We start from the raw sequence: 144179 nt of genomic DNA on the forward strand, positions 1-144179 counted from the left end.
GTCCATGCTTCATATAAAGGAACATCTTTGTACAGATCAATGATTGATTCAGGAGGCAGAATTGTCTTCTGTGCTGTACTACCTGAACACACCTGTATATTTGCATATGAACAAGCCTGTTTAGCAGCTACATCAGCAAGAGCATTTCCTTTAGCTTCCGTAGTATTAGCTGTGAGATGTGCTTTCACTTTGATCACAGCTAATTTCTTTGGAAGTTTCATGGCAAACATTAGATCTTTCACTAATCCAGCATGCTTAATGGGGGATCCAGCAGATGTTAAAAACTGTCTACTTTGCCAAATTATACCAAAATCATGAATTACCCCAAAAGCATACCTGGAATCAGTGTAGATATTTGCAATTGATCCTGACGCTAGCGTGCATGCTCTAGTTAAGGCTACTAGTACAGCAGCTTGAGCTGAAAAAATGATCTGGAAGACGACCTGAAGCTACGACTTCAGTGGGAGAAGTTACTGCATAACCTGCTCGTCTGTTACCTTCAATAACTTGAGCTGAACCATCAACAAACAACTCCAATTCTGCATTATCTATGGGAGTTTCTTTTATTTCACTTGTAGGTGTGTATGTAAGCGTAACACAATCATGAGTGATTTCCCCTTCATCCTCTAAAACAACTTCAGTCATTGCAGACATCATACATGAGGATGGGTTCGTGATTGGTGCCCGCTGTAAAACAATGTTCGGGGCTGTGAGGGATGTCAGCCAATTTCCCCAACGAGAGGATGTGACAGAAGTGACTTTTGCTTGATTCATTAGTGCGGACACTGCATGAGGGCATCTTACATTTACAGTCTGTCCTAACACCATTCCTGAAGAAGCCTGAAGAGCTAGATGAACTGCCTGCACTGCTCTGAGACATGGGCCCATACCTTGAGCGACTATGTCAAGTTTACCAGAATAGTAATGAATTGGGCGTAAATTGCCCCCATGATCTTGCATTAGACATGCAGTCATAAAGCCTAAGTGTTCATGAACATAAAGCACAAAGGGCCTATCAGATTGTGCAATTCCTAATGCTGGCGCTTGACATAGTGCTCTCTTCAAATCATTGAAAGCTTTGAGATGAATTTCTTCCATACAAACTGTATCGGAATCTCTAACCTGACCTTTCAACAAGTCATAGAGTGGCTGAGCAATCGAGGCATAGTCCTCAATCCAAGGTCTACAGTAACCTGCTGTTCCTAAAAATGATCTTAGTGCTTTAATGGTAGTAGGTGGAGGTATTGCTTTGACTGAAGTGGCTCGATCCTGTGTAATAGATCTATTTCCTGTACCAATTGTTTGACCCAGAAATGTGACTTGATTTTTAGCAATTTGAGCTTTGTGAAAGCTACATTTGTGTCCTTTTTTCTGCAAATAGTCTAACAATTCTGCCAATTCAGTTTTGTGCACCTCATGATCTGTTGAGGCAAACAAAATATCATCAACATAGTGAATCATAGTGGACTGTTTGACTGGGCATTCTGGGTCACACAAATCACGTCTGAGCAGTGGTGGACGAAGTACACAAATCAAGTACTTGAGTAAAAGTACAGATACGTATAATAGAATATTACTCCAGTAAAAGTAAAAGTACTCCTTTTTCCATTTTACTTGAGTGAAAATACAAAAGTACTACATTTTTTGTGTACTTAAGTAAAAAAGTACTGACATATTTTGCAATTTTATAAAGGCTATAAATTTATATTAGCATATATATTTTTTATAATCCTACTATAAGCCTTGGTTTTTCCCAAAATAACCACTAGCCTATATGGAGTCATGATAGATTTTTGTTGTTGATATGGTCTACGTTGACAATGTTCACTGTGAAGCTTACATTGCATTGTAACGTTACCTGAGAGAAAACTGATTTAACCATCTCATTTTCACCAGTAAGAAAAGTGTTTTAAAGCTTGTTATTTTGCGGAACGGCACAGTTATAAATGATATGAGAATAAGGCCTGAAGTTTGGAAGAAAAATGTAATTATATTTTCATAATATTTTTCTTTTTTCTCAAACATTGTCTGTGGTGTAAAAACACCCCTGGCCAAATGTCCCCAGAGGGCATCACTTCCCACTTTGATAATTACTGTAGTTACCATCTGAACATCACATCTTTTCTTTTCCCTCAGATGTAATCTGTCTAGGTGGTTGATTATAAATATTTGGACTTCATATCTGAAAATTACCTCAACTTAGCACCAGCAAGCTTGTTAGCTAGACAGTTAGCATCAGCTAACAATATTTACTTATTTTCAGTATGGTTATGAATAAACATTTATTTCTGTATACTAGGCTAGTTGATTCAAACAATATAAAAAAGTATACCGTTAATAAACAATATAAAAACAGACGTCACATAGGGTTAAATGCGTAGCATTTTAATAAAACTGTTGAGGTTACAGCAGCGAGGAATAGTTGGTTAAAGCGCCTGTCTAGTAAACAGGAGATCCTGGGTTCGAATCCCAGCGGTGCCTTGCAAATGGCAGCTTGGACCTTTTTGCCCTCCCTTGGACCTGAGGCCCTTACAGTGCCTCTGCCTTTCAAACGACACTGGACACTGCAATTGTGCAGAGACCCGAGGGCCTGTCCTTCCTGCAGAGAGAGAACGCGCTCTCTTACCGTTGGACGGCCACAGACCCGGAAGGTCAGCCTGGGTTTGAATCCGAGCAATGCCTCTGGTTGCGCGCCACAATACAGCCAACGTCGTGCTTTACGGCGAATGGACGGCGAATGGAGACACATAGAAGCTCGAGGACAGCGGGCGGTTTCCCTTGCAAAACTACCCTCTCACCTGCTTTTGAAGGATAGGATCCTAGGCTAACTGGTCCCACCAAGGAGGCGCCGTGGCTTAGCTGGTCAAAGCGCATCCCAGCGGTTTCCTTTCCATCAGTGGCTCTCTCTGGCCTCGTTGTTGGATGGGAGATCCCGACGAGACTCTGTTTTTGAGCCATGCCTAAATTGTGCAAAGACCTGAGGACCTGTCTTTCTGCCCACACAGCGTGCCATTCAGCCGAGCTGGACGGGCACAAATCTGTAAGAAAAGGGCTCAGTGGCCCAGCCTGGCATACCTACAGGGCTCTGTGGCGCAATGGATAGCGCATTGGACTTCTAGACTGCCAGATGAGGCCATTCAAAGGTTGTGGGTTCGAGTCCCACCAGAGTCGCGGCTTTTAGCTTTCTTGTAACTCTCATACTGTGCAGAGTTGCCCTCAGGGAGTAGAAATTTGTAGACATTCTCTTTTATGCGTACCAGCACCTGGCCAGCCTCTGGATGTTTTGACCCTTGGAGTAACCCTTCCGACAGCCTTGCATGCGGTTTGGCGCCGTGGCTTAGTTGGTTAAAGTGCCTGTCTCGTAAACAGGAGATTCTGGGTTCAAATCCCAGCGGTGCCTTGGACACTGCCGAGCTTGTGTTTACCAAAAAACGGACGGCAAATGGGGACACAGAGGAGCTCGAGTTGTGATTTTTGCCATTTTGTTAAGCCCATCATGCGCAATGTTGCAATCGGACAGCAGAAACCATTTGGAGGCCTCCTGTTCTCAGCGTAAATTGATTTAAAGAAAATGTCAATCATATTTAAAAGCTAGCAAAACATGCCCAAGAACCAATTCAGTTGAGGTATGGCAATCACTGTCTTGCATCAAGTGGAGGCAGCAGGACGTACGAAGTGTTTATTCATGCATCGTCTAAGACGCCATCCCCACAATTAGCATGCGGGTTGGCGCCGTGGCTTAGTTGGTTAAAGTGCCTGTCTCGTAAACAGGAGATCCTGGGTTCGAATCCCAGCAGTGCCTTGGACAATTTTCCAGTAAAGCAAGCGCAAGCTTTTCCGATAGCGAGTTGTTAATTTTGCAAACCGCCCCGACTCAGTTGTCGGCAAACGCCTTAAAGCTGTCCAGCGCCTGGTCAGCCAACCCCTGGCCTCTTCTCTGGAAGCCTGGATTGTCTGAGTCGCCCTCCCGTAGGGCGAACGTGCTGCCCGGCTAGTCTAGTAAACAGGAGATCCTGCGTTCGAATCCCAGCGATGCCTTTGGTTGCACGCCACAATACAGCCGAGCTCGTGTTTACCAAAAAACGGACGGCAAAAGGGGACACAGAGGAGCTCGAGGACAGCGGGCAGTTTCTCTTGCAACACTACCCTCTCACCTGCTTTTGAAGGATAGCATTTCAGGCTAACGGGTCTCACTGAGGAGGCACCGTGGCTTAGCAGGTCAAAGTGCCTGTCTTGTAAACAGGCGATCCTGGGTTCCATCCCAGCGGCGCCTTTCCCCCATTGGCTTTCTCTGGCCTCGCTGTTGGATGGGAGACCCCGACGACACGGTATGTTTTTGAACCGTGCCTCAATTGTGCAAAGGCCTGAGGACCTGTCTTTCTGCCCACACAGCGTGCCACTCGGCCGAGTCAAAGCAATGTAGTCAAATCTACTCAGAACCATCACTCTAACTGTTTAGAAGCAGATCTCTTATTCTGGGACTTTGTGGGACTTTCCAAACTCCCTTAAAACTGCAGCTGTTAAAACTGTTACGGATTGGTCAGGTTCTGCACCCACAATCACGCCCCGATCACAGTCACCTGAATTCTGATCATCATGCACCTGCACTCAATCATCATCTCACTACAAGAGCACCTCACACACAGCCATCATTGTCCGGGCTCGTTTGCACGAAGCGGACTCATTGAGCTTCACTCTAAGTGGTCTCAAATCCCTACTAAACTTACCATGATCCTTACCTTCTGATTACTTACCTGTCTTCTCGTCTGTTCTAGTCCAAGTCCAGTCTTTGTTAGGGCTGTCGCGATAACCGCAATATCGCAATACCGCGCTATTGACCTGCATAACCGCAGAGGAATGCAACATCCGCAGCAACCGCGATATTTGCCTGTTTTCTTTTTTCCTAAGGATTTGCCCTTCTCACTTAATGCCTGTGTGCTGAATATTAAATTAATAATAAGTTAGTAATGATAACATAATGTGTCTATTATGAGGCTCAGTAGATATGCACTTAACAAGCCTAAACAGACAGCGAATGAGAGAGAGATCGACTGAGCTTGTGCGATTACCTGCGTCTGTCTTTCAGACCGAGTCAGGTATATATATGAAACTAGCTTGTCATGTCCAAGGAAAGTGAAATCTCTGTCTTAACATCGATGCTCTGCTGGTCAGCAGAGCCTTTAAAAGTGGCGATTAAAGTTAAAATGATTTCAACTTCGTGTTTCATTACGTCTCTCTTTGAATAAATAAGCGTTTTTGAACGTGTAGTTGAATGAACGGTTTAAAGACTTACTCAAAGATAATAGTCTCTTGCCCCCATCTTGTGGCGTAAAAATGAAACTGCACTGACTGACAGCTCGCCTAGAACACGCAGGTGAAATACTGACAGAAAGTCTCTTGTCCAGTCAGACTCGAGGGCGCGCGCTAACTGATGTATGTACGAAGATTTCAGATGCAAAGCCTCTAAATATGTCTGACATTTTTCTTCAAAAATTTGCATTTCTTTCTGGCTAGGTTTCTATGTAAGTACTGTTTACTTCACTTCATGTATCAACGCGATTTGGTTTCGGTTTATTGATTTCTGAATATGACCTTACATTGTAACAGCCTACACACAATTATATATATATGGCGGTAATACCGCATACCGCGCTACTGAGCCACTCAAAATTACCGCAAGAGAAATTCCTTAACCGCGACAGCCCTAGTCTTTGTCTCCAGTTAGCGGTGTGCCAACCGTAAGTCCGTCGACGGAACTCCAACGCTGTGTGTGTGAGTGTGGTCATCTTCACCGGTCCTCCTCCCATCGTCCCTGGAAAGGAAAAGCAGCTAATCATCCACGATCCAGCTACATTTCAAGAATCACACCCTGAGCTGTTATACTCACCCGGTTCTGCACGCTATTACCTTCAACTTGCTCTGCTGAAAATAAACCTGTTAATACTCACTCTCATCTCTCTCGTTTGGTCTGCTTACGTAACAGAAGCCCGGACCAATACAGCAACAGCATGAGCACGTTGGATCCGTTTCAAGAGCTGGTGGACTCACTCCGGAAAGTTTTGTTGGCCAGTCATGCCACCATGCCCACTCCAGTTCGTCCTACAGCACCACCGGCACCCAGCACTTCTTCGGACCCCGTTCCTTCCAGTCCCATGGCCCGACCAGCGCCCTACTCTGGCGGGGCGGAGGAGTGCAGCGGATTTCTGTTACAATGTTCACTTGTATTCACAATGCAACCTGCTCTCTATCCCACAGATGCTTCAAGGATTGCTTTCATCACATCTCTGCTTACTGGTCCAGCTCTCAAATGGGCGGATACCTTATTTCAGCAGGCCGGGCCGGCAACGCAATCGCTACAAACCTTCATCGCTCATTTTAAGGAAGTTTTCGGACGCTCAGATACAGAAGTTTCCGCAGGAGAGCAACTATATCATCTGAAACAGGGAAGTATGACGACTCAAGATTACTCTCTACGTTTTCGCACTCTAGCCGCTGCCAGCGGATGGAATGAGCAGTCTCTCCTAACCACCTACCGGCTCAGCCTAGAACCCAATCTCCGAAAGCAGTTAGCCGCATTAGATGATTCGATGGGATTGGAGAAATTCATTCAGCAGTCACTTCGTTGTTCTGACCGGTTGAAATCATATAATGAGCAGTCTGACACTTCTGCACTCCTCCGACCCATGTCACCCGCCAGCCCTCCGGGGTCTTTGCATGTACTGTGGGGCTGCGGGACACATTCGTATCCATTGTCCTACACGTCCAGCGTCATCCTTGGTGAGTGTTATCCATTCAGATCTGGATAATATGCGTCCACTGACTACCAATGTTCAGTTAACCACCCACGTCTCTTGTGTTACAGTCGCAGCCCTCATCGACTCCGGGTCAGCGGGAAACTTCATCTCGGACACCCTCTGTCGCCAGCTCCAGCTTCAAATACCATCTACCAGATCCAACCCATAACCAACAGGATTAATTCACGGCCACGTATCCATCGCAAGTGTGAGCCTATAATCCTTCAAGTCGGAGTTCTACATCGGGAGGAAATTCAGTTTCTGGTTCTGGAGGGAGCTACTATGGACATCATTCTGGGGCGCCTGTGGCTGGTAGCTCATGATCCCATCCTCTCTTGGGGCACCGGAGAGATTACCAGGTGGGGAAAAGGATGTACGGACCGCTGCTTCCCAGATCTTCCATGTCCCAACCCAAAAAAGATATCTGTCAACGTCACCTCAATCGAAAGTCCTGTTGAGAAAAGGTCAGTCAAGATTCCCTCAGTCTACTCGGAATTCCAGGACGTCTTTTGCCCCAAGAGAGCTTCCCAGCTACCGCCACATCGGCCATGGGACTGCGCCATTGACCTTGTTCCGGATGCTCCATGGCCCAAAGGTAAGATCTACCCGTTGTCGCTTCCGGAGACCAAAGCAATGGAGGAGTACATAAAGGAGGCTCTCGCTCAGGGATACATACGACCATCAACTTCACCAGCAGCATCCAGTTTCTTCTTCGTCTCAAAGAAGGATGGAGGGCTGCGGCCATGCATTGATTACCGAATGCTCAACCAAGGTACAGTCAAGTTTCGCTACCCCCTTCCTCTCGTCCCTGCGGCCCTCGAACAACTACGCACAGCCAAAGTGTTCACGAAGTTGGACCTCCGCAGCGCATACAACCTCGTGAGAATACTTGAGGGGGACGAATGGAAGACGGCCTTCATGACTCCTACTGGCCACTACGAGTACTTGGTCATGCCCTATGGATTGGTCAACGCCCCCTCCATATTCCAAAATTTCATCCACGAGTTACTCCGGGAGTTCCTGCACCACTTCGTCGTCGTCTATATTGATGATATCCTGATTTACTCCCGGAGTGAGGCCGAACATCGCCTCCACGTTGCGGAGGTCCTCCAACGTCTACGAGAGCACAACCTATACCTCAAGGCGGAGAAATGTTCATTCCATTTGTCTTCAGTGCACTTCCTCGGGTATATCATAGATCAGGAGGGGGTTCGCATGGATGAGGGGAAGGTGGCTGCAGTAGTGTCCTGGCCAAAACCCACTACCATAAAAGAACTCCAAAGATTCCTAGGTTTTGCCAATTTTTACCGTCGATTCATCAAGAACTACAGCATAATCACTTCTCCACTTACCAGCCTGCTCAAGGGAAAACCACGTACCCTACATTGGACTCCAGACTCGGCCGCAGCCTTCCAAAACCTCAAGGACGCCTTCACTCAAGCTCCACTCTTGATTCATCCGGACCCTGATCTCCCTTTTGTGGTGGAGGTGGATGCCTCTACTACAGGCGTGGGAGGTATCCTGTCACAGCGCCATGGTACTCCTCCATTGCTTCATCCCTGTGCCTACTATTCCCGGAAGCTCAGCCCAGCGGAGAGGAATTATGACATAGGCAACCGCGAGCTCCTCGCTATCAAACTCGCTCTGGAGGAGTGGCGACATTGGTACCAGTTCCAAGTCATAACAGATCACAAAAACCTGCAGTACCTGCGAGAGGCCAAGAGGCTCTGTCCCCGTCAGGCAAGATGGTCCCTGTTCTTTTCTCGTTTTGATTTCACGATAACCTACCGGCCAGGATCCAAGAATGTCCGAGCAGATGCCCTGTCACGTATCCATGATTCCCACGATTCACCTGAAGCACCCTCCACCATACTCCCAAAGGACATCATCGTCCAGCCCATAGAATGGACCAACCCTCCGGCTGTCGCCACTCCAGAACCCAGATCTCCGCCGGGCTGTCCACCAGGTCGTCAGTACATCCCTAGGACCCAACGGGTAGATCTAATCCATTCTACGCATACCTCCCTGGGCACTGGACATCCAGGGGCCAACAACACTCTCTCGCTGCTGACGGAACGCTTCTGGTGGCCGCACATGGCAAGGGATGTACGGAGGTATGTTCAAGGTTGTAAGGAGTGTGCGATGTCCAAAAGCCCACGTCATCTGCCTGCCGGGAAACTCCATCCCTTGCCTGTGCCGAACCGCCCCTGGTCACACCTGAGAGTGGACTTCATGACCGATCTTCCTCCCTCGGACGGTAACACCTGCATCTTTGTCATTGTCGATAGATTCTCAAAGTTCTGCCGTCTAATACCCTTGAAAGGTCTTCCCACAGCTCTGGAATCTGCAGAACTTCTCTTCAACAACGTCTTCCGATATTATGGCATTCCAGAGGACATTGTCTCAGATCGCGGACCGCAGTTTATCTCCAGGGTATGGAAGTCATTTCTGAAACTCCTAGGTGTGACCGTCAGCCTCTCCTCTGGATACCACCCTGAGACCAACGGGCAGACGGAGAGGAAGATCCAGGAGGTGGGGCGGTTCCTCAGGACTTTCTGTCATGGTCACCAGGACTCCTGGAACCAGTTCCTGGGATGGGCTGAATACGCCCAAAATTCACTGCGGCAACCCACCACAGGACTCACGCCATTCCAGTGTGTGCTAGGCTTCCAACCACCTCTCTTCCCCTGGAATGGCGAACCATCACAGGTGCCTGCAGTGGATTACTGGTTCCGGGAGAGCGAGAGAGTCTGGGACGAGGCTCACCACCACCTGCAAAGGGCAGTGCGCAGAACAAAGATCTCCGCTGACAAGAAGAGGATTCCAGGTCCCACTTATACTCCTGGGCAAAAGGTCTGGCTCTCCACAAGAGATATCCGTCTGCGCCTGCCCTCGAAGAAACTGAGTCCCAGGTTTGTTGGTCCCTTCACCATCGTGGCACAGGTCAACCCCGTCACCTACAGGCTCCAACTACCGCCACAGTACCGTATCCACCCCACATTTCACATATCCTTGCTGAAACCTTTTCACCCACCTGTCATTCCCTCCACAGAACCTGACCAAGAAGAACCCCCTCCTCCCTTGGTTCTGGAAGAGGGATCCATTTACTCGGTCCGTGAGATTCTTCTGTCCCGACGTCGTGGTGGCAACTTGGAGTATCTTGTCGACTGGGAAGGCTACGGAACAGAAGAGAGGTCGTGGGTACCCAGAGTCGACATCCTTGATCCGGCCCTCATGGAGGAATTCCACCGTAACCATCCTGAGTGTCCAGCCCCTCGAGAACGAGGCAGACCACCATGACGTCGGAGGCCTCGGCCCTCAGGAGCGGGCCCTGGGGAGGGGGGTAATGTTACGGATTGGTCAGGTTCTGCACCCACAATCACGCCCCGATCACAGTCACCTGAATACTGATCATCATGCACCTGCACTCAATCATCATCTCATTACAAGAGCACCTCACACACAGCCATCATTGTCTGGGCTCGTTTGCACGAAGCGGACTCATTGAGCTTCACTCTAAGTGGTCTCAAATCCCTACTAAACTTACCGTGATCCTTACCTTCTGATTACTTACCTGTCTTCTCGTCTGTTCTAGTCCAAGTCCAGTCTTTGTCTCCAGTTAGCGGTGTGCCAGCCGTAAGTCCGTCGACAGAACTCCAACGCTGTGTGTGTGAGTGTGGTCATCTTCACCGGTCCTCCTCCCGTCGTCCCTGGAAAGGAAAAGCAGCTAATCATCCACGATCCAGCTACATTTCAAGAATCACACCCTGAGCTGTTATACTCACCCGGTTCTGCACGCTATTACCTTCAACTTGCTCTGCTGAAAATAAACCTGTTAATACTCACTCTCATCTCTCTCGTTTGGTCTGCTTACGTAACAAAAACCCTTCGGAAAAATGTTGATGTTGATAACACTATATTGAGTAACTATAGACCAATATCTAATCTTCCTTTTTCAGGCAAGGTTATCGAAAAGGATGTTTTTAATCAGCTTAACCACTGCATAAACTCAAATAGATACCTGGATAATTTCCAATCTGGTTTCAGACCACATCATAGCACAGAGACAGTGCTCATAAAGTTAATAAATGATATCTGCCTAAATTCTGATTCTGGCAAACTATCAGTGCTGATATTGCTAGATCTCAGTGCTCCGTTCGACACTGTTGATCATAACATTCTTCTAGATAGACTGGAAAACTGGGTCGGGCTTTCTGAGATGGTCCTCAAATAGTTCAGGTCATACTTAGAAGGGAGAGGCTATTATGAGAGTAAAGGAGAACATAAGTCTAAGTGGACATCCATGACATTCAGAGTCCCACAAGGCTCAATTCTTGTGCAGCTGTTGTTCAGCCTGTATATGCTCCCACTAAGGCAAGGCAAGGCAAGTTTATTTATATAGCACATTTCATACACAATGGTAATTCAAAGTGCTGTACATAAAAATGAATTAAAATCACAATAGAACATCACATCACATCACATAAAAAGCATAAAAATCATCTTATGTCAGTACAGATAATCAGACTATAATTAGCACAGTAAAATGATTATACATAAAATAATGCAGTCTGTTCGGACGTAGCACAGACATAAAAAGGAATTAAAATCACAGATAATATATACAGATATTCACCTCACCACGGGACAGACCGAAACTTGTGACCCACACTTTCACTTTTGATTTATTTCAGCGCGCTCTCTCAGTTTTGCTGAGAATATTGCGGCGGCCGTCAGATAGGCAAACTATACTTCACCTTACCTGGTCTGCGCAATATCTAGATAGACAAACTACTTCATCGTATCTACTTAGACAGACAAACTACTTCATCGTGTCTATTCATTCGTGCGCAATATCTAGATAGACAAACTACTTCATCGTATCTACTTAGACAGACAAACTACTTCATCGTGTCTATTCATTCGTGCGCAATATCTAGATAGACAAACTACTTCATCGTATCTACTTAGACAGACAAACTACTTCATCGTGTCTATTCATTCTTGCGCAATATCTAGATAGACAAACTACTTCATCGTATCTACTTAGACAGACAAACTACTTCATCGTGTCTATTCATTCATGCGCAATATCTAGATAGACAAACTACTTCATCGTATCTACTTAGACAGACAAACTACTTCATCGTGTCTATTCATTCGTGCGCAATATCTAGATAGACAAACTACTTCATCGTATCTACTTAGACAGACAAACTACTTCATCGTGTCTATTCATTCTTGCGCAATATCTAGATAGACAAACTACTTCATCGTATCTACTTAGACAGACAAACTACTTCATCGTGTCTATTCATAACGAACAATAATGTCACTAATCAGATAGACAAACTATACTTCATCTTACCTGATCAGAGACATCACGTCGCGGTCACCAAATTGTTAGAAAGGATAAGGCGGCGGCGCGCATGGCGAGAATGTGGAAACAGACGATAGATTTTGTTTGTAATTTAAAATAAAAAATTTAATAATAATAAGATGATTTTAAAAAATGATTTTGAAATTAATTAGCACAGTAAAATGATTATACATAAAATAATGCAGTCTGTTCGGATGTAACACAGTGCTCATTCAATAAATGCACAATTAAACAGGTGAGTTTTGAGTCTGCATTTAAATGTGGCTAATGTATTAGCACATCTGATCTCTTCTGGAAGCTGATTCCAACTGCGGGCGGCATAATAGCTAAAAGCGGATTCCCCTTGTTTTGTGTGAACCCTTGATATTACTAACTGACTCGATCCTAGTGATCTGAGTTGTCTGTTAGGTTTGTATACAGTGAGCATATTTGCAATGTATGTAGGTCCCAGGCCATTGAGTGCTTTATAAACAAGTAAAAGTACTTTAAAATCTATCCTAAACATAACTGGAAGTCAGTGTAAGGACCTGAGGACTGGTGTAATATGCTCTGATTTTTTGGTTCTAGTCAGAATCCTGGCAGCAGCGTTCTGTATGAGCTGCAGCTGTCTAATGATCTTCTTGGGAAGGCCAGTGAGGAGACCATTACAATAGTCCACCCTGCTGGTGATAAAGGCATGAACAAGTTTCCCCAAATCTTGACGGGAAACAAAACATTTAATTCTTGCAATGTTTTTGAGATGGTAGTATGCTGATTTAGTTACTGCTTTGACATGGCTACTGAAACTGAGGTCTGACTCCAGAATCACACCCAGATTCTTGACTTGATTTTTTGTTTTTTGACCCCTAGTGTCAAGGTACGCATTTACCTTCATCTTTAACTTCATCTTTGTTTCCAAATGCAATGACTTCCGTTTTCTCCTTGTTTAACTGTAAAAAGTTTTGGCACATCCAACTGTTAATTTCATCAATGCATTGGCAGAGAGAGTCAATGGGGCTGTAGTCATTTGGCGATAAGGTTAGGTAAATCTGGGTATCATCTGCATAGCTGTGATATGATATTTGGTTCTTTCTCATTATTTGACTTAGTGGGAGCATATACAGGCTGAACAACAGCGGCGCTAGAATTGAGCCTTGTGGGACTCCGCATGTCATGGACGTCCACTTAGACTTATGTTCTCCTATACTCACATAATAGCCTCTCCCTTCTAAGTATGACCTGAACCAATTTAGAACCATCCCAGAAAGCCCGACCCAGTTTTCCAATCTATCTAAAAGAATGTTATGATCGACAGTGTCGAACGCAGCACTGAGATCTAGTAGTACCAGCACTGATATTTTGCCAGAATCTGAATTTAGGCGAATATCATTTATTATCTTTATGAGCGCTGTCTCTGTGCTATGATGTTGTCTGAAGCCAGATTGGAAATGGTCCAGGTATCCATTTGAGTTTATGTAGTGATTCAGCTGATTGAAAACAACCTTTTCAATAATCTTGCTTATAAAAGGAAGATTTGAAATTGGTCTATAGTTGCTCAATATGGTGTTATCAAGATTTTTCTTTTTCAGAAGGGGCTTAACAGCTGCAATTTTCAGGGAGTTTGGAAAAGTCCCAGAAAGAAGTGAGGTGTTCACCACTTTTAAAAGATCTGCTTCTAAACAGTTAAGCACACTTTTGAAAAAAGATGTGGGAAGTGTGTCAAGGTGGCAGGTTGACGATTTGAGGTGCTTTACTGTTTCTTCCAAAATGTTGCTATCGATTTCTTCAAAATTCGACATAATGACTTCTTTTTGAAATTGTGGTCGAATCTGTCTGACCTCTGCATAACTTGAGGGTGTGCTAATTGTCTTTCTGATATTATTGATCTTCTCAGAAAAGAAGGAAGCAAACTCATCGCACTTGCTGTCAGAGAGCAGTTCACTAGGGATCTGACTAGGGGGGTTTGTTAGTCTCTCAACGGTAGCAAAAAGAGTGCGAGTGTTGTTTTGGTTGCTGTTTATAAGGTTCGAGAAGAATGTTTGTCTAGCTTTACCTAGTTCAACATTGAAAGCATGAAGGCTGTCTTTATAGATGCTATAGTGAATTTCAAGTTTTGTCTTCCGCCACATCCGCTCAGCTTTCCTGCATTGTCTTTTCATACTCTGTACTGCTGTTGATTTTCTCCACGGTGATTTCTGTCCAATTATCTTTCTGTTTTTTATAGGTGCAATGTCATCAATGACATTCTTAACTTTTGAGTTAAAGGACTCCAGGAGAGAATCAACAGAGTCTGCAGAAATGCTTGGCATTGAAGATATAGCCTTCATAAATAGCACACTCGTGTTATCGTTAATGCATCTCTTTCTGACAGAGACTGATCTAGATTCAGTGGTAGCAGAGATCAATATATCAAAGAAAATACAGAAGTGATCAGATAGTGCTACATCCTTGATAACAGTGGATGAAATGTTTAGACCCTTACTGATGAGTAAATCAAGAGTGTGTCCACGATTGTGTGTGGGCCCATGCACATGCTGAATCAGGTCAAACGTGTTCAAAACCGTTATAAAGGAAACATGAGGAGATCATTACACTTCTGTCTTTTACTTTAATTATTTTTTTATTTCTTTCCGTTGAGAGTTTCGTTTCTAGTTAAGTTTGTGCAAGCCGCGACTGACCCAAACGTCTTCGCGGACCTGAACTTTAACAGCGCTCCGCTCTCATATCCAGCCAACGCCCAAAGTCTTCACAAAGGACCACAGAACCAACCAATCAGCAACCTCGGGAAAGCCCCTTTCTGAAGCGACGCAACCAAAGGAATTCCCAAAGGCAACGCGCAAGTAACCTCCAGAATCTTACTGAACTGGTGCATTTTGATATAAAGTTTAATAACCTCTTTGAGAGACTCAATACGAGGGTTAATTAAGTGATTGATGGTTGTTCAGGTCTAAGCAATTGCACATATTGCTAACTTGGGACTTCATATGTTCATTCCTTTAAACTCATTCTTTCCTCACTTTCTCTTTCTGCAACCTGTGTGAATGCGTGTGTTTATGTTAGATTAGTTTGTATGTGTTAGGTTTATCCAATAAAATCATATTTTTATTAGAAAAGATAAGTATCTTGTGTTTTGTGCTTACAAATTAATGTCTTAAACTGCTGATTTTGCTACTGTGCTAATATATAGTGTTTTCACTATATTCTGGATAGTAATATCCATTGCAGATTGTTTCTGTTACACGGCTTGTGAATGAATCGCGGGTCGACTCTGGAACAGCCGTAAAACAGCGATTCTGTTCAAATTCCCTACTGAATCATATTCGATTCCCTTTGAGCTAAATTATAAATTATATGTAGTTATCCCTGCTACAATATATAGAACAGTAAAACTGCATGGACATTTGATTTCATGTTTTTATTTATATTTCATATTTGATTATATATTTGTATTATTTTAATAAACATGTCTAGAGAAATATTCAATAATATTTCACCTTATTTAGGTATGCAATTATTAAAAAATGATACAGTACAACAACTTGAAAATCAGCACAGTGGTACTTGTGGACATGCATACCAATAATCTGTTGGAGTTTTCAAAAAACTATTTTAATTTCATATTTTTATGATTTTTTTTTTCCATACAGCAATGTAAATAGCTTTTGTCTTGATTGTGGTATGAAATTATTAAAACATGTTACAGTTAAACAACATGAAAATTATGTCCGTGGTACTTTGGGACATGCATAACAATAATCTGTTGGAGTTTTCAAAAAACAATTTGATTTCATATTTTTATGATTTTTTATGTACAGCAATGTAATAACCATTTGTCTTTACTTTGGCATGCAATTATTAAAAGATTATACAGTAAAACAATTTAAATCACCACAGTGGTACTTGGGGACATGCAAAACAATAATCTGGAGTTGGAGTTTTCAGAAAACAATTTTATTTAATTTTATGAAATTTAAAAATGGCTATACAAGAATATAAATAGCAATTGTCTTCACTTTAAAAAAAAAATATTAAAAAATGAAACCGTGAAACCATTTGAAAATCACCACAGAGGTGCTTGGGGAGATGAAGAACAAGATTATGGAGGAATTTGCAGAAAACCTTTTTTGTTTTTATATTTTTATGAAAATCTAAAATGTCCATACAGCAATGTAGTACAGTAAGGTAATAAATAGCATTTGTCTTGATTTTGGTATGCAATTATTAAAAATGATACAATAAAACAACTTGAAAATCATCTCTGTGGCACTTGCATGAACATGCAGAACAATAATCTGTTGGCGTATTCAATTTGATTATTCAGTTATAAAATAATGAAACTGATGTAAATCAGCACCGTGGTAGGATGCAGAACAATAATCTGTTGGAGTTTGCAGAAAATATTTTGAGTTCATAATTTTATATTCTTTTGCGCATGTCAGATTAATATAGTATTTTTATTTGGGAGATGGAGATAAAGAGATTGTTAATAGCATTGGTCCTGACTTTGATATGCAGTTCTTCAAAGTAGTTAAATAGCATGAAATGCGCCGTATTAGGTCAGAATTATTTGTTACCGTAAATATCTATATAGGTGTGCAATAGAAATTTAAGTGGAGATGGCTTGACCGCACTTTTACGAAGCGCAGATGGTGTGACCATAGTAGAGACAGATGGGTGCCTTTGCCGGAGTACTATTCCATCATCGAGCAGATCGCGGACTTGGAGGTAACAGAGGGACCAATACATGCATAGAGAAGACGAGTTTAGTGTATGTATGTAACGATAACTTTTACATACAATAGCATTATTTAGTTTTTAAATATAATCTGTTAAATGTAATATATTCGTTAAATACCTAATATTAACCCTTGTGCGCTCCTCATTTGGGAGTCACACTCATGCTCCTCACGGTCAAAAGTGACCGGACACCTGAAATGTAACTTTTTTTTTTCTTCAGTAAAACCAATCTAATATATTTTTGTTCCATAATATTTTTTCTTTTTTCCTTTGTAATTTTAGAGAATTTTATGGTACTAATGATTATTTATGCAATAATTATGATCTATTTTTTCCACTGAAAATAGAAAAAAAATTAAAAATCCTAATTTTTAAAAATTATTTTTCAATGAATGCAGTATTTCAGATTAAAATAGAGTATAGGCCTTCCAAATCAATTTTTTGAAGACAGATTAGCACCACCTGATGGGAGCACAGGAAGAAAAATAAGCAATTTCACAGTGTAACCACTAGAGGCCTGTATAGACATCAATAGAGATGCTAGTGAATTCCCAATTTGTTTTAGACATAATTGCTTACTTATATAATAAGTAATGGACTTTAAAATATATTCAGACATTCTCAAAGAGTACTTTTTGTGAAGTTTTAGATATTTTCTTCTTATAAATAATGATTTCAAATTAATTTTTGCATTATGATTATAGTCAATCCTAAACGGCACTGCACTGACAAACCCAAGAGGCAGTGCTTGCTTCTCATCACTGTTTACTGCAGATTTCAAATTAATTTCCAGTGTGTGTCAGTTTTGCCCACTGCTCTGAGCTTTTTTCTGCATTGTTACTGAATTATTGAATTAATTTGACATACTGTACTCCTAAAACTTTGCTTTGTTACAGACAGCAGTTTATAGATGTGTGTTTGTATGTGTGTGTGTGCGTGTGTGTGTGTGTGTTTATTTTTCAGTCTTGATGTTTTAGAGTGTCACCACTTCACTGCTGTGAGCTTTTTCTGCATTATGACTGAATTATTGAATGGATTTCACATATTCTCAAACGTTTGCTCTATTACAGACACAGTAGTTTTATTGATGTGTGTGTGTATAAGTGTGTGTGTGTGCGCGTCTGTGTGTGACTGGATGTGTCTAAATCACACTCCTGATGTTTTATAGTATCATCCCTTCACTGCTGTGTACTTTTTTTTAGTTTTGTGTCTGATTTGTCGATTGTGCACACAGTTAATCTCTGAATTGCTGTGTTTTTGTCTTTTTCCCATTCATTTCCTATGGTCGGTCATTTCTGACCGAAGAGCATGAGTGTGACTATTTTTTTTATGCCCACTTAGCCTTTTCGAATGATGTCGTAATTTTTTTTCTGTGTTCACATTCCCAGTGCCATAAAAGTCACCAAGTTTCATATCATTCCGATGAAGCTGTGATTTTTAAAAAATCTAAATGTAAAATGTTCCGGTCAGAAATGACCGAGGAGCGCACAATTAATCAAAATAAATTGTGTTATTAGTGCATCTTGTTCTTTTATTTATTTGTTTCTTGTTATTATTCCGATTATTATTAATTATGTTTGAAGTTTTGATTGTGGTTAGATAATCAGGTGATTTAAGGCCATTCACTATCACTTTAACTGACTCCCTTACTAGTGCACTAAATTGCCTCCAGAGATTTAGTTAAGGTTTTATTTTTCTTTCTGTTAATTATTCTCATCTTAAACAGGACAGAGTGCAAACACACAGAAAAACTCCCAGTGAGGCAACTGAGATCCACGTGACACATAATTACAATGATGCCGTGTATTAAAGAGGAGAGTGAAGACATGAAGATTGATGAAACATTCAGAATCAAACATGAAGATACTGAGGAACAAACAGGTTGGTTTTCATTCTCAAAGCTAAATTATTTTGGCTTAATAATTAATTATTATTAATTTATTTTCACAATGTTTTTTTCTTGAAGTGTTTATAAAAGTCAGTTTTCTACTCTCATTTTGGTGCTGATTTAACTCTACATTTAAAGAGTCCCGTTTAATTATTCAATGTAATTGCCACTGCTAGGACTGAGTAATATCTTTGTATATGAAATAAATAAAGCGGAAGTTATTTGAAAATGGTTTAATGCTGATATATACAAAATAAACTCTGGCGATAACAGTCACTTTCGGCCGACTAGGTCTGCCCCACTAACAGTCAACCGAATGTTGGTCACAAAGTTTTATTAGTCGGTTAATTGCAGAAAAAAATTGTCTATGTTTATGATAGACAGATCGGTCTTTGAGGCAATTACAGTTTGTCAGGTAGGTAATCCAATTGTTTACAACTTCAAATCTGGTTTATCTGTATTAAAGGTGCATTTCACTAGCCTAGAATCTAGACGCGCCCCTAGCGGCAGCAAATTACATTTGCTTCCAAGGGCAGTCTAGTAACTCTCCGTTCACTTGAGATTTCCAAAAATCCAAAATCGACCGGGCCAATCACGAGTCGGTGGGCGGGTTTAACATGATGACGGCTGACCTGCGACTATAAGTTCCGTCAGATGTTCTCTGGTTGCGTGAAATATGCGTGAGAGAGAGAGAGCGATGGCTGCTGCTAGCAAACAACTTTCTTTCGAATCTGCTTTGGCCGCCACTCTGAAAAACTTGAAGTTAAGCTTTTCTCTGAGAAAATAACAAGAAACTGCACTGAGGTCGTTCTTACAAAAGAAGGATGTATTTGGAGTTGACTACGTCACTTTCTTCGTTGCTCTGATTGGTTGTAGCGCTACCCTATTGTGTGGAGAGGGAGTTTGAAAGACAACCGTTCATCCCACCCCTCCGCTTTAGCGCTGTCTATGGAGAGTGCCCAGACCCTACATTTATGTGGGTCTGGCTTGTCAGGCTAGCATTTCACTGTACTGTGGTCAGCACTGTCTGACACTGACTTAGAAAACAGGAATTTAATAATAAAAATGAAAATGTCTCCTTTTTTATTTTGCTGACACATTCAAAATCCCCCTCATGATTAAATAATTGACAAAGTTTTCTTAAATAAAATTGCTAGTACTCTACTCCTTGAAGTAAAGAATGAGAAAAAAAAAAACTTGACTCGAATGTTCCTGATAATTAAAATTGGTCTATTTTCCTTTTTTAAATAAGCCTTGTACGCCTCTTAATTGGTGTACACCTTAATTTCCACTGTATTACAATTTCTTTTACGACAAATGGAAATGTCAAAAGAGCTAATCATTCAGAACGCTAAGAGGCAATGCAGCCATTAATACTTGTAAAACTTGAACATAAGCTGTCAACATGCCTCAACGTCATATTAAAAATGGTCAGTTTGTATAGTACTCATGACTTGATATCCTATGATGTAGAATAAGCAATCAATCATCAATGATCATCGGCAGGCGTCACATCTATTGAGTTCAGAAACAGCAGCCCAGTCCTAAAACATCTTTACTGAGCTGCAGAAATTGACATTGAGAAGGGTAGGGTAGATTTGCCCATATTTCAGCTTTAGTAGACTTCAGATGCTTAGTATGTATAGGATCTAGTGGTATGTTGCATTTAACACAGAATGTTTGAATGTTTTGACATCTGTTGCTTTGTGCTGTATTTTTTCTCCTTAGATCTGGTGGTGCTAAAAGAGGAGAGTCAAGAACTGAATGCAAAGGAAGAGAAAAATCAACATAAGAATCAACACGATTTTATAACTGGAGAAAAATCTTTTAATTGCTCACAGACCAAAATAACTTCCTCAAGAAAAACGGGTCAAAAGACAGGAAAGAGTAAGTACTGTACCTGCCAACAGTGTGGAAAGCGTTTCAGAAAAACATGTATTAAAATGCACATGAGAGTTCACACAGGAGAGAAGCCTTATGCCTGCCAACAGTGCGGAAAGAGTTTCAGTCAGAAAATAACTCTTGAACGCCACATTAGAATTCACACTGGAGAGAGGTCTTATGTATGTCCTCAGTGTGGAAAGAGTTTCACTCGTCCTGCAAACCTTGGAGGCCACATGAGTGTTCACACTGGAGAGAAGCCTTACAAATGCAAACAGTGTGGAATAAGTTTCAACCAGAAAGGAAACCTTAATTCCCACATGACAGTTCACACTGGAAAGAGCCTTTTCACCTGCCAACGGTGTGGAGTAGGTTTCACTCAAAAGGGAAGCTTGAATAGACACATGAGAATTCACAATGGAGAGCAACCTTACACGTGTGATCAGTGTGGAAAGAGTTTCCATCAAAAACAACAATTTAAAGTCCATATGAGAATTCACTCTGGAGAGCAACCCTACACATGCCCTCAGTGCGGAAAGGGGTTTAATTATAAACAACGTTTTGAAGAGCACATAAGAATTCACACAGGAGAGAAGCCTTTCACCTGCCAGCAATGTGGAAGAAGTTTCAACCAAAAAGGATCCCTTAACCGGCACATGAGAGTTCACACTAGAAAGTAGCCGTTTATATGTGGTCACTGCGGAAAGAGTTTCAGATATAAAGCGGCCATTAAATACCACATGAGTTTTCACTTGTAAATGAACTGTTTTTATGCCATCAGTATGAAACTGTGGAAAGTTTCACAGAGAGGAAACATCTTAGGAATTGCATGATAACACCAGAGAGAAAGTCTTGAGGTTCCTAGAAGCAGTTAAAAATACCCCAGTTTAAAATGTATTTTGGTTGAACAGATCACAAATAGACTTTCTCCGTATCACAGTCTCTTTTGTCCACTTTTGATCACTTGTTTTTCCCCTAGATATTTTAATATTTTCTTAAAATAAATTCAACTTAATCTGTTTTTCAAATAGAGGAAATGAATGAATTAGAAGTAGATACTATTTTTGATGTGTTAAAATAACTTTAAAGCAAAGGATGCCTATGGGCTTGACACCAATGTTTTAAAATCTAATAAAGATGCTTGAGCTTGCTCAATTACATATGTGGTAAATTAGTCATTTAGACAATCAGTTGTTCTATCAGCTTGGAAGTTGGCTACAGTTATCCCTGTTTATAAAGTAATTATAAGCCAATTAGCATCCTTTCGATTGAATCTAATGTTGCAGAAAAATGGGTAACTAAGTTACTTCTTTACATCCTATGCAGTTTGATTTTTTAGAAATTATTGCTCAGAATCAGCTAATTGTTTGTTGAGAAAAACAAATCCTTAAGAGTGCTAGATAAACTAGATAAGAGTGAATATGTTGGTGCTGTCTTCTTAGATCTAAAGAATGCATTTGACACAGTTGATCACCAGGTTATTTTAGCCAAATGAACAAATGTAACTTTTTTGGAAGACTCACATAATTTAGATAAAATCATATATTTTTAAATAGTAAACATTGTATGTGTATTGATGGTACAAAGTCATCTTACATTGATTGTCCCACTGGGGATTCACAAGGCTCTATCCTGGGATTTATTTTATTAAAATTAATGATTTTACCTGGAGTATGTGAACATGTATGCAGATTTGATGTAGTCATTTTTACCTTTGTAAATAATTGGGAGATTTTAATTACCATACCAACATAATTAAATTAGGTTTACCACAGATTTTTTTTTTTAAATATATAATATACCCTTTCATGTAACTATTGTAACCTTCTTAAAATAAAACACACGATATATTTAGAAAATGTACCAAAAAAAATCCTTAAATATTTTCAATGTATGTTGTGGTCTTGCCACACCTAATGGTCAACTTTTAGATTTGAAAAGATTTTAACTTATATTGTGGATATTTCTATGCGTTTATTAACCAAGACTTTACATCTTGACACATGAATAAAGGAACTGTTGATAGAAAATAAGAAGTATATTAATTAATGAGTGAGTGATCAAGAAGACTGCATGTTAGATGGATCTGATAAGGCTAGTTAAAAAAGTGGTCTAGGACTGATCAAACTGATACTTAGAATTATAAGAGTGCTTTTACAACTACAAAAACAACCAAAAAACAACTTGGAGAGAAAAAAAACACTCGAGATATCAGCATTCATTATAAATGCCAGTGTAAAGCAATCTACTAATAATTCAGAAATTAGCAACTAATAATAAATGGAAACGGTAGAAAACGACTGAGATTTCTTTGTTACCTCCTTACCTCTAACAAATCCAACACTTTCAAATCCAATCAATGAATTTTGACAAAAACATATTTCACATATTATCTTAAATAGTATATACACTCAAAAAAGTGCTGGGTTATTTCTGTAAACACATTGCTGGGTTAATTGTGGTGGGTCTAAATTCTGGGTTGTTTGAGGTACTGTAAACACACAGTTGGGTTGTTCATGCTGGGTCAAATGGACGGTTCACCACTGAACACCTGGGTTGGGTTATTTTGACCCAAAAATTTTGGCAGGGTTAGCGTTTATTTTCTGTGAAGGATTAACGATAACGTTAAGCAGCCTATAAGGTACTCTTTTGACAAAAAAGGCCTAAACAATAGCTTTATTCTTAAATAAAAGATGTGTGTGTGCGCACACAAGCAAAGTTTAATTTCTATATAACATTAACGTTACATATATCCCTTATTTTAACGCCTCATGGAAAAGTTATGAATTAACGTTAGGTCAGAAATACGGGTGTAAGTTCAGTTACTGTCTGCATACCATGTCTTTGTAATATTTTGTCAGAATTCGATCATTTCGTATTAAAATTGATATTTTAAGGGCATATTGTTTTCAAGTAAATGTCCGGGACATGCCGAATCTGACCACAGATACATTATTTTCATGTTGAGCATTTTCACGCTCTTTTTTTTCCTCAGGTAAGTTAGCTGCATTAGCTGAAATGCTATGCCACCTTAATAACTACGCCACGATATTACTGGTATGTATTTGTTACTTAAAGTTGTTTTGTTTTCTAATGACGTTCCGTTTACATCCACATTCATAAAAAGTATATCTGTATAAGGCGGTCTCAAACCAGGGGAGTTGCTAGACCTAATACTGTGTTCCAGGCAGGTTTTTAAGCTCGTAAATCACAACTTCAAATCACAACTCATGACTTTGTAGCGTTCCAGGCAAGTCACCCCAAACTGCCTGAGCACATTTATTATTATTACATTAGTATTCATTTGTTTGCAACGTTATATTGTCCTAAAGTCTATTTTTTCACTGTGCACCACTTGCATAAACACCGCACCCGTAGGTGCTGACATAGTGGTTTTGCGGGCTATGTCACGTCAGAACTCAGAACTGGGAGTACATCGATCTAGTACGAGTTCACGAGTGGGAAGTCACGGGTTTGACTGCCGTTCCGGTGCACTTTCACGGCTAGAAGGTAGGAAAAAACACGAGTAACGGGTTGCCTGGAACGCGGCATAAAGCTCTACTGGGGCACAGGCCCCCCTTTACTCATATTAATTTTATTTATTTATAGTTTTTTATTTTTATTTTGTATTATTATTTGTTATGGGGTATTTTATTTTTTCTATCTATATGAATCTATATTCATTGCAGACGGCTGTTTGCAATGTCTGCAAAGGAAATGTTGGGTTGGTGGGATGGTGGTTAAACTGCAACATTCAATACAAACAATTTGATCAAGCACCTCCAAAAGCATTCAACAATGGTATCGGATCGGTATCGGCAGATATACAAAGCCCAGGCATCGTATCGGTATCGGTATAGGGACTGAAAAAGTTGGATCGGTGCATCCCTAGTATCGATGGACATGAGTCTTCATGTGTAAAGTTTTTGAAGGCATCAGTTTTTTGTGACCACTTGTAAAGTAGTCACATGACTTGTCTGTTGTTTTCCAGTCTGTAGCGGTTTAAATATATTTACAGTTTTATGTAAAGTATGTTGCATTGTTTTCCAGTCTGTAGCGGTTTAAATGTGTTTACGGTTTTATGTAAAGTATGTTGCATTGATCTACAGAAACTGTTTTACAGTTTTATGTAAAGTATGTTGCATTGATCTACAGAAACTCTTGTTTTACAGTCTGAACAGTCTGAATTTTTTTTGTGTTGTATAATTGTATTACAGGAAAATTATTTTACATTCCTTTGTGATTTATTCTTATTGGTAAAAATAAAGGTAGCAAGGCAATGAGACACCAAATAACCCAACGTTTGGGTCGAGTTAAAATTCAAGTGAAAGCACAACCTTGGTCTGATGATGGATGCACTTAAATGATGTTTCTTAAAGCAAAGTTCGGGAGGAGCACGTCAGATACTTAGCCTAATTAACACAGCTGGAACTCACTCAAGCCAATCTACATCATGCATAAATACAGCCGACTCACCTCTACCCATTTGACGGATTATCAGCATCCCTCCACCACCCCATCTCCTCACTCCGAGTTCCTTCTACACATATACATAGGGGGGGGGGGTACTCTAGGTTCGGGCCATTCCCGAGCTCGGAGCCCTTCCCCGGACAGCACGCCAAACATGCTTACATACTCCAGCTAATTATATGTAAGTGGGAACTCGTGAAAGAGCTTAAAGACCTCTTTGAGGTTCTGCAGGCCAGAGACATTACACTGTATCAATCAGTTAATATATTTAACCTCTTAACTGTCGCCCCCTATTTTGGGTTCAGATTTGAAAAGGTGAAGTACAACTTTAAATGGTTGTAACTATGGAATGCTTTTACATATAAGATTAATTCCGGTCTTGTTTTTAAGAAAACACTTGCATGTTTATGGTACAAGTGTCTGCAGTTAAAAATAATATATGAAAAAGTTATAGCAATTTAAGTTCATTATAATACAAAGATACTAAAATATTTTTTTTCTTTTATGGAAAAATATATATTCCAAAGGAGGTTTTACCCTAACTATGACAGGAAATCATAGCATGAATTCTAAAATAATGTTATAAATTTGGAATTAATATCAGAAACCTTGTAGATTTTTAGCTGCTGTACCAACAAAGGAGTCACTAGGTGTCATTTTTTCTTAATTGGGGATTCTTATGCTCTGTTAATGACATTTGTTTACAACTTGATCTTTTTTTCTCAAAACATTGTACTCCAGATATAATTAACAAAAAACATAAACAGGGTGTAAATTGTTTTAGAAATAGGAATAAAACAACAAAAAAGTGTACAGTATGGTTATAGAAATCCAAATGACTAACTATTTACAACTATTCAGTGCTAAGAACTACAAATTATCATCATGTCAGCGATTGAAGCAGTCTGCCTTTGGGAGGAAGCAAAGAGGCATGTCACACATACAGCAGATCACAGGGGTTTTCAGGTGGCACACCCTACATCTTCTTCTGAATTTACTGGGAGGTTTAAGGTGTTTTGGTGTGTGTCCTGCTGAATGCTAAGCAGTAGGAGCAGCAGGAGGAGCAGGAACATCCGGAGGGGGCAACCAATCAGCAAGCTCCTGTATTAGAGCTTCCTGGAATTCCCTCAGATTTTTTGGCTTCTTACTTTGCATTGCAGCCAGGTGCTGGTGGATAATGAAAGCATTGACCACTGCAATGTCCACAAAGTGGAAGAAAAGGGTGAGGTACAACTTTCTTGTTTTTCTCAGCACATATTAACTCCCCCCATGTCCCTGTGAAAAGAGCAAAAAAGTCAATACATAAAATACAAACACATCTGCAAAATTTCTGCATGACCCACTGGAAAAAAAATGTACTCACTTGTTGTAGTCTGAAACTACAGAAGGAATTGGTATGGTCATCATTGTCCATTGTCCATCTCCCATCTTCACCATCCTCTGGACAGTCTGATTTTCATTCGCTGAATGGAATGACGAGCACATCAATACCTCTCTTGTGTCCTTCCACTCAATGAAGAGCAGCAGGTCATCCCTGTTCTACCTCATGCTTCCCCAAGGAGCATTTTTGGGCAACCTGTTAATGGTGGTTTTTGGGAAGCCCACCCGGTTGCTTCTGATTAGAGCCAGACCGATAAAGGATTTTGAAGGCAGATACGATACAAATATTTGTTGGTTTTAAAATCCGATATTCCGGACGATATTTTTTTTTGTGTTTTATGTTTTCTTTTATTTCAGAAACGCACAACAAAACATTAACAGATTTCCCTAACATTAGTTATTTGTAGTTATTTATGAGTTTTAACTAACATAATATGATAATGCATTTTAAAAAGAAACTGTTATTTTATTGTCCCAACAGAACAGAGGAACATCAAAATATATTAAATTTCTGATAAATAAAATGTATAAAAATACAAACTTAAGATATGAAACGTAAAGTCCTTTGAACAAAAAAAACACAAAATCAACAACCAAATCAAAGTTACCAGTTTTAAAAGACTTGGTAAGCTTCATAAATATAACTTTGAATAGGACTGGAGACAAATTCTGTTAAGTTCTGATTAATAACAACAACAGCAAAATATAAATAGCTAACAGTATATGAGGTAGTGTACTGAATCAATGTCAATGTCAATGTCACATTTATTTATATAGCACATTTTCAAGGCCAGGGCCTACCAAAGTACTTCGCAGTAAAATACACAAAATATTAGTCACACACTGATACAATAAGAATAATAAAATAACAAAATGCTAAGAATAAAGGTATATATAGAATACAACACATTCATCAAGGCGGCTCCTCTGTGATTTAAACTGGACAGGCTATTAGCAGTTCGCACAGCTACGGGCAATGAGTTCCAGAGAGCAGGAGCTGCCACTGAGAAAGCTCAGTCACCTCTGGATCTCAGTTTCAATCTAGGAACCTCCAGGACCATCAGATTGGCTGAGCGGAGGTCTCTGGAGGGCCTATGCAACCTGACAAGGTCTGTAAGGTACTCTGGGGCTAGCCCATTCAGACATTTAAAAACAAATAAAATAACCTTAAAATCAATCCGATACTTTACTGGAAGTCAGTGAAGCAATGAGAGCACTGGAGTAATGTGCTCCCGCTTCTTCCTGCCGCTTAAAAGACGAGCTACTGCATTCTGTACAAGCTACAGACGATGGAGCTCGGACTGCCCAATGTCTATGTACAAGGAGTTACAGTAGTCCAGGCGAGAGGTAATAAAACATGAATAACTTTTTCTAGGTCAGCCTGTCTCAGATACGGTTTGACTTTAGCTATCAGTCTAAGCTGAAAAAAGCTAGACTTAACTACAGCACTGACCTGCTTATCCAGTTTAAAAGCACTGTCAACAATCACTCCAAGATTACTGCCATGGGATCTTAAATGAAGTGCTAGCTGGCCAAGGGAGCTGGTAAGAACCTGAACCAACTCTTGGCGACCAAACAGGACAACCTCCGTTTTATTCTCATTAAGTTTTAAAAAGTTTAGGTCCATCCATGTCTTAATTTCGCTCATGCAGTTTATCACGGCGTGCAAAGATTCTTTGGCTGGAATCTTTAGCGGTAGATACACCTGCACATCATCAGCGAAGCAGTGGAAGGAGATGCCATGCTTCATGAATATGGATCCCAATGGGAGCATATACAGGGTGAATAGGAGTGGACCAAGAACTGACCCCTGAGGGACCCCGCAGGTCAGAGGGGCCACTGAGGAGGAAAACTTCCCTATTTGTACAGAAATTGATCTGTCTGTTAAATACGACTTGTACCACCTTAGGACAGTGCCTTTTAAGCCAACACAAGCGCCACAGAAGAATTTTATGATCAACTGTGTCGAAGGCTGCAGTCAAATCAAGCAGAATTAGAATGGCACAGTTGCCAGTATCAAGGTGTAAGAACAGATCATTAAAAACTTTTAAAAGAGCAGTCTCTGTGCTGTGACAAGGCCTAAAACCAGACTGAAACTGTTCACAAACATCAGCTGTTTTTAATTAAAACAGCTCTTTCTAAAACCTTGGAAATAAAAGAGAGATTGGAAATGGGTCTAAAATTAGACAAAACCAGTGGATCTAAGTTCTTCTTCTTTAAAAGAGGCTGTACTATGCCATGTTTGAAGGAGGATGGGACGTAGCCAGAACTAAGACACAAATTAATAAACTTCAAAATAAAACACTCCACTGAACAGAAGACCTTCTTAGGCCGCGATCACACCGAACACGTTTTTGCAGTTGGAGGCGCCTCTTTTGAATGGTTTTCTGTTGGCAGTGAGCGTTCTGCACGCTGTTTATGCGCCCCCGGCGCCTCGCGTTTTCGCCGCCTGCTGCGTCTCGCGTTTTTGCAGGAGCGCTCTGAGCGCCTGAAGTTGAAAAAAAATCAACTCTGAGCGGAAAAACGCCCGACGTCATTCGCGTTCTTTTCCATTGTCCAATCGAATGAATGGAGAGGCGGGCCTTCTGTTGTGGTGACGAAAGTTTACCGTTGCTTAAAAAGTCCGGAGACTGCAAGAATTAGAGGAGAAACCTTTGGTGTCTATCGTGGGTAACCCGGAGCTGTATTATTTAGGGTTTCTGCTAATATGACAGTTTACTTAACAGCAAAAAACTAAGATTTTAGAGCGCTCGCGCTATAATCCTTTGATTTGACTGACAGGACAGTTGTTTTGGTCGTTGCTTAGCAACATAAAAAAACCGCAGCACACTGCTCTTTTATTAAAAGTCACCAAAAAAGGCAGTGCTGTGCGCTTCGCGTTTTTAGAACTAAAAGACGCGTTCGGTGTGATCGCGGCCTTAAACAGACACGATGGAATGCGTGTGGCAGTTAGTAGGGCGTAAATGTGCAACTATCTCATTCAGTTCAGAGAGACAGACAGGTTCAAAGCTGTCTAAGACAGCTGTGCTTGCTAGAGGAGCTGAGGGGTCCTGAACAGACAGAGAGAGTGGGATTCTAATAGCAGAAATCTTGTCTGTAAAAAACTGCAGAAAAGCCTCACACAAGATAGAAGAAGGCTCCATACAGACAGCATCACCAGGGTTCACCAGTTAATCTGTTAAAAAGAACCTGAGGCTTATGAGCGTTTTTTGACACAAGTGAGGATAAATATTCAGTTTTTGCCGTTTTTACAGCCTGCTGATAATTAATAAGACTGTCCTAAAGGAGTTCCCTAGAAATGTGATGATTGTCCTTTTCCATTTTCTCTCCGCCTGTCTGCATGTGCGCCTGAGCGCACGAGTGGACTCATTCAGCCAGGGCTCCTTCTGTGGCTTTATGCGCTTTAAAGTCATGGGCGCTATCGAATCTAAAATCTTAGTACAGAGAGAATCAAACATTGCTATGCATTCATCCACACTGCGGTCACTAAGATCATTCAGAGAGTATAAAAAAGAGTCTTTAAAAGTAGCACAAAACAACTGTGGAGTTACAGAATTTTAAAAAAAGGAGACGGCACACAGGAGCTGCGCTTAGAGAGGGAGCAGGCACAGAGAGGGAGAATAGAACAGGTAGATGGTCGGATAAAAGTGTGTGGCTGATCTCAGTTATCTGTATGCCCAGCCCATATGACAGCACAAGATCCAAAATATGACCCTTTTCATGCGTGGGCTCCCGAACAGACTGCATAAGGTTCAAAGAGTCAATTACATTCAGGAAGTCTTTGACCAGAGGTCTGTTCTCACAACACACATGTATATTAAAATCGCCAACAATCAAAAAGTGGTCATATTTAAGAGTGACCCCGACACAAAGTCTGCAAAGTCCAAACAAATTATTCAACAAAGTCTTTGTTGAATTTTGGTGGCCGATAGACCACCGCACAGAGAAAAGTCTCAGAAATCTTTACCTCAAAGAGTTGCAGCTCAAAGCTGGAGTAGCCTGCTGCTGAAGATTGTTGACAGCAAAAAGTGGATTTAAAAATGGATGTCAGTCCTCCACCTTTACAGGTAATACGAGGGGAGTTGAAGTAATTGCATCCAGGGGGAAGAAGCTCCGATAAAGGAGCAAGATCACCTTCACGGAGCCAGGTTTCCGTCAGGAACATAAAATCCAAATTGCGAGCGATAAAGAGATCGTTCAGTAAAAACGTTTTGTTTGTGACAGATCTCACATTCAGCAGAGTCAGGTTTAAAGTAAGAGTGTCAGATGCGGACAGGACACACTTCAGGGAGCGGAGGTTCCGACGATCCACACCACTTCTAGTCTGTACACCCAGCCGATCTGGGTCCAGCGAGCAGCCGACCCAGCCTAAGCCGCCAGCGTCACCTGAACACCCTCGAACGCAAAACAGCATCATCCAACAGATACAGATCGGTCCAGTGACCAAGCACACGAACAGTCCTCAAAAAAGCCTCGAACCTTACCCGGACACCTCCGCGTTTACCACGTCTTCTTCGCCGTCTCTTGCAGGCATGATAGAGAGGAGGGTGCCTCAGGAAGGCTGGAATTTCTTCGAGGCATGGAGGTGGAAGTGAGCTTTTCATCAGGTCAGGTTTAATCTGATTGCAGAAGGCTCCAATCTCAAGCAGAGTTTGGTGATCATAGGTGAAAAGAGATAGTACGCCTTGGCAACACAGGCAAAATAATAATAAATATAAAACAAAGACAGAGAGGAGTGACAGAGTGACAGACGACCACCCAAACATCTCAGAGCCATCTTTCATCTTTTGACAATGTTGTCAATGATAAAAAGTTATGGAATGATCTCCTCAGTATCTGGTGTCCACTGGTTGTCTTGTTCTGTGAGTAAAACAACATGCTAAAGTTATGTAAATGAGTATTAAATCATTTGCAATTTTTTTTTCAGTACAAAGACATAAATGAGTACACTTTAAGCAAAAATAAAACTTAGTTGAATTCGAACAAGCATTAATGGATATCTTACCACCAAACCAGAAAGCAGAAGCTCACACAAAGGCAGGGTTAAGAAGGCACGATTGTTGAAGTTGTGAAATCCAGAAGAATATTCTTGGAATCTTACAATGTTTGCAGACATTGGGCACTCTTTTAAAGCAACAGAAACACCTGTAATTTGAAAGTAAACATAAAAAGCTGATATAAATAGTATATTTTCTCGGTACTCACTCAGGTATCTGTTAACATTGACTGTTAATTCATTTTGAGGTTTTTTGCGCTATTTTCATCATCCGGGTTTAAAATCTACATTGTGCTGACGTCACCGTTTGTGACGCAGGGATGGACTTTAGTACATCGATGACGCGTTGGTGTCTCATAAATATTCATGATGCTGCGTGTTCCTATCCTATGAGAAGTCGATTCGCTTAATTATTCACAACAGCGTGTGCTGATTTGCTGTGGCAGGCGTTTCAGACTATGAGATCGCGTACATTAACTGAGAGCAACGTTCATGGATGAAAGAGAGTATAAGAGTTTGGTTTTTCCTTGACACAACCCATCAAAAGGCTTATGTAATTGTGGTAAAATAAGCTTTAACAGTTATTACCCAGACAGCATGATGTTGGTCTGTGAGCAGAACGTCAGCCTCATAAACTTTAGATCTAAAAAGGATCGGCCAGGCGTAGGCAGGTGTAATTCGGTCAGTGCTCTATTTTGCCAGCTCATCAAATGTCGGCTCTGAGTCGGCTCACGACAGATGGCCGATGCTGCGCTTTTCTATTTGAATTTGTCTATTTGAATTTGTTCGTCTCTTAGCAACCCACCAGAGAGATGGCGACTCCTCCGGCGATATCCGTGGCTTTCAGGTAAGTTTTCGCTTGAGTTAAATTGGAAAAAATATATTATTTTGTTATAACTTAAATGTGACACTCATATGTGACACTCATTCAGGGTTCGTACGGGTGCTTGAATTCCTTGAAAATGCTTGAATTTTAATGTAGTGTTTTCAAGGTTTGAAAAATGCTTGGATTTTGGATGAAGTGCTTGAAAGTGCTTGAATATGCAGTTGCATCGGTTTCATATTAATTAGCTTCCATACTAAATAGTTATTTTTTGTTATGCTTATAATATGTAAAAGAAAGAAAAGAAAAAAACAGCTCCGCTGGAGTGTGCAAATGAGGCTGTAGTGTGATCCGCCGGTCTTTCTTGATGCGCACCCTCTGATGGAACAGAGCGGTAGATAAAACATGCCAGTTATCAGGAGGTTGTTGCATGATCAGTCCTCGATGGCTTGAAAACGACAAATAAGAATTATGTTTAAAACGAGAATTTGGGGATCGCAAAATTGCCAGCCTGATGTCCCGGGGCTATTGTGTTTTCCAGTCGGGCTACAAAAATGTTTCACCGGACTATCGTAAAGTAGAGGGCTCGTGCGGGTCATTACAAACTCATCAATTTAGCTGTATCAAATTTAAGGCCATAAAAAGTTTTAAATGTATTAAATAGTATAAGAAAAGGCTTAATTATAAGTTTAAGAGTTAGGGACGGAAATACAAGAATCGCGATAGGGCTGGATAAAACTTCAAAAGGCAATGATGTCATTGAATAAACATACACACTGCATGTTTCAAAGTCAAAACGCCTCACGGATGTCTTTATATGAATGTATCTGAAGCATAGACTGTAAAAAATATGGACGTAGTGTCCGTGACGTCACCCGTAGGATTCTGAAGCGCTATTTTGAAGCCTAAAGTGGGCGGGAGTCGGCCGTCGCCATCTTGGAATCGCGTCACCGCGCGTCACTCCCGGATAATCAAAAATGGGCAAAAAGGCGGGACGTGGGTGGAGCTTGTTGCTGAAACCACGCCCGCCTAGCGCGACAGTGGTGACAGCAGCGGCAACCCCCTGTCACTCAAGTGACCTCGCCCTTAATTATGCAGAACTTTAAGGCTTAATATAACTTAAACGGATGAGTTATAAAAAAATTCACCCCCCTCACAGTTGACATGAAGGGCAAAACTAGCTATATAGACCAAAACCATTTTTTGAACCAGGCTGTAAACATACTTTTTTCTGCTGTAAATTTGGGCATTTTAACATGGGGAGTCAATGGGACTGACTCCCTTCTGCAGCCAGCCTCAAGCGGCCAGTCGATGAATTGCAGTTTAAGTCACTTCCGTGTTGGTTTCAACAGAGAGAGCGGGAGGTTGCCCCTTGATCTGAAGGGAACCGACTGTCCTCAGAAACGTGTCGCTGGCATTTTCATTTCATGCCTGATAAAACTGCGTTAATGCTTGCTGATTTGTGTACAGCTGTTACTAGGAAACCGTAGAATTTCAGCGCTCCTAAAGCGCCCCCTCCTGACAGGGAATGAATTTATTAGCTGTTTAATAAGATTATTACAAATATTGGGCCTTGTTTTTATGCAGCAAACACATAAGAGTTGTAAATGTAAAAATTATGTGCTTTCTAAAAATCTAAACAATTAAGACTTAAAAATTATACTTGATTTATCCATTTTACAGGTATAAAGGCTGAAATGCCATTGTATAAGATGTTTTGTTTTTGTGAAAATCTGAATTATAAATCATGTAATTTTATGGCTTAATGTTACTGTACATTGTTCAACCCCACTACGGTCTTCATTTTACTTGTGCAGCTCTTAAAAAGGGTTATAAATTGCTTTAAATTGATATTTAAAAATTCTGCAGATACACTGTAAATAGTGAAAAAAATACCTTGATATTTGTGAATAGAAAATCAGATAGGAGTCTAAATGTCAATCAAAAATATTTTCAATGTTTAAAAAATTGTCTTTTTTCATTTTGGGCCAGTTAAATTTTATTATTAATTTTAGTGTCTTTTTGGCTACCTTTTAGTACTTTTAGGCTGAAATGTGAAATGTATTTGTGAAAGTTTTCAAGTTTTAGAATTTTAGTTTAGTATCATATTTTTTACAGTCATTTTATACCAGTCATTAATGTGTTACCATATAAATTGCCCTATTCCACTCATACAGTATTACTTTTATTTGTGCAGGTCTTAAAAAGCCTTTAAATTTTATTTTTTAAAATACTACAGATACTCAGTAAATTATATTAATTATATTTTTTAAATTATATAATTTGTATACTGAATGTTGACTATTTATATGGGGCAATGTTATATGCAATGTAGACAGTTGTTTTTTAATAGCACAATAACATCTGATTTAAAATTAAGAACTCATGTATGTGAATATGTAATTTACCACAGTGCTGGAAAATCTTGAAAATGCACCTTGAAAGTGCTTGAAAAGTGCTTGAATTTTACTTTGGAAAAGGTGTAAGAACCCTGCTCATTCCTTCACACTTTCCTTCAAACTGTAAGTTAACACAAACATATTTTAATAAACTTTTCTTCTACTGCGAAACCATGTATATGCCTGTGTTTATTTATTGATAATTTCTTCAAAGCAGCCATTTTACAAAGCACATGTGATAAATGCACAATGCACGATGTGTTCCGCCTGGTTAATTTGCAAGCAGCTCAATGGAAGAGAAGCTGATTGTCGTTGTATCTTCTTTCACGGTAATGTAAGATACATCTCTGTATTCATATAGAGACACAACAATGAAAAAACGAAGCATGGCGCAAAGTGGCAGAGGCTGTCGGTGTTCCTGGTAGGTTTAAAAGTAGTAAAAGTGACATTGTTTTTATCATAATTCGCAAAAAAAAAAAAAAATAGCGATAATTAAAGCCAGCTTCTCATATTTACAATAGGCTATTGATTAAAAAAAATAAATAAAAAAAAAAAAAAATAAATAAATAAATATATATATATATATATATATATATAATACTGCACTGAAATCTAAACAAAGTTGTATGAAAACAACAGGCAAAAGTTAAATTTTTTCAGTAAGAAAAATGGCTTTCAACAGTACCAGATAATACTTTTTAATTCAATTCAATTCAAGTTTATTTGTATAGCGCTTTTTACAATACAAATTGTTGCAGAGCAGCTGTACAAAAGTTTTAGGCTACTACAATATATTTAGTAGCTTATTAGTGGTGAATACTGTATGTTGAGTCGATGTACATATGATATAAATATTAAAATCAGTAACTGTGTAATCAAACAGATGATGAACACTAATTGCAATGGTTATGTGCTGTAATCAACTTGTAGGAAAATTATGTAGTGCTGTATGTTGTTTCAAGGCTGGCATCATCTGCGGTCCTCTGAGGGGTTGGCATCATCTCTTCTTCTGAATCTTGTGTAAATCCTAGTTACCACGGGATGGAAATCCCGTGGCAGAGACAGAGAAACAAAGAAATAATTAGCGTAGCTGCTGTTCCAACTTCCGACCAAACAAAAATGATGGTTTAGCCCAAGCTAAAGAATATTAATGTGCATTTGATCAGATGTAACTGAAATTACAACGTTATGAGATACATTATGTGAATGCTTGGCTAAAGAGATGAGTCTTTAATCTAGATTTAAACATAGAAAGTGTGTCTGAACCCCGAACGTTATCAGGAAGGCTATTCCAGAGTTTGGGAGCCAAATGAGAAAAGGCTCTCCCTCCTTTAGTGGACTTTGCTATCCTAGGTACTACCAAAAGTCCAGAGTTTTGCGACCTTAGGGAGCGTGAGGGATTGTAGCGTAGTAGGAGACTAGCTAGGTATGCAAGAGCTAAACAATTAAGGGCCTTATAGGTAAGAAGTAATATTTTGTAAGTGATACGGAACCTAATAGGTAGCCAGTGTAGAGACTGTACAATTGGGGTAATATGATCATATTTTCTTGATCTGGTAAGGACTCTAGCAGCTGCATTTTGGACTACCTGTAGCTTATTTATTGAAGAAGCAGGACAACCACCTAGTAGTGCATTACAATAGTCCAGTCTAGACGTCATGAATGCATGAACTAACTTTTCTGCATCAGAAACAGGTAACATGTTCCGTAGCTTAGCAATGTTTCTAAGATGAAAGAATGCTGTTTTTGTAACATAGGAAATATGATTTTCAAAAGACAGGTTGCTGTCTAATATAACACCCAGATTTTTGACTGTAGAGGAAATAAAAGTACATCCATCTAGTTGCAAGTTGCAGTTTAAGAGATTCTGTGTACTGTTTTTTGGTCCAATAAGTAATATCTCAGTCTTATCTGAATTTAACAGTAGAAAATTATTGGTCATCCAGTCTTTCACATTTTTTAACACACTCTGTTAACTTTGCTAAGTTAGAAGTTTCATCTGGTCTTGTTGAAATATATAGTTGAGTGTCATCAGCATAACAATGGAAACTAATCCCATATTTCCTAATAATATTACCGAGGGGTAACATGTAAATTGAAAATAGTACATTTACATTTACATTTATTTACATTTATTCATTTAGCCGACGCTTTTATCCAAAGCGACTTACAATTGGGAATACAACAAGTGATTCATCCTAAGGAGGCAGATCAACATAGGAAGTGTTCAAAAATACCATATATCAGGCGTTGTTAGAAGAGTGCAGGCTAGAAGGAGAAGATCAAGAAAGAGAGGAAAAACAGGCTAGAAGGGAGGATATTTTTTTTTTTTTTTTTTTTTTATTGAGTCAGATAGTGTCGAAAAAGATGGGTTTTCAGCAGTCGTTTGAAAGCTGTTAAGGAGTCTGCATTCCGGATAGGGGTGGGAAGATCATTCCACCAGGCAGGAACGTTGAACGAGAATGTTCTGGACAGTGATTTCATGCCTCTCTGTGGTGGTACAATGAGGCGTCTTTCACTAGAGGATCTCAGTCTTCTGGAAGGAGTGTAGATGTGTAGTAGTGAATGGAGGTAGGCAGGTGATGATCCGGTGGCTGTCCTATAGGCCAGCATCAGTGTCTTGAATTTGATGCGTGCTGTAACCGGTAGCCAGTGCAGGGATATGAAGAGAGGTGTAACATGGGCCTTTTTGGGCTCGTTGAAGACCAGTCGTGCTGCTGCATTCTGAATCATTTGTAGAGGCTTGATTGTACATGCTGGAAGACCAGCTAAAAGAGCATTGCAGTAGTCCAGCCTGGAAATGACCAGGGCCTGGACGAGGAGTTGTGTAGCATGCTCTGTTAGGAAGGGCCTGATCTTTCTGATGTTGTACAATGCAAACCTGCAAGATCGAGCGGTCTTAGCTATGTGGTCTTTAAAAGTCAGTTGGTTGTCAAAGATAACACCCAGATTTCTGGCTGAAGTTGATGGGGTAATTGTTGATGAACCTAACTGGATGGAGAAGTCATGCTGTAGAGATGGAGTGGCAGGAAAGATAAGGAGTTCCGTCTTTGCTAGATTGAGCTGTAGATGGTGTTCCTTCATCCATGCAGAGATATCCGCTAGGCAACCTGAGATCCGTGCAGCTACCGATGGATCGTCTGGTTTGAAAGAAAGATAGAGCTGTGTGTCATCAGCATAGCAATGGTAGGAGAAGCCATGTGCCTGTATGATGGGGCCCAGAGATGTAGTGTATATGGAGAAGAGGAGAGGTCCAAGAACTGAACCCTGAGGAACCCCAGTGACCAGTTGATGAGTTTTGGATACCTCGCCTCCCCAGGCCACTCTGAAAGACCTACCAGAGAGGTAGGATTTGAACCAGCGAAGTGAAGTCCCTGTAATACCCAGCATTGAGAGGGTGGACAGGAGGATCTGGTGATTCACAGTGTCAAAAGCTGCAGATAGGTCCAGCAAGATGAGTACCGATGATTTGGACTCAGCTTTTGCCGTCCGCAAGGCTTCAGTGACAGACAGTAGCGCAGTCTCAGTTGAATGGCTGCTTCTGAACCCTGATTGGTTAGAGTCCAGTAGATTGTTCTGTGAGAGGAATAAGGATAGCTGGTTGAAAACAGCCCGTTCCAGTGTTTTTGCTATGAATGGAAGGAGGGAGACAGGTCTGTAGTTGTCTATGAGTGAGGAGTTAAGTGTAGGTTTTTTGAGCAGTGGGGTTACCCGGGCCTGCTTAAATGTAGTGGGAAAAGTGCCTGTGAGAAGAGATGTGTTGATGATGTGTGTGAGCGCCGGTAGGATTGTAGGGGAGATTGCTTGGAGAAGGTGTGAGGGGATAGGATCTAGAGGACATGTCGTCGGATGGCTGGAGAGGAAAAGTTTGGTTACTTCTGCCTCCGAGCAAGGACAGAAGGAGAAGTGGGGGGTTCCAGCCGTGATTGTGGTCAATTTTAGTTCCTGTATGTGTGGAGCTGAGAACTTATTATTGATCGATGTAGTTTTGTCTGTAAAAAATGTGGCGAAATCATCAGCTGTTATAGAAGTTGTGGGAGGTGGTGGAGGGGGACAAAGCAGTGTATTAAATGTTTTGAAAAGGTTGCGTGCGTCCGGGGAATTGTTGATCCTGTTGTGGAAGTATGAAGATTTGGCTGTATGTACTTGGGTAGAGAAAGATGAGAGCATAGACCGATACATACTGAGGTCGGATGGATCCTTAGATTTGTGCCATTTTCTCTCAGCTGCCCTAAGTTTGGAACGATGCTCACGAAGAACATCGGATAACCAAGGGGTTGTCGGAGCAGATCGTGCTGGCCTGGAGGAGAGAGGGCATATAGCATCTAGACAGGAGGTAATAGTGGAGCATAAGGTGTCAGTTGCTGCATTAGTGTCCAGGGATGAGAAGTGAGTAGGAGAGGGAAGGGAGGAGGATACTAAAGAAGAAAGATGGGAGTGTGAGAGAGAGCGTAGGTTTCTTCTAAAAGTAACAGGTAGAGGGGTTGGGAGTGCACAAGTAGCAAGATGTAGGTCAAATGTAATGAAGAAGTGGTCAGAGATGTGTAGGGGTTTGACCACAATATTGTCTGAAATACAATTTCGCATGTAAATGAGATCAAGTTGGTTGCCAGATTTATGAGTGCATGTAGTGATAACACGTTGTAGATCAAATGAAGCTAGAAGTGAATTGAAGTCAGCAGCATAGGGTTTGTCAAGGTGAATGTTGAGGTCCCCAAAGACTAGAAGTGGGCTGCCATCCTCTGGAAACGAGGACAGCAGCCCATCCAGCTCTTCTAAGAAGATGCCAAGTTGAGTAGGAGGGCGGTAGATTACCACAATGTGGAGTTCGATAGGAGATGTTACAGTGATTGTATGAGATTCAAATGAACTATAATTGCATAGAGGAGAATGGGTTGAGTATTTCCAGTTGTTAGAAATAAGAAGTCCCGTCCCCCCACCCCTTCCAGTCTGACGAGGGGTGTGAGAGAAGGAAAAGTTATTAGAAAGAGCAGCTGGGGTTGCAGAGTCTTCTGGACGAATCCAGGTCTCAGTCAAGCCTAGAATGTTCAAACCAGATTGCACAGAAAATGCTGAAATGAAGTCAGATTTGTTGACAGCTGATTGACAGTTCCAGAGTCCAACCGTGAAAGAGAAAGGTTCAGTGGAAGAAGTGTCGATAGGACGCAGGTTAGAAATATTGCGTCGACGTGTGCGTGTGATATTAGTGCGGTGTGAAGAGACCACCGGAATGAGTTGGAAACACATGATAGAGGAGGACAGAAAGAAGAGTGAAATAAAGGAGAGGAGTACTTAAGTGCGTTGTCGGTGTCGTTGCTCGGAGAAGTCGCGCAGGAAAAGTCGCAGTCTTTACTCTCGTCGGTCTTCACGCGAGGAGGCTGAACGCTTCCGCTGACGCTTCAGCGTCAGCTGTTCTGACGCAGTTAAATAGACAACCAAACAGTGCTTCAATGATAAAAGCTAGGGACGCCTCCTAGGCTCAGTGAGCCGCGAATGTCTCGCCCGCACGCAAAATGGCTCAATCGAAACTCAAAAAGCAACAGCTTCGCACTTGTAATAGCTCCAGAAGGGAACGATATGACAAAAACAAAAGCTTCCCTTGGCCGTACGCTCAGTTATCAATTTTAATGATTGCAATAAAAACTAGAATTTAAAGCAAAAACAATCGCAGGACAAATAACAGAAGAACACTCCTTTTCTAACAGTGAATAGATGTAAATAAAACAAACGAATAATTAAATAGAACAACAGAGTACTTTAAGAAGCAGCTCAAAATTAATATTAACGAATAAGTGAATAGAAACTACAGAGTGCGTTTTAGAAGCAGCTCAAATTTAATATTAACCAATAAGTAAATAGAAACTACAGAGTGCGTTTTAGAAGCAGCTCAAATTTAATATTAACCAATAAGTAAATAGAAACTACAGAGTGCGTTTTAGAAGCAGCTCAAATTTAATATTAACCAATAAGTAAATAGAAACTACAGAGTGCGTTTTAGAAGCAGCTCAAATTTAATATTAACCAATAAGTAAATAGAAACTACAGAGTGCGTTTTAGAAGCAGCTCAAATTTAATATTAACCAATAAGTAAATAGAAACTACAGAGTGCGTTTTAGAAGCAGCTCAAATTTAATATTAACCAATAAGTAAATAGAAACTACAGAGTGCGTTTTAGAAGCAGCTCAAATTTAATATTAACGAATAAGTGAATAGAAACTACAGAGTGCTTAAGAGAACAGCGGCTTAAAATTAATACTTAGGAATAAGTAATTAAACAGAAACGACAAAGTGCTTTTAGCAGCAACTCTAAGTAACGACCGCCTAGTGAAATAGTATTAAAGTAGACACTTACGCGCCGTCGTTCTTTCTCGTCCGTCGTTCTTTCTCGTCTGAGGACTGAACTCACTTTTCTATAGTAGGGGACCTAGGACAGATCCTTGTGGCACTCCATACTTTACTGGTGTTAGCTGCGATGACTCCCCGTTTAAATAAACAAAGTGGTAGCGATCGGACAGGTATGATCTGAACCATCCTAAAGCCTGCCCTTGAATACCTGTATAGTTTTGTAATCGATCTATGAGTATTTCATGATCTATAGTGTCGAACGCAGCACTAAGATCAAGTAAAACTAGCAATGAGACGCAGCCTTGATCTGACGCAAGTAGCAAGTCGTTTGTGATTTTTACAAGTGCAGTTTCTGTGCTATGATGGGGCCTGAAACCTGACTGAAATTCTTCAAAGATATTATTATTTTGCAAGAAGGAGCACAATTGAGCAGACACAACATTTTCTAGGATTTTAGACATAAATGGAAGATTAGAAATGGGTCTGTAATTTGCCAGTTCACTAGGGTCTAGCTGTGGTTTCTTAATAAGAGGTTTAATAACCGCTAGTTTGAATGGTTTTGGGACATGACCTAAAGATAACGATGAGTTAACAATATTAAGAAGCGGTACTTCTGCTACAGGTAACAACTCTTTTAGTAATTTAGTGGGTACAGGATCTAATAGGCATGTTGTTGGTTTAGATGTGGTGATAAGTTTATTTAATTCTTTCTGTTCTATAGTTGTAAAGCACTGGAGTTTTTCTTTGGGTGTAATGACTAATGTTGAAGTATCAGTTGCTGTAGTATCTATATTAGTTATTGTATTTCTAATATTGTCTATTTTATCAGTAAAGAAATTCATAAAGACGTTACTATTAAACTGTGCAGGAATATTCAGGTCAGGAGGTGTTCGGTTATTTGTTAATCTAGCCACTGTGCTAAATAAAAACCTTGGATTGTTTTGGTTTTTTTCTATGAGTTGGTGGATATACTCGGCTTTAGCAGCTTTTAAAGCCCGTCTATAGCTGGACATACTGTTTTTCCATGCAATTTTAAAAACTTCTAAGTTAGTTTTTCTCCATTTACGCTCAAGATTACGAGTTTCTTTTTTGAGAGAATGGGTATTACTGTTGTACCATGGCACAGTACGTTTTTCTCTAACCTTTTTTAGCTTGATTGGGGCAACAGCTTCTAATGTATTAGAGAAGATAGTGCCCATGTTACTAGTCATTTTGTCTAGTTCATGTTTATTTATGGGTGCACAGAGCAGTTGAGATAAATCAGGCAGGTTATTTTTGAATCTATCTTTGGTAGCAGGAACAATAGTTCTGCCCAGACGATAGCGCGGAGCTATATAGTTAACATCAGTGATACGCAGCATGCACGATACGAGGAAATGATCGGTAACATCATCGCTTTGAGGTACGATATCTATATCAGTAAGATCAAGTCCATGCGATATAATTAGATCTAGTGTATGATTAAAACGATGAGTGGGCCCAGTGACGTTTTGTTTGACTCCAAAAGAGTTTAACAGGTCATTGAACGCAAGTCCTAACGCATCATTTGTATTATCAACATGAATGTTAAAATCTCCAACAATTAATGCTTTATCAAAATTAACCAATAGGTCAGAAAGGAAATCTGCAAATTCTTTTAGGAAATCTGTATACGGCCCTGGAGGTCTATACACAGTAGCCAGAGCAAGAGATAGGAGAGGTTTATTTTGCATATCTGACAGAGTAACATTGAGTAGGAGTACTTCAAATGAATTAAACCTGTACCCTGTTTTCTGGGTAACATTGAAAATATCACTATAAATTGTTGCTACACCACCGCCACGGCCAATCTGACGGGGTTCATGCTTATAACAGTAGTTTGGTGGAGTAGACTCATTAAGACCAATATAATCGTTTGGTTTTAGCCAAGTTTCAGTCAAGCAGAGTACATCAAAACTGTTATCTGTGATTATTTCATTTACAGTAAGTGCTTTGGGTGCGAGTGATCTAATGTTTAGGAGCCCAAGCTTTAAAAATTGATTTTGTTCATTTATTGTGCATTTTTTTGGTCTAATCACGATTAGATTTGTTCTAGATCCTGCATTAAATTTTAGTTTTGACCTCACTATTCGAGGAACAGACACAGTCTTTATAGGTTGGACAGCACCAATACTATCGTTTAAATGTGCATGACAAAAGCCATCATCACAACTATTTGAAGAATTGCTTACTAGTCAAATGGAGCGTAGCGTCCTGGAGATGTTGTCCGACAGCAGTTCTGCTCCGACTCTGCTGGGGTGCAGGCCATCAGCGCGGTAAAGCCTAGGACGCTCCCAGAAAAGATTCCAATTATTAACAAAGAGCAGTTTTTGTTCTTTACACCATGACAACAACCATTCATTTAGAGCAAAAAGTCTACTGAACCTTTCGTGTCCACGTCGATACGTGGGAAGCGGTCCTGACACGATGATTCTCGTCGCGGGCGCTGTGCTGCGTACCGTCTCGATCAGGCTCCTGAAATCCCTCTTCAGGACCTCCGTCTGCCGCAGCCTGACGTCGTTCACCCCTGCGTGCAGGACGATCGCGCCGACGCTCACATCGTCCTTCAGGATGGCAGGTATCTGTGAAGAGACATCAAGAACGCGAGCACCTGGTAGACAACGAGTGTGCACTTTACCGTTAGCTAAGTTAGCACGAACGTACCGGACGATGGAGTCTCCGACGATCACAGCGTCGCGTTCCGTCTCGCGGAGGGGAGCGAAGCGGTTCCGGGTGGAGATCTCGAAGACCGGGGGCGGCGGAGGGGGAGAGGTCCTGGCTCGGGGTCTGGCTCGCGCTTTCCTCTGCTGCTGCACCCAGGGTCTGTGGTGTCCCGGCGCCGGAGTGAACGACATCTGGGAGGATCGCGTCCTGGGTGCGGCGGATCTGTGCAGAGAATCACACGGAGTAGAGGTTATGGGAGTGTTAGGATCGAGCTGTACACTTACCCGGACAGATTCGAGTGAATCCTTTCGGATTCGCAGCTCAATCTGTTTCGCCTGGAGCTCCTGGATCTGCTTCTCCACTGCCTCCAGCTCCATCAGAACCGAGTGCAGCTCGAACGTGTCTTCACCTGCACTCAAAGGTAGACACAAATTCGCCATTAAAGCAAGTAACAGTGAGTAAGCAGTTTAAGTGTTTGTGAATAGAGAATAAACGATGCATGCAAGATTAGCCGCGGCCACGCTGGCAAAGCTAAACGGGTTATAAGCTAGCTTAGTAGCAGACTCGGGAAAGCAAAAATAAAAACTAATGATAACAAGGCGTTCCGATTGTTTTTGTTGTACAACACGACGGGTATATTCACATGTTATGAAAAACAAAAAAATGATGGTGTATAGAATTGTTTTTAGGTTTAAAAATAGAAAATAGTAATTTGACTCGACGGAGCTTCAACTCAAGGTGCGCGCTAGGACAAACAGGAAGTGACGTAAACCAGATAGCCTCCCTCGATATATGCAAATGCTGGAAGGGAAAATCAGTGAGATGTCAAGTAAACGTAATATTTTAGCTTTAAATCGGTTTGAATAGTAAACAATGAGTGTCACGCGACAGATCGCTTCCGGTGTTTGCGTATACTACGCCAGAGCAGGTACACATGTAACATGCCTGATGCTGAGCACGCGCTTGGGACAGTTGTGTGGACATGGCTGTATATTAAAGGTAAAAAATTATATAAAAACTGTCCAGTTTCTCACAAAAACAGATTTTGTGTCTTAGGACATCAATATATTTTCACAAGCCGCAGGGTGTAAATTGGATTTGTCTATGTATGTTTTTTTTTTTTTTTTACTTTCAAAGGTTTGGTGCCCATCTACTGCCTATATCAAATCACTAACAGACCGCAGCGGTTTGAGTTAAAAATCCTTGTATGTGTTTTACTGAGGAAACAAAGTCACCTACATCTTGGATGCCCTGGGGCTAAGCAGATCAACATCATATTTAAATTTTTAGGTGAACCATCCCTTTAAAGTTTGTGGTCAGTTTTTAAGTTTTTGAAATAAGTCTTTTATGTTCACCAAGAAAACTGCACTTTGATAAAAAAAAGTAATGTTTCTGATTACAATTTATATATATATATATATATATATATATATATAAAAATATATATATATATATATTGTAAAAATGTCATTTTTTCCGGTTTTGGCAAAGCTGAATTGTCAGCATCATTTCTGAAGGATCGTGTGACACTGAAGATTTGCATAATGGTGCTGAAAAATCACTTTTTAAAACATACTAAATTAGAACACAGTTTTTTAAAAATTTTATTTTACAATATTACTGTTTAACTGTATTTTAATAAACAAAAAAATGCAGCAGTGGTGAGGATAAAAGACTTCTTTCAAATACATGATATATCTGACCCTTAAACTTTTAAATGGCTGTTTTATGTGTGAGGTATTACTTACTAGTCATATGGCTCATCATTTCTAGAGATGTTCTTTGACTGGAGATACACTCCAACTCTGGTGCACTGCCATTAGCATGCGAGAATCTAAGAAGGAACATAAACAATGTCACAGGGCCAACAATGCAATGCTAAGTTTATTAGAAATAAGCTATAGCAGAGGTGAAATGCAGAAAATAAAAACAATAATATATAGAATATACAAAAAAAAAAAAAAAAAAGGATTTAATAACAGAATTTACAATTTTAGGTTTACTTATTTAGTAATGCTCATACAGTGCTACGTGTGGATGTTAAATCCCTTTTAAAATAACTATATACATAAAAGTATGTGTGTGTTTGTATGTATGTGTGTATATATATATATATAAATTTGCAAAATAAATTAGATGTATGGTGATATAGGCAAAATATTATTAAAGATGCATGAAAGGTTATTTAATAAGCTTTCTTACAACAACTGTGTTTTCTGCATTCCCTTCCAAAAAATTTTAAATCAGCAACTTCTCGTGTCATAGAGGGTTTTCAGAAATCACAAAACAATGGTATCATCAATAAATGTTTACCATGAAACATCAAAACGTGTTTGAACTACTTTCAGCCCATTTTCACGCCCCATGTAAGCGATGTATCCGATTAACAGTAACGTTACAGTGAATACTTTTATGTTAAATAAATTAGCTTACTTCCTTTTATACATTGATAAATTGCCAGCAATTACCTTTATTTAAAAAAAAATCAAAACCCAAACCGCTCATATACATTTAAGATTAAAAGCCCAAACTTTCATAAACAAGAGTTCAAGTCTAAAGTTAGCATTACGGTTGAGATGCTAACGGACTTTTTCAATCGACACTAAACCATTTCTTTAAAGTAAATATTCAACGGAAGCGTGTCATTTACATCAAATAAAGTGTCAGGAACACTTTAATGTACTATTTGTGTAATTTTAGAGACCAAACTTACCTGAAATTAGTGAAAACAACGGAGAGAGACGGTTTCTCCCATAGATATATATACGTAGATGCCTCATTAGCGACTGTTTCTATGGGCCGTCATACGTGAGCCGTCCTCCATTTCACTGCGGTCTACTTGACGTCATTCACCCATAGGTCTATGTAACTGACCATAGTAATCAGTGAATATTCGAAATGCCACAGTCCTGCACAGCCGTTGGTCTGCGAACCTACAGTATGGTGAATGACGTCAAGTGGACCGTTCCAAAATGGCGGACGCATCTACGTGCTTGGAGCGGTCCAATGGGGTATCTACGTATATATATCTATGGTTTCTCCTGCTTGACTGTTGAGTTTCCTCTCCGTTTCCATGGTAACTCCCTCCGTTCCGGTTCAAATGTTACGTGATTATTCAGAGCGCGCGCTCATTACAGCACGTAAAATCACCCAGAATTCACGTTAATATAATATAATATAATATAATATAATATAATATAGCTTTAGAAATGGTAAACGTGCTTTAGCTTTAGAATGGTAACATTGAAAATAACGTGGATTAAATGAATATGTTTTTTCGTACACATATGTACACATGTATGATGAACAATTTTTAAGTTTATGTTTTTGTATTTTTTTAAATATGTTTTCAAAATATATTTCAATTTATTTAACACTGCTTTAAATATATGTGGAGATATTACATGTATGGGTGTAATTAATGCGAATTTATTAGGCTATATGAGGGCTGTGGCTTACCTAATGATGTTTTAACTACTGTGATGTGTAATGTTTTTATTTATGCACATAGTCATTTTAATGTAGTGATTTTTAAAAAATAATCAGAAATAGCTGTACTAATGCACAAGCATTTTCAACGAGATATAACCCACTAGAGGGCACTTATTGCTCGATTTCTGCCATAAATCCAAATATACAGTATGTTATCTTGTTTGCGAATGTAGATGCTTAATAACAAATAATTTAAGTGCAGGTTTTGCAGTGACACAGAACTTAAAATGATTTCTACAATAGGCTATTTCTATACTTGCTTCATTTATGTGGCTATAACAGAGGTATGATGTCCGAAATAAACGTGCTCATGCTAAATTTGGCGTGAATTAGACGGAACAAACAAAGCCCAGTTTTCAATGTCAATTTTTGGACTAAATTTGGATCAAATCAGATGGCCCAAACAAATCCCAATTTTAAACGTCCGTTTTTGGGCCAAATTTGGACCAAATTTAGACGGACCAAACAACGACCAATCTTCAACGTCGATTTTTGGGCTAAATTTAGACTTAATTCGACGGACCAAACAAGGACCAATTTTCAACGTCGATTTTTGGGCTAAAAGAAGTCCATGACGGGCCGACTTGATTTAGCCCAAAAAATGACGTCTAAATGACGTCTGGTGCTGGGTGGGTATTGTGTCCCTGGCCTTCACTGAGCTCAAGTAATAGTTTTATGTACAAAAATTGTGAATGAACTTGACTGTTGATGTGTAAAATAATAATGTCAAACTAGATAAAAAGTTTGTTAGCAAACTTTAAGTTGGCTTGAGAAAGCCTAGCCAGTAAGTTTTAAGTAGTTTTAAAAGCTTTTAGTTTAAAGCAAGTTTAAAGGTTTTCAGTTTGAAATAGTTTTAGTTTGATTAATAAAGTTTGAAGATAGATAGGCTAGATAGATATAAATAGTTTGAAAATAGATTGATTTATAGATATAAATAGTTAGAATATATAAATAGTTTGAATGTGAATAGATGCTAAGGTGTTGCTATGCGGTTGCTAAGGTATCCACGGTGGTTGCTAAGGTGTTGCTATGCGGTTGCTAGCATTATTTAAGCAAGACTAGCAAGTCGTTAACATGATTTTTAGCATGACTAGCAAGTCGCTAGCATGATTCTAGCATGACTAGCAAGTCGCTAGCATGATTTTAGCAAGACTAGCAAGTCACTAGCATTATTTAAGCATGTCCAACGTTCCCTGTAGGCTATTTTTATATATTTTTTTTTTTACCAACAGAGAACGTTCCCAGAACGTTCCCTGCAGGTTATTTTTTGTTTTAATTTTATAACCTAAAAAGAACCTTCCCAGAACGTTCCCTGCAGGTTATTTTTTGTAGTCATTACCATGTAAACGAATTAAAACTTTGCAGATGACTCTGATTTTTCTAATGCTGAAATGTATTTTTTTTTCATCATAAACAAACTAGAATCTCATGTCCGAAATAAGATTTTAATAAATGACATCAAAGTGGTCAAACCGCATTATAATGATAATATAATTTTAATTTTATAGCTAAAATAAGCCAAGGTTAAGTGTCTGAAAATCATATAATAAACACTGTTTATTTCTTTACTCCGGCACGCGCTTTCTCCATCACGCGCTTTCTCCTGTCCTCAACATAAAGCGGCGCGCTTGCGTAATTTTAAAAATAAAGGTCATTTCGTTTTACTGACTGACTAAAGTTCGTTGATTGATCTCTTTAATGGATAATTACTTATAATTAATATATATATACGAGAGTAAATATTGTTATTTTAGGGAGATTTGACACGTCTTATTGAAGAAAACATAATGTTAACCAAGACATTTTCGTTTAGTGACCAGAAGAGGGAAGCACTTCATCGTTAATTCAGCGGTAAGAAACGAATGTAATGTTATCCTAGTTAACCTCAAATAAATGTTATTCGTTTTTAATGTCTGTAAAAAAATAAATACACATTTTTAAAATCGAATATTTTGTTGATGTCATGTTATTTGGTGCTTTAATAAACATAAAATCTGGGTTGTTTTATGGTATGGTACTTCTACATCTTACATTAACGAAATCTAAGACAGTATAGCATAATTTAGTCTCATTTAATGCTCCTTATGATGGTTAAATGTGCCCTGATTATCTGTAATGATTAAACAATTGTTTAAAACAAGACATAGTGTGTAGCAGTGATTATTGAGATCCACATCCGTCCGCCTTCCATGCCGCTTACTCCGGGACACGGGAGTGCTGACGTGCAGAAGCGGTACTGGAGTGAAGAGGTTAGGAGAACGTTCTGGGAACCATCAGAGAACTTTCAGGGAACCTTCTAGGAACATAAATAGAACGTTCCCTATTGGTTAGCCAGGAAAGTTTTCTTTACGTAACTAGAACGTTCCCCTAACCTTAAGGGAACGTTCTAGTTACGTAAAGAAAACTTTCCGGGCTAACCAATAGGGAACGTTCTGGGAACCAAAAACTAACGTTCCCAGAACGTTCTGGGAACCAAAAATTGTTAGCTGGGCTCTTCATATATATATATATATATATATATTTGTCCTCATTTGCCTCAATATCAAAAGAAAAATAAAATCCCTGACAGTGTTTCAGTAACTTTCCAAAGAGGAATAAATAAATAAATACAAAACTAGAGATTGATTACAACAGTCAAAAGAGTGATAGATCAAATTTGTCATCAGACCTTCTTTGTAACAGTTACACAGCAGCATGAACTAGTTTAATGTGAATTTAATGGCAAGGTATATCAACATAAAACTGTTATAAATGTACATAAAAATTGAGAAAAATATTAATAGATTTACGAAGTAAGTAACTTTAGAAATGCATCATAATATGGGTACGAAATTCTATTCTATAGTCAACATTTCTATGATATATTTGTGATTCTAGAGAGCAGTGCACCAATGGGACTTTTATTTTGCTCTGGTGATGTGACGTCATAAATCTGCGCCTCGCTCCTAATCTGTTGTGATTCACGTGAAGAAAGGTTTGTGGTTTTAAAGTTTTTAAATCAATAGACAGTGTTGCATCAATAAAGCGTTTTTACAATCTATATAAAATAAATATAATGCTTTATTTAGTGTTACTGAAAACGTTAGCCTTCAGTAACAGAGAAAGTTCGTTCCGTTTTGCTCTCTATATCATGAATCAATCGTGTGATGATAAGAAGTGATGAGAAAAACTGAGAATCCGAATCATTTGAATCAAATCATTTGTGAAATGATTCAGTGATTCGATTCAGCGGCACGCGGACTACAAACGACAACAACAAACACAAACGAGTGAATCACAACCAAGAATGATTTCATTAAAGTGTAGTATATTAGATATGATGTGCAGATAATTGAATACCATATCTAAATCAAAAATAGTCTACCTGGCTAAATATGAACCTTCTGGGTAATTCGAATACTTTTTTACATATTAGTCTATAGGCCTTTATCACAGTCCGCGTGTCGTCACTTCCGCTGCTGAATAGTAGCGTAAACTGATTTCCGCTCTGCAGTAGCAATGGATGCGCGAAGGTTTACCACATCTCTTCGAGATCTTCCTCACATTGTCGACGTGTGTAAGATTGTTGAAAATCTTTCTCAAACGAAGACATCCAGACTTGAGAAGGGATATAAATTCTTCTACGAGAACTTTATATTTAACTATGAAGGTAAGTTTACATTTAACGTTATTTTAATCGCTAACGTTAGCTGATTGGCTAAAGTTAAACCATGAGGTGAAATTGTTGAAAAATGTATAAAACGTGCAAAAAAAATAAATAAATTACAGGTATACAGGATATATTTCTTTTTTGCTGTAATACTGTGTTGTTTTGCAATGCTGTTATTGTTACTTATAATAGTTTCTGAGGTGGTAGATAGCGAGGTGATTGTCAGGGCACGGTGTTACCGGTCCATGAAGAAAAACGATGAGCCACACTCTCTGCAGGTTTACCCATTCAGGAAAAATTATAGCCAGCTCCAGTTCGAGGAGACTAATCTGTGTTCATTGTTGCTACGATTGTAGCTTGTTAGACTGCGGTTGCAGTTTTTAAAGTTTATAATTTAAAAAAATCTTGTTAGACTGCCGTTTCAGTCAGTTATGTTTTTGTAAACGTAAATTGTAGATAGTAACGTACAGACTGGTTTTATTTATTTAGATTTCATTTAAAGCTGAAGAGAATCCTCCTGTGATCACCAGTTTCTACTGTTCCTGTGTGGCTGGGAAAGACCTATGCAACCATATGGTTGGCCTGTTGTTTCAGAGTGCACATTACAGCATGATGAAACTTAAAGCGGTGCCACCTTCCATATCCAGCACAAGCTCTCTGCAGACTTGGCACAGGCCCCGGACTCAAGTATAGTAAATGGTTATTATTTTTTGTCTTTTATATTGCATTTTATAAACATGATATAATTGGAATTAACTTTTTTATTTTGAAGGGAATCCATCCTGAACCAGTTGGCAGTTTACGTGTGAGGAAGCCGAAAACTTCTGGCAGAAGTGGTGTAAAGTCCACTCTTTATAGGGCCTACACAGGTGATTACGTTTATATTATTTCATATGTACTCAAAAGATATACCTAATACACACACATATACATTTGCTTCCTCTCTCTCTCTCTCTCTCTCTCTCTCTCTCTCTCTCTCTCACACACACTCTCTCTCTCTCTCTCACTCTCACTCTCTCACACTCTCTCTGTCTCTCTCTCTCTCTCTCTCTCTCTTACACACACACTCACTCACTCACCCTCTCTCTCACACACACACACACACACACACACACACACACACACACACACACACACACACACACACACACACACACACACACACACTAACTCACCCTCTCTCACACACACACACACACACACACACACACACACACACTCTCTCTCTCACTCACACACACACACTAACTCACACTCTCTCACACACACACACACACACACACACACACACACACACACACACACACACACACACACACACACACACACACACACACTCACTCACCCTCTCTCACTCACACACACACTAACTCTTTGTCTCTCTCTCACTCACTCACACACACACACACACACACACACACACACACACACACACACACACACACTCTCACTCACACACACTAACTCTTACACACACACACACACACTCTCACTCACACACACTAACTCTTACACACACACACACACACACACACACACACACACACACACACACACACACACACACACACACACACACACACACACTCACTCACCCTCTCTCACTCACACACACACTAACTCTTTGTCTCTCTCTCACTCACTCACACACACACACACACACACACACACACACACATACACTCTCACACACACACACACACACACACACACACACACACACACACACACACACACACACACACACACACACACACACACACACACACTCACTCACTCACTCACCCTCTCTCTCACACACACACACACACACACACACAAATACCACTCTCACTCACTTGTGGTATTTGTGCCTTTAATACTTGTTTTTTTTTTTTAGGTCCTATTCCAAACAATTTGGTTCTCTCTTCTGTGGAATCTTTAATGAGTGTCAGACCCCAGCCACTGATCTGCAAGGTTCTGCATGGCTTGTCAGAAATTAATCTGGTGGAGTCAATGTTCGGGCTAGTGCCCACAGGTTCTTTGTTGTCTTATCAGTGCCCTTCCGTGTCATCGAGGGATATTGTCAAGCATGCTGAAGCCCCGACCTTTCCTACACTTCCTTTGGATGGGTACAAATTAGAAGGGAGATTTAAATTTGTCCCTAATTACCACGAGATGTGGTTTCTAGAAAGCTTGGCAGTAACACAAGAGCTCAGCACAATAATTGAGGCAGACACGCGGGATCAGTCACAGTCTCCTCTATGGAATCAAATGCGTCTACCTCGAATTACATCAAGTAGATTCCGTGAGGTGTGTCATGTGAGGGGAGAAACATCCAGCCAGGCGCTAGCTTTCCGAATAATTATAGGGGTTCGGCAGACTTCTGCAATGAAGCGGGGATTGGAACTGGAGCCTGAAGTCCTACTTCAGTACTCTGACATGATGAATGTCAATGTTTCACAGTGTGGGTTTGTTGTGCATCCTGATGCTCCACACCTTGGCACAAGCCCTGATGGCAGAGTTTATGACCCATCTGAAAACCCTCCCTTTGGACTTGCGGAGGTGAAATGCCCTGATGTTGGTGATATTTCTCAGGCAACACACATCAGATTTCTTAATGGTCAAGCAAAGCTTAAGGAAAGCCACAAATACTACTGGCAGGTACAGGGACAGCTGGCAGTAACGGGTCTGAGCTGGTGTGATTTTATAACAAACACCAAAACTGATGTCACCATTGAGCGCATCTGGAGGGATGATAGATTTATTGATTTGATGAAGGACAAACTTGATTTGTTCTTCTTCAATACCTACATGGATGTGTATCTTGCCTCAAAGAGCTGTTAAGCTAGTTGTGATGGTGATTTGTAAATAATTATGTAATTGTTTTCTTAATTTCTTTAAAATATTATCTGTATATAAAGAAAAGTTGACAGCATTTATTCTTTTGTAACTAAAAATTTTGTAATTTTGTATAGTTTAAAAAGATATAGTAACATTGTAAATATTGTACAAATGAAGGAGACAGGTTAACAATTAACTTTTTATTAGTATCGGAAAAATGCAATTAATATCATCTGTACATGTGTCAAATCTGGTTTTAAACAATGCAACAGTTTTTTTTTTGTTTTTTTTTCATGTATTCTGTTTGGTTAGCCTGTTTTAAACACACAACACAAATAAATTTTGCAACATCAAATACAAGTTTTTACAAGTTTGTGTATTATTTTTGTACAGTTTAAGCTATAAACTGGAAACAACTTCATAAACTATATACAAATGTGTCTTTAATAAACTATAAACAAAAGTTCATTCTTGGAAGAAAATATTACATCATGAAAATGTTTAATTGTGGGTGAGTTATGTGTTTTGTGTACAAAACGGTTACAAAACAACATCATCTTTGGTATCAAGGGGGCCTTGATAATTAGCCATTAGACAACAGTTTGCCCAGATCTGGTTCACTGTGCCTGTGAGGGTGAGAGGAACGGTTGAGTCCCAGATGTGATTTTCTTTAATTCGTCGAATGACTCTCTCTACCACAATCCGAAGACGGGCTATTGCTTGTGTGCGTTTTGTATCCTCTTTTGAGAATTGGGCTGCTCGTTTGAAAGGAGGAATGACAAGTCTGGCTCCCACACTCTCAAGCAGTCTCTCTATGGTAAAGCCTTTATCTGCCATGCAAACGTCTCCAGGCTCCAGCAGGTCCAAAAGTCCTGACTGCTTTGTTATCTCTCTGTCAGAGATGGATCCGGTGAAAAGCTGAGAAACAAAGGTAATGACCCCACATGGAGCAACTCCAATCAAGCCTTTGAAGGTGGGGTAGTTTTTGTAATGGGAAAACATCTCTGACTGCAGTGTCAGTGCTGTGGGGTTTTCACACCTGATCTCAGTACAGTCTAAAATTACACGGACATCTGAGCAGTACTTCAGAAATTTTGCTGGCATGGTTGCCCTGACTTGTTCTTTTGTCATCCATATAGGCAACGATCCCAAAATCAGGTACAGAAAATTTGCCCATGTTATGATGACTCTGCTGACAGTTGTTGTACTCACATTAAAGATATCTGCCAAGACCTTCTCTCGTAGACCTGCAGACACGCGACAGCAATAAAGAAAAAACTCATCAATGAGCTGGAGTTTCCTGTTGGGGCTTGATCCAGGTACAGACTCAAGTCCCTGTCTCTGCGCCTTTGACCAGTAAACAAGGTTTGATGCCGATGGTTCAATAGATTCCCAGAAGATCCTGAAAACTCTCTCTGAAGCAAAGCGTGTATAAAATCGGAAATCGTCATCTGAGAGACAAAATCGATCTATGTGTATGTGAGTGACAGAAAGAGCTTGGACCTTAGCCTCCAAGTCTCTTATTCTCTCAGCTGCAGCATCCAAAACACCAGCAGAAGGGGCCGTTGAGTAGTTGTGTTCCACCAGTGAAGCGGGTCCCTGACAGACTGCAGACTGTTCATCGCCGATATCAGACGATCGACTGTCATTTTCTCGCGTTATCCTATCCAATACATTTGGACGTTTTTGGTGAACACTACCCCAGTTGTTCCATTCGAATTTCGATGGTATAACTCCTCGCTTCAGGCGTTTACGACCGGTTGCAGATGTGTAGTCAGACTCCGTGAAATGCTGGCTGCACACGTATGTACTCCCTCTCGAAACTGCAAAGCTTTTGCCTTCATCCCGCCGAATTGCGTGAATCCACCGTTTCTTAGATTCTTCCTCAGTTGGAAAAGAATGAAAATTAAGATATGGCTGTTTTGTTGAACTATTAGAACACTTAGGGACGCAACAACAATTTCTCCCTGTGCTCGCCGCCATTGACACGGACTTGAGCGGAAGTTATTTTACGCTACTATTTGAAACTTCCGCTTTTCGAATGCGGAAGTGTGATAAAGGCCTATTAACTCTCTGATTGTCTTTCTAGTGCATTGACTACTGAACTAGCAGCTGATTGAGACGCACCCAGAGATCTAGTTTGCTTTGATTGTTCTTTCTGTTAATTATTCTCATTAAACAGGACAAAGTGTACAAACACACAGAAAAACTCCTGGAGAATCAACAGAGATCCATGTGACACACTTTGAAAAAATGGTGTTTATTAAAGAGGAGAGTGAAGACATGAAGATTGAAGAAACATTCGGAGTCAAACATGAAGATACTGAGGAACAAAGAAAGATGGAGTTTATTAAAGAGGAGAGTGAAGACAAATTTAGAGTCAAGCATGAAGATACTGATGAACAAACAGGTTGGTTGGTTTTTTACATTTTTTCTGTAACATTAAATCCAATATTTGCTTCTAATTTTAAAATGGTTGATTTCTAGCACTTTGGTAAATATGCAAAAGTCTCTAAGAAAATAATACATTTTGCACAAAGCAAACCTTGAAATGTGAGTAATTGTATTTGGCCACTACATGCTGTAAACAGTGCTGTAAATATAAAGCAGGTCTGACAATAAAAAAAAAAAAAAGCACAAACAAGTTACATTTAGTTGTAATTGTGTGAGGTGTAAGATTGTAATGTATTAGTTGTACACTTCTATATATAAAAATATAAAAAAGGAAGGAATAAGGAGGGAAAACAGGAAAAAGGGAAAGAAGATGGAACAAAATATATAAAATAAATAAATAAAGAGAATAATTTAAGAAAATAATTCAAATAATATCAATATTATTAAGTAAATAAATAAATAGATGACGGCTGTTAGGGAGCATCAGAGTGGAGCAGTAGGTCACAGTTATAAAGAAGGTACTGTATTGTACCATGAGAACGATATAAACCAGTAGTTCTCAAACTGATGGAGGGGTACGTGAACAAAATGCTGAGCTTTGGCATTTGTTTATTTCTACCCCAACTTAAAGTAACATTAAAGCAAGTATTTCTGACAAGCAAAATGATACTTTTATTATAAAAACAGTTAAATGGGAGTAAATGGTCAAATGACATTAACTTACATAAATTTAGTGGTGAGACCTGACTGGATCCACACCAGCAGCGTACGTATGATTGAATGCCCACAGAGTGCTGCTTTAGCAAATCATGCTGCTGTTCGTTGTGTCTTTAAAGTAGATTTGTAGCACTTAATAGCATGAAGAACAAATGCTGACAGACTGTACAGAGCGACTGATTTAAGAAACTCTCTTCGATAAAAAAGAGATTGAATATTCAATTTTCTCTGAATATTCAAATTATTTCAAATGTTGATTTTATAAGTTACACAAAAAGGTAATATTAAGTGAACATTTTACATTTTAAACACTACACTGTCAATATTGTCCGATTTTACAACAAAGCAATAATAGATCCAACGAAATTCACAACAGAACTGGTGTGAGTCTCCAAGAAACAGCAGCATTTCATTAGTAAACAAATCTGTAGCTTTCAAATTTTAATTGTCATTTTCATTTTGTCTGCATGTAATGCCTGACAAAGCTACAAGTCTCTGATGTAGCATGTGAGTTCTCTCAATCTGAGAGCTAAGGACTTTTCTCCATGTGCTCTGTGTGCAGTCATATCAGGTTCTTTGGCCTTTTCCCCCTTCCTTGTTAGTCTGCTCCTGTCTTTGAACTTGGCAGTGCTCCCTTCACTCTAGAGCGAGGACTGGAGTTGGGAAACGAAATCCGGCCCTAGAGAGCCACCATCTTACAGAATTCAGCTCCAACCCTAATTAAAACTCACCTGCCTGTAGCTTTCTAGTAACCCTTAAGACCTTGATTATGTTGTTCAGTTGTGTTTGATTAAGGGTTGAAGCAAAACTCTGTGAGGCTGTGGCTCTCCAGGGCAGATGTTTCACCCCCCTGCTCTTGAGGTTCTATGATTAGCACACCGCTCCCAAAGAAAACATCTGGGCTCACCTCTTACAGGGTTTCCGCGGAGTCATAAATTTCATAATAAGAATTTTAGGCCATAAAAGGTCATAAAAACGTTCGGATTTTCCATACAAGGTCATAAATTACATTTAGCCACGTCTTAAATGTATATGTTCGTTCATTCATGGTGCTACCAAGAAAATACGCTGGGAGCGGGATTCATTCGTTTCGCCTGTAGTTCTATCTGAGGAAATCTGTGTGGTAACATCGTGTTCCAGAACTACAAGGTCCATAATGCGGCAGTGCAGGAAATAGACTTATCGGCGGATATTTCACAGAAACTCGCGCGAAGAGCTTCACTCACTGACGGTATTCACTGGTGTATTCTCGGTTTGTCGGAAGGTATTGTCTCATTTATGTAGCGTATGGTTCTTATTAATTGATTTAACTTTACACGATGGGAAAGTGTACGTTTAACGTGGTATGGCTTGATGATGATGCGTTTAAGAGCTGGCTTAAGCCCGTCGCAAACAACAAATATCAAGCATATTGCACCCTGTGTAAGAAGACTCTGGAGCTCTCCAGTTTAGGCATAAAAGCCTTACATTCACATGGAAAATCAGAGAGGCATCAGGGATCGTTAAAAGGTCTGCAGCGGGCGCAGGCAATCACTCAGTTTTGGTCTCCATCACTACCTGGTCCAAGCTCTTCGCGGGATTCCGGTTGTCCCGCTGCTGTCACATTCAGTCGGCCTGCCACATCCAGTGCCAACAGTGCTTTCAGATCAACCTCCACATTGAAAGCGGAGGTCCTGTGGGTGTTGAACACAGTTACAAAACACCAGTCGTACAGAGGGAACGAAGACATTTCCGAACTTTTCCAAACGATGTTCCCAGACTCAGACATAGCCAAGACCTTTACGTGTGGGAAAGATAAAACCTCATACATTGCACGGTTTGGCTTGGCAGAATTCATTAAAAAAGACCTCGTCTCCAAAGTCACGGGGCCTTACGTTCTCATGTTTGATGAAAGTTTAAATCATACAAGCAAGAAGAAACAGCTGGACATACACGTTCGGTTTTGGGACGACGATAAGGTGCATTCTCGCTACCTGGGATCACACTTCATTGGCCATGCCACAGCCCAGGATTTGCTAAAGCACTTCAAAGTAAGTAGCCAAATTAGAGTTTAATCTTCATACAAATGATTTCTAATGTTGCATGTAATATTTGAATTAATTTACCCTAATCTGCAGACCAACCATGAGTAACTTAAAACGTGTTTTTGATCCATTTGAAATAGCCTACCAATGTGGAGAAGGACATCGTGTCTTGTAGCCACTCGAAAAAAATATATTTAGACCATCTTAAATCCTCAAATTATGGCCGGGTCTTTTAGGCTATTTTTACTTTATTTTGGGGCAGAAGACCTTTCTTGTCTGCGTCTTATTGTGAGACAAAAGCAGATTTTCATTTTGGTTTGGAATTAAATTTTAAAGTGTTTGGTCACGTTAAATGTTTGGACTGATGGGCACTAAAATATGTGGGGTATTTGATGATTCGTTATTAAGTTGAAACCTCAATAGGCTAGTTGAAAGACGGTCGGGACTTCCACCTACTGTTTGTGAGAGGAGGGCAAGGCAGCACGCTTTCACGCATTCATATAGCCTAACGTGCGCTGTGCTGCAGGCACCTTAGGCTACTGCATATGCAAGTAGTCTAATGTAGTTGATTATTTTTAACTATGGACAATTTAGGCTACTTTTTATTAAATTTGTAGGCTGGAACAATTATGTTTAAATGTATCCAGCCTATTCCTGACTTAAGGGGGTGTTAGAGACCCATGCTGTAGGACACAAACACAACAGCCCATTTTTAAACCAGCCAACAATATAAAATATTAAGAAGATCTCTTAAATTTCATTGGGTTAAATTGAAACAATATAGTTTTAATGGAATGATACTTATACTGGTAGGCAATTATTACCCTGATTTGTATTTGGGGGCTGGCCTTTATTTGTCCAATCGACCACCACACAGCTATGATTTGAGGCCCAGCTGTAAATAGAACCGAATAGAATTCCGGCCTTAATTTGAGGATTTAGGGGGTTTTGGATTTGAGGATGGAGGTTTTTGAGTATTTCAGGACCTAGCCCTATGTAATTTAACTCGTTTACATTGTGCGGTGTGTGTGTGTGTGTGTGCGCATGTGTGTATGCTATCAATTAAATAGAATATTTATTTATCATCTTTTTATTGTCATCCCTCAAGGAGTGTGTGGAGCAGCTGAATCTCAGCAGGCTGGTCTCAGTATCGATGGATGGACCCAATGTAAATTTTAAGTTCTTGGAGCTTCTCCAATCAGACTTAAAGGAAATGTATGGGGGTGCTCAGCTGGTGGTCGTTGGGAGCTGTGGGCTTCATACTCTGCACAATGCATTCAAGACAGGTTTCTCCATGTGGCAGATGGAAAAGCTGTTAAGATCAATGCACACACTCTTCAACAATGTTCCTGCGAGGAGGGAAGACTATGTAACAGTCACAAAGTCATCAGTTTTCCCACTGGCATTCTGTGGCCATCGATGGTTGGAGAACCTACCTGTGGTACAGAGAGCTCTGGAGGTCTGGCCTTCTCTTCAGCTGTATGTGGATGCAGTGAAAAAAAAGGAGCTGCCAAACCCTGGTACAGGATCGTTTGAAACAATAGAGGCCACTCAAAAGGATCCGGTGATCTTGGCAAAGTTGCATTTTTTCGCTACCATCGCCCGCACCTTTGAGCCTTTCCTGAAGAGGTACCAGACCGACGAGCCAGTCATGTCATTCCTTGCCAGCGACTTGGCTGAGTTGATGAAGGTAATTTAAAAATAACTAGGGTGCTTGTCTGGCTCCTTAGCTACTATAATGTATTAGATATATGTATGATGTATTATGTACACTGTGTTTAATAGATGAAATTGTTCAACCTTTGTTTATTTTTTCTGTTAAAGCTGTGACATTACTGCATGAAAAATATGGTAGTAAGCAACTTACATTTTTCATTTTCATCTGGAATTTCCTTCTGACAGAGTCTACTGAGGCGGTTTGTGAAGCGTGAAGTCCTGCAGGATATTACAAAACTACAGCTCACCAAGCTGGACTTGAGCGAGAAGAAGAACTTGCTCCTCCCACAGCAAATTGACATTGGTCTAGGTGCAGAGAAGGCCCTGAAGGTATTGTGGTCAATTTTGAAAATGGAATTGAAGTACTTCTAGAAATTGTCAGGATACAAGAAGCAGGGTCATTGTGTTGTACATTCTACTTACTTGTCTTTTTATTGTACATCCCTCTTCAGGACTCAGCAGTATCAGATCTCAGGGTCCTAGAATTTAGGAGAGACTGCATGCAGGGGCTGACTAATATAGTCAGAAAGCTACAGGAGAAGAGTCCACTTAAAGATCCCACTGTTAGGCAGATGGCCTGTCTGGACCCCTCTAACATGTTCAGAGACCCAGACAGGTGCAAGGAACAAATGAAAGGTCTGGTGCAGACCTTCCTACAGACCAAGCAGCTTTCAGGAGGTGTATCCGCTGGTAGGAGTAGTTCTGAAAGATAAGTGTAGCACATTTAAGAAAATATAAAAAACAGAAAGAAGCTCAGTCTCAAATGGAAAGGTATCCTGACAACAGTAATCAACAAAAGAAATTGGATGAGCGATCATATAGGTGTTGCAGATGAACTACATTGTAGTCTTCGTGTCCTGAGTTCAAAATTGTAGTATCTCAGTTTGGTGGAGTTTCTATGCTCACTGACACCTAAGGGAAAAGCCCTGAATTTAAACCAGTGTCACCAAATGTTATTGTCTTTATAGAGGTTGAAGAGCATCAATATATCAGTATATTACGTTATTCCCTTCGTAACATGTTTTGTTTTTTTAGGGGATGTCATTCTACAACAGTTCGATGCTCTTCTGACCCTTGAGTGCCGGAACGAAGAGTTTCTCTCCTTTCAGCCACTGGTGAAACGGCTGGACACCTTCTTGTGCAGGTTCTTAATCCGTACATATCCAGAGGTTTGGGCATTTTGTCAGAAGCTGCTCCTGCTTTCTCATGGGCAAGCTTCAGTGGAGAGGGGGTTCTCTGTGAACAAAGAGGTTGAGGCGGACAATATGCATGAAGAAACCATGGTTGCACACAGACTTGTGTGCGATTATGTGGATTTGCATGGTGGGGTGACCAAAGTTCCCCTCACAAAGGAACTGCTGGTCTCGGTAGGGGCAGCCAGGTCAAGATACCGTGTCTTTCTTGATCAGCAGCGTGCAAGGAAGGAGGGTGAGGCACGAACACAGAAAAGGAAGCTGGCAGAGGACTATTTGACTGACCTCAAGAAAAAGAAAACCACTGTCCAAGAGGTTTACACCTGCCTCACCACAGAGGCCGACAAGCTGGCCGAGGAAGCAGAGGGCACATCGGGGTCAAAGATGGCCCAGCTTCTTTCGAAATCAAACGCCCTCAGACGGGCAAGCAAGGGAAAAAAAAGGAGTTGAAAAAGGTTGAGGAGGAGATCACCGTTAAGGCGGACGAACTCAGATACATGTAGACTGACTGACTGACTGACTGACGAACTGACGGACTTGTCAATACAATTTACAGTTGTTAAGTGATGTTCCTGTGTTGATACTTCATGAAAGAGCCTTCAGTTTGTCACCCTTAAGAAAAATGTATACAATTTGTTGCTGTCAAGTAAATAAAAAAACTTGAAAGGAATTCTAATGACTTTAAAAGTTACCCAGATAGCAAGGTGACATTGATTCAATGTTGAAATTCCATCAGAATCATCATTTTGGTTGAGGTTGAAAAATCAGTGCTAAATAATATTGGATCAATGTTGATAATTCAATTGTTTTCTGTGTTGAAATAAAAAATATTGAATCAATGTTGATTTTTGGTCAGCATTTCACTAGTGGAACTTAGACTGTCAATCCCTCATTCAATACTTAAATATGGCACATTTTCCTGAAATGTATTGAGCACATCAAACAATAAATTCTGTTAATTTTGTGAACTCATCACCACTAGCAGCACCAATAAATAAACAAATAAAACTGTTTGCAGAGTGTGTAGATTAACATAGAACTGTTACCATTAGATAGAAGTCAGATAAACCAGCAGGATATTATTAGCAGCAGTAACAGTAGTAGTCATTGCATTTAATCATTAAAAACATACTACTACTATTACTGCTGCTAATAATGTGTGATTAGCTAGCTGTTTTTGGCTATAGCTAGAGGAGCACATTCAGCCAGAGACTGATAATGAATAAATGCTCCAATGAATGTCTTTATAATTATTGTGGTCATCCAGATATATATTTGATATTAAATTATTTTTTATTTTTTTACAGTTTTTCTCAATTGCATAAACACATTTCTTGAAATTATGCCTCTTATTTGCGAAACTCTAAACACAAATCCACAACTCCTAACTCATTTCCCCAAACTTCCTATATTGAGGTCAAAATGAAGCTCTCCACTCAAAACAATTCAATCTTGCTGAAAAACCAAACTTTGCTTTCAGACATGACACACAAATCCTCAAAAACAAACACACTACAAAACAGTTTTACACACTGATGAGATAAATTCAAAACAATACTACAAAAACAATACAAATAAAAAACTTTTCACATGATGAACACAACAAATCTATTCCTTTGCAAGTGTTTTATTCCTTAATTTAATGTACTGTAGAGTACAGTACAAAACAGCAAAAAACAACAAAATAATTATTCTGCCCAGCATCCTGTCTTTGGTCTGGGACAGGCCAAAGAACCTCTTCAGCATCACCTTTTAGGTGTAGGTAATTACTCACTGTGCTGCTAATTTCTTATTTGGGAGTAATTTGTTTGAACGAATATTCGGTGTTGCGCTGATGCTCTAATCTGTTGACATTTCCGAACGCCTTCCTGCAGTTGCTTCATAAAAGCGGGCTTTCTTCACAAAAAAGTGCATGTGTCATTAGTATGAGAAAAAAATTGTCGGGCTGGGATCAGGCTCGGACATAAATATCTTAATGCCTGTTGGGTTCGGTTACTGCTCTGTTGGACGCGGGCCGGGTTCAGACAGAAAAATGCGGCCGATCCGCACTCTAGAAAGCACGTTCAGCACCGCCGAGAGTTTCGTGCGGTCGTTAAAACGAAACCAAAAAGGCAAACGCGCACACACATTCAAAAGCAACTTTGATACCCTGCGTTTGCAGAGCGACTCCCCAAGCGCTCAAGTTAGGTTATATAAAATATCTAAGCTGTTATTAGTATATTTAGTATATCCCTCTATTTGCACTTTGAATATTGAAAGAGTAGCCTACTTTGATGATGGCTGAGTAATATTCTCACACGATTAAGTAAGAGATGTGTTGTTTGTTTTTTGTTATTTATAGGCTACTGTAATTGTTTAAAAATGCAGTGGTTGCCTCTAATTTAAATGGCTGTACCTATAATAGGGAAAATAAACATCTTGTTCATGTACTCATTTTCCTTCATTCTTGTCCCTTGCTTTAGGCATGAAATAAATATATAAAAAAGGTTTTCAGAATCAGCCCATTTGCTTGTAAAACAATCAGAATCGGGCATGAAGAATCTAGATCGGCAGATAGCTAAAAAGAAATAGGGTGCTCGTAATTTTTTTTTTTTTTTTTTAGGTGCTCCTAACTTTTTGAAACAACAAAACTTCATAACGTTTGTAAAACTAGGTCTGTGGTGGTTTCCTTTTGTCAGATGTCAGGCAGGCCTTGCGTGGTCAAAGGTGATAGTGCTATCGAACTTGAAAGGGGCAGTTAACAAAACTATTTTCTATGCTTTCACACAGTAGTTTCATCAATCATTTATTCCAGTGTTTACCCTACATAGACCTAGCCGTGTCACCGCGGCAACAAAATGCTAAAAGTCTAAATATTTCACGGGGACAACATGATTTTGTCTTCATTGAACCTGTGCTGCAGCCTTCTGTAGAAGCAGCGATTGTCTGCTGTAAGATCTGCATGTGATCAGAGCGTGCAGAAAGCCGAATTTTTGAATTCCTGTGCTTTGAGGGAGTAAGCATGCAAAGAACACTTTAAAAATTCGTAACATGTTTGTGAAATCTGTCTTAAAAAATCGCAACTTTTCCCGCAACTTTTTGAAAAAGCTGCCGAAAAATCTGGCATTTTAGGCCGCAACAATCACAAAAAAATCCCGCGAAATCCTGGAGGGACTGATTTTTTCAAAGTGTGTCACGTGGATCTCTGTTGATTCTCCAGGAGTTTTTCCTGTGGGTTTGAACACTTTTTCCTGTTTAAGATGACAATAAATAATAGAAAGAAATATCAATGCAAACTAAATCTCTGGGCGAGTCTAAATCAGCTCCTAGTTCACTAGTCAGTGCACTAGTAAGACAATCAGAGAGTTAATAGACTTAAAAAAAACTCTGTATTATAAATAAATTAATAGACTTATACTGAAGGTATAAAATATGTAGGTATTTAATTATTTATGGTATCTAATATGATACACTTTCATTTAATCATTGTCGGTTGTGATTCACTCGTTTGTGTTTGTTGTTGTCGTTTGTAGACCGCGTGCAGCTGAATCGAATCACTGAATCATTTCACAAATGATTTGATTCAAATGATTCGGATTCTCAGTTTCTCTCATCACTTCTTATAATCACACGATTGATTCATGATATAGAGAGCGAAACAAGACGCATCTTTTGTGTTATTAAAGGCTAACGTTTTCAGTAACACTAAATAAAGCATTACATTTATTTTCTATAGCTTGTAAAAAACGCTTTATTGATGCAACAATGTCCATTGGTTTAAAAACTTTAAAAGCACAAACCTTTCTTCAGGTGACTCACAACAGATGAGGAGCGCGGCGAAGCTTTATGACGTCACATCATCGGAGCAAAATAAAAGTCCCATTGGTGCACTGCTCTCTAGAATCACAAATATATCATAGAAATGTTGATTATAGAATAGAATTTTGTACTCATGATGATGTTTTTCTAAAGTTACTAACATCGTGAATATATTAATATTATTCTCTTTTTTTATGTACATTTATAAAACTTTGTTTTATATTGATAAACCTTGCCACTAAATTCACATTAAACTAGTTTATGCTGCTGTGTAACTGTTACAAGGAGGGTGTGATGACAAATTGATTGATCACTCTTTTGACTATTGTAATCAATCTCTGGCTATTTTGTTTGTTTGTTTATTTATTTATTCTTTTGGAAAGTTACTGAAACACTGTCTGGGTTTTTAGTTTTATTTTGCTATTAGGGCAAATTAGGACACAGAAATATATTTGTGTCAGTTTCTATTTACCACTACATAAGTAATTGAGTGATTAGTCAGTCTGGATGACTGCAGCGCCACACAGTAACATCTCAATCAAGATCTGATGAAGATTCCTGATCTTCTCTTCTGAGTTTACTACAGGTCTAACTGGATATTGCTGGTATTTTGTTTTCAAAATTGTAATTTCACTAAAATTATAACACTAATTATACTTTTTAATGAATGCACTTCTAGAGATTGAGTTTCTAGTAATGCAGGCACTGTAAATTTTATTTTTTGCATTTTAAAATAGCGCTCGGTCACAGTCATTTCCCCGCATTATTTTTCCTCCTTTCGGCGCTTCACACTCCAGTCCAGCGGGTGACACTAACACACAAACCTCTGTTTGCCAAACACCATTAAACCTAAGAAGAAGAAGAATTAGTTTCACTGCTCTCTGTTGTTTTGTTGTGATTCTGTTTTAATTCAGCCTGTGAGAAATGTAGTTTCTGTAAACAGAAAAATACAGTTTTTGAATCCAGTCAGTAAATACCTGTAATATCCTCATCCTCACAGCTGGGACTAGGTTTGGAAGCAATCAGGAATATCTGGAGAAGTATCAGCTGAACTGAGATCTGGGGCCCGTTTCAGAAAGGAGGTTAAGTGAAAACTCTGAGTATGTCAACCCTGAAATAAGGGAAACTCTGGGTTTTCTGTTTCAGAATGGGAGGTTTATCAAACCTGAGAAAGCAGGGTAAGTCAAGCCTGTTTCTGAAAGAGAGGTAACTTATACTCAGAGTCAGTTACCTTGGTAACTTACTCTGTGAACCAAACCTGGTCAGGAGCAAGTTTTCTTCTGTAAACCCAGAGTTTCTTTCGGTCTCCTCCCCCTTTTTAAAGTGTAAGTGATGTTTAAATACATCATTCATTCATTTATGCTCCAAAAATGCTTTTCTTAGTGAGTGTTTTGGAATGTAAATTTAGTGCATTTTATTTAAAATAAGAAAAATAATCTTAATGCAAATGGAAACAAGATTATTTTTCTTACCCAATTGGCAGATAATATGCAAAATAAGAAATTTTTTTAAAAGATTAAATAAACACCTTATGTACACTGTAAAATAAATAAAAAAAATTGAAATAAAGTGCAAAAACAGTAATTTTACAGAGATTTTCATTAAAGGTTTTACAGAAAAAAAAAAACGTTATTTTACAGATTTTTCCTTGTTTCAATTAGGATATACTGTATTACTTTAATTCTATGGTTTTTGTTTGGCAGCCATAGCTGCCAGTCGTTTGACCATTTTTTTTACAGTGTAAAACCCTTATTTGACAGATTTTACCTAGATTATTACAGTGAAAGCACTAAATGTTCTACAGAGAAACACTGTTATTTTACAAATCATTACAATCAAAAAAACCTTCAATAAAGTGTCAAAGCATGCTCAAGGTGAAAAATGAAGAGTTTTATTTAAAAGACAAAATACAAAGTCTGCACAAATGCCATATAAAATTTACATTTTACATTTTTAGCTACATTTTTTTTTTTGTTGTTGTTAAGAATATAATATATATTATATATAGCACAATTACATTTAAAATACTTTGATGATGAAGAACATGGAACAGTCAGAATGTTTAATTAAATATATATTCCACTTAAGACAACTTCACTTCCAGAGAAAATATTTCCAGATAATTCACTCACCCCCATGTAATCCAAGATGTGCATGTCTTTCTTTCTGCAAGTCAAAAAGAAATTAAAGTTTTTGAGGAAAACATTCTATTTTTTCTCCATATAGTGGACTTCAATGAGAGCTAATGGGTAGAAGGTTCAAATTTCAGTTTCAATACAGCTTTCATACAGCTTTTCAAGGGCTTTACAAGTTTCCAGTGACCCTTATTCCTTGGCTGGGATCATGTAGAGTCCTTTGAAGCTGCATTGAAACTGAAATTTGGCCTGTTGGCTCCCATCGAAATATGGAGAAAAATCTTGGAATTCCTCAAAAACCTTTTTGACAGAAAAAAGAAAGACATTTTTCTTAGAAATGCATCTTGATTTAAGAATCTTTACATTTTTTTAAAATTGGAAACAACAAGACAATAACACTTAGTAAGAAAAGCATTTTTTAGGTGCATTGATTTATTGCACATATTTTCATAATGCAGACACTGTCAAAGTGACAAAAACGGCATGTCCTTTCATACATAAGATTATTATTTTTTATATAGTATATATATAACCACCACCACAGCCATCTTTTTTTCCTAAATGCACAAATGCAACTTTTATTCTTTTTCATGTTGGATTTTAATATTCTTCCAGTACTTCCATCTCCTCTTCATCTGAGCCTTCTTGCTGTTGGCTGAGTAGGCATCAAATGTTCATTTCATTACTCTAATTAAGAAATGCATCTGTTTGGATTAGAGAACATTTAATTATGTGAAAAGAGCATTAGACTATGTGGAAAAAGCTGCTGCAAATTGAAATAGACCCAGAATTATATTTTAATGTCAAATATTAGTAAAATCATGTAGCCTACACTCATGAACCCTTTATGCTTAAAGCTTTACCTGGTTGAATTATGTTTTTATACTTCATGTTTAGCTGTTTCATTCTTCTTATTATTTTTTATTTTATTTTATTTATTTATTTTTTGCCTGTGGGATACCATGAAAATTAATAGTTCAGTAACTTACCATTCTGCCAGTTTTTACCTTTGATATTCTAATTATTAATAATTCAATTATTATATTCTTAATAATTATTAAGAATTAAAGTTAAGCATTGGCTCGAAGTATGCAGAGGTCTTTTTGGCGGGAGCTGTTGCCATGGTGAATCATAATTTCGGAGCTCCATTGATCAGGGCTTTTCATAGTCATGGTGCAAGCATTAAACTCAGAGTAAACCAACTCAGAGTGGATTGAACTAACTTAGTTCAGCTTTTCTGAAACCAAAAACTCAGAGTTTCCCATCTCAGGGTAAGTCAATTCAGAGTTCAAGTTTAAACTCAGAGTTGGTTGAACCTCCTTATTGAAACAGGCCCCTGCTGCTGTGAAGATGGAGTTTGTTAAAGTGGAGAGTGAGGAGAACACGAGTGAACTAGAAACCTGGAGAATGAAACAGGAACCAGAACCTTTGGGAATAAAACAAGAGGATCCAGAACCTTTGAGAATAAAACAAGAAGAACCAGAACCTTTGAGAATAAAACAAGAGGAACCAGAACCTTTGGGAATAAAACAAGAGGAACCAGAACCTTTGAGAATAAAACATGAGGAACCAGAACCTTTGAGAATAAAACAAGAGGAACCAGAACCTTTGAGAATAAAACATGAGGAACCAGAACCTTTGGGAATAAAACAAGAGGATCCAGAACCTTTGAGAATAAAACATGAGGAACAAGAACCTTTGAGAATAAAACAAGAGGAACCAGAACCTTTGGGAATAAAACAAGAGGAACCAGAACCTTTGAGAATAAAACATGAGGAACCAGAACCTTTGAGAATAAAACAAGAGGAACCAGAACCTTTGAGAATAAAACATGAGGAACCAGAACCTTTGGGAATAAAACAAGAGGATCCAGAACCTTTGAGAATAAAACAAGAGGAACCAGAACCTTTGAGAATAAAACATGAGGAACAAGGAGGTTGGTGTTTAATCTTCATTCATCTTTAATGACTGTTTGTGGTACATTATTTCAAAGTTTTATTAATACTGAGTTTCAAGCTGCTTTAGATTTAGTTAATTGTAATAGAAACAATCTTTAAAGCAGAACAGTCTGATGAAAGTATAGATGGGGCACCAAAAACACTTCCAGATCTAGTAAGAACCATTTAAATTCTGCACAGAAGTCTTGGTGACATTTTCTATGAAGCCCCTATTTATTATACATTATAATGGTATTTTTAAGGCATTGTAATGAATGCATTATTTAAAAAAAGAATGTAAATGTTGTATAATCACATGAATAATCATAACAATTACAATATACTATAGTACTTGAGTATTTGAGGTTCTAACTTTTAAAATTATGATTATACATAAGGCATAATGAGCAGCATATTAAATCTATGCAATTTATAATAGGCTATATCATATTACATTTATTTTTAACATTATATTACTTTTTATTTTGATGGTCCCACTAGTCTATTGACTAGAAGCAACTTTGCAACTACATGTCAATTAACAGTCCTTTATTAGTAGTATTATTAGTCTAGTATTAGTACATTTAGGTTAAGTTTGGCTAGGTAGAAGATTCACATATGGCGCTTTTCCACTACACAGTACCAGCTCAGCTCGGCTCGACTCGACTCGACTCGGACCTCTACAATAGTACCTGGTTTGTCATAGCGACGCTGCAAGAAACTGCCGTGACGTAATCTTCTACGCGACACACACCCGCTGTCTGCACCTCCTCGTTTGACCACGGAGTATTCTTCCGAGTTGCCATAATATGTAATGGATTGGATATGTCACGCAATCTCTGGCCAAACTTTTTAAAAATGGTGGGGTTATTCTGGATACTATTGCTGGCGCGTGCAATGACGACGCAGTGAATAGTGACGATTCTCTCTGACCAATCAGCAGTCTGCTGTGTTTTCACTTCACATTTAGTATCGCCTCAGCTCGCTTGGAACCTCGCCGGAGGTGGTACGAAAAAAAGTACCTGGAAGCCGGTACAGGTACAACTTTTACACAGTGGAAAACCAAACAGAGCCGAGTCGAGGCGAGCTGAGGCGAGCTGGTACTGTGTAGTGGAAAAGCGCCAACACTTGCAAAGTTACATATCAGTTTGTCTTTTGGGGAACCATCAAACTACAGTGTTAGAGTATATTTAGCATACTACTAAAATACTCTATTTATTACTTGCTGAACTATTACTAGCACTACCTCATAGGGGTTTCAGTTCAATTAAGCAAATTGACTTGACTGGAGAAGCCACATCTCAGTGGATTCACTCCACCAACTCTTATTCGTCAGCATTGAAGGGCCTGAGTTGGACAGTTTCAATGGCCAGAAGGTAGTTGAAAGATGGCACTCTCAAACAGAAAGGGCTCTGTGAGTATCACCCTAGAACAGAGACAATATTTGTGATCTTCTGATCAAGACCAGGAACTTAATACCGTGATATCATACCGTCACCGTTCAAAAGATAAAAAATACCTTGATATTAATTTTAGGTCATATCGCCCACCCCTAAAACAAACCCATACAGCTGTACCATTCATTAACACAGAGCCACGCATAATTCATATTTAAACAGTCGGTTTTCGGATTAATATTAGTCCATATCACGATTTGATTTAAGTGTAATGAACTACCTTTGATTAATGCATTTGATTAAACTTCAACAAATTCCGTGACGTTCCACGTTAAACTGTAAATCTAATTTTGACTGGATTCCGCGATTCCGTCCGTGTTTTCCGCATCGCGGAAATCATAAAGCCCTACATTTGAGACATGCCGCCGTTTTACTGGCTGGTTGGTCCAGTCTGAGATACTGCCAAACAGCGGACAAACTGCTAGCACTTTTGTATTCCTTCTTCGCTGCTCTAAACAGTGGTTGCTTGTGGGAACACAGCGCTATTTCCTTGTGTTTGCATTCTGAGCCGCGAAGAAGAACTGGCTTCCGATTTGCTAGCGGGAATAACTTATATCTTAAGAAAATGGTATCGGATTGGTACGTGGGTTCAAATACTCGCCGATTCAGATGCTAGATTTTTTGTGGTATCATCGGATGTTTATATATAAAAATAAATTTATATCTAAATTAGGCCTATTTATAAATAAATATACATTATATATAACGTTTGTGTATATAGGCCTATATATAAAATACACATGTATATTATTTTGAAACCAAAAATAAATTAGGCTCAAACATTATTAACAAACGTGGGTGTTTATTTTAGCACTTCCGTCAGTGAACAAGCAGCCTACAAAATGCTAAAATAAATCCAAGAAATAATACATTTAAATATGAAACTAGCATAAAAAAGAGTGTTAAATAGGCTATTAAACAAACATTCATTGCAAAAATTCCTAACAACCTCGACTGCTCGAATTACTGGCCCACCCCGAGTCCGACTGAAACGGGTCTTGTTTCTCTTTCTCTTGTCCATTACACAGCTGCTGTTTTTAATAGCAATGTTTATTTAGGTTATAAAGTAAATTTAGAAATATATTTGTGACACTTTTTATTTGTTAAATTCAAGTTCAAGTAACGACTAAGCAACCAGCGGCAGGCCAATTTAGGCTTCTCAAGTCATCACGATTTAAATTAAAATTCATAGATATAAAAAAACTTAAAGCATTTCACAATATTAGTTTAATTGTATAACCTAGATAAATGTGTAATAGGGGCATATTCAATCGTTTGAGCGGAGAGTAAAGCTGAAGCATGCTTGGCAGGACATGAAAGCGCTGGTGCGATGTGGAACTTCATTTTTACTCATTAAGGTAAAACTAATATATCATCCGGAACTGTAAAGAAATAATTTAAATAATTCAAATCGAAAACAAAACTTCTTCCATTTGAACTCGGAGGCGCGGTTGTCATTGCGACAGCACAGCCCTATTTCTGCTTCCACCATTCAAGTGGGCCCAACTGTACTTTAGTAATCTCAAAATTTTAAATCGAATGCCAACCCACCGAACGAATATTCGAATAATCTGGTCCAGCCCTACTTAAAATAAATTGAAATAAATAAAATGTAGTAGTAGAAATGGAGGAAGAAAAAAAAAACTTAAGCAATTTTTTTAATATCGGGGGAAGATATCCGATCCTAATATCCACCCCTAGTTTCAATGCCAGCTTGATAGTTTTTGAGACATCCTAAATAAGTAAAGGGTTTCTCAAATTAAATGCATCACCTCTTACAGTTGCTTAAAGGGGTGCTATTATGCTTTTTCACTTTTTGAACTTTAGCCAGTCTGTGGTGTGTATATTTGGGCATAAAAAACATCTACAAAGTTACACATCTCAAAGTCCACTCCAAACAGATATTTCGTTTAAAAAAAAAATCACTTTTCAAGAACTACAGTGAACGACTCGTTTGGACTACAGCGTTTGTTTTCCGGATGCAATGATGTCACAACGCGGTATCCCGCCTACTGAAATTCAATTCGTTGGCGGGTAGGGGATTCGCCTAACTTTACCCATGTATGGACAGCCGCTTTTGGGATGCTACAGCGAGCCGTAGGTCGGCTCGTTTAAACGCAGCTTTAGCTAAAGGTTCGCGAACTGCTCCGGTAGCCGTGCTGAAGCAGTGCCATTCATGTGTGTTGAACAGAGGGTCCAAACACAAGCAGATCCGCGGCTCATGTAAACATGAACTAGCACATGTCTACACCGCGCCGTAGATATGTGCAGTATGTGGTAAGAGATTTATTTATCATACAGTGTAGATAGCTTCACTAGCCTTAAAGGTTGTATCAGCGATTTCTAGCCTGAAACATAAAGTGTCAAGTTCAACTTTCTTCACGATCAGCTCGCTGCCTGCCCCATAAATTGTCTGTGAAAATAGTTGATAGCGCCGATTGTTTTTTTGGGATATCTCGGACCCTAGGCTGACCAGAGAGACGCGTTTTTTTTCACAGACAATTTATGAGGCAGCGAGCGGATCGTGAAGAAAGGTCAGCTGAAATTTACACTTTATGTTTTAGGCTAGAAATCGCTGATACAACCTTTAAGGTTTCAGGCATGCAAATAATTAAATACATTAGCACAATAATATTGTCACGTATCCACGATCTCGTATGCTGACGATAGGACCAACAATAGCGTACTATTTACTCATCCTTTATGCATCCTAGGTGTATATGACTTTCTTCTTTCAGACGAATGCAATCGGAGTTATATTAAATCAATTCTGGTACTCATAGAACAGCATAGATTAAAAATAAGTCGATCCATAATAGAAAAAATGCCTCACATGGCTCCGGGGCGGTCGGTAAAAGACTCCTTTAGCGATCAGATGTGTTTGTGTAAAAACAAAACAAAAAAAAAACGTAAGAATCACTTTAATCTAGTTTGCTGCTTTGGAAAGGGGCGCAGCAGGGCGGAACGCGGTCCACGCTGTTTGCCAATCGCAACGCAGAGGGACTTCTGACCAATCACTATACTTTTGACTTTTCGGAAGGTGGGACCCGGAACTAATCGAGCAGTTTGTGCCAGCCTGGGGAGAAAGCTATTGTAATTTATGTGAAATTATGTGAAAAAATAAAGCGTTTTTTCGAACAACTAAGCATGTCAGCATGTTCAAGTACACCTAAAAAACAAAATAAAGACTTTGTAAAGGAGCATAATAGGACCCCTTTAATACAGCAGTCCTCTTGCCCCAAGGCTCTGCATATTTTGTGTGTATCTCTTATCATATATAACGTTTGTTCCATTTGAACATAAATGCCCTGCAAAGTGGACTTCAAAGTAGAGACCTGCAATCCCGCGGGAATCAGTGGTGTTTAAGTTCAAATCCACTCACTGCTCAAAAGTTTTGCACAGTGCTAAATATTGCATGCTTACGAATTGCAACACACAAAGTGTAGATATTTATGAAAGATTAATTGTGGATAATATCCATTGTGTTATACGAGTGAATTTAAATTGTATTTATTTATAGATGTCATATTCACACTCTGTTAAGATTCATCTTTTGTGTGAAGACGCAGCAGGCGGTAACGTAACGCAAATGTGTGAATGAATACTTCACAAAGTGAAGTAAATTTGAACGGATTTCCAGTGCTCAGGGAGTAGGAAACAATGAATACTGTGTAGGGAACATGTCAATTGGAACACAGTTCATGCACACTACACGCGACATGCAGCGACAAAGTGATGAGATCCCATATATTTCAATGGAGAGCTGGCGATTTCCAGTGCTGAGAGCGACAGGGGCCATCAGCGACCGGATGTGGGCGTGTCCAGCAACATGACAAAGTTCAGAATCTCTCAAATTTATGCAAATGAAGAGCGACTTTCGGGAGCGACCGCCATTAGGAAAGAAGACGACAGTGATCATGTGATCATTCTCCTTTCAGCTCCAGCAGTGATGGAGGAGAAATGAATTCTTGCCGTTAGCAATTGTCCTGTTTTATATGACATGTCCCTGCCCACATACAGAGACATAAATTTAAAAAATGAGGCATGGAAAGGGGTGGCCGATATCGTGGGGATTCCAAGTAGGTTTTTAATGAGCTAATAGGATTTAAAATTAGATATTACCTCTTAAAAAATCAAAACCAAAATGTGTTAAATGTATGACAACAGACAAAATCATAAATTATTAGATAGAAAATACACGTACCAAATTAAAAATAACAGTAAATGCATTAAAATGAATTGTAACCTGCTAGTCATTGCTGCTTAAGTTGCCTTGGATAAAAACGTCTGTTAAATGACGTTACTAAGCAACCAGTGATGAGAACGCCCAGTAGCGACCTCATCGCCAGACTCTGGCGACATGCAGTGACAGAAGTCGCGTTTAGTGTGAACAGGGCTTAACAAACAGATTTTCAGAATCAGGTGCATTATCTAAAGCCCCAGTCAGACTACACGATTTTTTTGTCGGTTCCGACAGTCACTGTGTCAGACTATGCGATTTTGACAGGTTAAAATCTTGTTGTGTCGTGGGTACCAAACATGTCACACTACACGTCGCTTTGCGACCAATCATTACGTGACGTCTACGACAAGTCGCACCCTACTTCCGTAAACAACAGCAGCAATGGATCCAGAAGCGGCGTTTTTTGTACTGGCTGTGTTGATCTCTGAAAAGCGCAAAAAAAAAGAAAAAAGAAAACTCGACAGTGGGCACGTTCCAGGCTTGCTCGAAGAGGACAATATGGGCTGTCAATCCTGCAAAGAGAACTTGAGGTAAAATATCGTTGTTTAGCCAGACAAAAAACGACCGTTAAACAAATAAAAAAGGCAAGCATACGGTTGCCATAGCTCCACAAAGCTTTCTTCCAATTCTTAGGTCCACCTAGTAGCAAAGTCATCTCTCTTTCGTTTATCCATGTTTAAAAGCTGTTTACGGTAGAGGTTATGTGCTCCTATTGGTCAACGTCACCCATGTGACCGAACTCGTCGTGGAGGGCCGGAAAAATATTAAACATGCTAGTCTTTCTGTGTAGACGTCGTGGAGCATCGCAGACATGTACTGGACTATGTCACACTACACGATATGAAACATTCGAATCTTGTGTCCCGACGCCCATTGTCGTATACGATTCTCCACGACACCCTACGAAAATAAAATCGTGGCAAAATCGGGCTAAAATGGTGTAATCTGACCGGGGCTTAAGCGAGACATGCAAAATATGCAGAGCAGGTAGATAGCGAGGACTGGAAACAAGAACTGCTGGCTTAGAGCATATAGGATGTAGTTATATGTTAGTTTTGAACACTAACATGTTTGAATGTTTTGATGTCTGCTATTTTGTGCCACTAAACTGAGCTTTTTTTTACTTGTGTTTTTTCACCTTAGACATGATGGCACTGAAAGAGGAGAGTGATGTACTGAATGAAATGGAAGAGAAAGATTATGATTTCATAGATGGAGAAAAATCTTTTAGTTGTTCACAGACTGAAACGACTTCCTCAAGAAAAATCACTCGAAAAACAGAAAGAAGTTATTTCACTTACCAACAGAGTGGAAAGTGTTTCAATCAAACAGAAAGTATTACAAGACACATGAGAGTTCACACAGGAGAGAAACCTTATGTCTGCCCACATTGTGGAAATCATTTCAGTCTTAGAAAAAGTCTTAAAACACATGTTAGAATTCACACTGGAGAGAAGCCTTACACTTGCCAACAGTGTGGAAAGAGTTTCACTCAACATGGACACCTTAGAGTCCACATGAGAATTCACACTGGAGAGAAGCCTTATACCTGTCAACAGTGTGGAAAGGGTTTCACTCAACATGGACACCTTGAAATCCATATGAGAGTTCACACAAGAGAGAAGCTTTATACCTGCCACCAGTGTGGAAAGAGTTTCAATCATAGACTAACTCTTAAAAGACATGTTTCATCTCACACTGGAGAGAAGCCTTATACCTGCCAACAGTGTGGAAAGAGTTTCACTCAAAAAGGAAGCCTTACCAGACACATGAAAATTCACAATGGAGTGCAGTCTTACACGTGTGATCAGTCTGGAAAGAGTTTTGATCAACATGAAAACCTTGAAGTCCATAGGGCAGCTCATAAAGAGAATTGCCACACATGCTCTGAGTGTGGAAAGTGTTTTCGTCAAAAACGGCACTTTGAAGTCCACATGAGAATACACACTGGAGAGAAGCCTTTCACCTGCCAGCAATGTGGAAGAAGTTTCAACCAAAAAGGAAACCTTGACAGGCACATGAGAGTTCACTCTTGAGAGAAGTCATTTATATGTGGTCACTGTGGAAAGAGTTTCAGAAATAAAGCAACATGAGGTTTCACACATGAGAGAATTGATAACACCAGAGAGATGCCTTTGCTGTGCCATCACTGTGAAAAGACTTGCAGAAACAAGACAATCTTGAGGTTCACAGAAGCACCTCTGATATAATTCAAAATATTTGAGTAGTAAATTTGGGCTTGGTTTACATCTGGGTTTAAAATGTCTTTTTTTTTTTTTTTTGTCCACTTTCGACCTCTTCTCTCCCCATTTTGTCAAGGGGAGGGTAAATGCATTGGATCTTTCAGATCTTATGATCAAATGAATAAAATATGTTTTCTCATGAGTAGGTCTAGGGACATTTAGCAAGAAGGAGAAAAAATATAATGAAGAAAACTTAGTAAGCAGAGCAAAAAGGAATCAATAAATTGAGAAGGGGATGAATACAATTTTTTAGTGTGATTTAAAGAGGGGTTATGGAGTAAAAGTATAAATGCATTACCAAATTAGTTAAAACAAGCAGATGATATCAAGTGTAAAAAAATTTTCAAGATTGAGCATTGATGGTAATGTGTAATAGTAAAGAGCAGAGGAATAGTGATAAAAATGGAATTGTTATGTAAGCAATGATTCTAAGTTGCAGTCAAATAAGTAATAAAATATGGAGGTGTGGAGTAATAACTGGGGTCCCATTTAGTGTAAACATTGGAAATGTTGGAGGAAATGTAATTGAAGCCAAACAAAAGTTGTTTGCCAAGTCAGGGGTGATAAATTGTTATATATCATTACGGTAATTATTATTATTATTATTATTATTATTATTAGTTCATTATAGCATCGTTTAAGGGCACTGACATCACCAAGGTTAAGCAGATTGAAACCAGTAAGATTGTGATGTGAGCATCTACAGCGCGTTAGATCGGGTACAGTTTTTGCTTTTTGCTTTACCACACTGTTAATAAATATTTCCCGTTATGCTTCTCGCTGCCCTCGAAATATTCTCAATCTCCCAGTCAACTGATACGGCCGGGAAGCAGAGACACAGACACAAGTTCTGTATTTCATACTTCAACTTTATTGGCTCAATACAAGAATATATATATATAATATATATATATATATATGAATATTAACGGATGTTATGCATCTAACTAAAATATCTATGTGCGTCATATGGAACAAAAACATTATTGGGAAATAGATCTGGGTATACAATGAGCTCTTCCTGTTATTCCAACCAACCATACATTAATCAGACAGAAACAAGTGTAATGGTGCGTTTGTCTGCGTCAGGCAACGCACCTAACGCATCTAGTTTGACGCATATACGTTGAAGCTGGCAACGCTTGCTTTTTGGTGCGTTCACACCGCACACGTCAGGCAACGCTCCCAACGCATCTAGTTTTTTGCACACTTCCCCTGAGTAAACCATGGTAAACTATTGGGACTGGACATTTTGGAATCCTCTCATGACCATGTTTCGCTAGCTAACGAAATGGGAAATAATTACGTTGAGAAAAGATTTGACATCCCGATCTCTTCAGCGATCTTCATCCAAGCAAGTTCCTTTACATTCCTGTCTTTATACAACAACGAGGACGGATCATACAATTATCTGCGTATGTTGTTGTTTTTCTGCTCCCGCTTCATTCAAAATACGTGTGTTGACGTCGGTGAGAACTCGTGAGAGCTCACGCAAAGCTGCAGAGAGCTGGACAAATTCTAACAGTTGCCTGCTTTGTTTATAAAATAAACATTATCAAGCTCTCTGCACAATTACCTATTTCCCAGTACTTAACTAAAAATGCATAGAATATAGTCAGATAAAAATTCTTCATTCTGTCCGTATATTGACAGGTCTACTCATGAAAGCATATTGAGAAGATACAAGATTATTCATAGCACGATTAATCAAAACTCGAATAAATGGAATAATACAACATATAATAAATGCAAGTATTAAAAGCATAACCACTATAGGGATTAAGGCATTTACAAACATTCTTTGCCGACCTGTAAGCCAGGCCAAGAAGCCATCCCGATTATCCCCAATTTCCCTTGCTTGTAGCTCATTAGCAATTCTAGTCATATTCTTCAAACCTTCATGAATCAAATGACCATCTTTATCATTCTCTTGGATATATGTACAACATGTTGTTCCTACAATAACACAAACTCCACCTTTCGAAAGACAGTAATGACAACATGTAATACTTTTCATTTGGCAATACTGATAAATTCGAGCACATTTTTTCTCTGGAATTTCACCTAACTTGTAATTTCCTTCTTGTCTTTCTACACAAAACAACGAATCAGGAATATAACTCACAATTGTTAATTTTGCAAACACTTGGGGCACAAACCACACTGTTGCATTTGGTCTACACATCCATTGTCCAGAAGTCTTTAAAGCCGGAATCAGTCCAGCAATACTGATGAATGCAATGCATTCCCATTCTTCTGCTGGCGGAGCATCAACAATCACACGTGGTCCAGTAGCACTATGTGTCATTTTAGTGCATTCGTAACAAGGCCCTTTCTTACCATCAGCTCTGGCTGTATAATTAGCAAATCGTCACCACATATTCGTGGCGTATGCATGTGGCGTCTCATCACCAACAAAAAAAGTATGAGCATAGGCAAACAGATTTATGAATGTGACCAGATATATGACTGGTTTTGAAGACATGGCCAGAAACTTTCAGCGATGGTGATTGTGAATTCTTGGTTCTTCTTCCTCATCCTTCGCCTATTGATTCCCCCTCAGCTCCCCGAACTCAGGCAGATGAAGAAACGGAAGGTGGATCCCCTCCTGTGGCTGGAGCAGCCTTCACTCTACTGGCATGAACCCACTGTGGTTGGTAGTCAGTCAGCACCCCGGTCCTCGTCACAGCGATGACCATCGCAGGTCCTAGGTACTTTGGCTCCCAGCTTTGGAGGTTTCAGACACTTTATCAGCACCTGTTGACCTGGAGCAAAAGGGTGAGTCTGCTTTTCTGCAGGAAGAGGGAGAGAGAGAGAAACATCACCATTTATGCTATTTTATGATGATTTATTAACAAGGTTCGGGAGGAACAAGATCAGATAATCAACCAATTCGGCAATGGTGTAATTCGTTTACCCAATCATCCTAACCAGCACAACACGTATATAAACAGACCGCCTTCTTACCTCCTTCCTGTGATAGTTTCTTTGCCTTCGGTTTGGCGTTGGCCAATATATCACAGTCACAACGACGAAACCTGTACTGGGGTTTTTGGATCATTCGTTGCAATCTGCCGGCCTTAGATTCACTTCGAACACGCCTCGCTCGACACCACTATAGTCCCGCACGAGACCCGGCTTTCGAGCGTTGGGTCGCAGCGACAAGCCTCAAACGCACCTGGGCCGCACCCTACTTCTCACCGCAGCAAACCCAACTGGCTTCCCGCTATGGCTCAACTATTCACAGCTGCCTTTTCTGGCCGTAATGCCGCATTTTGTCAGACTACCAGCTCTCGTAGCAGTCGCTAGCGCGAGACGGGCAATGTTGTTAATTACTTTTAGGTAAGTCCAGTGGTTTAGTGGACGATATACGCAGGTTTATGGCATATACACACTTTATCAGGCGGCTTTGCGTATACCCACTATTTCAAATCCCTTCTGATGCGCATTATTCACGTTAGTGTCCCGCATTATTTAGCCAAAATCATGACAGTCTACCACATCCAGTCATATGTGAATAAATATTCGCTAAAAACACCGTAAAAAAAAAAAAAAAAGGAAAAAAGACCGTGATGATGCAGTCAGGACCGTGGCGCCAGCTTGCTTTGAAATGTAAATGATGATTGTGCCTAATGCACCCGCTCCCTAGTCATTTGAATCACTACGAAAACAACACCTTACAAAGAAAACTAATCAGATTTTTACGATCAGAAATTTCTTAAACTAGCGAACCCCTGTAAACAGTCCAAGGATCCAGTTATGCATTAAAATAGAATGTTCAAAACTAAATTCATAAATGAAGCGTATGGCCACTTCCCCAGGCATTACTACACCACTGGGTAAGTCGCTAAAGGCAGGTCAGTTATTGCTAAAAAAAACGTTAAACGATGTGATGCATAATTGATGTTCATGTCATTTCGTAACCAGAACACAAACAAAATTACTAAACTTTTCTGTGTATGATTTTTCAGTAGCATTGTAGATGGGTTTTTGAATAAAAAAAATTATAAATAAAATTATGTGATGAATCATTATGCACAGACAGCACAATAAACATAACGGCAAATAAATAATGTATTTGATCATAAGCACCCATGTTCAGAATTAATAAATATATTATCTATGATGACCTAAAGCAGACAAAGTTTTAGAAGAAATGTTTGCTCTTTGTAGAAGTAACAAACCACTCCCCTTTCCCGTGACCCAAAGTTAAAATAGCGAAAACAAGTATGAGGCTGCACAGGCTCTCCAGCATTTTCTTCCATATATCCCAAGCTTCAGTGACCTACAGCTACAGCAGCTGAAACAAAAGCGAAGTTGCTTCCGCTTGCAACAAGCCTTAATATCTCAATCTTTTTCTCTTGTTTCTTCTAATCCTTTTCTTTTTCAGTGGCCTACAGCTCCCATAGCAGACGCTAATGCGAGGCCGCCTTAACTGGCTGTGCAGGCTACATGGGGTCTTCAAGATGTTACAAACCCTACTCAGTTCTCGTTATTTACAGCAGCTGAAGGAGGCATGAGGCTGTCTCTGTTTGCAACTTAGGCCCACACATCTCAGGCTTCTCCTGTTACTAATAACCTCTTTCTTTTCAGTGGCATCCAGCTCCCATAGCAGACACTAGCCCTATTTAAGTATGAGGCTACCTCTGCTGACAATTGCGGCCCATGCTCCTCTCCTTCACAGCTTTCTACTTCATTCAAAATAATGTTGTCTTTCTCCAGGTCACATTCTGGCTCTTAAGCATCAAGATGCAGCAGGCCATCAGCAAGCCTAGGCCGCGCCCCAGACTCGGCCACTCCTCACACTGCACGCTATCATGGCTTTCCTCCTATCTTTCCCATGCCTTCTATCTCCAGCAGCAGACGCTAGCTCAAAGCTGCCTCCGCTGGCCGCTCAAGACCTCTTACTCTTACCCTCCTGCTACTCCTTTTCCCTATCAGTAACCAGGGGCTAATGCATAAGTGAGGCTGCCTCCGCAAACTGTTATGGCACCGCCCTATCTTCATTCTCATCCTTCTTTTCAATCTAAACCTAACAACTTTATTCAAAGCAGTCCCACTACTTACTCCACTGAATGCCATCACTCTGGAACCACCCCCTGGGCCTAATATCATCAAGTTCCAGGTTCTTGCAAAAATTCAGAGGACTGGCTCCGGAGGCGGGCCAATCGCCAACCCCGGTACCTCACTATTCGCAACTCATATTCCCATAACTCATCCCTTAAAACCGCTTCTCGACGCGTCACTCAATTTTTATCCTCCAAGCAGTTTCTTTGGTTTTTGGAGATTTTCAGAAATTGCAATAACCTCTAAATTCAACGCCATCAGATTTACCCATTCTGGATAATGAAACTATAGCTTATTTGATTAAACAAAGACAGACCAAGAGGAAAAAAGCAACTACATTGACATTTAACCTCATTTTCTCTAATTTAACCTTATCACACCCCTTTTTCTTACTTTCAATTTGGGCATGATCAAGCAAAATTTGCACTGTACTCTCAATTCGTTGTCGACTTTAACCACCCCATTTCATGTCTTTTAGTTCCAAAACACTTAAAATCAAGTTCTCGCTCAATCAGGCATACCCGTGAAAAAAAAATAAAAATACAATAAACAAAAACCAACACAAATATCATATTAGCACAGAGAACCTACCAGCTGTCAAATTCAATTTCTTATTTAGCATCGGACGGGGCTCCCCCTTTCGGTGCAGCAGAGCTGCGGCTCCCTTCGGTCGAAGTGAGAGTCCCTCCTTCAATCACCTATTTTATTGTCTATCCAGCATCGGACAGGGCTCTCCCTTCCTGTGCAGCAGGGCCGCGGCTCCCTTCGGTCACGGTGTGAGCCCTCCGTCTGTCATTCGAAATTACGCTGTGTACTCGACGGCTTATGGGTTCTCCCTACCGGTGCAGCAGAGTCGCGGCTCCCTTCGGTCACAGCGTGAGCCCTCCATCCGACGCTCCCTGCAAGGGGGACCCTCCCTTCCGGTGCAGCAGAGCCGCAGCTCCCTTCGGAAGCAGTGAGAGTCCCTCTGTCAATCGCCTTGTGTAAGAACCTCTGTTCTGGGTCACTGCAGTTTTTCAGGTCTGTCGAGTGGATCAGCAACAAGCGCTTGGGATAGACAACATCACACCAAAGTCTAATACAAGTTGGTTTATTGTTATCTACTAAAGAAGATGGGGCAGTCCCATCTTTTATACAGCACCCTTACAAGCCTTCAGGTAGGCGGGGGTTCACATATCATTTAAGAAAATACTTCTACATATGGGAAGGAAAAATACAGATGATTCAGAGCAACTATAAGGAAGAGAGGAAGATAGTGCAGCAGCACTCAACTGGTTTCCTGCCTACAGATAACCCTGAAACAGACAGACAAAACATTCCCAGACAGACCTGTGTCATCACACTCTTAACTGAAGTAAACTGCAAAAGAGAAGAAAACTACAAAATATTAACTCAGAGAAGCTGCACTGCAAAACACATTAATTCTTATAATCCCCTCTTCCAGACTCTCCTCTAGAGTCTGGATTCTTCTCTATCCTTCTGTGGCAGTGGGCGATATCAGGCCAGGGCCGGGCTTCAGGCCAGTTTTCACGTCATAACTTGCACGCATATCGGGCTTCGGGCCTGCTTTAGAAAAAAACTTAAAAAAAAAAAAAGTTTAATGAGATTTAATGCGTGCGGTCCCCGGAAGCGCCAGTGATGCCTTACTCGAGCATAGCAGAGTATGAGCGGAGCGCGGAGTGGAGCGGTGTGATTTTGAATGGAGGAAGGAGCGGATTTTTTTTAAAGTCGGAGCGCCATGGTTTTCACTCTCTTCAAGAGCGCTCCACCACTGCTCCATCATGAGTACAATTCATGCCAATGGTCCGTAATATAACTGCATATTAAGCAGGAAATCATTTGTTAAACATGTTTAGCTTGATAGAGATGGATCACTCAAATCAGAAATAATGTGATCTGTAGGTAAAATAACTGACGAAAACGTATTATTTTCATTACAAACTTTGCACTGGATAAAGCAGCAATACTCTTTTAATGCTGACAATAATTAGCTGTGGTCGGAACAAATATTGCACACTATGTTTGAAACTCTCCTGTTATTTTATTTTATCATATTTTATGAACAGGACTGTTAAATTTCAAACATACTTAATTATTTTTTTGACGCGGAGCGGTGTTTCTGATATCAGTGAGTGAGGAGTGGAGCTGGAGCGGAGCGATTATTAAATGCAAGGAGCGCGGGGGGAAATTGTTGCAGTTCCACTCCGCTCACATACACTGCGCAGCACAGAGATTGTTGTGTTTTTGAAGTTTTCTATATTATTATTTATTCTTTATATATTTGTTCATTATTCGTTTACTTTACCACTGCGACTTTGTATGTTCCGGTTTTGCGCAGCGGAGCTGCCTGCCCTGTTCGAAATGCCTTTGTTCTGAGATGGTGATAATAAACTTTAAATCTAACATTGTGATATATTGATGTTTGTTTTATATCTGTGGATTGCATTGTAGACCAATATAGTGTAGATTTGATATATAGGTTAAATTGAGTAAACTCACTGTGGACCACATACCGCTTGGATATCGATGTCACTTAAAAAACTAAAACTTACATTTAAAAAACAAACAAACAAACACACACACACACAAAAAGCTCAAAGCATTTCTCTAAATTGTTCTGATAAAACAAATAAATAAATAAAAAATAAACTTTCTATTAAAGGAACCGTATGTAGGATTGTGGCCAAAACTGGCACTGCAATCACTTTCAAAATACTGTAGAACGGTGTTTCCCCTCCCGCTCCCCCCTGACTCGAGGTTGCCAGCGAAGCTGCAGGAGTAGGCTGCTTCAAGGAGCTTCCAATGGCAAGTAACGAGTCCTACACAGTAATTTGTTTTTCTTTTGTTAATTATGTTAATGCTTCACAAGAGATGTTTTGCGAAGTAATTATGAATCGCAAAAATTTACAGATGGCGATTAGCCAAATATTTCGTAAAGATGTACTGTATACCACATTTCAGTCGGAACATAGATTGTTTTCATACCCTGCTAGTGGTGCGATATAAAGCTTTTTATGAACGCATTTAGCACGGCCGACCGCAGAAAATCCACTGTGTAGCCTACGGAAGCAAAGTTAGCCAAACATAGATGAATCTTAACGTTACCTATCAAGGAGAAAATTAGCAACGTTGGCGTCTATCTTCAAATTCTTCTCCATTTTCAGCCGTCTCCATCTTTCAAAGGCATCTCCTATACAAATCCTTGTTTTATTTCGGACTTTGTCACGACGTATTTCGGATTCATAACGAGGTCTTTCAGGTTCCGTAACTTTATACATGTTTTATCTGACTCGTTCTTAGCAGCAGCTGTAACTAACTAGAGCTTAGCTGGCAACCCGTCTCATGAAACTCTACTGACTTTGTGATTGGTAGATAGCTGGAGGGTGGAGCCTCAGACCAAAACACAAAACGACAACAATAACATCAGTTGAGGGCTGCCACTCTCACTTTTAAATGACAATATCCTGGCCGGACCACTGTTGTCAGTGATATAAGTATTTGAAATGAACATGATTTCTTAATGTCTAGTGACATGTCAGGGCCATTTTATGATTAACTGACATAAGTTTCTTACATACGGTTCCTTTAAATACGAATCTGGTCTATTTTAATGGCTGTAACAGTATAAGCTGTTTGGCGGAAAAAAAGACGGGCTTCGGGTCGGACTCGGGCCAAAGATTTTGATAAGCTGTCGGACACGGGCCGGGCTACAGCCTGTGCGTCTCGGGCCAGGGCCGGACTAGGGCTTAGATTTAAGGCCCGTGCAGGGCTCTACCTGCCAGTGCAGCTGTGGTGCTGTTAACAAATGATGCCAGTCGATAATGCATGATGTTGTGTTGTCTCAGTAGGTCAGAGACGCCGAACTGAGGAATCATAGACTTCCAGAACCGAGTCCAGTGTGACCACATCTGATGTTCATCGGGGATGTCCTCGTTGTCCACTGATCGTTTGCTCCTGAAAGACAAATCACGTTGTATATGCATAACAGTCACACGATTTTGCAGCTGCACTGGTGCACAGAGGCCTGTCCAGCTCATCCTGTAAGTGTTGTTAACAGTGTCCCCACCACAGTACCAGTACCAGTCATCAGCCAGCACTGCACCTTTTCGCTGGCCAGGGATCTTCACAGAGCATGAGCAATTCAATGCAGGCAGTGTTCCTAGAGATGTAACAAACAGTTCTATTATTTCCCTTAGCACATGCTGCGGTGTTCTTCTCACATGAGACCCTCTCGAACCTTGGACAGTAACTTTGCAGCCACCTTTCTATACCCTGCCCTTGGTTTATTATTTGTTTAAAATTTGTAGCACTTATACCTGTCACCCTTTCACCTGATGTCCCATTAAAACAATAAGGAAACATAAAACCTTCTGGTAACACCAGGCTAACTTTTACATCAACAGTTTCAGTTTCATTTTCACTTTATGCACTACCTTCTTTCTTGCACGTTTCATTCATACGACAGTAATTATGGTACCGTTTAGTTTCATCAGTATAGGGTGTTGTTACCCTCTTTACACACCTAGGAGACCATACATACATTTTCCCTGCATAATATGTACAGAACACAGTAAAATTGGGGGGTTCACAGTTATAGACAAATGGTTTCAAGGATATAGTTATTGTGGTGCGGAATAATTCTTGACACACCACACATGATTCATTGGTCAGTTGACGCGCTGTCCAGTTGGGGTACTGCCAGAAGTGGTTTCTTTTGGCCTCCTCCTTTGAAGCGTTGGGTACCATGAGTCCAGCTAGGACAATACAGATTATTGCTCTGGAAAACAAAAACAGTTAGTACTTGTAATACATTGTTCTTCATTTCAAGGGTTTCACTCTGGTTGCATGAATCCACTGTGGAAAAAGATCAGTTAAAACAGCAGTTCTGGTCACAGCTAGTATCTCTGTAGGCCCATCATACAGAGAGTCATTGAGGCCCCCGGTTTTTAGTTTCTTTATCAATACTTGATTGCCCACTTCAAAGGGGTGTGAGTTAGCTTTAGGGATCTCAAGATGTTTCATGTTAACCCTTTCCCAGAACTCAGTAAATTTTTCTATTAGGCCTACAGAGTACTCAGACATATGATCAGTTAACACCACACCTATCCCTACCATTACGTGGCACCAAGGGATGGGGAAAGGTCCATCACCACCTCATAGGGTGATAAGTTATCTAAATTTGGCTGAGGCATCATTCTTAGGTCTGCTAAGACAATTGGAAGGACCCTTGTCCAATCGGATGTATTCATACTGATCATTGCTTTTCTTATCTTTTGTTTAATGGTCCTATTCTTCCTCTCAACGAAAGCTGAGCTTTGAGGATGGAAGGGTATATGTAGTCTCCAATCAATTTGTAACTCTTTCGCCAATTGCTGCGTTACTTTTGATGTGAAAGGTGTGCCCTTATCCGAATCTATTGATACCGGGATACCATATCTGGGTATGATTTCTTTGGTTAAAAACTGCACGACCACATTAGCGTTTTCTTTGGCACATGGAAAGGCCTCTACCCACTTAGAAAATTTGTCCACTAGCACCAAGAGGTATTTAAAAGGTCCCCTCTTGGGCAAGTGTGTGAAATCAACCTGCCATTCAGTAAATGGTTGGTTAGGCCTCGGCAGGTGTTGATGTTTTGCTGGAGGTTTGCTCATATTATTTTTAGCGCAAGTTAAACATCTGTCAAGAATGTCATTAACCGTTTGCGGTAATTGGTCGACGCAAAATAAATCTATCTAGTACCCCTCTTCGGCCGCGATGAGTGATACCATGAAATTCGCGGACGAGAAACGGTAAAACAGACGTAGGTAAACACAGTCGACCCTCCTTGTCACGCCAGAGGTCATCAGGTCCCTGAGACGCAGAAAAAACTGACCAGAATTGACGGTCAGATTCACTTGCTGCTTTCTGGACAGCGACAAGGTCAACATCTGGAATTAGTGATTACGTCATTTTTGAGGTTGACACTAGAGCTACATTAACATGGGCTTGGAGGCCCCTCTTGAGCAGCCGTTTTTGCATTTAGGTCAGCCAGTGAGTTACCCTTAGCCTCATCTGTGTATAAATTCGAGTGACCCTTTGTTTTTACTATAGCTAATGAGCGAGGTAGACAAGAGGCCTCAATAAGTGTTTCAACAAGATGCTGTCGAGATTCCCACATTTGGGGAATTCGCAAGGGTTTGGGTTGTTGTTTACTGAAGAAAATTATTTGCAGTTTCATCAGCAGAAGTCTCGATGGAGTGCAGACAGCGACTGAGTGCAGATAGAGACTGACACACACACACACACACATAGAGGCTTTATCTATCTTCAAGGTTGTCTTAGCCAGGCAAGCCTCTTTATCAGTGTGTTGGACACACACACATTTAGGTCGATCATTTTCTGGTTTTAGGCAGGGAACAGCCTCGAGCAGACGCGTCTCATCAGACTTATTACCCATTTTTGACATTATTATGAATTTATAATCTGCGCCAGTGAAATGGCTGTGACACGACAATTTTATCAACATTTCCACGAAGTGTAATGGTTTGTCCACTTCTGGTAACATGCTCAAAATGTCTTTCAAAGTCGAGACGGATGGCGGAGTGATCTCTATGTGGCCCTGTTGTTATCCATAAATGAGCTTCATTTATTTTCTCGACGGGCGCTGGTGGGGGCGCGGCGAGCTGCGGAAGTAAGTGCGGGCGCGCTGCGCGCAGGTATGTTAGGCGCGGGCGCCGGATAGTGTGGCAGCGTGCACGGCGGGAGTGAAGAAGTAGACGGTACTTCTGGATAGAGTTTAGCTGCTTTCTCTAATTTGGTTTTCTGTAACTTCGACTCAGCCTCAGCTTATAATTGTTTCTCTTTTTTTCCTGTCGGCTTTTTCGGAACCACATTCCTGACAGATTTTGGCAGTGAAATACCCTGTTTATCATTCCATACAGTTTGCATTTTTAACCAAACATCATACCCGTCTTTCATATATTTTTGGTCCCATTCAGGGTCACCTTCGCCTTTATATGTCAATCGAAAAGCTTGTGCCATATGATTTGGGTCAAAAGAACCCATTCGCGGATATGTAGGATACATCCCATTGGCTTCGGTCCAACCTGCTAAATTATTCACCCATAAATTTGTATAAAAGCCCCAACTACATCTATTCATCCAATCATTTGGTGTTTCGCCAGGATTTGGTTTAGGATAGGTGGCTCCCATGATAGATATACAGATATATACAGATATTCACCTCACCACGGGACAGACCGAAACTCGTGACCCACACTTTTGCTTTTAATTTATTTGAGCGCGCTCTCTCAGTTTTGCTGAGAATATTGCGGCGGCCTTCAGATAGGCAAACTATACTTCGCCTTACCTGGTCCTCGCAATGTATTTGCGGCAGCCTTCAGATAGACAAACTATACTTCATCTTACCTGGTCTGCGCAATATCTAGATAGACAAACTATACTTCATCGTATCTACTCACAACACGAACAATAATGTAACTAATCAGGTAGACAAACTATACTTCATCTTACCTGATCAGAGACATCACGTCGCGGTCACCAAATTGTTAGAACCTCTATTCTGGGTCACTGCAGTTTCTCAGGTCTGTCGAGTGGATCAGCAACAAGCGCGCTTGGGATAGACAACAACACACCAAAGTCTAATACAAGTTGGTTTATTGTTATCTACCAAAGAAGATGGGGCAGTCCCATCTTTTATACAGCACCCTTACAAGCCTTCATGTAGGCGGGGGTTCACATATCATTTAAGCAAATACTTCTACATATGGGAAGGAAAAATACAGATGATCCAGAGCAACTATAAGGAAGAGAGGAAGATAGTGCAGCCGCACTCAACTGGTTTCCTGCCGACAGATAACCCTGAAACAGACAGACAAAACATTCCCAGACAGACCTGTGTCATCACACTCTTAACTGAAGTAAACTACAAAATATTAACTCAAGGAAACTTCACTGCAAAACACATTAATTCTTATAGTTACAAAGAGGGTTTGCTGGCAAATTTGATTTATAACTCTTTTGACTATTGTAATCAGTGTCTTGTTATATTGTTTGTGTATTTATTCCTCTTGAAAAATCATTGAAACACTGTCAGGGATCTTATTTTTCTTTTGCTATTTGGGTAAACAAGGACACGACAATATATTTGTCACAGTTTCTATTTACCACTTCAGAAGTTTACAAAACGCTGACTACAATTTCTGAGAACCCCATAAATGTGAAAAGGATCTATACACAATCAAAGTCACATAATAAAAAAGGTTCTTGTCAATCTTTGCATGAATTTTGTCAGTTACTTGCAGAGTTAAGAATTTGAGATGTCTTAAATCATTTTTATTTGCCAGAAGGACGGTTTCTGCCAGGATACTCCTCAATTTCTTCCTCATACTATAAACGTTAACTAGAAATACATCCACCAGAAAAACAACAAAAAAATGTTATGTATTAGTTTTTATGATACCGTCCAAGCCCACTGGGTATCAAGCCCCACTGGTCCAGGCTGGTGTTTTTGGGCGATCCAGCTACTTAATCACTCAAGAACAACTTGGATTCCTGCTCTCATGTGGATTTGCAGCTTCAGAGATTTCTAAAATCCTGGATGTGTCAGTCAGTACAGTTAAACGGAGATTGAGGTATGAACAACCATTTCATACATGCATAGTAACTTTTCACTTATTGCTAATGTTTGAAATGTCCTTTAGTTTTTATTTTTATTTTTTTTTATATGTCAGTATGTTTAGTAAGACAGTAAGACACATTCTGAGGTGCAGTGAGTGTCTGTGTGTTATCTGATTATCCATTCCAAATCACTTTCTATGACATATGACATTACATTAATATTGCATTAACAGACTTGCCTGTTCCACAATACCATTCAATTACTGTGTTTTATCTCTCTGTTTTTCTTTTCTTCTCACCTGTAAAGCTGCTTTAAAACAATATTCATTGTTAAAAGCGCTATATAAATAGAATTGAATTGATCTGAATTTAATAGTCCAGTCATTCTGGTCAGTTCTGTGTGTTGCAGGTCCCAACTTGCTGTGGCACATTGATGGAAACCACAAGCTGATCAGGTAGATGTGGCTGATCAATTAATTGAATTTGGAATTTCCATGGAGCATTGAGAATAGCTGGATGGCTGAAACGTCTGCTCTTGCTCTTTTAAAAGAGTTGTTTCTTTTTGCTAAAGACTTTGTCTATTTTTTTCAGAGTGCAAACCACCTACAGCTTCTTTCATGGCCTGTGTTTACAAAACATTAAAGTCACCGTGACATTGAAGTTACACTATTTTCCATATTTTGACCTACAGTACTGTGCAAAAGGCGCATCAGTATTTTCGCCCAAATAAATGATTTTAGTTGATTACATAACAAACACAGGTTTGTTAGGAAACAGAGGAAACAAAGCATACATATAGGTGGTTAATTTCACTAGGACTAGTATTATTGCACAGTATGCACGGATAAGCGCAAATAAGGAATTTTTTAAAAGGAAAGAATTAGGAGGTAAGGAAATATTTCTTTATTTTATTCAAATGGATTCATATGAATGCATATGGAGATCAGCATTTTTTTTTACAGCTGCCAGACCACACAGAACACTTTGAGTGTGTGTTAGAAATCTGGAATGGTGAGAAAGCATAGTTCTTGGTATGTTTTTGTCTTTAAAACTAAATTTTAGGTGTTAGCAGGCAAAGTTTAAATCCTGTCAGACTAAGAATGTTCATGCATTATGTCTGATGGCAGAGAACAGGTGTCTCTTGTGGCTGTTTGAACACATTCAACTACATGAGTGCCGACACTATGAACACTTTGAATATTTTTGTTACAGAGTTAACATAATATAAACCTTATAACATAGACGATAAATATTTTTTAAAACAGATAAGGTATTTATTTCCTTTTCATTTATCCATTATAACATTTATTTAAATAAGATAAATAAAAGCAAATGTAAAAAAAAAAAAAAAATTACTTATACTTGAATATTGTACTGATGGAACAATACAGTTGAAAACATTGAGCACAGCTGAGTTATACAATTAAATTTATTAATTCATTATATTAATGTATTGCATGCCAATTTAAGATTTAAAGCAAAATGTTTTAATGCTAGAAAACCAATGGTGTTACGGAGGGAATGCTCAGGAAAGTGAAGAAAACTTTCACTAATAAACAATACCTATTTGATTAATATACCTAGGTATATATAAATGTAAGATGCAGATATTTATGTGCGTGGGCTACACAAGAAAAGGACAAATTAACAGAAACAGCCTTGCACGACCATTATTTCCCCAAATAAACCCTCAACTGTTGTCTAGGCAACACCTCATGTGCATTGTGATGACTGGCCCCACAGAACTGAGGGGCGGGGTGAGCAGAGATTCATTTCAATTAAAGGGCCAGGTACTGATATCACTTGAAGAGAACAGAGGCATTTTTTACCATGTAAAATTAGTGTTTCTACAATACCATTGAGAATTTTTTAATCAAAGTATATTACAAACTTTTCATTTGGACCCTAAAGCATCATATTAACTTGTGAAAAATCGGCATCCGATGACCCTTTAATGTACTAAGAGAAGAGAGCACTGGGCAACCTGACCCCTGAGGTTCCTTATGGGTGCAAATGGAGACAGGTCTGGCTGGTAGCACCTCATTAGTGGCCATGTGATTCTCCAAGTTAGACAAGACTACAGCTATATATATGCATCTATAACTACAAAATTAAATAAATGTTAAATGAACATAAAAAAACAACAACTGTGGACATAAACGTCATAAACACATGATTGATTGAATAAATGAAAGAATGAATGAATACATTTGGAAAATGTAATAATATGTAATTAATATTATAAATATTACAATTTGTAAATATAAATATACTTTAATATGTATTTCACCAATAGAAAAACTCTTAATACCACTGACATAAGTTTTATTGTTCATATGTGTTTCCATGTAAATATCAGGGCACTTTTTGGATCACAGACAGAGAAGCGCGTGAACAGGACTTTTATTTTTTGATGTAAAAAAAAAAAAAAAAAAAATGACGTCATAGGGCTGCGGCGCGCTCCTGCATCAGTGAATGGTTTCAGTTGAAGAAAGGTCTGTACTTTTAATCATTTAAAGTGTTTAAATTCATACAACGCGTTCAGTCTATTATATGGTTTACAAGCGATTTAGACTGCATAATTATTGCGTGTAACATTGGTATATTTAATCTAAAAATGAGCGTTATTTTGTGAGTAACGCGCCTCCACAGATCAGTCTGATTTCTCTCTCTGTAGTGATTCAGATCATAAACACGAATTACAAACTCCGAGTCAATTGAGTCAGTTGATTCACAAAATGATTCACTGTTTCGAATCGCTGCACGCTGAGAGACCTGCTGCTCAAAACAGTGAAAATACAACCCAGATAGCACACATACGTTGGGCCGACGTCGTCCCGACTTACAAAATTCCATCGGCGCGATGTCGCTCCGAGATCGTTTGCTAATCGGCAAGACGTCGCCGCGATGTCGGCATTTAATCGCAAATGCTGTCCGGCCGACATTCGGCCGATGCAGCTTTAAATCCCCGCTGCTCTGCGTGGGCGCGGTTCACCGGCGTTTCTCTCATTCCTATTCTAACTTACCACCCGCGGCAGGAGCCGCTGGTTTATAATAAAACAATACACACGACACCACTCTCAATAACGGTTGCTTGTTTATTAACATTTTCAAGGTAGACATTAAACATACAAATACATTTACATTTATCAGATATATTTGTATCAAAAGTGACATACAAATGAGAATCATTCACTCTTTCAAAGATTAACCACAGCATTTGCAGTAAAACCATAGTAAAAACTAAATCAATATTGTTTCTACAATAACCGTTTAACAATGACTGTTGCATTAAAACCACAGTAAGTACAAAACCATTACTACAGTATTTGCAGTAAAACCATAGCAACCACATTTATTATGATTTTAAAAAACTATGGTTACTACAGTCATGCTTACCACAGTTTTACTGTAGTATTACTACAATTCAACTATAGTAGAACCATGGCATCAAAACCTTATGAACTAAAAAAAAAAAACTTGTTTACTATACTTATAGTTGCTACAGTTTTGCTACTGAAAAACCATGGTTAACTGCTCTATAATTATATACACATTTCATAATACTTATCATTTCAAAGTAGGTTTACAGAAAATCCATTTTTCCAAGGTTACAATGTAAAAAAAAAAAAAAAACTTTAATCAGCCAGAGGTGATTGAGACTTACTGGGAAAGATCTTTTAGCAACAAAGAAATGTCCATATGACAGCAGCTCAAAGATAAAGGTAATTATCTATTTTTATTGCCACATCAGAATCTAATCTATCTTCATGGCAAAAACCGATGTACAATATTACAACAAAATAAAAACCGAGCAAACAAGCAGTTAAAATGTTTTAAGTTATATGATACAAATTTTAAAATCTTTTCTAATAAAACCTTACTAAAGTATCTAGTGAAGTGTTCAGTTAAACACAATCCTTTAACATTATTAAAGGGTAAGTTCAACAATTTTTAATCCACTTTGTATGTTACAAAGTTGTTAATATATATAAAAGTTGTTTATTCTTTCTCAGAGATACCCTGTTTATTTGTCAGCAAACTCTACTGCATGACGCAAAACACAGTATTTTGTCATTTTGTTGATGCAAAAAGTGTTTTTGTCAAAACTCATCATATCATTATGAGTCATCCTGCAGAGTGTTGCTTACAGTATAAGTAAAAAGGGATTTATAGGTACACATAACTCATTTACAGATATTAGAAACACTGCAATAATACAAAGCGGGTTGAAAATTGATACCCTTAAAGGCAATATAAGGATAATATTTCACAGCTTTGTATGTCCATGTACAGCTGGCATCATCTGAAGACTTGAGTGTTGCGGTCTTCTGAAGTCTTCACAAGTAAGGCTGGATCTGATCTTGAACTGGCGTAACCTCTGGTAACCTTGGGATGGGCATCCAGAGAAAGAAACAGGAAAGCAAAAGGAGAAAGATTAGTATAGCAGCTGTTCATATTATTTCAGACCAAAGATGATTTATTTAAATTACATATAACTGTAGTGCAATGTTATGTGAATGCTTAGCTAAAAATGTGTATTTTAAATTAATTTAAACAAAAAGATTGTACCTGACCCATGGACATTATCAGAAAGACTGTTTTAAAGTTAAAGAATTAAATACAAAAATGTTGCAACTTATACTTTAGTGGATTTTGGTATATCCTCACTATTATCAATTTTTTATTATCAGAGTTTTGTAACCTCATTACAGGCCAAGTATTAATGCCTGTATTTGTGCTTATTGTGATCTGGTTTAATCACAATAATGATTTTTGTAGAAGCAAAGGTAAAAATATTATTTGCCCTCAGTATTCAGGGAACAGACACAGTCTCTACAGAATGGACTACATATGCCACAGTATCATTTTAAGGGTTAGTTCACCCAAAAATGAGAATTCTGTCATTAAAGGAACACTCCACTTTTTTTGGAAATAGGCTCATTCTCCAACTCCCCCCGAGTTAATAAATTGAGTTTTACCGTTTTGAAATCCATTCAGTCGTTCTCCTGTTCTGGCGATATCACTTTTAGCATAGCTTATCATAGATCATTGAATCCTATTAGACCAATATCATCGCGTTCAAAAATGACCAACGAGTTTCCATATTTGTTGTATTTAAAACTTGACTCTTCTGTAGTTATATCGTGTACTAAGACCGGTGGAAATGCAAAGCTGTGAGTTTCTAGGCTGATAAGATTAGGAACTACACTCCCATTCCGGCGTAATAGTCAAGGAAGTTTGCTGCCGTAATATGGCCGAAGCAGGCGGAGTATTATCAGAAATGAGTTCCCAGCTAGTTTAGCATTTGCACATGTGCTGCGTGGTATTACTGCTCCTGCTTCGGCCATATTACGGCAGCAAACTTCCTTGACTATTACGCCGGAATGGAAGTGTAGTTCCTAATCTTATCAGCCTAGAAACTCGTAGCTTTGCATTTCCACCGGTCTTAGTACACGATATAACTACAGAAGAGTCAAGTTTTAAATAGGAGAAATATCGAAACTCGTTGGTCATTTTTGAACCCGATGCTATTGGTCTAATAGGATTCAATGATCTATGCTAAGCTATGCTAAAAGTGATATCGCCAGAACAGGAGAACGGCTGAATGGATTTCAAAACGGTAAAACTCAACTTATTATCTCGGGGGGAGTTGGAGAATGAGACTATTTCCAAAAAAAGTGGAGTGTTCCTTTAATTCCTCACTCTCATGTCATTCTAAAACTGTTAGACCTTTGTTCATCTTCAAATCACAAATTAGGATGTTTTGGATGAAATATGAGAGCTTTCTGACCCTGCATAGACAGCAAGGGCCCAACCACGGTCAAGACACAGAAGGGTAGTAAAAGCATTATTAAAATAGTCCATGTGACATCAGCGATTCAACCTTCATTTTATGATGCTACAAGAATACAAATTTAGTTTCTTTTGTGCACAAAATTACTCTCATAGTTTCATAAAATTACAGTTAAACCACAGATGTCACATGGACAATTTTAACAATGTCATTACTACCCTTCTCTGTCTTGACTGTGGTGGTTACCCTCACTGTCTATGCAGGGTCAGAAAGCTCTTGGATTTTATCAAAAATATTTTAATTTGTGTTCAGAAGATGAACGGAGGTCTTACGGGTTTGGAACAACATGGGCATGAGTAATTAATGACAGAATTTTCATTTTTAGGTGAACTAGCCCTGTAAGTGAGAGGTACATCATAACTGTAATGTGCACTACCTTTCAAAAGTTTACGTCTTTGAAATAAGTCGCTTCTGCTCACCAAGGCTGCATTTATTTGATCAAAAATGAAGTAAAAACAATAATATTGTAAAATATTATTACAATTTAAAGGGATGGTTCGGAGTAGAATTGACTTCGTTGCTATGCACTCCGAAGCCCATCTAAATACCCCATCCAGAGTTTTTTTTACCTTAGTCGAACATTTATGGAGATATTAGAGTTTTTCAAACTGCTTGTTACAGGAGTGAATGGTACATGTAATGTATCTCGTAAATTGCACCACTAAACGTGCAAGTAATCTTACCAAACTTGTACAGTAGTGTAAATAGGTTATGTACTCACAAAACGCTGCATCAGAACATTTGTAAGTCCACCGTGAGTGTTTTAAAAACACGTTTTACCCGAGAACTACTAGTCTCAGAAACTACAAGTCGACATCACTTCCCTGGTTTGAAAAAAGCTCATTAAAGTCCTCCTACTACATCTGTGTGCATGTCAACTTGTAGGAGGACTTTTACGTGCTTTTTTCAAACCAGGGAAGTGACGTCGACGTGTCGCCATTTGTAGTTTTTTCGACTAGTAGGGATCGGCTAAAACGTGTTTTTAAAACACTCATGGTGGACTTACAAATGTTCTGATGCAGCGTTTTGTGAGTACATAACCTATTTACACCACTGCACAAGTTTGGTAAGATTACTTGCACGTTTAGTGGTGCAATTTACGAGATACATCACATGTACCATTCACTCCTGTAACAAGCAATTCGAAAAACTCTAATATCTCCATAAATGTTTGACTAAGGTAAAAAAAACTTCGGATGGGGTATTTACATGGGCTTCGGAGTGCATAGCAATGAAGTCAATTCTACTTCGAACCATCCCTTTAACAACAGATTTTTGTGAATATATTGTGAAATTAAATTTCTTTTTATCAAAGCTGCATTTTCAGCATCATTACTCCAGTCTTCAGTGTGACATGATCCTTCAGAAATCATTCTAATATGCTGATTTGCTGCTCACAAAATATTTTTAATTTCTAATTATCAATGTCTTATCATTATCAATTATCAAAAGTTAAAGGAAACATTTATGTTTCAAACAAATGCTGTAAATTAAAAAAGAAACTTTTTTTATTCATCAAAATATCCTCCTGCATTAAGTCAAACACATGATTAATGATTTCTGAATGATCATGTGACCCTAAAGACTGGAGTAAAGATACTGAAAATGTAGCTTTGCATCACATAAATAAATTACTTCTCTAACTATATTAAAATAGAAAACAATCATTTTAAATTGTATTAATTTCACAATATTACTGTTTAACTGTATTATTTATCAAATACACACAGTTGTGGTGGGCAGAAGAGACTTTACCATACCAAAACTTACGAAACAGTAGTGTATGTTTGATATTTTACTTACTAGACAATGGTTTACAGCACTTTGGAGAAGAAGGTTCACTCTGAGTCTGCTGATGTGCCACAGGCCATCATCATGGAAGAATCTAGGAACAAAACATTTGTCACAGAGACCACAATATTTAGTATGCAGTTGGTGGTTTATTAGAAGAAAACAAGTTAAAGTACAGGTAAAATGCAAAAAAAAAAAAAAAAATACTATTAGATAACAGAATATGTTTTTAGTTTTAAGTAGAGTTACATTTGGCTGTGAAAAGCTTCTTAAAATTACTATAATAATTAAATATTTAATTTTGTAAAAGACATTAACAGACACATGGTTATATAGGATAAATATATTGTGAAAAATGCTTAGTTATTTTTATGAGCTTCTTCGGTTCACCTGTATTTCCTGCTTCTGTCAGCACCTCTCTTAAAACATTTTGAAACCTTGGAGCTTCCCTTCTGTTGTGGAGGCTTTATTTCTGTCCCCCTGAAAGAACATATTTTGTCAGTATGCGTTTACCGTACAAGATCAAGACGCATTTGAACTTGGCAGCCATTAAGGTTCAATAAATGAGACTACTTCCAATAACCCATAGACTATGCTGCCTTCATGTGATATGGGAAAGATGATGCTTTCCACTTGTGAAGTGGAAATTACCAATGTGTCGTGTTCAGGTGCTTTTGTTGTCGTAGTGTAGAGAAACATGGCGGACTCGCAATTTGTCCACACATGTTACTTTGGTAAAACAGACCAAATAAAATAACATGAGAAAATTGCCTCCTTCAGAACACTGTACCGCAAAGCACCCTACTGGAGGCGAGCCACGACAAGCTAGCATCTTCTCTTAACGGTATTTTTAAAGACAACACTACGTTTAAATAGCGACGTTATTAAAATCCTTTATGCCCCAGCATTATGGGGGCTACAAACTAACCAACTAAACAGCAGAGAACTTTTAACATCATGCAATGCTTATCATTCAGTATAGTTTCGCTGCTGTCCGCCATGTTGAAAGGTCAAAGTTTATCCCATCTCGGCAACTCGGGTATCATAAAAAATTTCGAGCTTTCCAGTGGAAATTACAACGTGAGTGGGTGTTCATGTGCAATTTAGATGTCGGATTTTGGTATTTACCATAATTACGATAGCACATGAAGGCAGCAAAATTGTCAGCAAAAAAGCCAAAAGTTTCATAAACAAGACCTCAATCTCTAGAGTTAGCATACTTCATCTGTGAGATGCTAACAGACTTTTTCGAAGACATTAAACCATTTCTACAAAGTAAATATTCAATAGAAACGCGTCAATTACAAGTAAGGAACAGTTTTATGTATTAATTGTGTGATTTTAAGCACTAAACTTACCTAAAAGCAGTGACAACAGCAGCGAGAGACGGAGTTTTGTGTCAGGTGTCTTGCTGCAGCCCCGTGTCCATGGCAACCTCTCCAGTGTAAACTTAGACATTCAACAAATTAAAATACGTCAAAGTCACGCAGTATTTACAAAAGTAAACATCTAGAATTGAAACATTACATTATCAATCTAGTCTCATTCAATCATTATCCAACAGACTATTAGTTTAAAAAGGAACCACAACAATAGCTGGCTCACCGTAGAGACGGAGACTTTCTGGCAGCCTGTAACAGAGTGAAAAACACGACGAAAAACGTTAGTTAGGACAAAGTAGTGTAACACTACTGAAATAAAAACTAAAAACAAACTCTGAACTAAGCTTTTTGCTGCTCAGTGTCTAACGTTAGCTCGTCCCCTCAGAGAAACAGCTGGAAACACAGTAAAATAAAATCCATTAGCGTTAGCTAAACAAGTTAACCTTATTTGGAAACGAGCCAAAGTCTCAAGTAGGGCTCACGCAAAGTCTTTTACCTGTACTACAGTGCACCAAGCGCCTTACTAGTTATAAAGTGTCACAAAATTAACAAAATAATATATTTTTTCCAATTAAACTCAAGTGAAAACTTACCTGAAAGCCACCTGAAAGCCACCTGAAAGCCACGGATGTCGCCGGAGGTGTAGCCATCTCTCTGGTGGGTTGCTAAGAGACGAGTAACCGTACAAGTTCAAACAGAAAAACGCGGCATCGGCCTTCTGTCGTGAGCCGACTCAGAGCCGACCTTTGATGAGCTGGCAAAGTAGAGCACTGACCAAATTACACCCGCCTACGCCTGGCCGATCCTTTTTAGATCTTAGAGTTTACGAGGCCGACGTTCTGCTTACGGGCCGACATCGGCCCGACGTATGTGTGCTGTCTGGGAACGAGGACAAACTCAAACATGTGACAACTTTTACAAACAACTGCAAACGTTTTTGTTATTGTAATGACAATCTTTAAATACAATAGCTTTTTTTTTTAATATGGATCAATTAAATGTAATATAGGCTACTAAATGTTGAAGTTGAAGTTTTGAGTGTTTGTCTAATCAGATAATTAGACTCCCTTATTAGTGCACTGACTACTGAACTAGAGCTGATTGAGATGCACACATTTATTTTTTCCTGTTAAAAATTGTCATCTTAAACAGGACAAAGTTTCCAAACACGAAAGAGAAAAAAAAAAAACGTCTGGTGAGGCAACTGAGATCCATGCAACATAAAGATGGCGTTTATTAAAGAGGAGAGTGAAGACATGAAGATTGAAGAAACATTGAGAGTCAAACATGAAGATACTGAGGAACAAACAGGTTGGTTTTCATTCTCAAAGCTGAACTGTCCTCTACATTTTCTCAATTCATTTGTCTTTGGCAGGTGTTTTTCTACAGTTTGCCCTCTTGTAGATCTCTTTTTTTTTTTAAGGATTTCAGCTTCATTTTTTTCTTAGAGTTATCTTAAAGACCATTTTTCACTCATAGTGCTCTGATTTAAAAACAGCATTTAAAGAATTGTGTGAAATCAAATATTTATATGTTAATATTCACTGCTAGGATTGAGTAATGTTTTCATATGAAATAGGTAAATAAGGGTTGTGTTCATGTGGTCTAACTTGCTCAGATGTAATGATTACGTATGTGAAATAAAGTCTGGTCGTCGCTTTCACTCGACTAGTTCTGCCGCCTTAATAGTTCAATGAATGTTAGTTTATGAGAAGAGTCAACTAATATTTTATTAGTTGGTCAGTCACAGAAAAAAATTGTCCATGTCAAAAAACGTTAAAGAGATCGTTAACATCTAGGACTAATTCCAGTATATCAGGCAGGGGAAAAAAAACATTTGCGCCTATCATTCATCAACCTCACATCTGGCTTATCATTTGAAAGTGAAGCATGTAAATAAGCAGCGGACCGCTTCATCTGGTGACTCAAGCTGGACTGAAGCACACACCAGTTTATCAGCCGCCTCAGTATTTAAGCTGCTTTTTCTAACATATAGGCTGGGCAAATGCTGGGGTTGTGTGATGTTTGTTTCAGAGAGGGGTGTTAGGGGTGGGTTTTACATTAGCACTGGTCTGACAGTGGAAGTGCCGTTTGATTGTGGGCTTGCGGTTTGAGGTGCAAAGCCGTTGACCCTGTCCAGCTCATTGTTAGCCCTGGTACGCACTGGCCCAAACTGGCTATTGTCAACATGAGTGTTAAAGGAACACTGTAGTGTACATGTAGTGTATCTCGTAAATTGCACCTCCCTTTTGCAGCCAGTCTCTAGCGGCCAGTCAGTGAATTGCAGTTTAAGCCACTTCCATGTTGGTTTCAATTGAGAGAGCGGGAGGTTGCAGCTTGAAGACGCTGCAGGCAGTGGCGTGAAGTAAATTTCAAAGGGTTTCCAGTGTTTAGGGAACAATGAATACTGTGTAGGGACCATGTCAGTTGGAACACAGTTCATGCAGGTGTGTTATCTAAGAGAGACATGCAAAATATGCAGAGTAGGTGGAGCTTGAGGACTGGAATTGAGAATTGAGGGCATATAGGATTTAGTTTTGTGTTAGTTTTGACACTTTACATCAGGGCTATTCAATTTGCGGCCCGCCAATCATCTTCGTCCGGCCCGAGGGAGCAGCAGGTGGCTTGAATGGTTTTTGCACTAACTCATAAGCGCTGCTATTTCTGTTTCATATGAGAAACATTAAACAGCAAAAGAAGCGAAAGAGAAACCAAAGCGCGCCATGTTTGAGCTGCGCAGCGCTGACCATTTATCAGCTCGGTCCGCAACACAAACACGCTTGTCCAAGCTCAGAACAGCCTCAGGAACCAAAGTTGATTTGATTTGTTGATTTCGAGATCCAGTGAAAAGTGTTTGAATTCACCCAGAATGATTTAATGTTGCTGAAAGATCAGTGAGAATCATTCAAATTCTGCTCAGAATTCTGTTATTAACAGCGCTGATGTAGACTATGTCAAACAACCAGAAGTCACACCAACTTAAGCAAAGTTGAATGTCAGTATTCATTTCAGATTTTTTTTGAGAGAGAAATTCAAGCACTTTCCAATGACTTTCAAGCATTTTGCACAACCATTTTAAGCACTTTAAAGCTCTTATGACTCAATTTGAATGTTATTTTGATGGCCAAAATATACTTTGTAGTAAACAAACACTTATGTAAAATTAAAAACATATAACCAGTATATGGCAATAATAATTTGTATATTTTATGCATATACAATTTATAGTTTATGTGAAGATTGTTTTAAAATCACCTAAATTTAAAGCTGTTATATATTTCAGAGCTTATTAAATGTTGGGCTTTCAATTCTACTGTTATGTTGGATGGACATAATTAATATGTAAATCTGAGAGAAAAAAAAAATTATTTAAAAGAGACACCAGTAGCAATATTGCTAACAATTCTTCATTAATAAAAGGCTACTTGGTAAAAACATGCTATTAAAGGGATAGTTCTAGCATTTAAGACATGAAGTTGTATGCATTCCTTATCAGCACTATAGTGTATACACACTGACCCACACTGCGTTCACCTCCCTGGTCAGAGTTCTGGCCGCTGGAAGTTTTTCAAGAAAGTAGTCACGGTTAGTTTCCGGGGCCTCAAAACTGTGCGTTTTTACGTGAAAAAAATATATGCGTTTCAAAGCTTGATATATTTACATCACAAAAAACACTCCTGACAAAAATCATACCTCAGTTTTAATCGGCACTATATTCTTTCCGTTTCCATCAATCCGCGCTGCTGTCAGTTCGCACGTTCCTTTCAGCTGTTGATAGCGCGACTCGCTGACAACATGTCTGACTACGAAACTTCTGATGATGAAACCAATTTTAGCACAATGTCAGACGGAACAGACGATATATATATTTTTATATTAGACCTCGTTTCACGTGATTTCCACAGGAGTCTAAACATCAGATTGTTTACTGTACAGTTTAGACATGGGATCTCCAGTCCTCGTGAGCTACTGTCTTGCTGGTTTTAGTTTTTCTCTGATGCAACACACCTGACTCAAATCAACGGGTAATTAGCAGGAATGTCTCATTTGAGAAAGGTGTCCTGTCATAGGAAAACATCGAGCTGCAGGAATGTAGCTCACGATGACCGGAGTTGGAGATACCTGGTTTAGACCTACCTGTATGTGACTTCAAGCACACTTATAAACACGATGATACCGACGCACGTTCCGCATAGTTACAGACAATAACAAATATAGCAAAGCATCATATTTTGTTGTGTTATATAGATTCATTTAAATTCATTAGTTATGACATTTGCCGATTTTCTCACCACATAGACAGTCGATTATTGTCGATGTTATCACTGCCCCTGTTAGAATATTCTCAGTGTAACGTTAGCCTAAAAACCGACGTTAGCTTCAAAATAAACCTGTCGTATGCGAAATAAAGTTAGTAAATAGAGCTTACCCGTGGTACTGGTACAGCAGAACTCTTTAAAATCCGTTTTTTGATTTTTCCTCCTTGGTTGGGGATGTAGGCTAATCGTCTTCACTGAAGTGAGCACTACACACACGAAAATCCTTGATACTGGATATTTTAGCTCCCGCAGAGTAGCCGATGGCAACCAGCCAAAGATGTCTCATAATTAACGTTATATCAGAAACAGGAAAACGATGGAATCTGAACGGTGATCCCTGCACATTCTTGTGGTCACAACCTGGGAATTAACAAGTTCGCACAATTGTTAATTTTCTACTTTTTACGTCGTTGTCATTCGAGTGTGTAATGGAACAGCTGATCGGAACGTGCGAATTGACAGCAGATTAAAACTGAGGTATGATTTTTGTCAGGAGTGTTTTTTGTGATGTAAATTAATCAAGCTTTGAAACGCGTATATTTTTTTCACGTAAAAACGCACAGTTTTAAGGCCCCGGAAACCAACCGTGACTACTTTCTTGAAAAACTTCCAGCGGCCAGAACTCTGACCAGGGAGGTGAACGCAGTGTGGGTCAGTGTGTATACACTATAGTGCTGATAAGGATTGCATACAACTTCATGTCTTAAATGCTCGAACTATCCCTTTAAACACATATAAAAAAAAAAACTTTGTTGTTTCTACGTTAATTTGTAGGTTCATTGTGAAATTATGACAGTATAAATATGCGATTATTCATGATCAATTACAAAAAAATGTGTTTTTTTTATTTTTTTGTATTGATTGACAGACAGCAACTTAACCTTTTTTAGATGTTGGTGTTGGTAATATAAGTTTATTTTAGTGAATATGCATTTCAATGTAATTGTATAGGCCCCCTAGAAAAAGATCGGGACGGCCCCCATCCCCTTGGCCCGCTTCAAATTTGCAGTTCGATAATCCGGCCCTTAAATGGATCTAATTGAATAGCCCTGCTTTACATGTTTGAATGTTTTGATGTCTGCTGTTTTGTGTCTTTAAACGGGTTAACTTTTACTTGTATTTTTTCACTTTAGATCTGATGGCCCTGAAAGAGGACAGTCAAATACTGAATGAAATGGAAGAGAAAGATTATGATTTCATAAATGGAGATAAATCTTTTAGTTGTTCACAGACTGAAACAACTTCCTCAAGAAAAAAGACTCGAAAGAAAGGAAGAAGTTATTTTACCTGCCAACAGTGCGGAAAGTGTTTCAGTCAAAGAGGAAGTATTAAAAGACACATGAGAATTCACACCGGAGAGAAACCTTATGTCTGCGAACAATGTGGAAAGAGTTTTACTCAACCTGGACACCTGGGAGTCCACATGAGAATTCACACCGGAGAGAAGCCTTATGTCTGTGAACAGTGTGGAATGCATTTTAATCATAGGCTGAATCGTGAAAGACATGTTTCAATTCACACTGGAGAAAAGCCTTTCATATGCCAACACTGTGGAAAGAGTTACACTCAAAATGGAAGCCTTACCAGACACATGAGAATTCACAAACAGCCTTATATGTGTGATCAGTGTGGAAAGAGCTTTGATCAACATGAAGACTTTGAAGTCCATAAGAGAGCTCATGAAGAGAGTCCTTACTCATGCTCTGAGTGTGGAAAGAGTTTCAGTCAAAAACAGCGCTTTGAAGACCACATGAGAATTCACTCTGGAGAGCAACCCTACACATGCCCTCAGTGCGGAAAGAGGTTTAATTATAAGCATCACCTTCAAGACCACATAAGAGTTCACACTGGAGAGAAGCCTTTCACCTGCAAACAATGTGGAAGAAGTTTCAATCGAAAAGGGACTCTTAACAGACACATGAGAGTTCACTCTGGAGAAAAGTCAGCTAGATGTGATCACTCCTTTACGAAAAAAATTAACAATGTTTTTTTTCGTAGTAACCATGGTTTAATTATGGTAAAAACATAATTATGGTAATAAAACCATATTAACTATAAAATAAACCATGGGTCTACCACAGTAACCATAGTAAAACTATAGTTTTTGAAGTAAAACCATAGTAACTTTAAAATAAACCATGGTTTTACTACAGTAATTGTAGTTAAGCCATGTTTTTTTTATAGTAAAACAATAGTAACTACAAAAGAACTATGGTTTTACCACAGTATCGACAGTGAAACAATAGCAATGATGAAATGAACCATCTATAGCATAACTGTGTTAAAATAAAAAAAATGGTGTACTATAATATGTGTGCTTATACTTTTTACCCGGAAGAAATAAATAAGCATGATTTTGTAAAGGAAAAAAATGAATACATACATATATAAAATAATGGCTTTAGCTGCGCTTCCTCTTTCACATCTGAATTGTTTTGCTTCCTGGGGATTGAGTTGGTTTTGTAGACCCATCTCCTTAATTTCCCAAACATACAAAAAAATACATAAACAGTGTTTGATACTTTACCAGAAGCACATAACACACTCAGCACTTCTTCAAACACTTTCTTGTGAAGACCTTATCCCTCTTTATATGGAGCCAAATAAACCAAAATGTCACGTCATCTGTCCAATGAATAAAAAAACCCCGTCTTACTATGTTTATCACGAAGAACAGGCTTTTTTATTATTAAACCACATTGTTTTTTTTTGTTCTGTATTTTTTTATGATGTTTTTGCAACCTGGTCATTTGGCAATACATATTCATAATTTACATAAGCAATAACAATGTGTATACAGTTGTAAGTCCACATGAAGTGCCACATCTCCTATAGATCACAGCACCTCCCAAGAACATTACAGCAGACAACATCGAAACAACAATACACATTCACCACATCTGTCCACAACAGCACAAATTACCCAATATGCCACTGTGTGCTTCCCAAGTGCACTATTACACAAGCAACACATGAAGATCTCTGTGCTAGATTTTTTTGGCCAACTACACAAGCTACATCCATCACTTCATCCACATCAGCCCCTCAAACATCTACACTAGCACTCACTGAATCTCAAACATCAAGCTCAATCATATCACCCACTAAATCCCAACCATCAACACAAACACGCACCCCACCCTGACAATAAAATATATCCACAGATGTCTGCTGGGATTCTTTCTGTGTCTGTGTTAGTTATTTATTTTTGTGGCTCAACCTTTTTGAGGAGAAATTTTTCCAGTGAACATGCCATGGCTTTCACACCAAAGCAAACACACTGTGTGTAAATAAAGACATTTATAGCCACATTTGTGGATTAAAAATTGCAGAAGAAACACTAGATGAGAAGCAGACAGTGGACAACTACATCCTCCAGAGGCTAACACAGCATTGGCCAGGTCAATATTTACCATTTATTGGACTTTTCAGGTGTATTTGAGGCTATCATGTCGATTGAAAATCCTGATAAGGAAACTGAAATGGGCAACAAAAAATATCATTGTTCAGGGATACTGGATATTCTGATGAAATAGTCCAGGCCAATTTTTCCACTCTGATCAGGGATAATTCCTTGAGATTTGAAGTAATACAATAACAGGGAGTCTGTTAGACATGACAAAGACCTACAGAAAACATATGCCACAAATTGATTTCTTAAAACTAGTTCTATATTGTCAAAGACAAAATCCTATAAAACAAGTGCACCATCTGAAATATTCATTCAAGGAATGTATGCATCAAGACAAGGAAGGTACAGAGAGCACATTCTGCAACACAACCTTCCAGACAGAATGTTACAGAACCGTTTCAATGTGGAAAAATAAAGTTTGGAGGACCTTGAAGAAAAATGAGCCAAGAAGAGCATGTGACCGAAAAGACAAGAAAACAAAGTGCTTTCAAACCCACAAGTTCTACCTTCTAAAGAAAAATGGAGTATTAGGGTCATTAATCAAATCTTAAAACAAAATGATTTTTATCATTACATACATTGTTAAAAGCTGATAAAATGCAATTAGTATTTCTATTATTAACAGAGAAGTCAATTGTTACACACTGCTTTATATCCTTCATTTCTGCCTGTCTTTGTAGTCACCAAAACCTTCTGTTGGTCAGCCCAATACAGAAACGAAAGGAAAGGGAAGTGAAGGACGTTACGTGTGGCCAAGTATGGTGACCCCCACACACACACAGACACACACAAACACACACACACATACAGTTATTGTGAAAACAAGTGTCACGAGGGTGCTTCAGCACCTGCCCATTTGGCCCCTAGTGGTCAAAGTGCCCTTTTGTAAAAATGTTTTTTTTTTTTTTTTTTTTTGTGATAGTATAAAAAAAAAAAAAACGTATAAAAATAACGAATTTGCGACAGCCTGCCCAATCGAACTATTAGTAAAATAATGTTTAAGCTGTAAATAAAATGACCTTTCACATGACGACCCCACCCGGAGGTTCAGGACGATCCGATCACGTTTATAACGCCAAGGATAGACACGTTCGTGGCTGCTTTAACGTTACTTTTTATTATAAGAATGACGTGAAGAAAAGAGATTATGCACAAGTATTTACTTTTTTATAGCTTGTGCGTGTGTGGTCTGCTCTGAAATAGCTGCCAATAATGTTAATGTCATGTAAACAAAAGTGCATTTTCACTTCGTGAATCGTTCTTGCATTTTGGGGGAGAAAAGGATGTCATGGGCATCTTGGGTCTGATCTTTTTTGTGTATGTAATGCAGGCCTCGCAAAATCGCTTGCCCGAAGCCCCGGGGCTATGGTGTTTTTCAGTCGGGCTACCAAAATAGTTAACTGGACTGCCCGACGGGCAATCTTAAAGTAGAGGGCTCCTGCAGGTCCTTAAAAACTCCTCAATTAGGTTGTATCAAATTAAAGGCCATAAAAAGTTTTATGTATGTTAAATAGTATAAGAAAATACTTAATTATAATTTAGGAGGTCTTACAGTTGGGGACGGAAAGACGAGAATCGCGATAGGGCTGGATTAAACTTCAAAAGGCAATGATTTCATTGAATATGCATGCTGCACGTTTCAAAGTCAAAACGCGGCACTGATGTCTTTATATGAACATTTCTTAAGGGAACAGACTGTCCTCAGTTGTTGGCATTTTCATTTCACGTCTGATAAAACAGCGTTAAATGCTGCTTTGTGTTCAGCCGTTCCTATGGAAACCGTAGTATTTCAGCGCTCCTAAAGCGCCCCCTCGTGACAGAAAATGAATTTTTATTTCCAAATTTTTTCAGCTCTTTATGGTCAAATTATTGCATTTATCGACCTACGTTTTTATGCAGCAAACACATAGAGTTGTAAATACAAAAGATGTCAATATGCCTTCCAAAAATCTAAACAATTAAGAAAAAATATAATAAATTATAAACTCGATTTATCCCTTTTAATGGTGTAAAGGCTGACATTCCATTGTGTAAGATATTTTGTTTTTTTGTAAACCTGTATCTGATTTATAAATCATGCCATTTTATGCCTTAAAGGTCCCATATTGTCAAAATCAAAATTTCCTGGCTTTTTTCATGATAACTAAGGTCTAGGGGCTATCTAACTACCATATGAGTTTCAAAACAGTCAATCCACAGTAAACTGCACACAGCCTGCTTAAAGTAGCTGTTCATTTTCACGAGCAGCTGTGACTTCCGTAACGATGTGACGTCCGATCGACTCAAGTCACCGCCTTCAGTCACCAACCAACGTCCCACCGTCCCACGTCCCATCCTCCCAGATTCGCTTCCGGCTTTGCTACTGTTCGGACGCTTTTGCTTACTGCTCCGCGCTTTGCTCCCTGCTTTTGAACTTTTCTCCGATTTTTCAAATATTTAACTTCAGCAGATGAGCACAGTGCTCATACAACACATTTTTGATAAAAATATCACGAAAAAAGGAGACTTTTTGCCTCCCACTGCCAGCAGTTTACATTCCGGAGACGGGAAAACACAGCTGCCTACTTTCAACAGACAAGAAAGAAAATGCCTCTTCTGGAATCTACTTGCTGCACAAACTGCCACAGACTTCTACAAAGGATTGTGATTTTAGAAACAAAGTTACTTGCTGGACTTCCAAAACAGGCGGAACACACAGAAGATCATCATCACGGACCCCCTCAGCATACAGCCGGTGAGTCCTGTGAATCTAGTCAATATCGACAGTTTAGAAATGTAGAGGAACAAGCCAAAACTGATCGACACACAAATCGATGGCAAAAACAGGGAGCGAGACCCAAAGGCACTCGAGACATCAGACTATCAAGAGTATCTCGTATTGCTGCGGTATCATCCTCTACCCCAGATATGGCCACGACAAGGCTTGCAAAAACTGTTGTTTTACCACCCCCTATACAGCTAGAAAACAGATTTGATGCATTAATGAATGTGGGTGAGGAATCCCCAAATGTGACTGAACATATATCATGTCAGCCAACTGCTAACATTGCTATAAACAGGCGCGCAAGGTCGAGCAGACAGCGGCACTCAGCTCAGAGCGCACCCGAGCCCAGGACTCTCATAGTGGGGGACTCCATTATCAGAAATATCAGTAGCAGAACTACAACTACATGCTGCTGTCCTCAAGCAACCGTCTCTGATGTGAACAAGGAACTTCCGAACATTCTAATGAAGCACAAGACTGCAAATCGAATCATCATCCATGTGGGAAAGAACGATATTCGGAAAGAGCAGTCAGAACTCCTAAAGAAGGATTTTGGTGAACTCATTGAAACACTTCAAAGACTTGAAATTCAGTCGTTCATCAGTGGACCACTCCCAGCAAGGGGAACTAACATGTTTTCACGGTTGCTCGGACTGAATACCTGGCTACAAAGAACCTGCAGTCTAAAAGGAGTCAACTTCATTGACAACTTCAATCTTTTCTGGGGCCATAGACAACTGTTCAAACTGGACGGCCTTCACCCAAACAAACTTGGTGTGAGAGTGCTTAAGGACAATATCTATTTTTCACTCCGGCATCCCTCAGTAGAATGTGTGAGTCTACCCAACATGAATGGCACACACACACTTGGACAAAGTGACGACAGGACATCTTATCAGCTTCAGAGTCATCATGTGGCCAACACAACCAACAAGGACACTGACAATGCCACGCAGCCACAACAAGCACTGCTTATGGACACTTTCCTGGCTGAGCCCTGCGCACAGAGCTTATCACAGACAGACTCAACACCGAAGGACGACTTTCTGGTAAACAGTCAGAGAAGCCAGGACAACAACATTTTCCAGCCACCGGAAACTCCAGAGCCAGAGCTCCATTCACCAGACACATTATCCCTCTCTCCAGCATCTCCACTTCTAAGCTTCTCACAGAAAATGGAGGAACTGGTATATGCTGGAACCAGACTCTCCCACTCTTTTGCTGCAAGCCCCCAGTTATCAACTAAAAAACGGCAGGCGCCACAACCACCAAAACCTGTGGGCCCAGCTCACCCTCCTCCTCCTGTGAGAGCTCTCCGGCCGCTGCCACAACGCCAGGGCTCAAACCCTCCTGCATCTGCTGTGAGTGAACCAAAAACAACTGATAACAGCCCTCAGTGATATGTGACGGGTCCCCGCTACGGTAACAGCAACAATCAGGAATGTTTACAAAACAAGCGGGAACCCAGTGTGCCTGTAGCTTTCCCTATTTCTGTTTTAATATGTGATAGAAAGTCTAAGGCCCTCTCAAATCGTACAGTTCACACATCTAATCTGAGGCTTATTAGGCATCAAACTAAGATTGCTCTAGAGACAAAAAGTGATGCCATCAAGCTAGCATTTTTAAATGTTCGCTCACTAAAAAATAAATCACTTCTGATCAATGATTTTATAACCACAAACAACCTGGATTTTATGTTTTTAAATGAAACATGGTTAGAAGACAGCTCTTATCAAACAGTCCTCAATGAAGTAGCCCCTCCCAGATTTATTTTCATGAATGTCTGCAGAGCTGGCAAAAGGGGAGGTGGCGTAGCTGCCCTATTTAAAGATGTCTATGAATGCAAACAAGTGTCATTTGGTCAGTACTTGTCTTTTGAATATCTAGGGATTCTGCTGAAAGGTGCTCGCATTCTGTTTATCATTATTTACAGGCCCCCAAAATACTCTCCAGCCTTTGTTGAAGAGTTCACAGAACTGCTATCAATGATTTGTTCAGAGTTTGACTGTTTTGCTATTGCAGGGGATTTTAATGTTCACATAGACAATGCAGAAAGCAAAACTACAAAAGAAATTATAACAGTTTTGAACACGTTTGACCTGATTCAGCATGTGCATGGGCCTACACACAATCGTGGACACACTCTTGATTTACTCATCAGTAAGGGTCTAAACATTTCATCCACTGTTATCAAGGATGTAGCACTATCTGATCACTTCTGTATTTTCTTTGATATATTGATCTCTGCTACCACTGAATCTAGATCTGTCTCTGTCAGGAAGAGATGCATTAACGATAACACTAGTGTGCTATTTATGAAGGCTATATCTTCAATGCCAAGCATTTCTGCAGACTCTGTTGATTTTCTCCTGGACTCCTTTAACTCAAAAGTTAAGAATGTCATTGATGACATTGCACCTATAAAAAACAGAAAGATAATTGGACAGAAATCACCGTGGAGAAAATCAACAGCAGTACAGATAATAAAAAGACAATGCAGAAAAGCTGAGCGGATGTGGCGGAAGACAAAACTTGAAATTCACTATAGCATCTATAAAGACAGCCTTCATGCTTTCAATGTTGAACTAGGTAAAGCTAGACAAACATTCTTCTCAAACCTTATAAACAGCAACTTAAACAACACTCGCACTCTTTTTGCTACCGTTGAGAGACTAACAAACCCCCCTAGTCAGATCTCTAGTGAACTGCTCTCTGACAGCAAGTGCGATGAGTTTGCTTCCTTCTTTTCTGAGAAGATCAATAATATCAGAAAGACAATTAGCACACCCTCAAGTTATGCAGAGGTCAGACAGATTCGACCGCAATTTCAAAAAGAAGTCATTATGTCTACTTTTGAAGAAATCGATAGCAACATTTTGGAAGAAACAGTAAAGCACCTCAAATCGTCAACCTGCCACCTCGACACACTTCCCACATCTTTTTTCAAAAGTGTGCTTAGCTGTTTAGAAGCAGATCTTTTAGAAGTGGTGAACACCTCACTTCTTTCTGGGACTTTTCCAAACTCCCTGAAAACTGCAGCTGTTAAGCCCCTTCTGAAAAAGAAAAATCTTGATAACACCATACTGAGCAACTATAGACCAATTTCAAATCTTCCGTTCATAAGCAAGATTATTGAAAAGGTTGTTTTTAATCAGCTGAATCACTACATAAACTCAAATGGATACCTGGACCATTTCCAATCTGGCTTCAGACAACATCATAGCACAGAGACAGCGCTCATAAAGATAATAAATGATATTCGCCTAAATTCAGATTCTGGAAAAATATCAGTGCTGGTATTACTAGATCTCAGTGCTGCGTTCGACACTGTCGATCATAACATTCTTTTAGATAGATTGGAAAACTGGGTCGGGCTTTCTGGGATGGTTCTAAATTGGTTCAGGTCATACTTAGAAGGGAGAGGCTATTATGTGAGTATAGGAGAACATAAGTCTAAGTGGACGTCCATGACATGCGGAGTCCCACAAGGCTCAATTCTAGGGCCACTGTTGTTCAGCCTGTATATGCTCCCACTAAGTCAAATAATGAGAGAGAACCGAATAGCATATCACAGCTATGCAGATGATACCCAGATTTACCTAGTCTTATCACCAAATGACTACAGCCCCATTGACTCTCTCTGCCAATGCATTGATGAAATTAACAGTTGGATGTGCCAAAACTTTTTACAGTTAAACAAGGAGAAAACAGAAGTCATTGCATTTGGAAACAAAGATGAAGTTCATAAGGTAAATGCGTATCTTGACACTAGGGGTCAAAAAACAAAAAATCAAGTCAAGAATCTGGGTGTGATTCTGGAGTCAGACCTCAGTTTCAGTAGCCATGTCAAAGCAGTAACTAAATCAGCATACTACCATCTCAAAAACATTGCAAGAATTAGATGTTTTGTTTCCCGTCAAGATTTGGAGAAACTTGTTCATGCCTTTATCACCAGCAGGGTAGACTATTGTAATGGTCTCCTCACCGGCCTTCCCAAGAAGACCATTAGACAGCTGCAGCTCATACAGAACGCTGCTGCCAGGATTCTGACTAGAACCAGAAAATCAGAGCATATTACACCAGTCCTCAGGTTCTTACACTGGCTTCCAGTTATGTTTAGGATAGATTTTAAAGTACTTCTACTCGTTTATAAAGCACTCAATGGCCTAGGACCTACATACATTGCAAATATGCTCACTTTATACAAACCTAACAGACAACTCAGATCACTAGGATCGAGTAAGTTAGTAATATCAAGAGTTCACACAAAACAAGGGGAATCCGCTTTTAGCTATTATGCCGCCCACAGTTGGAATCAGCTTCCAGAAGAGATCAGATGTGCTAATACATTAGCCACATTTAAATGCAGACTCAAAACTCACCTGTTTAGTTGTGCATTTATTGAATGAGCACTGTGCTACGTCCGAACAGATTGCATTATTTTATGTATAATCATTTTACTGTGCAAATTAATTTTAAAATCAATTTTTCTGTTTTTTATTGTTGTTATTGTTAACCATTCCTACTGTTTTTAATTAATTTAAATCAATTTTAAAATCATTTAAAATGTTCTTCTGTTTGTGTGATTATTATTTTAAATTTTTATGACTATGATTTTATGCTATTCCTCTTATGTACAGCACTTTGAATTACCATTGTGTATGAAATGTGCTATATAAATAAACTTGCCTTGCCTTGCCTTGCCTAGTATGGTAAGCTCTCGGCCGCTGTATTTGGGTGTTTTAGAGGAGGCACAGTTTTGGAGAGTGCTCTGAAGGATGGCAGGTCTTGTGTTTTAAACAAGGGGGGGGGGGGTACATCGATCGCGGGTTCATACAGTATAATACATTCTGTTTACAAGAGCAACAAGATTTGAAGCTCATGGCAGACGCCCAAGAGATTCGCGCTGTGATTGGCTAAATGTTACTTCACTCAAATCTAAGTAACAAATCAGAGACCAGGGGCGGAAATATTGGCGCTAGGTCAAAAAAAAGTGCGGGGGACAGAATCACCTGTTTCTAAAAGTGAAACCGTCCCCCCCGGTTGCTACGCCCCTGTCGCCACCCAGGTAGCCAAAAACATCTGGCCCAGTACTGGCCCAAATCCGGCAATCCGGAAGAAATGACTCGGCCCGGATCCGGTTGCCGGACTCTTGTGAATTCCGGCAATGAATGACGCGCCAGAATCGGCCCGAATACACTGGCCCGAGTCCGGGTGCCGAATCTGAGCCGACACTGCCGGCATCGGCCCGCAATCGCGCCAACAGAGATTATACAGTTAGCCGGTACTGGCCCGTGTCCGGCTGCCGAAACTGAACCGAAACTGCCGGCATCGGGCCGCAATCACGCCGGCATACATTATACAGTTAGCAGGCACGAGTCTGGATTCCAAATGGAAATGTATATGAAATACAGACCTATTTATTTAATTAATAACGAAATTTAAGCAATATTAGCTTGTTTGCTAAAGTATATAGCCTACTTGGATAGGTGTAACTGTTCATGTAATTAAATGGTTCCTTAAAAACTACAAAAATGTATTATTCATGATTTCCTCCAGGTTTTTTTTAAAAATGTTCTTTTATACAAATATCACACACACACATGCCACTCACTCTCACCCCGCCCCCAAGTAAGAATGACACCATATAAATACTGTACGAGAAACATTTATTGAATTTATTATTGAAAAAATAAAAACATCAACAAATGCATAAAAACACTATAGAAACTTTAAGAACGATCAGGAGCTCACGGTTTCCTAAAGGAGAGACAATAAATGAAAGAAAGAGATAAAGAGGGGACACATATTGACACATAGTTAGTCAGGTCTCAGTGATCTCGGTGGTGAATGGTAACAATATTTGGAGCTTACCTTAGGAAGAAATTATTTTGTTGTAGGACATGCTCTCTTCTTCCACTATGGCACTCTTATAAACTTCTCGGTTTCTCTCTGCATCACACTGCTATATCTGCAGAAAATATTTTTAAAAGAAAATTGTCAGTCATATGGGGCACAAGTTTGCCTATTTAAACATGAAGCTTTGAAAAAAAAAATCACTTTATGTGATTAAACAGTCATCTTATTCAGACCACTTTTTTTCAGACTTTATTATGTTTAATAATATGTATGTTTAATATATTTAATATATTTAATTTATTATTTAATTTTAACCTAATACAATTTTACACTTTAAAAATTACAAAAAGAAAGAGTCCTATAAAAGTTCGGGCACTCTGTGTGTCACTACTTGGCAATTAACTTATTGGCAAATATCACAGCCTGTGAAACAATGCAGTTTACAGCTATACAAATAATAAGAGTATTTAAAATGTAACATGTAAAAATTTCGGTAGAATTTAAAATAAACACTCACAACACCCTGACTTGGTACAACAAAATTAATCTTAAGATATTATGGACCGTCTGATTTGAATTTCCTAAAATAAACCATATACTTACACATGGCAAAATATAACATTAAATTACTTACATGGCACAGATGCACTTTTTTCAGATGATCTTGACAAATCTGACAAAAAAATATGAAAAAGCAATCACAAAAAGATTAGAAGAAGTACAGCAGAAAGGCACACTATTTCACTATTCACTAACACTAATGAATACATGAATAAAAACTGCTGTATACAAATATTGTGAATTAGTTTGATAGTCAGCTGTAAAAAATATACCTGCAAAGCCAAAGGCGCTCAATGCTGTGGAGCCTTCGGGGTTCAGCTGCTACTGACACAAAAACAAGGGAGGGAAATGAGTCACACAATGCATATATCTGTACAAATTGAAATGTATTGATTTTTAATAGGTTATTACTTACTCATCAGTGTGTTGAACATGGCAAATCCAAGATGCAGAATCAGTTGATCACTTACAACAATCGGATGACAATCTGACAAAAAAAAGAAAAAGAAATAATGTTTTCATTATTAAAATTAATTATTTTACTTGTATATGACTTTTATTCCCTGTATAGCCTTATGTTTTACTTTTATTGCAATTCGTTATTAAAAAAAAATATATATATATATATATATTATTCTCATAAGGATAGGCTACATTGGCTTGTTAAGTCTGTCTCTTGCTCGCTCTATCTCACATACAGCGAGAGAGAGAGAGAGAGCGCGCGCGTTCAGTGTGCGTCATTGTCGCGCGCTCTGTCAAATCTGAGACAACACAACTTAAATCTGATAATGTTATTGTTGATAATTGTAAAATTAATATATTTTTTAACTAACGTTACCTTGACCGACATGAATGTGAGGTTTTCTCAATTCTAGCAGATCTGCGCAAATGACGTCATACAGATAACGGCATTAACGGTAATCAACGGTGCTGAAGAGCGGGCCATAAAAAATAAAGACGGAAAGACTCGTTTATGTAAACAGTAGTTTTAGACATTGTACATTTAAATAACAGTCCGTTGATTTTACACTTATGTACACAAAAATACTTTACCTGAAGAAGCTCTTCCGTCGAGCGATATCCACTCAATCAAAGGGAATCCGGCTGTGCGCGTGATCTGATCGCAGCTTATATAGCCTCTGGTTCTTTCGCGGGCTTCGCACGTGAGGCGTAAAATAGTCAAAGTTATATTTATAACAATTTTATTTATTTAATTTTTATCATCTGAGGTGTACATTTAGGTAATTATACCTTGTTATATCTCCCTGGCCCCCCAAAAAATAAATAAATAAACACACACACACACACACACACACACACACACACACACACACGCACACATATATACATATATATATATATATATATATATATATATATATATATATATATATATATAGAGAGAGAGAGAGAGAGAGAGAGAGAGAGAGAGAATGTATGTACAATTATTTTTAAATATATAACATATCAGTTATTAATAAAATATCATGACAGTGTCACTCACTTATTTCATAACCAGAAGATGTCAGCTGAAGGTCAATTATTGGTTCATACTACTCATTAAATTTTGTTTTTGGATTTATGTTTGGCCATAAAATCACAGTTATAACATTTCAAATTAAATTTTGCAAAAAGTTTTTGCAATTATGCCACATTATGATTATCAAGCCTGAAAATGGTGTTATAAAGTGAAACATGTTGAAAGCATTTTATTAGCTCTGTTACAGACAGATACGGTTCTATTTTTGGGGTGCAGAACAACATGAAAGAGTCATAATTTAGATGAAGTGAACATTTTTAAATTATAAACAAAGTCCATGGTTGGCCTGACAAAAATAATAGAATATTATTTAAAATAGTAATACAATTAAATAAATAACATTGACAGGGAAAAGATTTGACATCTCAGGCATTTTGTTAAAAACAAATATTTTAACAATTTTGTAATTAAGTTAAGTGTTTATGTGTTTTAATCTGTATTGTGGGGACCAAATATTTACACAAGGAGTAAAACCTGAATTTTTGGGACTTACACTTATGGCCCATAGTCAGGCTGAATGTGTCTAAATGTGCCGTTTCTCAACCAGAATCGGGCCAGATCCGCATATCCAAAGCCTAGCCAAATCCGGCAACCATTGCTGGGCCAGAGCCGGCTCACTCCTGGCGAGCCGCTGCCAGAACACAGCCGAGTGAGCCGGCACTCAGCCGCAATCGGCCCGATTCCGCTGGCTACCTGGGCAGGCATTTACATCAGTAATGCACGGGTTGATCCAAAATCCAAAACAGTTACCCGCAGTTACGAGTCATCCAAAATAATGGTTGTTTGAAATAAAGATGACAATTAAACCTTTGTAGTTTGTATAGTACTAGACTATTTCTATGAAATACATAGACCTACACTTTATTAGCTGAATAATATTTACCTTTTGAATGTTGAGCGCTATTAACTGTTGAATAAATGCTGACGCGGGACAAAATGCCCGATTTCCCAACACGTTGAACTGATCAATGCCATTGTACCATTTTAATAGGCTACTTTTAAACGCATATAGTAATGTCAGTTTTATGTATTTTCTGAGAGGGGGTGGGATTTTTGTTTGGAAAGTCGCAGGAGAGACGCACACTTCGATTAGACTGATAAACACATGCAGCATCTTAAATTGTTAAGAAAATGGTATTCCTAATAAATGTCTCGAATATTTTGATTATGTCCAATGCTTCTCTTTCTTTTTGGAATTATTAGACACATTTCACTATGTCTTTTCAAATGCCTAGGTCTGTTTAATTTCCTTAATTATAAAATTTCTAGCACTATTTTAAACGTTTATTCAAGCAATAACATATAAATGATCTCATGTATATGCTTGTTTAAAACCAGGGATTAAAAACGAATTCCAAGTAAAAACTGTATTTTTTCTTTACATTTCCAGAGAGCGAAACGAACGAAATTAAACATTACTTAATAAATTCAAGGCACTATAATTTCCTTATTCATTTGATACAACTATTATAGCTATACAATTAATATATATAAAATAATATTATTTTGTCATATTCATAATTCCTGAATTTATCTATAAAAACTTCGTTTTGAATTGCATTCATTATGTTTGTATAAGAAAATTCGTTAACCTAGCCTATTAAGTTGATTTAATATTCTTGATAATTTTGAAAAGAAGTTAAAAGTTAAGAAAAAAGGAATAAGCTTGTAGTCATATATATATATATATATAGGCCTATATATATATATATATATATATATATATATATATATATATTATTTATGGCTATAGGCTAATCTTTTTCTAAACTCTTATTACACTGTAGATCGAAATAAAATAATTCTTGATCATATTTAATCGTGTAGAATCACTGACATAAAGGAAAGACAAAATAAATCACAACAAGAACAATCTGTATTTTTCTTTTAATCAAGAACATTTATTTTGACAAAATTACCTAATTAATGCCAAATGATGTTTGACAGTGAACGCATCTCCACCGCATATAGCCGCATATAATCGCTGGTGTCAGTCGCAAATATTAGACAGGAAGCGGGTCGGGTACAATAGTTTCTTTCTTTCTTTCTTTTTTTTTCTTTTTTTTTGCGGTCCGAGTTGCGTTAGTTGAAAACGTCGGTCGGATTAGGGTTGTTTATACATTGACCCGCGCATCACTGATTTACATTAGTTAACAACATTTATTGTGATCTTACAATTATATTTAAAGGAAAATAAAATTTCACTCCTCAGGGGCCCTCCCCCCACTTGGGGCCCTGGTAATTTAGTCCCCCTTTTCACCCAACTACGACGTCCCTGGAATTGTAGCCATTTCGACCACTGGATGTATTACTCTCCATTATACATAAATTAATTTATCTTCTAGGTTCTACAGTAAAGTATTACTTTAGAAATCCATGCGTATTCTTTAAAACAAGTTGTGCACTATATAGTATATCAATAATAAACCTGTTCATATGAGCGGAGCAGCGGTGGAAGGCGCTTGCTGATGCCTCGAAGTCATGGCTGTCTGTAGTATCCTTAGGCTTTCAAGGAGTTCACTGTTTTTCTCTGGGTTATCTTGACCGATTCTTTGGACATTGTTAAGCAATGAGTCAATCACACTCAAATGATAAGAATTACAGTTTCCACGATGAAAATTGCGTTTGATTGATAAAACTTTTCTTCTCACTGCATTGACTACGGCTAGTGCTTCCATTTCGTAAATGGGTATTCAACGTAAAAGACGATATTCCGCCTTCTACTGGACTGGACGGTTTAGTTAAAAACTCAGCACGCAGTCTACACATAGTATTTCCGGTAAAATCGAGGGCTCAAAAATTTATCCAGTAAAAAAAAAAAAAAAAAAAAAAAAAAAAAGGCGACATTTTATGAATCTGTGTTTTAAATTAATCTTTCATTTATGACAGGGTTGGGCTCCCACCTACTGGCGGTTTTAGACAGCCATGATTCCAGGACAATAGCATACTCAGCAAAATATATCTCTTAATTGCTTATCGATTAAACATAATATCGCAAATGTATTTCCCAATGTTTGACTAAAATAATAATAATGATAATAACAACAACACATTTTATCAACTAGTGTCAACTAGCCTATTAGCCTATATATGTAGCTCAAAAATTTGCATGCATGTTACAGTGCATAATAAACACCAAAATTATATGAAATTTTGTCTGGTAAACTTGATCATACCAGACATTTTGACCGACATTAACTTTTTTAGAGTAAATGTTCACTCTAAAAAAGTTAATGTCGGTCAAAATGTCTGGTATGTGTGCTGGTTCGATTCCGGCTCGAAGGAGCTGGCTTTTGAATTCGGCACGTAGATGTTTCCACGATTTCTTCAGAGATTGCAGGGCAAGATATGCAAAAGTAACACGTCAAGAGGCAGATCTGTCACAGTACACTATGGCTGCGTTCGAAACCGCATACTCAATGAGTAGGTACTTAATTTCAATAAGTACTTACTTAACGAGCGCTAAAAGAGTACGTACTCTACAGCCAAATCTCGTTGAGTATGGATGTGATCTGCACGTCTTCCGCCATGTTGACGTTATCATGTGACCAACGACGTTATAACAAGTGCAACAACTTAACATATAGCGAGGTTTAATTCATCTTTCTATAAATATTTTGATATTGATGAAATTTGTTCATTTTGTGGTCATGTTGAAGAAACAGCTGTTCTTTTATTGTGATTGTAGTAGATACGTTTTGGGTTCATTTAGGTTTTTGTATTTTTTAATTCTTAAAGAAATAATTTTTGTCAGGAAAACCCAAATTCTTAATTTTTTGAATAAGTTATTTCTTTTGTTTTGTATTCAAAATTGTTTATCCATACGCAAAGCTAGCTTAAATTCTTGTTAAATTTCTCTTTTCATCCCTGAGGCTTATCAATAACAAAAACAAATCCAATTTTTGATAAACGATGATGTGAATATTTTGATTATTCAGAGATATTTAATCATATTTCCCTGTGTATATAATTGCATACTATGATGTAAGCAAGCCTAATAGTTATGTTTTTAGTTTTTCTCATTATGATTGTTCATTGTTAAAGATAAATACCATCTTTCCCTGAGCCTGTAATTGTAAGTTAGGTAGTATTAGTAATAAAATGAAAATAAGCACAACAGGTGCTCAAACACCTCATAGCATCAGTAATACAACAACCCCACCTAGTACATCTTCCTCCATGTTTGCAATATCTGCACAAAGGAGACGTGGATCAGCTGCTTGAAGATCTTGTGTTTGGAGGTGTTTTTTGAGGATTTTACACTCAAAAAATGTAAGTATTACTGCTTAGAAATTAAGATTACCTCAGAATGCACTGATCAATAATAATGATAAATGCTGACCTATAATTAATTATATTTTTTAGTAAAACAAGCATGTTTTTTTTTTTAAATCAAGTAATTAATTAATGCATATGTTAATGAAACTTATATTTTATTTACTGATAACAACATGGATATATGAGTAAAATAATAAAATAACCATGAACATAAATAAAGACACATGGAACAAAGCTTTATTCAGACATATTGGTATTTTAGTCTTTCTCTAGATGCTCTCGCCGGCTCTTTGGTCTCTGAGGATGAAGAGACCACAGCAACATCTGGTCCAGATGAGACAAAGAGCAGGTGGAGTGATGGAGGGTCTCATCGATGGCACTTGACCATTTACAGGATGCTGCTGTGGATTTCTCTTTTCTCACTGCACACACCAGTCTGCAGCAGACATTTCAGATCATACAAAGATGCACAAATACAATACAAAAGTTGTCATTTTAACAGCACAATTTCATTAGATCTCTGTATTAGAAGTAACAAAATTACCAAACTTTATATTAAGTTACAGATTTAACTTTTTTTCCCCACAAATGCTGCTGTCACCTTTCCTTTCAGGTCCTGCTCCACCGCAAAAGATAACTCATGAAATAGATAACTCATGTTTACTTGTTTACTAACTATATTTTTATTTACATTACATTAATCTAAAGCAGTGTTGACAACAGAGAATTCTACATAAACTCACACAACGTCCATCACTCATTTAGATGTCTGTTTCGTGTTGTGCTGTGCTCATTTAATTCTCTCAGAACATGTTCCTTTCAGTTGTTAAACATTTAGTAATCATCTTTAAGATGCTACGGTCGCTATACGTAATAAAACGTGTTTTACAGCGAAATCACAAATATACTTTAACGTTACACGTATTGACACCTTATGCAAATCAGCAGTTTACGATACAGTAGCTCAACAAATACGATTTTAAGACAGGGAACCGTGTTTTGGTTTGTAATACTCACATTTGTAAACACTCTCGTTGCGGTTCCCAATCACGTTCGATGATGACGTTTTAGCCTCCTGTGGCCTCCTGGGATTGAAAAGTGTGCATCAGATGAACACTTCAGAATCTGGGCTGAAGCAGTAGGACATCCGGGGATTTCTCGGCTACTCTTTTATGAATACTGAGGTTTCGAACGTACTTCTTTCTTCACGTACTCTTTTTTCCTACTATATAGTAGGTAAGTAGGCATATTCGAACGCACTTTAAGTAGACGTTCGTCCGAATCTTGCGAGAATTAGTGCACTCGCCTACTGATTCTCGCCTACTCTTTTATGAATACTGAACATTCAAACATACTTTTTTGCTCGCCTACTGCTTTTTGCCTACTATATAGTATGGAAGTATGCGGTTTCGAACGCAGCCAATGACAGGAATGGTTATTACATGAGATCTCAGGCTTAATAAAAATAACAGGTCAAGATACAAATCTATCACAGTACACTGGTGATTTTCAATCCTGATCCTGGGGACCCCCTGCTCTGGGCTGTATTTCCCAAAAGCATTGCAATCCTTCATACAACGTAGACGCATTGAAACCAATAGAGTTGCAATCAACTTAGGCTTACGATGACTCTGGAAGACGCGGCCCTGCATTTTTGTCTGTCTCCTTTTTCTGACACACCCAGATGAGCTCATGGAGCTCTCTCCTAACTAGCTAATGATCTTAATCAGGTGTGTTTAATAAGGGAGACATACAGAGCGGTGGGATTGGAAACCACTGCAGCACACAACGACAGGACTTCTTTTCACATTAGAAGTCAACAAGAAATCACGTGACCCCGACGTGATTTGAACACGCAACCTTCTGATCTGGAGTCAGACGCGCTACCGTTGCGCCACGAGGTCCTGAACCCAGAGGTGATGTATTTTGCTTAACCCCCTTGACACAGAATGCAACTCAGTAAATATACGGTGCTCAAGGAACACTCTTGATGTTGGACTTTATACTCAGGAGATCAAAAACAGATCGTCTGACCTCAAGGTGATTTGGAGCCAGACACTCTACCGTTGCACTACAAGATAGCGGAAAAATTATTTAGTGTTTCATGCTAAAGCACTTTGATAAACTATGCAAATCCGCTAGTCTTTACACTCACAAAGTCAAGAACAGTTCGCTTGACCTCAACTTAATTGGAATACGCAACCTCCCGATCCGGGGTCAGGCGCACTCTGTCGCGGCCACGAGGTCGAGAAAACAAGTCGGCGTTCCTTGCTTAATTGCTTTGATTCAATTTGCAAATCAGTCACGGTAAAGGGCTGTAGACTTTATACTATGGATGTCAAGAAGAGATCAACTGATGTGATTGGAACATGCAACCGTCTGATCTGGATTCAGCCAAGCTACCGTTGTACCCCAGCAGTGTTGCCAGACGTACGATAATTATCGTATTTGTACCATAATTTTGACCTCTGTACGATGTACGATCAATAATACCACAATGTACGATAATTTCTGAATTTTGTGACACCATGGTCGTTGTAATTATAGAGCTTCTATTCTCAAAGATGTAGTTGTGTGGATCCTACGTCTACCTTCATGATTGTGAGGAGACGTGAACGTGGTGTTACGCATCCAATCTTACGTCTTCTCAACCAATCATCGTGGAGAATGGCTCTCTCTCACGAGCACAAGTTAACGTTCCTGTCGCACTTAGGTCAGTTGTTTCAAAACTGAGGTTGTTAGTTTAAAAATAAAGTATAGAAATTTAGTGCTGAAAAGGATAAATAGCTGTAACATCTAGATAAATAGCTGTATTTTGAACGTTTGACTCGGGTAAGATAATTAGTTTTTATCATTACAATAAGGTATAGAAAATGAGTGCTGAAAAGGACAATAGCTGTAACATCTAGATAAATAGCCGATCTTTATTTTGAACGTTTGACTTAAATATGATAATTTTCTCCCAAATACGATAATTTTGAGCTTCTGGTACGATACTTGGACATTTCCAATCTGGCAACACTGTACCCCAAGACACCACAAACCTATCTGGTGTTTCCTGCTTAAGCCACCTTTTGTCATCCTGCCTTCGATAGCTCAGCTGGTAGAGCGGAGGACTGTAGATGATACATTGGCTATCCTTAGGTCGCTGGTTCGATTCCGGCTCGAAGGAGCTTGCTTTTGAATTCGGCACGTAGATGTTTCCACGATTTCTTCAGAGATTCCAGGGCAAGATATGCAAAAGTAACACGTCAAGAGGCAGATCTGTCACAGTACACAATGACAGGAATGGTTATTACATGAGATCTCAGGCTTAATAAAAATAACAGGTCAAGATACAAATCTATCACAGTACACTGGTGATTTTCAATCCTGATCCTGGGGACCCCCTGCTCTGGGCTGTGTTTCCCAAAAGCGTTGCAATCCTTCATACAACGTAGACGCATTGAAACCAATAGAGTTGCAATCAACTTAGGCTTACGATGACTCTGGAAGACGCGGCCCTGCATTTTTGTCTGTCTCCTTTTTCTGACACACCCAGATGAGCTCATGGAGCTCTCTCCTAACTAGCTAATGATCTTAATCAGGTGTGTTTAATAAGGGAGACATACAGAGCGGTGGGATTGGAAACCACTGCAGCACACAACGACAGGACTTCTTTTCACATTAGAAGTCAACAAGAAATCACGTGACCCCGACGTGATTTGAACACGCAACCTTCTGATCTGGAGTCAGACGCGCTTCCGTTGCGCCACGAGGTCCTGAACCCAGAGGTGATGTATTTTGCTTAACCCCCTTGACACAGAATGCAACTCAGTAAATATACGGTGCTCAAGGAACACTCTTGATGTTGGACTTTATACTCAGGAGATCAAAAACAGATCGTCTGACCTCAAGGTGATTTGGAGCCAGACACTCTACCGTTGCACTACAAGATAGCGGAAAAATTATTTAGTGTTTCATGCTAAAGCACTTTGATAAACTATGCAAATCCGCTAGTCTTTACACTCACAAAGTCAAGAACAGTTCGCTTGACCTCAACTTAATTGGAACACGCAACCTCCCGATCCGGGGTCAGGCGCACTCTGTCGCGGCCACGAGGTCGAGAAAACAAGTCGGCGTTCCTTGCTTAATTGCTTTGATTCAATTTGCAAATCAGTCACGGTAAAGGGCTGTAGACTTTATACTATGGATGTCAAGAAGAGATCAACTGATGTGATTGGAACCTGCAACCGTCTGATCTGGATTCAGCCAAGCTACCGTTGCACCCCAACAGTGTTGCCAGACGTACGATAATTATCGTATTTGTATCATAATTTTGACCTCTGTACGATGTACGATCAATAATACCACAATGTACGATAATTTCTGAATTTTGTGACACCATGGTCGTTGTAATTATAGAGCTTCTATTCTCAAAGATGTAGTTGTGTGGATCCTACGTCTACCTTCATGATTGTGAGGAGACGTGAACGTGGTGTTACGCATCCAATCTTACGTCTTCTCAACCAATCATCGTGGAGAATGGCTCTCTCTCACGAGCACAAGTTAACGTTCCTGTCGCACTTAGGTCAGTTGTTTCAAAACTGAGGTTGTTAGTTTAAAAATAAAGTATAGAAATTGAGTGCTGAAAAGGATAAATAGCTGTAACATCTAGATAAATAGCTGTATTTTGAACGTTTGACTCGGGTAAGATAATTAGCTTTTATCATTACAATAAGGTATAGAAAATGAGTGCTGAAAAGGACAATAGCTGTAACATCTAGATAAATAGCCGATCTTTATTTTGAACGTTTGACTTAAATATGATAATTTTCTCCCAAATACGATAATTTTGAGCTTCTGGTACGATACTTGGACATTTCCAATCTGGCAACACTGTACCCCAAGACACCACAAACCTATCTGGTGTTTCCTGCTTAAGCCACCTTTTGTCATCCTGCCTTCGATAGCTCAGCTGGTAGAGCGGAGGACTGTAGATGATACATTGGCTATCCTTAGGTCGCTGGTTCGATTCCGGCTCGAAGGAGCTGGCTTTTGAATTCGGCACGTAGATGTTTCCACGATTTCTTCAGAGATTCCAGGGCAAGATATGCAAAAGCAACACGTCAAGAGGCAGATCTGTCACAGTACACAATGACAGGAATGGTTATTACATGAGATCTCAGGCTTAATAAAAATAACAGGTCAAGATACAAATCTATCACAGTACACTGGTGATTTTCAATCCTGATCCTGGGGACCCCCTGCTCTGGGCTGTGTTTCCCAAAAGCGTTGCAATCCTTCATACAACGTAGACGCATTGAAACCAATAGAGTTGCAATCAACTTAGGCTTACGATGACTCTGGAAGACGCGGCCCTGCATTTTTGTCTGTCTCCTTTTTCTGACACACCCAGATGAGCTCATGGAGCTCTCTCCTAACTAGCTAATGATCTTAATCAGGTGTGTTTAATAAGGGATACATACAGAGCGGTGGGATTGGAAACCACTGCAGCACACAACGACAGGACTTCTTTTCACATTAGAAGTCAACAAGAAATCACGTGACCCCGACGTGATTTGAACACGCAACCTTCTGATCTGGAGTCAGACGCGCTACCGTTGCGCCACGAGGTCCTGAACCCAGAGGTGATGTATTTTGCTTAACCCCCTTGACACAGAATGCAAATCAGTAAATATACGGTGCTCAAGGAACACTCTTGATGTTGGACTTTATACTCAGGAGATCAAAAACAGATCGTCTGACCTCTAGGTGATTTGGAGCCAGACACTCTACCGTTGCACTACAAGATAGCGGAAAAATTATTTAGTGTTTCATGCAAAAGCACTTTGATAAACTATGCAAATCCGCTAGTCTTTACACTCACAAAGTCAAGAACAGTTCGCTTGAACTCAACATAATTGGAACACGCAACCTCCCGATCCGGGGTCAGGCGCACTCTGTCGCGGCCACGAGGTCGAGAAAACAAGTCGGCGTTCCTTGCTTAATTGCTTTGATTCAATTTGCAAATCAGTCACGGTAAAGGGCTGTAGACTTTATACTATGGATGTCAAGAAGAGATCAACTGATGTGATTGGAACATGCAACCGTCTGATCTGGATTCAGCCAAGCTACCGTTGTACCCCAAGACACCACAAACCTATCTGGTGTTTCCTGCTTAAGCCACCTTTTGTCATCCTGCCTTCGATAGCTCAGCTGGTAGAGCGGAGGACTGTAGATGATACATTAGCTATCCTTAGGTCGCTGGTTCGATTCCGGCTCGAAGGAGCTGGCTTTTGAATTCGGCACGTAGATGTTTCCACGATTTCTTCAGAGATTCCAGGGCAAGATATGCAAAAGTAACACGTCAAGAGGCAGATCTGTCACAGTACACAATGACAGGAATGGTTATTACATGAGATCTCAGGCTTAATAAAAATAACAGGTCAAGATACAAATCTATCACAGTACACTGGTGATTTTCAATCCTGATCCTGGGGACCCCCTGCTCTGGGCTGTGTTTCCCAAAAGCGTTGCAATCCTTCATACAACGTAGACGCATTGAAACCAATAGAGTTGCAAACAACTTAGGCTTACGATGACTCTGGAAGACGCGGCCCTGCATTTTTGTCTGTCTCCTTTTTCTGACACACCCAGATGAGCTCATGGAGCTCTCTCCTAACTAGCTAATGATCTTAATCAGGTGTGTTTAATAAGGGAGACATACAGAGCGGTGGGATTGGAAACCAATGCAGCACACAACGACAGGACTTCTTTTCACATTAGAAGTCAACAAGAAATCACGTGACCCCGACGTGATTTGAACACGCAACCTTCTGATCTGGAGTCAGACGCGCTTCCGTTGCGCCACGAGGTCCTGAACCCAGAGGTGATGTATTTTGCTTAACCCCCTTGACACAGAATGCAACTCAGTAAATATACGGTGCTCAAGGAACACTCTTGATGTTGGACTTTATACTCAGGAGATCAAAAACAGATCGTCTGACCTCAAGGTGATTTGGAGCCAGACACTCTACCGTTGCACTACAAGATAGCGGAAAAATTATTTAGTGTTTCATGCTAAAGCACTTTGATAAACTATGCAAATCCGCTAGTCTTTACACTCACAAAGTCAAGAACAGTTCGCTTGACCTCAACTTAATTGGAACACGCAACCTCCCGATCCGGGGTCAGGCGCACTCTGTCGCGGCCACGAGGTCGAGAAAACAAGTCGGCGTTCCTTGCTTAATTGCTTTGATTCAATTTGCAAATCAGTCACGGTAAAGGGCTGTAGACTTTATACTATGGATGTCAAGAAGAGATCAACTGATGTGATTGGAACCTGCAACCGTCTGATCTGGATTCAGCCAAGCTACCGTTGCACCCCAACAGTGTTGCCAGACGTACGATAATTATCGTATTTGTACCATAATTTTGACCTCTGTACGATGTACGATCAATAATACCACAATGTACGATAATTTCTGAATTTTGTGACACCATGGTCGTTGTAATTATAGAGCTTCTATTCTCAAAGATGTAGTTGTGTGGATCCTACGTCTACCTTCATGATTGTGAGGAGACGTGAACGTGGTGTTACGCATCCAATCTTACGTCTTCTCAACCAATCATCGTGGAGAATGGCTCTCTCTCACGAGCACAAGTTAACGTTCCTGTCGCACTTAGGTCAGTTGTTTCAAAACTGAGGTTGTTAGTTTAAAAATAAAGTATAGAAATTGAGTGCTGAAAAGGATAAATAGCTGTAACATCTAGATAAATAGCTGTATTTTGAACGTTTGACTCGGGTAAGATAATTAGTTTTTATCATTACAATAAGGTATAGAAAATGAGTGCTGAAAAGGACAATAGCTGTAACATCTAGATAAATAGCCGATCTTTATTTTGAACGTTTGACTTAAATATGATAATTTTCTCCCAAATACGATAATTTTGAGCTTCTGGTACGATACTTGGACATTTCCAATCTGGCAACACTGTACCCCAAGACACCACAAACCTATCTGGTGTTTCCTGCTTAAGCCACCTTTTGTCATCCTGCCTTCGATAGCTCAGCTGGTAGAGCGGAGGACTGTAGATGATACATTGGCTATCCTTAGGTCGCTGGTTCGATTCCGGCTCGAAGGAGCTGGCTTTTGAATTCGGCACGTAGATGTTTCCACGATTTCTTCAGAGTTTGCAGGGCAAGATATGCAAAAGCAACACGTCAAGAGGCAGATCTGTCACAGTACACAATGACAGGAATGGTTATTACATGAGATCTCAGGCTTAATAAAAATAACAGGTCAAGATACAAATCTATCACAGTACACTGGTGATTTTCAATCCTGATCCTGGGGACCCCCTGCTCTGGGCTGTGTTTCCCAAAAGCGTTGCAATCCTTCATACAACGTAGACGCATTGAAACCAATAGAGTTGCAATCAACTTAGGCTTACGATGACTCTGGAAGACGCGGCCCTGCATTTTTGTCTGTCTCCTTTTTCTGACACACCCAGATGAGCTCATGGAGCTCTCTCCTAACTAGCTAATGATCTTAATCAGGTGTGTTTAATAAGGGAGACATACAGAGCGGTGGGATTGGAAACCACTGCAGCACACAACGACAGGACTTCTTTTCACATTAGAAGTCAACAAGAAATCACGTGACCCCGACGTGATTTGAACACGCAACCTTCTGATCTGGAGTCAGACGCGCTACCGTTGCGCCACGAGGTCCTGAACCCAGAGGTGATGTATTTTGCTTAACCCCCTTGACACAGAATGCAAATCAGTAAATATACGGTGCTCAAGGAACACTCTTGATGTTGGACTTTATACTCAGGAGATCAAAAACAGATCGTCTGACCTCTAGGTGATTTGGAGCCAGACACTCTACCGTTGCACTACAAGATAGCGGAAAAATTATTTAGTGTTTCATGCAAAAGCACTTTGATAAACTATGCAAATCCGCTAGTCTTTACACTCACAAAGTCAAGAACAGTTCGCTTGAACTCAACATAATTGGAACACGCAACCTCCCGATCCGGGGTCAGGCGCACTCTGTCGCGGCCACGAGGTCGAGAAAACAAGTCGGCGTTCCTTGCTTAATTGCTTTGATTCAATTTGCAAATCAGTCACGGTAAAGGGCTGTAGACTTTATACTATGGATGTCAAGAAGAGATCAACTGATGTGATTGGAACATGCAACCGTCTGATCTGGATTCAGCCAAGCTACCGTTGTACCCCAAGACACCACAAACCTATCTGGTGTTTCCTGCTTAAGCCACCTTTTGTCATCCTGCCTTCGATAGCTCAGCTGGTAGAGCGGAGGACTGTAGATGATACATTGGCTATCCTTAGGTCGCTGGTTCGATTCCGGCTCGAAGGAGCTGGCTTTTGAATTCGGCACGTAGATTTTTCCACGATTTCTTCAGAGATTCCAGGGCAAGATATGCAAAAGTAACACGTCAAGAGGCAGATCTGTCACAGTACACAATGACAGGAATGGTTATTACATGAGATCTCAGGCTTAATAAAAATAACAGGTCAAGATACAAATCTATCACAGTACACTGGTGATTTTCAATCCTGATCCTGGGGACCCCCTGCTCTGGGCTGTGTTTCCCAAAAGCGTTGCAATCCTTCATTCAACGTAGACGCATTGAAACCAATAGAGTTGCAATCAACTTAGGCTTACGATGACTCTGGAAGACGCGGCCCTGCATTTTTGTCTGTCTCCTTTTTCTGACACACCCAGATGAGCTCATGGAGCTCTCTCCTAACTAGCTAATGATCTTAATCAGGTGTGTTTAATAAGGGAGACATACAGAGCGGTGGGATTGGAAACCACTGCAGCACACAACGACAGGACTTCTTTTCACATTAGAAGTCAACAAGAAATCACGTGACCCCGACGTGATTTGAACACGCAACCTTCTGATCTGGAGTCAGACGCGCTTCCGTTGCGCCACGAGGTCCTGAACCCAGAGGTGATGTATTTTGCTTAACCCCCTTGACACAGAATGCAACTCAGTAAATATACGGTGCTCAAGGAACACTCTTGATGTTGGACTTTATACTCAGGAGATCAAAAACAGATCGTCTGACCTCAAGGTGATTTGGAGCCAGACACTCTACCGTTGCACTACAAGATAGCGGAAAAATTATTTAGTGTTTCATGCTAAAGCACTTTGATAAACTATGCAAATCCGCTAGTCTTTACACTCACAAAGTCAAGAACAGTTCGCTTGACCTCAACTTAATTGGAACACGCAACCTCCCGATCCGGGGTCAGGCGCACTCTGTCGCGGCCACGAGGTCGAGAAAACAAGTCGGCGTTCCTTGCTTAATTGCTTTGATTCAATTTGCAAATCAGTCACGGTAAAGGGCTGTAGACTTTATACTATGGATGTCAAGAAGAGATCAACTGATGTGATTGGAACCTGCAACCGTCTGATCTGGATTCAGCCAAGCTACCGTTGCACCCCAACAGTGTTGCCAGACGTACGATAATTATCGTATTTGTACCATAATTTTGACCTCTGTACGATGTACGATCAATAATACCACAATGTACGATAATTTCTGAATTTTGTGACACCATGGTCGTTGTAATTATAGAGCTTCTATTCTCAAAGATGTAGTTGTGTGGATCCTACGTCTACCTTCATGATTGTGAGGAGACGTGAACGTGGTGTTACGCATCCAATCTTACGTCTTCTCAACCAATCATCGTGGAGAATGGCTCTCTCTCACGAGCACAAGTTAACGTTCCTGTCGCACTTAGGTCAGTTGTTTCAAAACTGAGGTTGTTAGTTTAAAAATAAAGTATAGAAATTGAGTGCTGAAAAGGATAAATAGCTGTAACATCTAGATAAATAGCTGTATTTTGAACGTTTGACTCGGGTAAGATAATTAGTTTTTATCATTACAATAAGGTATAGAAAATGAGTGCTGAAAAGGACAATAGCTGTAACATCTAGATAAATAGCCGATCTTTATTTTGAACGTTTGACTTAAATATGATAATTTTCTCCCAAATACGATAATTTTGAGCTTCTGGTACGATACTTGGACATTTCCAATCTGGCAACACTGTACCCCAAGACACCACAAACCTATCTGGTGTTTCCTGCTTAAGCCACCTTTTGTCATCCTGCCTTCGATAGCTCAGCTGGTAGAGCGGAGGACTGTAGATGATACATTGGCTATCCTTAGGTCGCTGGTTCGATTCCGGCTCGAAGGAGCTGGCTTTTGAATTCGGCACGTAGATGTTTCCACGATTTCTTCAGAGATTCCAGGGCAAGATATGCAAAAGTAACACGTCAAGAGGCAGATCTGTCACAGTACACAATGACAGGAATGGTTATTACATGAGATCTCAGGCTTAATAAAAATAACAGGTCAAGATACAAATCTATCACAGTACACTGGTGATTTTCAATCCTGATCCTGGGGACCCCCTGCTCTGGGCTGTGTTTCCCAAAAGCGTTGCAATCCTTCATACAACGTAGACGCATTGAAACCAATAGAGTTGCAAACAACTTAGGCTTACGATGACTCTGGAAGACGCGGCCCTGCATTTTTGTCTGTCTCCTTTTTCTGACACACCCAGATGAGCTCATGGAGCTCTCTCCTAACTAGCTAATGATCTTAATCAGGTGTGTTTAATAAGGGAGACATACAGAGCGGTGGGATTGGAAACCACTGCAGCACACAACGACAGGACTTCTTTTCACATTAGAAGTCAACAAGAAATCACGTGACCCCGACGTGATTTGAACACGCAACCTTCTGATCTGGAGTCAGACGCGCTACCGTTGCGCCACGAGGTCCTGAACCCAGAGGTGATGTATTTTGCTTAACCCCCTTGACACAGAATGCAAATCAGTAAATATACGGTGCTCAAGGAACACTCTTGATGTTGGACTTTATACTCAGGAGATCAAAAACAGATCGTCTGACCTCTAGGTGATTTGGAGCCAGACACTCTACCGTTGCACTACAAGATAGCGGAAAAATTATTTAGTGTTTCATGCAAAAGCACTTTGATAAACTATGCAAATCCGCTAGTCTTTACACTCACAAAGTCAAGAACAGTTCGCTTGAACTCAACATAATTGGAACACGCAACCTCCCGATCCGGGGTCAGGCGCACTCTGTCGCGGCCACGAGGTCGAGAAAACAAGTCGGCGTTCCTTGCTTAATTGCTTTGATTCAATTTGCAAATCAGTCACGGTAAAGGGCTGTAGACTTTATACTATGGATGTCAAGAAGAGATCAACTGATGTGATTGGAACATGCAACCGTCTGATCTGGATTCAGCCAAGCTACCGTTGTACCCCAAGACACCACAAACCTATCTGGTGTTTCCTGCTTAAGCCACCTTTTGTCATCCTGCCTTCGATAGCTCAGCTGGTAGAGCGGAGGACTGTAGATGATACATTGGCTATCCTTAGGTCGCTGGTTCGATTCCGGCTCGAAGGAGCTGGCTTTTGAATTCGGCACGTAGATGTTTCCACGATTTCTTCAGAGATTCCAGGGCAAGATATGCAAAAGCAACACGTCAAGAGGCAGATCTGTCACAGTACACAATGACAGGAATGGTTATTACATGAGATCTCAGGCTTAATAAAAATAACAGGTCAAGATACAAATCTATCACAGTACACTGGTGATTTTCAATCCTGATCCTGGGGACCCCCTGCTCTGGGCTGTGTTTCCCAAAAGCGTTGCAATCCTTCATACAACGTAGACGCATTGAAACCAATAGAGTTGCAATCAACTTAGGCTTACGATGACTCTGGAAGACGCGGCCCTGCATTTTTGTCTGTCTCCTTTTTCTGACACACCCAGATGAGCTCATGGAGCTCTCTCCTAACTAGCTAATGATCTTAATCAGGTGTGTTTAATAAGGGAGACATACAGAGCGGTGGGATTGGAAACCACTGCAGCACACAACGACAGGACTTCTTTTCACATTAGAAGTCAACAAGAAATCACGTGACCCCGACGTGATTTGAACACGCAACCTTCTGATCTGGAGTCAGACGCGCTACCGTTGCGCCACGAGGTCCTGAACCCAGAGGTGATGTATTTTGCTTAACCCCCTTGACACAGAATGCAACTCAGTAAATATACGGTGCTCAAGGAACACTCTTGATGTTGGACTTTATACTCAGGAGATCAAAAACAGATCGTCTGACCTCAAGGTGATTTGGAGCCAGACACTCTACCGTTGCACTACAAGATAGCGGAAAAATTATTTAGTGTTTCATGCTAAAGCACTTTGATAAACTATGCAAATCCGCTAGTCTTTACACTCACAAAGTCAAGAACAGTTCGCTTGAACTCAACTTAATTGGAACACGCAACCTCCCGATCCGGGGTCAGGCGCACTCTGTCGCGGCCACGAGGTCGAGAAAACAAGTCGGCGTTCCTTGCTTAATTGCTTTGATTCAATTTGCAAATCAGTCACGGTAAAGGGCTGTAGACTTTATACTATGGATGTCAAGAAGAGATCAACTGATGTGATTGGAACCTGCAACCGTCTGATCTGGATTCAGCCAAGCTACCGTTGTACCCCAACAGTGTTGCCAGACGTACGATAATTATCGTATTTGTACCATAATTTTGACCTCTGTACGATGTACGATCAATAATACCACAATGTACGATAATTTCTGAATTTTGTGACACCATGGTCGTTGTAATTATAGAGCTTCTATTCTCAAAGATGTAGTTGTGTGGATCCTACGTCTACCTTCATGATTGTGAGGAGACGTGAACGTGGTGTTACGCATCCAATCTTACGTCTTCTCAACCAATCATCGTGGAGAATGGCTCTCTCTCACGAGCACAAGTTAACGTTCCTGTCGCACTTAGGTCAGTTGTTTCAAAACTGAGGTTGTTAGTTTAAAAATAAAGTATAGAAATTGAGTGCTGAAAAGGATAAATAGCTGTAACATCTAGATAAATAGCTGTATTTTGAACGTTTGACTCGGGTAAGATAATTAGTTTTTATCATTACAATAAGGTATAGAAAATGAGTGCTGAAAAGGACAATAGCTGTAACATCTAGATAAATAGCCGATCTTTATTTTGAACGTTTGACTTAAATATGATAATTTTCTCCCAAATACGATAATTTTGAGCTTCTGGTACGATACTTGGACATTTCCAATCTGGCAACACTGTACCCCAAGACACCACAAACCTATCTGGTGTTTCCTGCTTAAGCCACCTTTTGTCATCCTGCCTTCGATAGCTCAGCTGGTAGAGCGGAGGACTGTAGATGATACATTGGCTATCCTTAGGTCGCTGGTTCGATTCCGGCTCGAAGGAGCTGGCTTTTGAATTCGGCACGTAGATGTTTCCACGATTTCTTCAGAGATTCCAGGGCAAGATATGCAAAAGTAACACGTCAAGAGGCAGATCTGTCACAGTACACAATGACAGGAATGGTTATTACATGAGATCTCAGGCTTAATAAAAATAACAGGTCAAGATACAAATCTATCACAGTACACTGGTGATTTTCAATCCTGATCCTGGGGACCCCCTGCTCTGGGCTGTGTTTCCCAAAAGCGTTGCAATCCTTCATACAACGTAGACGCATTGAAACCAATAGAGTTGCAAACAACTTAGGCTTACGATGACTCTGGAAGACGCGGCCCTGCATTTTTGTCTGTCTCCTTTTTCTGACACACCCAGATGAGCTCATGGAGCTCTCTCCTAACTAGCTAATGATCTTAATCAGGTGTGTTTAATAAGGGAGACATACAGAGCGGTGGGATTGGAAACCACTGCAGCACACAACGACAGGACTTCTTTTCACATTAGAAGTCAACAAGAAATCACGTGACCCCGACGTGATTTGAACACGCAACCTTCTGATCTGGAGTCAGACGCGCTTCCGTTGCGCCACGAGGTCCTGAACCCAGAGGTGATGTATTTTGCTTAACCCCCTTGACACAGAATGCAACTCAGTAAATATACGGTGCTCAAGGAACACTCTTGATGTTGGACTTTATACTCAGGAGATCAAAAACAGATCGTCTGACCTCAAGGTGATTTGGAGCCAGACACTCTACCGTTGCACTACAAGATAGCGGAAAAATTATTTAGTGTTTCATGCTAAAGCACTTTGATAAACTATGCAAATCCGCTAGTCTTTACACTCACAAAGTCAAGAACAGTTCGCTTGACCTCAACTTAATTGGAACACGCAACCTCCCGATCCGGGGTCAGGCGCACTCTGTCGCGGCCACGAGGTCGAGAAAACAAGTCGGCGTTCCTTGCTTAATTGCTTTGATTCAATTTGCAAATCAGTCACGGTAAAGGGCTGTAGACTTTATACTATGGATGTCAAGAAGAGATCAACTGATGTGATTGGAACCTGCAACCGTCTGATCTGGATTCAGCCAAGCTACCGTTGCACCCCAACAGTGTTGCCAGACGTACGATAATTATCGTATTTGTACCATAATTTTGACCTCTGTACGATGTACGATCAATAATACCACAATGTACGATAATTTCTGAATTTTGTGACACCATGGTCGTTGTAATTATAGAGCTTCTATTCTCAAAGATGTAGTTGTGTGGATCCTACGTCTACCTTCATGATTGTGAGGAGACGTGAACGTGGTGTTACGCATCCAATCTTACGTCTTCTCAACCAATCATCGTGGAGAATGGCTCTCTCTCACGAGCACAAGTTAACGTTCCTGTCGCACTTAGGTCAGTTGTTTCAAAACTGAGGTTGTTAGTTTAAAAATAAAGTATAGAAATTGAGTGCTGAAAAGGATAAATAGCTGTAACATCTAGATAAATAGCTGTATTTTGAACGTTTGACTCGGGTAAGATAATTAGTTTTTATCATTACAATAAGGTATAGAAAATGAGTGCTGAAAAGGACAATAGCTGTAACATCTAGATAAATAGCCGATCTTTATTTTGAACGTTTGACTTAAATATGATAATTTTCTCCCAAATACGATAATTTTGAGCTTCTGGTACGATACTTGGACATTTCCAATCTGGCAACACTGTACCCCAAGACACCACAAACCTATCTGGTGTTTCCTGCTTAAGCCACCTTTTGTCATCCTGCCTTCGATAGCTCAGCTGGTAGAGCGGAGGACTGTAGATGATACATTGGCTATCCTTAGGTCGCTGGTTCGATTCCGGCTCGAAGGAGCTGGCTTTTGAATTCGGCACGTAGATGTTTCCACGATTTCTTCAGAGTTTGCAGGGCAAGATATGCAAAAGCAACACGTCAAGAGGCAGATCTGTCACAGTACACAATGACAGGAATGGTTATTACATGAGATCTCAGGCTTAATAAAAATAACAGGTCAAGATACAAATCTATCACAGTACACTGGTGATTTTCAATCCTGATCCTGGGGACCCCCTGCTCTGGGCTGTGTTTCCCAAAAGCGTTGCAATCCTTCATACAACGTAGACGCATTGAAACCAATAGAGTTGCAATCAACTTAGGCTTACGATGACTCTGGAAGACGCGGCCCTGCATTTTTGTCTGTCTCCTTTTTCTGACACACCCAGATGAGCTCATGGAGCTCTCTCCTAACTAGCTAATGATCTTAATCAGGTGTGTTTAATAAGGGAGACATACAGAGCGGTGGGATTGGAAACCACTGCAGCACACAACGACAGGACTTCTTTTCACATTAGAAGTCAACAAGAAATCACGTGACCCCGACGTGATTTGAACACGCAACCTTCTGATCTGGAGTCAGACGCGCTTCCGTTGCGCCACGAGGTCCTGAACCCAGAGGTGATGTATTTTGCTTAACCCCCTTGACACAGAATGCAACTCAGTAAATATACGGTGCTCAAGGAACACTCTTGATGTTGGACTTTATACTCAGGAGATCAAAAACAGATCGTCTGACCTCAAGGTGATTTGGAGCCAGACACTCTACCGTTGCACTACAAGATAGCGGAAAAATTATTTAGTGTTTCATGCTAAAGCACTTTGATAAACTATGCAAATCCGCTAGTCTTTACACTCACAAAGTCAAGAACAGTTCGCTTGACCTCAACTTAATTGGAACACGCAACCTCCCGATCCGGGGTCAGGCGCACTCTGTCGCGGCCACGAGGTCGAGAAAACAAGTCGGCGTTCCTTGCTTAATTGCTTTGATTCAATTTGCAAATCAGTCACGGTAAAGGGCTGTAGACTTTATACTATGGATGTCAAGAAGAGATCAACTGATGTGATTGGAACCTGCAACCGTCTGATCTGGATTCAGCCAAGCTACCGTTGCACCCCAACAGTGTTGCCAGACGTACGATAATTATCGTATTTGTACCATAATTTTGACCTCTGTACGATGTACGATCAATAATACCACAATGTACGATAATTTCTGAATTTTGTGACACCATGGTCGTTGTAATTATAGAGCTTCTATTCTCAAAGATGTAGTTGTGTGGATCCTACGTCTACCTTCATGATTGTGAGGAGACGTGAACGTGGTGTTACGCATCCAATCTTACGTCTTCTCAACCAATCATCGTGGAGAATGGCTCTCTCTCACGAGCACAAGTTAACGTTCCTGTCGCACTTAGGTCAGTTGTTTCAAAACTGAGGTTGTTAGTTTAAAAATAAAGTATAGAAATTGAGTGCTGAAAAGGATAAATAGCTGTAACATCTAGATAAATAGCTGTATTTTGAACGTTTGACTCGGGTAAGATAATTAGTTTTTATCATTACAATAAGGTATAGAAAATGAGTGCTGAAAAGGACAATAGCTGTAACATCTAGATAAATAGCCGATCTTTATTTTGAACGTTTGACTTAAATATGATAATTTTCTCCCAAATACGATAATTTTGAGCTTCTGGTACGATACTTGGACATTTCCAATCTGGCAACACTGTACCCCAAGACACCACAAACCTATCTGGTGTTTCCTGCTTAAGCCACCTTTTGTCATCCTGCCTTCGATAGCTCAGCTGGTAGAGCGGAGGACTGTAGATGATACATTGGCTATCCTTAGGTCGCTGGTTCGATTCCGGCTCGAAGGAGCTGGCTTTTGAATTCGGCACGTAGATGTTTCCACGATTTCTTCAGAGTTTGCAGGGCAAGATATGCAAAAGCAACACGTCAAGAGGCAGATCTGTCACAGTACACAATGACAGGAATGGTTATTACATGAGATCTCAGGCTTAATAAAAATAACAGGTCAAGATACAAATCTATCACAGTACACTGGTGATTTTCAATCCTGATCCTGGGGACCCCCTGCTCTGGGCTGTGTTTCCCAAAAGCGTTGCAATCCTTCATACAACGTAGACGCATTGAAACCAATAGAGTTGCAATCAACTTAGGCTTACGATGACTCTGGAAGACGCGGCCCTGCATTTTTGTCTGTCTCCTTTTTCTGACACACCCAGATGAGCTCATGGAGCTCTCTCCTAACTAGCTAATGATCTTAATCAGGTGTGTTTAATAAGGGAGACATACAGAGCGGTGGGATTGGAAACCACTGCAGCACACAACGACAGGACTTCTTTTCACATTAGAAGTCAACAAGAAATCACGTGACCCCGACGTGATTTGAACACGCAACCTTCTGATCTGGAGTCAGACGCGCTACCGTTGCGCCACGAGGTCCTGAACCCAGAGGTGATGTATTTTGCTTAACCCCCTTGACACAGAATGCAAATCAGTAAATATACGGTGCTCAAGGAACACTCTTGATGTTGGACTTTATACTCAGGAGATCAAAAACAGATCGTCTGACCTCTAGGTGATTTGGAGCCAGACACTCTACCGTTGCACTACAAGATAGCGGAAAAATTATTTAGTGTTTCATGCAAAAGCACTTTGATAAACTATGCAAATCCGCTAGTCTTTACACTCACAAAGTCAAGAACAGTTCGCTTGAACTCAACATAATTGGAACACGCAACCTCCCGATCCGGGGTCAGGCGCACTCTGTCGCGGCCACGAGGTCGAGAAAACAAGTCGGCGTTCCTTGCTTAATTGCTTTGATTCAATTTGCAAATCAGTCACGGTAAAGGGCTGTAGACTTTATACTATGGATGTCAAGAAGAGATCAACTGATGTGATTGGAACATGCAACCGTCTGATCTGGATTCAGCCAAGCTACCGTTGTACCCCAAGACACCACAAACCTATCTGGTGTTTCCTGCTTAAGCCACCTTTTGTCATCCTGCCTTCGATAGCTCAGCTGGTAGAGCGGAGGACTGTAGATGATACATTGGCTATCCTTAGGTCGCTGGTTCGATTCCGGCTCGAAGGAGCTGGCTTTTGAATTCGGCACGTAGATGTTTCCACGATTTCTTCAGAGATTCCAGGGCAAGATATGCAAAAGCAACACGTCAAGAGGCAGATCTGTCACAGTACACAATGACAGGAATGGTTATTACATGAGATCTCAGGCTTAATAAAAATAACAGGTCAAGATACAAATCTATCACAGTACACTGGTGATTTTCAATCCTGATCCTGGGGACCCCCTGCTCTGGGCTGTGTTTCCCAAAAGCGTTGCAATCCTTCATACAACGTAGACGCATTGAAACCAATAGAGTTGCAATCAACTTAGGCTTACGATGACTCTGGAAGACGCGGCCCTGCATTTTTGTCTGTCTCCTTTTTCTGACACACCCAGATGAGCTCATGGAGCTCTCTCCTAACTAGCTAATGATCTTAATCAGGTGTGTTTAATAAGGGAGACATACAGAGCGGTGGGATTGGAAACCACTGCAGCACACAACGACAGGACTTCTTTTCACATTAGAAGTCAACAAGAAATCACGTGACCCCGACGTGATTTGAACACGCAACCTTCTGATCTGGAGTCAGACGCGCTACCGTTGCGCCACGAGGTCCTGAACCCAGAGGTGATGTATTTTGCTTAACCCCCTTGACACAGAATGCAACTCAGTAAATATACGGTGCTCAAGGAACACTCTTGATGTTGGACTTTATACTCAGGAGATCAAAAACAGATCGTCTGACCTCAAGGTGATTTGGAGCCAGACACTCTACCGTTGCACTACAAGATAGCGGAAAAATTATTTAGTGTTTCATGCTAAAGCACTTTGATAAACTATGCAAATCCGCTAGTCTTTACACTCACAAAGTCAAGAACAGTTCGCTTGAACTCAACTTAATTGGAACACGCAACCTCCCGATCCGGGGTCAGGCGCACTCTGTCGCGGCCACGAGGTCGAGAAAACAAGTCGGCGTTCCTTGCTTAATTGCTTTGATTCAATTTGCAAATCAGTCACGGTAAAGGGCTGTAGACTTTATACTATGGATGTCAAGAAGAGATCAACTGATGTGATTGGAACCTGCAACCGTCTGATCTGGATTCAGCCAAGCTACCGTTGTACCCCAAGACACCACAAACCTATCTGGTGTTTCCTGCTTAAGCCACCTTTTGTCATCCTGCCTTCGATAGCTCAGCTGGTAGAGCGGAGGACTGTAGATGATACATTGGCTATCCTTAGGTCGCTGGTTCGATTCCGGCTCGAAGGAGCTGGCTTTTGAATTCGGCACGTAGATGTTTCCACGATTTCTTCAGAGATTCCAGGGCAAGATATGCAAAAGCAACACGTCAAGAGGCAGATCTGTCACAGTACACAATGACAGGAATGGTTATTACATGAGATCTCAGGCTTAATAAAAATAACAGGTCAAGATACAAATCTATCACAGTACACTGGTGATTTTCAATCCTGATCCTGGGGACCCCCTGCTCTGGGCTGTGTTTCCCAAAAGCGTTGCAATCCTTCATACAACGTAGACGCATTGAAACCAATAGAGTTGCAATCAACTTAGGCTTACGATGACTCTGGAAGACGCGGCCCTGCATTTTTGTCTGTCTCCTTTTTCTGACACACCCAGATGAGCTCATGGAGCTCTCTCCTAACTAGCTAATGATCTTAATCAGGTGTGTTTAATAAGGGAGACATACAGAGCGGTGGGATTGGAAACCACTGCAGCACACAACGACAGGACTTCTTTTCACATTAGAAGTCAACAAGAAATCACGTGACCCCGACGTGATTTGAACACGCAACCTTCTGATCTGGAGTCAAACGCGCTACCGTTGCGCCACGAGGTCCTGAACCCAGAGGTGATGTATTTTGCTTAACCCCCTTGACACAGAAT

The 144179-nt window shown here is 39.6% G+C and overlaps 3 protein-coding genes and 28 non-coding genes across 31 annotated transcripts; 18 read left to right on the forward strand and 13 right to left on the reverse strand.

Moving 5' to 3' along the window:
- The first annotated feature begins 3081 nt into the window (after nt 1-3081).
- trnar-ucu (transfer RNA arginine (anticodon UCU)) lies at nt 3082-3171 on the forward strand. Its single transcript is given in 2 exon segments — nt 3082-3118; nt 3136-3171. It is a non-coding gene; the product is annotated as a tRNA-Arg (tRNA).
- Nucleotides 3172-3326: 155 nt separating this feature from the next.
- trnat-cgu (transfer RNA threonine (anticodon CGU)) lies at nt 3327-3400 on the forward strand. The gene has a single exon. It is a non-coding gene; the product is annotated as a tRNA-Thr (tRNA).
- Nucleotides 3401-3728: 328 nt separating this feature from the next.
- trnat-cgu (transfer RNA threonine (anticodon CGU)) lies at nt 3729-3802 on the forward strand. The gene has a single exon. It is a non-coding gene; the product is annotated as a tRNA-Thr (tRNA).
- Nucleotides 3803-18686: 14884 nt separating this feature from the next.
- On the forward strand, nt 18687-77436 carry LOC141338876 (uncharacterized). The gene is made up of 4 exons (XM_073844496.1): nt 18687-18771; nt 20507-20947; nt 21032-21311; nt 76678-77436. The coding sequence occupies exons 1-4, from the start codon at nt 18687-18689 to the stop codon at nt 77366-77368; spliced, it is 1497 nt and encodes a 498-aa protein (XP_073700597.1). The 3' UTR covers nt 77369-77436.
- Nucleotides 50239-54781, forward strand: LOC141338887 (uncharacterized). The gene is made up of 4 exons (XM_073844504.1): nt 50239-50895; nt 51385-51582; nt 51668-51764; nt 52775-54781. The coding sequence occupies exons 1-4, from the start codon at nt 50749-50751 to the stop codon at nt 53719-53721; spliced, it is 1389 nt and encodes a 462-aa protein (XP_073700605.1). The 5' UTR covers nt 50239-50748; the 3' UTR covers nt 53722-54781.
- A 24018-nt stretch (nt 77437-101454) lies between the features above and the next one.
- On the forward strand, nt 101455-106845 carry LOC141339089 (uncharacterized). Its single transcript, XM_073844723.1, has 2 exons — nt 101455-101602; nt 105744-106845. Exons 1-2 carry the CDS (start codon nt 101518-101520, stop codon nt 106637-106639), a joined length of 981 nt encoding a protein of 326 aa, XP_073700824.1. The 5' UTR covers nt 101455-101517; the 3' UTR covers nt 106640-106845.
- Nucleotides 106846-124856: 18011 nt separating this feature from the next.
- Nucleotides 124857-124928, reverse strand: trnaw-cca (transfer RNA tryptophan (anticodon CCA)). The gene has a single exon. It is a non-coding gene; the product is annotated as a tRNA-Trp (tRNA).
- A 1181-nt stretch (nt 124929-126109) lies between these two features.
- Nucleotides 126110-126196, forward strand: trnay-gua (transfer RNA tyrosine (anticodon GUA)). The gene is given in 2 exon segments: nt 126110-126146; nt 126161-126196. It is a non-coding gene; the product is annotated as a tRNA-Tyr (tRNA).
- A 517-nt stretch (nt 126197-126713) lies between these two features.
- On the reverse strand, nt 126714-126785 carry trnaw-cca (transfer RNA tryptophan (anticodon CCA)). The gene has a single exon. It is a non-coding gene; the product is annotated as a tRNA-Trp (tRNA).
- Nucleotides 126786-127966: 1181 nt separating this feature from the next.
- Nucleotides 127967-128053, forward strand: trnay-gua (transfer RNA tyrosine (anticodon GUA)). The gene is given in 2 exon segments: nt 127967-128003; nt 128018-128053. It is a non-coding gene; the product is annotated as a tRNA-Tyr (tRNA).
- Nucleotides 128054-128570: 517 nt separating this feature from the next.
- trnaw-cca (transfer RNA tryptophan (anticodon CCA)) lies at nt 128571-128642 on the reverse strand. Its single transcript has one exon. It is a non-coding gene; the product is annotated as a tRNA-Trp (tRNA).
- A 565-nt stretch (nt 128643-129207) lies between these two features.
- On the forward strand, nt 129208-129294 carry trnay-gua (transfer RNA tyrosine (anticodon GUA)). Its single transcript is given in 2 exon segments — nt 129208-129244; nt 129259-129294. It is a non-coding gene; the product is annotated as a tRNA-Tyr (tRNA).
- A 517-nt stretch (nt 129295-129811) lies between these two features.
- On the reverse strand, nt 129812-129883 carry trnaw-cca (transfer RNA tryptophan (anticodon CCA)). The gene has a single exon. It is a non-coding gene; the product is annotated as a tRNA-Trp (tRNA).
- Nucleotides 129884-131064: 1181 nt separating this feature from the next.
- Nucleotides 131065-131151, forward strand: trnay-gua (transfer RNA tyrosine (anticodon GUA)). The gene is given in 2 exon segments: nt 131065-131101; nt 131116-131151. It is a non-coding gene; the product is annotated as a tRNA-Tyr (tRNA).
- A 517-nt stretch (nt 131152-131668) lies between these two features.
- On the reverse strand, nt 131669-131740 carry trnaw-cca (transfer RNA tryptophan (anticodon CCA)). Its single transcript has one exon. It is a non-coding gene; the product is annotated as a tRNA-Trp (tRNA).
- A 565-nt stretch (nt 131741-132305) lies between these two features.
- Nucleotides 132306-132392, forward strand: trnay-gua (transfer RNA tyrosine (anticodon GUA)). The gene is given in 2 exon segments: nt 132306-132342; nt 132357-132392. It is a non-coding gene; the product is annotated as a tRNA-Tyr (tRNA).
- Nucleotides 132393-132909: 517 nt separating this feature from the next.
- Nucleotides 132910-132981, reverse strand: trnaw-cca (transfer RNA tryptophan (anticodon CCA)). The gene has a single exon. It is a non-coding gene; the product is annotated as a tRNA-Trp (tRNA).
- A 1181-nt stretch (nt 132982-134162) lies between these two features.
- On the forward strand, nt 134163-134249 carry trnay-gua (transfer RNA tyrosine (anticodon GUA)). Its single transcript is given in 2 exon segments — nt 134163-134199; nt 134214-134249. It is a non-coding gene; the product is annotated as a tRNA-Tyr (tRNA).
- A 517-nt stretch (nt 134250-134766) lies between these two features.
- On the reverse strand, nt 134767-134838 carry trnaw-cca (transfer RNA tryptophan (anticodon CCA)). The gene has a single exon. It is a non-coding gene; the product is annotated as a tRNA-Trp (tRNA).
- Nucleotides 134839-135403: 565 nt separating this feature from the next.
- On the forward strand, nt 135404-135490 carry trnay-gua (transfer RNA tyrosine (anticodon GUA)). The gene is given in 2 exon segments: nt 135404-135440; nt 135455-135490. It is a non-coding gene; the product is annotated as a tRNA-Tyr (tRNA).
- A 517-nt stretch (nt 135491-136007) lies between these two features.
- trnaw-cca (transfer RNA tryptophan (anticodon CCA)) lies at nt 136008-136079 on the reverse strand. The gene has a single exon. It is a non-coding gene; the product is annotated as a tRNA-Trp (tRNA).
- A 1181-nt stretch (nt 136080-137260) lies between these two features.
- Nucleotides 137261-137347, forward strand: trnay-gua (transfer RNA tyrosine (anticodon GUA)). The gene is given in 2 exon segments: nt 137261-137297; nt 137312-137347. It is a non-coding gene; the product is annotated as a tRNA-Tyr (tRNA).
- A 517-nt stretch (nt 137348-137864) lies between these two features.
- Nucleotides 137865-137936, reverse strand: trnaw-cca (transfer RNA tryptophan (anticodon CCA)). Its single transcript has one exon. It is a non-coding gene; the product is annotated as a tRNA-Trp (tRNA).
- A 1181-nt stretch (nt 137937-139117) lies between these two features.
- On the forward strand, nt 139118-139204 carry trnay-gua (transfer RNA tyrosine (anticodon GUA)). Its single transcript is given in 2 exon segments — nt 139118-139154; nt 139169-139204. It is a non-coding gene; the product is annotated as a tRNA-Tyr (tRNA).
- A 517-nt stretch (nt 139205-139721) lies between these two features.
- trnaw-cca (transfer RNA tryptophan (anticodon CCA)) lies at nt 139722-139793 on the reverse strand. Its single transcript has one exon. It is a non-coding gene; the product is annotated as a tRNA-Trp (tRNA).
- Nucleotides 139794-140974: 1181 nt separating this feature from the next.
- trnay-gua (transfer RNA tyrosine (anticodon GUA)) lies at nt 140975-141061 on the forward strand. The gene is given in 2 exon segments: nt 140975-141011; nt 141026-141061. It is a non-coding gene; the product is annotated as a tRNA-Tyr (tRNA).
- A 517-nt stretch (nt 141062-141578) lies between these two features.
- On the reverse strand, nt 141579-141650 carry trnaw-cca (transfer RNA tryptophan (anticodon CCA)). Its single transcript has one exon. It is a non-coding gene; the product is annotated as a tRNA-Trp (tRNA).
- Nucleotides 141651-142215: 565 nt separating this feature from the next.
- On the forward strand, nt 142216-142302 carry trnay-gua (transfer RNA tyrosine (anticodon GUA)). Its single transcript is given in 2 exon segments — nt 142216-142252; nt 142267-142302. It is a non-coding gene; the product is annotated as a tRNA-Tyr (tRNA).
- A 517-nt stretch (nt 142303-142819) lies between these two features.
- On the reverse strand, nt 142820-142891 carry trnaw-cca (transfer RNA tryptophan (anticodon CCA)). The gene has a single exon. It is a non-coding gene; the product is annotated as a tRNA-Trp (tRNA).
- Nucleotides 142892-143456: 565 nt separating this feature from the next.
- trnay-gua (transfer RNA tyrosine (anticodon GUA)) lies at nt 143457-143543 on the forward strand. Its single transcript is given in 2 exon segments — nt 143457-143493; nt 143508-143543. It is a non-coding gene; the product is annotated as a tRNA-Tyr (tRNA).
- A 517-nt stretch (nt 143544-144060) lies between these two features.
- Nucleotides 144061-144132, reverse strand: trnaw-cca (transfer RNA tryptophan (anticodon CCA)). Its single transcript has one exon. It is a non-coding gene; the product is annotated as a tRNA-Trp (tRNA).
- Between the last annotated feature and the right edge of the window lie 47 nt (nt 144133-144179).

Source organism: Garra rufa, chromosome 1 (genome assembly GCF_049309525.1).
Source record: "Garra rufa chromosome 1, GarRuf1.0, whole genome shotgun sequence".
In the NCBI taxonomy this organism is placed as follows: domain Eukaryota; kingdom Metazoa; phylum Chordata; class Actinopteri; order Cypriniformes; family Cyprinidae; genus Garra; species Garra rufa.

Bases quoted from the DNA above. Each gene is read 5' to 3' on its own strand.
- LOC141338876 (XM_073844496.1), top strand. From the start codon at position 18,687: ATGCCGTGTATTAAAGAGGAGAGTGAAGACATGAAGATTGATGAAACA. The intron at 18,772-20,506 runs GTTGGTTTTCAT...TTTTCTCCTTAG, and splicing joins AGATACTGAGGAACAAACAG to ATCTGGTGGTGCTAAAAGAG. The intron at 20,948-21,031 runs GTTTCAACCAGA...GGTGTGGAGTAG, and splicing joins ATGCAAACAGTGTGGAATAA to GTTTCACTCAAAAGGGAAGC.
- LOC141338887 (XM_073844504.1), top strand. From the start codon at position 50,749: ATGCGCGAAGGTTTACCACATCTCTTCGAGATCTTCCTCACATTGTCG. The intron at 50,896-51,384 runs GTAAGTTTACAT...TTATTTATTTAG, and splicing joins CTTTATATTTAACTATGAAG to ATTTCATTTAAAGCTGAAGA. The intron at 51,583-51,667 runs GTATAGTAAATG...TTTATTTTGAAG, and splicing joins GGCACAGGCCCCGGACTCAA to GGAATCCATCCTGAACCAGT.
- LOC141339089 (XM_073844723.1), top strand. From the start codon at position 101,518: ATGGCGTTTATTAAAGAGGAGAGTGAAGACATGAAGATTGAAGAAACA. The intron at 101,603-105,743 runs GTTGGTTTTCAT...TTTTCACTTTAG, and splicing joins AGATACTGAGGAACAAACAG to ATCTGATGGCCCTGAAAGAG.